Source organism: Dermochelys coriacea, chromosome 10, assembly GCF_009764565.3.
Source record: "Dermochelys coriacea isolate rDerCor1 chromosome 10, rDerCor1.pri.v4, whole genome shotgun sequence".
Lineage (NCBI taxonomy): Eukaryota > Metazoa > Chordata > Testudines > Dermochelyidae > Dermochelys > Dermochelys coriacea.
The window spans coordinates 83,801,268-83,945,446 of NC_050077.1; the positions used below are offsets into that span (position 1 = coordinate 83,801,268).

The 144,179-nt window shown below is 44.4% G+C and overlaps 1 protein-coding gene and 1 long non-coding RNA gene across 7 annotated transcripts; both read right to left on the minus strand.

Moving 5' to 3' along the window:
• Window positions 1–34,660: 34,660 nt before the first annotated feature.
• Window positions 34,661–107,683, minus strand: UACA (uveal autoantigen with coiled-coil domains and ankyrin repeats). 6 transcript variants are annotated; one of them, XM_038420579.2, is made up of 19 exons: window positions 107,549–107,683; window positions 65,865–65,998; window positions 63,152–63,240; window positions 62,263–62,327; window positions 60,264–60,321; window positions 58,409–58,479; window positions 58,187–58,293; window positions 56,855–57,036; window positions 55,871–55,908; window positions 54,323–54,409; window positions 51,884–51,991; window positions 49,605–49,637; window positions 48,820–48,918; window positions 48,555–48,585; window positions 47,554–47,606; window positions 41,564–44,275; window positions 40,337–40,489; window positions 37,551–37,616; window positions 34,661–36,706 (listed from the first exon to the last, which is right to left on the minus strand). In XM_038420579.2, the coding sequence occupies exons 1-19, from the start codon at window positions 107,606–107,608 to the stop codon at window positions 36,635–36,637; spliced, it is 4,218 nt and encodes a 1,405-aa protein (XP_038276507.1). In that variant the 5' UTR covers window positions 107,609–107,683; the 3' UTR covers window positions 34,661–36,634. The 6 variants fall into 6 exon arrangements, with proteins under 6 accessions (XP_038276507.1, XP_043349407.1, XP_038276508.1 ...); XM_043493472.1 differs by having other exon boundaries at window positions 54,323–54,391; window positions 107,549–107,672; XM_038420580.2 differs by lacking the exon at window positions 107,549–107,683 and adding an exon at window positions 69,788–70,143.
• Window positions 93,331–105,711, minus strand: LOC122456025. Its single transcript, XR_006274633.1, has 3 exons — window positions 104,965–105,711; window positions 99,492–99,495; window positions 93,331–93,343 (listed from the first exon to the last, which is right to left on the minus strand). It is a non-coding gene; the product is annotated as an uncharacterized LOC122456025 (long non-coding RNA).
• Window positions 107,684–144,179: the final 36,496 nt, after the last annotated feature.

Sequence of the window (144,179 nt, forward strand, 5' to 3'; positions counted from 1 at the left end):
CTATCAGAACGTGCATTTGCCATGGTACGTGACCTGACAAGCACAGACCTGCCTGCAGCAGCTTTAGCTTTCCAAGTCTATGTAGATATCTTGACCTTTTCAAATAGCACAAGTCCCGGCAGTTTAATTAGTGTCTCTCAAAGATATTAAGTCAGAATCTTGCCAGATAGCTCATGTAGGAAATTCCCTTACCACTCACAGAAATAATTCATAGTGACAAGGTCAGCAGAGCTCAGGGCAAACAGCTATCTGAAAACAGAAATGCCTTGGATAAGTTAGCTGGGCTCTCAGGATCAGGCCCTTAGCTATTAGCAGCCTGTAAATTGCTTGTCTTACATGGTGCTTATTGGAGATGTCTGTGTCCCACACACGGGGAGAATGAAGTTTGCTACTGACATTTTCAATCTGCAAGTTAGCAGCCAAAGTCTGAGAAATGCTTGAATTCATTCCCAGCCATCAGAAGAGGGAGGGGTGGGAAAACACCCCACCTTCTCCAAAGAGGCTTTGATAACACACACGTTAACCTGTTCCTTACAGGACATGCACATGTGCAGCTTATGCTCTGGCACTCATCTCTCTCTGCCTGCTTATGGCTAGGTATGAAAATGACTCAGAGGTGTGCCAAATGGTAACACACTATGTGTTGGGGGCGGAGACTCTACAAGGTGTAAGAGATTTGAAAATAGTTAAAGGAGACAGCGATCGATCTTGTTCCAAAGGGGGATTAGTTTGGTAGAACCCAGCTTTGTTCGTCTGTAGGCATCCAGTGGGACGAGGCTGCCTGCAGAATGATAAGCAGCCGGTCATAACGCCAAGTTCCAGGACCATGAGGTCAGTCTCCACTTGGGGCAATGGTTTCTTTTTGCTCCCTGAGGCTGCGTCTTTCAGCTCTTCATAGGTGTGTTACAAGAGGAGGAGAGAAGCAACATATTAGTCCCACACAAGCATGGATCAGCTTCCCTGAGAACGAACACACACACACACACACACACACACACACACACACACGTCTATCAGGCTCTCCCTGCTCACCCTGCCTTCTCGACTGAGAGGTTCCAATACGCCACAGCTTGTATTTATTAGACTAATGCCTCCAGGGCTCACCTGAGAGAAGGGTCCCACTGTGCTAAGGGCCGAATGCAGAGAGAGAAAGAGATCGTCCTGAAGAGCTCATCTAAGCAGAGGAGACAGCCAAGGGATGTATTGTCAGCCCCATCTCACAGAGGGGCACACAGATCAAGTGATTTGCCCAAAGTCACCCTGAACATCTGTGGTAAAGCTTGGAAGTGACCCCATGTCTCCCAAGTCCAGTCAGGTGCCTTAGCCATAGGCCACCCTCCTCCTTCCTCACTAACATCCGTGGGTAAAAGTCATATACATGTTTTGGGGCCTGCCCTCGCTCGGCCCTTCGTAGCTACAATGACATCAACAGTGTTGGGCAAGCACAGTGCAGGGCACAGTTCAGCAGCCAGTGTTTAGTTCCCACTCCTCAGGGTCCTGGCCTCTGACCTCCCCCAGACTCACCCCTCTTTTCCACTTAAACCCACAGAGCGAGACCCTACAGATCCATGCACCCAACGTAACGCTGTATCTGCCTGAGACACGATGAAAGCCTGTGCACATGGAGGACGAATCAAGTTGTCTAGTCAGACTGTGACTTCTCACAGCAAATACAAGGAAATACTGTGGGAAGGTGAGAGGTTAACGGTCTGTACTGCTATAAAGAGCCCCACTGGGATACCCAGGGGACATCCGTGAAAGATCAGCCTTCAGACCTGGAAATCACGACAACAGATAATGGCTTGTAGAAGTGATGATCTAATTGGACGTCCACATGTACATGGTGGATATTCTGCAGTCGAGTCAGGTAGTCATTCAGACAGCGCTAGAGAAATGTTTTAGCTGACACAGCATCCACCACTGGCTCCAAAGTGAATTGTCAGTGTTACAGGATCCTCCTTGAGCACCTGTCCAGCTGGAAAGAAGCAGAACCGCAGCAAGAGATCCACAAAAAGCCCTCCAGAGCCCACTTCTTCAAAGCCTGAACCCTTGCTCAGAACGTGATGACACTGGCCTGTTTTGTAGTTTCCTGAAAGGAGGAGGGGGCAGGGGACGGAGTGTGGGAGGCCCCAGGATTGTGGATATTAGAAGGGTAGGGGGTGCGGGAGTGTGCATGTACATGTGTGTACACATCACACATTTAACTTGACAGATTTTTTGGCATGGCCATGGAAATCAGGCTTAATGACTGTGGACAAAATAGCCCATGGTGATTTGGAAGCGATTGCACAGCACTCCCTGCTCAGTTAGACGGAGATTTCCACTACATCTCTCATTACATCGAGCAACTGCCATTTCTCAGGCTCAGGGCCTATCTCCAGCACAAGGCAAAGAGGCAATCAGAGCTATTTGCCATTGGTTTTTGAAAAGGCTCATCTAGGCACGTTGTACACATAGCTCTTGTGATTCCGTCACTGTGACTGGAGTCCCAGAGGAGACAACCAAGGTCACTCAATTAGGGTGAACTGCAAAGAATGGAGCAGACAATCCCAAAGCTGGTGGATATTCCAATACTTAGATTTACCAAACCAGCTTCTATAATACCTTACTGGTTACCCAGAAGCCAACAACACAGTTCCCTTAAAGTAACCCAGCCTTAGGCCTCCACCCAGACACCCAAGTCAAATATGATGAGGATTACTGAAAATCTTATTCATTATATAAGAAAGTTCTACCAATCCCAAAGGATCAGACACGTTACTTCCCAGGTTAATGAATATTCCAGATCTTACTCAAATACACGCTATAGCCAATCCTTATTAACTAAACTAAAATGTATTTAAAAGAAAAAGAGAGAGTGTACTGGTTAAAAGATCAATATACAAACAGACATGAGTACAGTTCTGAGACCAGATTTATAGTAGAGATGGTGAGCTTTGTAGTTGCAAAAAGTTCTTTCAGAATTAGTTCATAGGTTATAGTTCAATGTTTATATTCAGGGTGGTCCAGTCAGGACTGGAGATTTTAGCCTTTAGGCTTAAGCTTCCCCTGCATGAAGCATCAAGCAGGTCTGAGATAAAAAGGATCAGGACTCAAGGCATCTTTATACAGTTCCAGACCTTCTTTGACAGCTTGGAGTCCTTAGGCGAACAACAGGCAATTATGGAGAAGATTTCTCCATAATTTGAAGTAGAGTTATTTCCTAAACATTGCCAGTAATTAGCTACACAGATTAACACAAGGCAATTGCCTGTTTTCCACCATTCTCAGGTGATTTGTTATACATTTCAAACAGAGATGAATACAGCGATATCACTATGTTTACAGTTCATCTAAATGTTAATATGGCCTTTTGATCTCTGAATTAACAGAATACAGCATACAGCAATGTCTGATTACATTGTTAACCTCTACCATATACATGTAAACACAAAATCAAACATTATCAACCAATACGTCTTTAAGGCTTGAATTTGGGTCATTTATCCTGAAGGATACTTAACCCTTTCTGGCCCTGTGTCACAGCCACAAAACACGCTAATCACCGGGGGTCCATCTGGCATGAGCTTGGCATCTCGGTTTCCTAACAAGTCACTTTTCCTTGTGCCTGCTGCCTACGCCACAAGGATATTTCCTTTCCGAGCCCTTTGCCAAAGCCCCTTGAGCTGCAAGAAAGCTTGGTCTGGGGGGGAGGAGGCGGGGAAAGCCAAACATAATTTCAAAGTGAAAAAGACAAATCTGGGCCCAACCATTTGCAAGGGTTCCCAAACAACTCTGCTGAAATGGGACAGCATTTTTGCTACCTGAGCAACAGGTGTAATGATGGAGGGCATGGCTTCATGCTCTTAGTGGCCACTTTGGGTAAAGGAGAACTTACTGCAGGAGTATAGAAGGAATTTGTGATTTGCTGTGGACCATGCTGCTTATATAGCATTATGAAGGTACCAGCTGCTGACAACAGCAGGGATGGTGCTCTCTCTTATCATGACAGAGCCAGTGTCACTATTAAAGGCTCAGTCGCACCCGCCACACAAAGCTGGGCCTAGCACAGTTCTTTAGCTGGATGAAATCTCATGTGCTGAATGTAGAGGCCTCCCTACGCCGTGCTAGTCAGGGTTAGTTTAGTGCAAAATGGAAAACATTTCAGTTTGGTGGTTCTCAACATTCAGAACTTAAATACTGCACTGACACTCTCCAAAGGTAGCTTGATTGTTAACACTCAATGAGATCCTCAGGTTTCTCCAAGATTGAACACAAAATTATGTCCCTATAAATTTGGCAAACCAGTTTTGAAAAATCCATCTATTACAAGAGAATGCCTCATTCAGCTAAATCCCATGGATTCAAGTGTGGGAGGACAGCTACTAATGAAGGTCAGTGTTTGCAGCATTGGGCCCTGAACTACCTCTGCACACATGCATGGTGCATCTCCCTAAGGGCCCAACACCTTAAGGTGCTGAGTACCTTTAGCTACCAGCAATATAAGTGGGAGTTAAGGGCACTCAGCACCTTGCAGGATTGAACCCTAAGGTACTAATCCTGCAGTGAGACATGTGTAACCCACTGGTAAGGGTGTGGTATAGGGCTCTCTCTGTGCCCAAGCTGCATCTGTTAAAGGCCTGATTAGCAAGCCTTGGCTTTAGCTCAAGGTGTAGTAACATAAGGCTATAGCCTTAGAAGCCTCCAGTTCAATCCTGGGTGATTGACCAAGATGGTGGCTATCACATGCAGACATACCCATGCAGTTGTCCACTGGCACATGTCTTCTTGCATCTGAAGTCCAAAAGGTACAACTGCTACACTCTTAACAAAAGGAACCCCTGCTGTGCACATAGTTTCCAAATGCTCATACCCTTGGTGAGAGTGCATTAACTTGAAGGAAACACATTATGAACTTGCATGTGCACTTAAAATGGCTCTTCGGATTTCAGATGGGAAACCCAGCTGTGTTTGCCGTCCAAAGAGAGCGGCCTGATTTCAGTTAGGAATTGGATTTTTTTGGTAATGCTTTTATTAAGAGTGTTTCAGATGCCACTGGCCCCAGAAGGCAAGACTTGTATGCCTCTGGGTTTTGCTTCTAACCCCATCCCTGTGTGTTATTTCATTTAAGTGGTATCTGTAGTAATCAGCCTCTCTCATTATCAAAGCCACAGACCATCTGGTTCCACTTTTGCAAGGAGAGGGAGTGAGTGGAAATCTGGTTTGACCTGGGTTTTCCTTCCCTGGGTTACGGTTTGCTGTGTGTTTAATGTTGTCACTGCAATGTGATATTTGGTCAGTGGGTGGCCCATTTCTCCCATTTGAATCTAATTCACAGCCTCATCTGGCAATAGTGTTGCTTCACATCAATTAGCACTGACAGAAATTAAACTGCACCGTGGACTTGATGGGTCAGGAAGCGATTCCTGTTTGTTGACAGAAAGCCTCGTTTTGGGGGGCAGGATGGAAGTGGCACCCCCTCATTCCCCCAGTTTTGTTTCTTATTTAAAGAGTCAGCAAGTATTTTTTTTTCTTAGAGATTTCCAGGGGAGAGCTTTAGCTCTATTCCCAATTCAACTTTCAGTTTATGGTAAAATCTGCACCTTATTACAGGGGTGGATGAATATGTTCAAGAATGATAAACACAGCCTGAATCCATCAACATTTCTGCCACTGCCCCTCGCTCCCCTGCAAACACCCACATTGGGAGTTCCCCCAAAATTTCCCCATCAGCTCTGTTCTCCCCCAACCCTGCAAGGCATGTCCTCTTGCCAGCTCACCTGCACTAACGTTCCTGATTCCTGATCCAGAATGTGGGCATTAACTCCTCTGAGGTAACAGGCTTTCGGTGCTGCTCTGCAGTCTTTGGGGACCTCATCTGAGCATGGTAGTAACCTTCTTGTGGCATTTCTTTGAGGTATTTATCAGTCCCCTCTCCTTGTGCCTCAGACACAAACTGAGCCAGCTGAGCAGCTGGGTGAAGAGAGCCCTGACAAGCCAGGAACAGTCACCTAATGCAATGACCTCCTCCAAGGAAAGCAGAGCAAGGCCTCTTTGTACCAGTGGCCTAGGTAGGAGTGGAAATTTGAGTCGCCCCAACTTTCAGGTGGCTAGGCAATTACAGATGGTGATATCTCAGCTTCTCCCCCCTCTTCCGCGCCCTAGTGCCCCCAGACACAGGGCGTCACCTGCCGAGCTAGGCACACACATGGGGCAGCTCAGACATGGCAAGGCAGAGCTGCCAGAGCATGGCTTTCTGAAGGGCGGGCGCAGAGCTCCGTCCTGGATTTCAGGTGCCCAAGTGACACTCCAGGCCACTGTGGCAGTACTACACCCCTGCTCAGATTTGGGTGGGCCTGGCTGCTAAGTGTGTGGGCCATGGCCCACACAGGCCCATCTGTGGCTACGCCCCTGCTTTGTACGCTCTTCCCAACACAGACTCTTCCGGTCTCACGGCGCATTTCATAGAATCACAGAATATCAGGGTTGGAAGAGACTTCAGGAGGTGTCTAGTCCAACCCCCTGCTCAAAGCAGGACCAATCCCCAACTAAATCATTCCAGCCAGGGCTTTGTCAAGCCAGGCCTCTAAGGATGAAGATTCCACCACCTCCTTAGGTAACCCATTCTAGAGCTTCACCACCCTCCTAGTGAAATAACGTTTCCTAATATCTAACCTAGACCTCCCCCACTCCAACTTGAGACCATTACTCCTTGTTCCATCATCTGCCACCACTGAGAACGGCCGAGCTCCATCCTCTTTGGAATCCCCCTTCAGGTAGTTGAAGGCTGCTATCAAATCCCCCCTCACTCTTCTCTTCTGCAGACTAAAATAACCCCAGTTCCCTCATCCTGTCCTCATAAGTCATGTGCCCCAGCCCCTAGTCATTTTCGTTGCCCTCTACAGGACTCTCTCCAATTTGTCCACATCCTTTCTGTAGTGGGGGGCCCAAAACTGGATGCAATAATCCAGGTGTGGCCTCACCAGTGCCAAATAGAGGGAAATAATCACTTCCCTCGATCTGCTGGCAACACTCCTACTAATGCAGCCCAATATGCCGTTAGTCTTCTTGGCAACAAGGGCACATTGTTGACTCATATCCAGCTTCTCGTCCACTGTAATCCCCAGGTCCTTTGCTGCAGAACTGCTGCTTAGCCATTCAAGCCCCAGCCTGTAACAGTGCATGGGATTCTTCCGTCCTAAGTGCAGGATTCTGCACTCATCCTTGTTGAACCTCATCAGATTTCTTTTAGCCCAATCCTCCAATTTGTCTAGATCACTCTGGACCCTATCCCTACCCTTCAGTGTACCTATCTGTCCCCCCAGTTTAGTGTCATCCGCAAACTTGCTGAGGGTGAAAACCATCCCATTATCCAGGCCATTAATGAAGATATTGAACAAAACTGGCCCCAGGACCGACCCCTGGGGCACTCTGCTTGATACTGGCTGCCAACTAGACATTGAGCCATTGATCACTACCCATTTATCCCGATGATCTAGCCAGTTTTCTATCCACCTTCTAGTCCATTCATCCAATCCATACTTTTTTAACTTGCTGGCAAGAATACTGTGGGAGACCATATCAAAAGCTTTGCTTAAGTCAAGATATATCACGTCCACTGCTTTCCCCATATCCACAGAGCCAGTTATCTCATCAAGGGATCAGAAGGAGACCCCATCGACCAGAAGACATGGGATGCATTGTCCTAGGGATTGGGGTTCCACAACCACCACTCCCAAGAGGAGGAGATGGGTGGTGGTGGTCGGGGATTCCCTCCTAAGAGGGATGGAGTCATCCATTTGCTGTCCAGACCAGGAAACTCAAGAAGCATGCTGCTTGCCTGGAGCTAGAATTCAGGATGTGACGGAGTGTCTGATGAGACTGATCAAGCCCTCGGACCACTACCCCTTCCTACTTTTCTACTTAGGCACCAATGATACTGCCAAGAATGACCTTGACCACTGCAGACTATGTGGCTCTGGGAAGAAAGAAAGGAGTTTGAGGCGCAAGTCGTGTTCTTGTCCATCTTCCCTGTTGAAGGAAAAGGCCCAGGTAGGAACCATCGAATTGTGGAGGTGAATGTGTGGTTATGCAGGTGGTGGCGGAGAGAGGGCTTTGGATTCTTTGACCATGGGATGTTGTTCCAGGAAGAAGGATTGCTAGGAAGAGATAGGATCCACCTAATGGAGAGAGAGAAGAGCATCTTCGCAGGCAGGTTTGCTAACCTAGTGAGGAGGGCTTTAAACTAGGTTCGCCATAGGATGGTGACCTAAGCCCGGAGGTAAGTGGGGAAGTGGGATATTGGGAGGAAACACACGGAGGAGGGTGCAACAGGGGAGGCCTCCTGATTCATACTGAGAAAGCAGGGCAATCAGCTAGTTATCTTAGGTGCCTGTACATGAACGCAAAAAGCCTGGAAAACAAGCAGGAAGAAATGGAAGTCCTGGCACAATCAAGGAACTATGATATGATTGGAACAACAGAGACTTGGTGCGGTAACTCACATGATTGGAGCACTGTCATGGATGGGGTATAAGCTGTTCTGGAAGGACAGGTAGGGCAGAAAAGGTGGGGGAGTTGCATTGTATGTAAGGGAGCAGTACGATTGCTCAGAGCTCCAGTATGAAACTGGAGAAAAGCCTGTTGAGAGTCTTTGGGTTAAGTTTAGAGGCAAGAGGAACAAGGCTGATGTCATGGTGGGCTATAGACCACCAGATCAGGAGGAGGAGGTAGACAAGGCTTTCTTCGGACAAATAACAGAAGCTTCCAGATCACAGGCCCTGGTTCTCATGCGGGAGGTCAATCACCCTGACATCTGCTGGGAGAGCAATACAGCAGTGCACAGACAATCCAGGAAGTTTTTGGAGAGCGTTGGAGACAACTTGGTTGTGTAAGTGCTGAAGGAACCAACTAGGGACCATGCTCTTCTTGACCTGCTGCTCACAAACAGGGAAGAATTGGTAGGGGACGTAGAAGTGGGTGGCAACCTGGGCAGCAGTGACCATGAGATGCTCGAGTTCAGGATCTGACAAAAGGAAGAAAGGAGGGCAGCAGAATATGGACCCTGGATTTCAGAAAATCAGACTGACTCCCGCAGGGAACTGATGGGCAGCATCCCTTGGGATCCTGGCTAATATGAGGCTTCATATTAGAAGCCTTTCCCCCTCATATTAGCCTTCTTCAGGCTAATATGAGGGGGAAAGGAGTCCAGGAGAGTTGGCTGCATTTTAAAGAAGCCTTATTGAGGGCACAGGAACAAACCATCCTGATGTGCAGAAAGAATAACAAATATGGCAGGCGACCAGCTTGGCTTAACAGAGAAATCTTCGGTGAGCTTAAACACAAAAAGGAAGTTTACAAGAAGTGGAAACTTGGATAGCTGACTAGGGAGGAGTATAAAAATATTGCTCGAGCATACACTCGAGGGGTGTAATCAGGAAGGCCAAAGCACAATTGGAGTTGCAGCTAGCAAGGGATGTGAAGGATAACAAGAAGGGTTTCTACAGGTATGTTAACAAGAAGATCAGGGAAAGTGTGGGACCCTTACTGAATGGAGGAGGCAACCCTTTGTAACTCTCCATAGTCAACTTTGGACTTAATTCTCTTGAGTAACTTTGTATCATCTGAAAACTTTGCCAGCTCACTGTTTACTCCTTTTTCCAGATCAAATATGAATATGTAGAACAGCACTGGTCCCAGTACAGATGCTTGGGGGATCCTGCTGTTTACTTCCCTCAACTGTGAAAACCAATAATTTATTCCTATCTTTTGTTTCCCATCTTTTAACCAGTTACTGATCTAGGAAAGGACCTTCCCACTTATCCCATGACTGCTTATTTTGCTTAAGATCCTTTGTTAAGGAAACTTGTCAAAGGTTTTCTGAAAATCCAAGTACACTAGATCCACTTGATCACCCTGGTCCACATATTTGTTGACTCCCTCAAAGAATTCTAATAGATTGGTGAAGCATGGATTTCCCCAAAGCTAAGCTTTTTACAGGAGCTGAGACTTTAAGGGTAGTTGACATTATCCCCAGCGTCCAGGGCTAGAACAATGCATTTCAGTTGTTGCCTTGTTAGAGCAAACTAGGTCTTCTTAACATTGCCTTTTGTCAGAAATACCCACATTCAGCTGTGGGCCAGTTTAATAGCTTCAATCCAGCCGTCCGGATCAATTATTAATCAGACTTTCCAATCACATTCTGAAAAGCAACCCAGCACCTGGGCCAGTGAGGTGGCTGGAGTTCTTGGCACTTATCCGCCTGATTTTCTTCTTTGTGGGCTAGATGGCAATCTTTTCCTCTGCTGGGAGTCTAGAACAGAGCTCAGGTTTGTGCCTCCTGGAAGTTGTTTTTGCTCAGGGCTGGTTGAAAGTTGGAACTTATTTCTGTGCTGTCATCTAGCGCCCTTGTTTTAAAATGGATCATTCCAAAAACTGACAGCAATTCTCTCGATCTGAAATTGTGGCTGCATCGCCGCTGCTCCTAAAGCTATCCTGCTGTTAGTACCTTAGCAGTCACTGACCCGGCACTGGGTACTCTGGCCGAGTGGTAGATTGTCTCTCTCTTCAAAGGCTACAATGAGCAGTGACGGCTCATAATCCCAGCTATACATACAATATGTTGGGGGTCTAAATTAGCTGTTACCACTCAAGAAAGAGATCTTGGAGTCAGTGTGGATAGTTCTCTGAAAACATCCACTCAATGTGCAGCAGGCATCAAAAAAGCAAACAGAATGTTGGGAATCATTAAGAAAGGGAGAGATAATAGAACAGAAAATATCATATTGCCTCTATATAAAATCCATGGTATGCCCATGTGCAGTGCCCAGAACAATGGGGCCCACTAGGCAGGACTGTAATATTGATGATTAGAGAGAAAGGGAGTTTGGACCCTTATCTGGATATTGGGTCAAGCCCCTTTCTAATCAAGGCTGAAGCCACCCAGAGTAAAGGAGAGAGGTGATCATCTGGCTTCTTTAGTCTCCCTTGTCTATTGCAGCACAGACAAAGCACATGCAGAGACTGATTGCCAGCTAAGACAAGCTCAGCACATCTCCTGCGGATCTGGCCAGGAGCTACAGGCTCCTGCCATGTGGCTTCTCTGAGAGAGCTGTCACGTACGGACAGAACAGCTCGAGTAGGAGTCTCAGACTAAAGAGAGGCACTAGTTAATTGGTCCAGTCCTGACTGCTGTTGGGGAACACAACATCTGCTCCATTAAATGTGAACATTAAATCATCCAGTCATATGACACAAAGGATTCACCACCACCAAGGAAACAGAAAGGCACAAGACCACGGGAGGATCACACCACGAAGGCGTTTGGCCAGCATCTCAGAAGTTTGCCCCTTTGTCACTGAAAGGCCATGGAGCAGGGCACTGTAACTGTCACTCACTTCTAGTAGTGCTAAAAAAAACTGATGCTGCAGTTCGTAATAAAGACCCTGGCTCAGCAGATTTTCCCTGGTCCCCGATGCATGCTAGCATATGTTTAACTGTTTAGCCTAATTGCGGCCAAACAAATTAATTCTTGAACACAGCATCTTACCCTTCTGCACCTTCAGCCTTCCACGCATGCAGACCCAGCTTTGCACTCACGGCACACCGTTGCATTGAGACTATGCCACCCCCCAAAGCCATCCCTAAAAGCAGGCCAGCTCTGATGACTCCTGGTAAGAGCTCATCAGTATCTTTCTTGGGGGCCAAGACTTTCAGAAGCCGGTTGTTGGCAAATCCCATTGCTAAGAACTAGAATTGCCAGAGTTTGACCGAGCACCTTGCCCTTTGGTGTTGCCGCTAGAGGGGAGCTTGATGGAATCTTTGCTAACAGGAAGCCAAGATGTCAAACTATTAGTGTACATCTGGGGAGAGGCAAGGAGCCTGGAGGGTGGCTCCCAGTCAGCAAAGCCCACTCAAGGCAAGATCATCAGAATCTACCGAACAAGGTGGAAAGCTACTGACTTGAGCACCAGGGCAAGACAACAGGCATCTGCGACTGAGAAGGGCGTGGAGGGCTCTTTACTTAAGGTGCCTGGGTCAGTGCTGTGAAATTTCCACAGCTTTGAAAACTGTGGGTCTTTGGTGGCATGTTGCTCTCGAACGCAGACTCCTGAGTAAATCTCCCTTTGGCGGCACATCGTACAAAAGCTCATTCAAACCTCCGGCTGCTGGACTGGTTTTAATCTAAGTTTTATTTCTGTAAGCTGCAAAGTTATGAAGAGAATGCGCCGAAAGCTCATTGTGGGGATAGACGGCAGGAGGCTAAGTCAGATTCTCTAATGTCTGCAGTGGAAACATTTTAGCTTCTTCAAGGGTGGGGACCAAATGTGAAAAGCTTTTGATCTTAAAATACCAGCCCTGTCAGCAAGAGAAGAGGGAGAGCCTGCCTCCACTTTCCCCAGTACAGTCTGCCTCCATCTTTGCTCTCCAGACGCTATACAGATAAGATGTCAGGTCCATCTGGATTTACCAGTGTGGTAATTAGCCACCTCTGTAAAATTGTTGCCTAAGAAGAAACTGGAGTCTCCACATAAGCCAAACTTGAAGATGTCCCCAGTCAGTAAGCAGCTGGTTATTCTACAGCAAATAAATCCTGTCTGTAGGCCATTGAAAAACCAGATAAAAGTCACTCACCAGCACCTTAGCCCATCATCTGATTTGATCACTGTATGCAGTGGAATTAACATCGTATGTATGACAAAGCCAAGACACACTGGAGAATTGTCAACCAATATGGTTGGACTAAGGCAGCCAAGTCTGCACTGATTGCTTAACTCTGCAGGTCTGGTTCAGCCCAATGAGTGGCTCTTGCAAAAGATTGTATAGGCCCTGCTCCTTCAAAGGAGGCTTTGCCCATGATTTCAGGAAGAGCAGGAAACAGCAGAGGATGGGTATTTGGAAAACTGGAGAACATTTTACCTCATCTGAAAGACAAGGAGATCTGGTCCAGAGCTGGTTAAATCATTTTCAATGAAATGTCACCAAAACACGCTGTTTTGTCAAAGCCCAAATGTTTGTGTGGAGATGTGTCAGTTTTGACCAAATTTTCAGCAGGAAAGGGGTCAAACAAGCTAGAGATACAGTCTATAGCTGCTTAGGGGCACTGGCTTGAGCTCTGAGAGTCACAGGTTCAAGACCCTGCTCTGCTTGAGTCAGTAGTCTGGAATGGAAACCCTGAATAAGGTAGAGTGGGGCCTTGAACTTGGGTCATTCACCTGTGACTCTTGCTGAATTGAAATGTTCAGGTTTTAATCTGAAAATGAGCATTTTGATGCAATTTTGTTTTTGTGAAAACACTTGAAAGGTTTTGATTTTATGCCATTGTGGAATGAAAACAATTTTAAACCCTCAAAAGTTGCTGTGAAAGGGAACTGTCGCTTGTGGTCAGCTCTGGTTTGGACATCACCTCTTGTCCTGGGCAGCTAATAAACTATGGGCTAGACCATGCTGATCACACCCTTCAGTGTTGCCTCCATGCAGCAGAGTGATCCCACTGGCGTCAGTACAGCCAAGCCGTACCCAGCTCAGCCCATATTAGAAGGATAGCATCACATCAGACATTTTTGTTTGCACATAGTTTTTTCTATAGATACCGTAACTGACCTCAGGTCTTTCTCAACTAAAAATATTTTGAACAGAAAAAAGAACGGCTAATACACTCAGAGATTCTTTTGCCACGACAAAGTTAAATTCATTTCTGCCTTGCAGCTAATGCTGAAGCCTGGTAATTGCACTGGATGTTTCTATCCAGCCTTGCTTTTTAGCGAAAATAATTAATTTGAAGAAAGTCTGTCTACTCGTTTTTTATTTTTGTAACTAAACTTTGAGGCAGCTGATGTCCTGAAATGTGTTAAGTGCTCCCAAACTGAGCAATTAATCAATTGACTTCAAGGATATTCAGAGCTAGGAGACATATGTTCTGGAACATGTAAAATATCAGAGAGCTGGCAAGCGGCTTGGTGCATGACGAAGCTCTGGAACGGATGAAGAGAACGAAGGGAACAGCATGTGTCTCGTGTTATCACATGCCCTCTTGGAAGGTGCTATTGGGTCCTCTTAGAGCATCACACTAAACCCCGCCCAAACGGTTGTGTATGGCTCATGCTTCCAAAGCTGAGTTAGCAGCCTGGGCAAACAAAGCAGGTATTGACCTTACATGCAAGACGATACAGCTTGCACTGAGACGCAGTATGGATTGGTGGGTGGGTAAAGGACAAGGCCTCAGAGGTCTGCTTTCCAGCCCTAGATCTGCCACTGATCTGCTGTGTGACTTTCAGCAAGTCACTCACTGTTCTTTGCCCCCTTCCCCTGCTCTTCTTTGCTCTGTCCTGGCTACAAACCAGTAAGCAGGGGCTGTGTAAGTGCACAAGGGAGACCTGGTCTCCACTTGGGCCTTGAGGAGACACTGTGAGAGAAGTAACCCTACCAATCCTACCAAAGAGCAATGACTCCCTAAAGGGCTTTATTAAAATGAATGTTTCTTCCACATATTATTGTTACAATTTAACAGTGGGGGAGCAGAAATAACATTCTCATCCAGGCAAAGCATTGAACACAGGCAGGGGTTTTTCTGGAATCATTCCCTTTGAAAACTTTCATTACAGCTGCTTTTTTTTGCTTCCAAGTACTGCCGAATGTTACTCCTATTTTTATGATTATGATTATTTCTTATTTCCAGCTAAGCACGTTGTTCTCCCAGTTCACCATCTAGATTCGGTAAGTGTTGTACAACTGTGTAAGAGGTGGCTTTTGCTCATGTCCATAGTGCCACCTGCAGGCTGTACTCACTCCCACTTTCAATGGCCCTGTTTTTCACTACAATATTTGCACTGAAAAAATTAAAGGTTTGAGCTCGCAGGGGGGACGGGATGGGACAGTTGGTTCTTTTACTGTTTTAGTGAAGCCTGGTAGAATAAAACATACATAATAATAATTCCAAGTAGAACTGTGATAATTATGGAAGAAAATCAACATACTGATTTCAAATAGACATTATTAGATAGGCAAATCTACAAAACCCCAAATCACTAAGTTTGTTTGATCAGGTGAGGCAGAACAAATAACATTTTGAGCACAGATTTTAAAGCCAGCATCCCAATTAAGCCGATGATAGCAGCAAACCATATACTGTACTTCCATGACCCCCATCTCCCTAGTACCTCAGCACCTCGCAAGCTTTAATGTATTTCTCCTCCCAACATCCCTGTGAGGCAGGGCAGTGCTACTGTTCCCATTGCACAGATAGGGAGCTGAAGCACAGAGATAGACTAAATGACTTGCCCAAGGTCATACAGGAAAGAACATGGTGGATCTGGGAATTTAACCTAGGTTTCCCCAGTACCTAACCACTGGACTTGCCTTCCTCTCCACCCTTCAAGGTGTATGAAGTTAAAGACAGCATTAGGTCCACTGAAGAGTAAATATGTTACAACCTAAGGGCCTGATCCTACAAGAACTTTCACACATGCTTAACTTTACCCACGTGAGAATCATTCGCTTTCATTGCTTGACTGACGTCAGTGGAACTGCTCAAGTGGTTTCAATTAAGCACACATGTAAAGACTTGCAAGATCAGGGCTTAGAGATCCCCATCCAAGCGATGAGGCATGAGCAATGCCAGTAGAGGGGAACCTGCCAATTCATGGAAGTTCTCAGAGACTATCACCAGGTTTCCTGTATAGTGCATTCACTGGGGTAGTTCAGAGGACCTGTCTCAGAAGAACCCTGGCTAGGTACTGAAACACAGTGCACATGTATTCTATGGATGGATCACCCTGACAATTTCAATAAGCCTTGGCCTGAACATTCATTGAACCAGCAGACTAAGCTAACCACAGCAGTCTGGGAAGAGCTGGTTGGAAATTTTCCATCGTAATGATTTCCAATGGAAAGGGTAGTTTCCATAAAATTGGAATTTTCCACAGGGGGGAAACAATCTCAATTTTGCTGAAAATTTTCAATTTCCTCTGGAAATTATTTCATACCAGATTTTTTTTCAAAATCAATTGGAATATTTTGTTTTGTTGAACTGATCCAAAACACTTAGATTTGAATCAATGCAATAAAACATTAAACTGCATGTTCCTCTCAGCACATTGCCTTATGGGAGTTGTACTTTGGGCCTGTTCTCTCCTGTTGGTCAAGCTCTCTGGAGGACTACATCTCCCATAATGCACTGGGGATTTCCCACTGACCAAGCTCTGCCTGGTGCATCATGGGTGTAGCATGACTGGGTGCATCCTAGGAGATGTAGTGTGGTCAGGGTTTCTGGCCCATAGGAGAGAGTGGGGGCATCAGGCTCCTGAACTACAGCTTCCATGAGGCAATGCACCGCTATGGGACAATGCAGTTTGGTATTGAACTGAGTCTAAACAAAGGATTTCTGATAAGTTCAGTAAATGGAAATGAAACATTTTGACATTTCTGGAGTCTTGGAATGTTCAAAGTTTCAACTTTTTGTTCCACGGAGTTTGGCTGAGGAAGGCTGGTTCTGACTGTATCCGGGAGTGGAGAGCTGTGACTGCCAGGCAAGGGCTAGGGACAAGAGCTGATGGTCCAAGCTTGGCTCATGTCACAGCTGACCCTTTGGACACTCACAGCCCGAAGCACCCACACAATAAAGGCCTCGCCCCCAAAATGTTAATGGTGTTTTGGGAATTGTTGTCACACCACTGGTACTATCATGCAGCTTTCATCCTTTCCTTTATGTGCCCACTTTTCCTGGCATCCAGGTTCAGCAGTTTGAAGAGAGAGTCAGGAGCACCACAATCCATAGGCCAATTGAACTGTAGCAGAGAGCACTCACCACTGGTGCAGCCCCTCGCGGCTGGTCCATGGCTAGCACCCCTGCCAAGAGCTGCTCTGGCCCTGCTGTGGTCTCTCTCTCGTCTCGTGACTTGGCCCTCCAGCTGGGACACATTTAGCCCCATCCCTTCCATGGAAACAGAAATTCCAACAGAAATAAATGTCCAGTCCCTCTGACTGGTCTGCCTCCCTCTCTTCTCAGCGCTCAAGAGTCCTTATCTCAGGAGCGTCACACCACCTTCCTCGGGGCTGTTACAGGAACCCAGGCCCACCCTCTACACTAGGTTCCAGTCCAAGCAGTCAAGGGTTACTCCACTAGTCTCCTTGCTGCTACCTCCCTGGACTTCCTCCTATCAGCCTTTCCCTGGACTCTCTCCTCACCCTGCAAAAGCCTTCATGGTCCCTACAGGTCTCTTTATTCCCTGCCACCAGGAGAGTAACTGCAAAGTTCCTCCCTGCAGCCCCTTCTGGGCTAACATTCTTATGTTTATAGCATTGTCCAGCCCCTCCCAGCTAGGTTTCATTATTAATTAGGCTTGGCCCACCCTCCAGGTGCAACCAGGTGGGATAATTGGCCTCTCTGGCACACATTAATCCTATCAGCACCAGGCACCCCATCACAAAGGCAGAGAGATTTTAAGATTGACAGAACTCAGGATGGTATCCCCCTTTCCCTGACACTAACTGGTTCCCTAGCCAGGCAGCCATTCCACTTGTACCATAGTCATCATTGAAGTCATCTTTTATCAACCGTTACCAGCCTGCAGTAGTGGTGATACTGAGCTGTTTCCCTGAAGATGGAGTAGGAAGTTGCTGCAGTTTTCATAAGACAAGCTCTAGTGAGGAGCAAGGGTTGGCATGGTGATGAGGATGTAGAAGAAAATGGTAGCCCCGGAATTATGGAAAAACTGGAGGCCCTGTTCAGGCAGGAGCACTGGGCGCTGAGAGACTGGTCAGACACTTGGATAGCTGGGTCCCTGCGCACCTCCCATGCACAGAGACATGAAGAAGATTTTCAGCTAAGATGAGAAGAAATCCCTTCTTGCCAACCCACAATCCCATGGGGCTGAGCAAAAGCCAAATGAAGTCAGCGGGTCTGTTTCTAGGGACTTCATTGGGCTTCAGATCAAGCCCCTCTGGCCTGGTGGTTTGTGTGTGACCAGTGTGTGCTCAACAGCAGCACTATCAGGATGAGGGGAAAAGGTAACACTGAAAATTATTGAAAAGCATGAAAATGATTTTAGAGCTTTTAGCACATTCTGTGCTAGAGACTGTATGCCATGTGCCTCGGCTTTTCTGAGCACCAGTAAAATCTCCCCCCAGGAATAAGCTGGGAGGCATCCAATGATGATCAGGGTCTTATGGCCATTTGGAAATCAAGGGCGCTGAGTTTGAAATTCATTTGTGTGCCATCTCATGTGCACCCTGGGCCAACAGAGGGCATATTAGTTTTTTCTGTGTTTTAAATTATCATTATATGCATGATGCTTTTTACAAGAGGTGGAGGGGACACAAAGTCAACAAACAGGACCAAAGCTGTTTCATGGAGCCTGTCGTCCAATGGGTTTGGACTTTAGCATGCTCAAGACAATGGATGGAGCTCAGCAACTGATCCATTTCTGTTCTAGAAAAGTTTTTGCATCTCCAGAACATAATTTGCTCCCGGCTATTTATTGATCAAGCAAAGCCAGCCCAGTTACTCAATTATTAAAGGCCAGCCAGATACTTGAAGTAACGTCATTCAGTAGGTCCCCTCTCCTATAGCTCACAGAGCAGAAACATGGCCTCCAGCTGAATATTGTTGATTTTAATCGAAGCCATGCCTGAAGCTGGAGAGCAGGAACATTTAAGCCGTGTACCAATGTCCGCTTCATTTAGGAAATTCTTAGGAGCAGCAACTTTTTTCCTTCCAGTTACTGGCAGAAACCGAATGTTTTCTCAACATGAATAAAAAATAAATGCCAGACATTTGCTGCAGAATGAATCTGCAGTTAATTTAAAATAAGCCAAAAAATCCCATAGAAATGCACTCGCTTGGCATTTTTATTGGAAATTATTTCCACTAGACAGGAGTACCAGAAAATGAACAACAAATCGGATAGAAGAAACCCTCTTAGCCATGCTGAGGTGTAATTTGGTTTCCCTCAAAGCAACATGAAAAAGCTGACTGTCTGGAAGATTAGCAGCTAGCCAATAATGAGGAGAGAAAAGCAAGATCTCCACATTGGAAACTCAGACATGTTTCCATGCACACATCGGCCCCTTTGCAGCTTTCTGCATCTCCCACTAAAGCCTAATCACATCAGCCTGGTAATTACAAGGTGGTTCAATGCACCTTTTACCCATTGATCTGGAGCGAACAAGTAAACCATAAACCCAGAGATGTTATTTAATTTTTGGCCCAGCTTCTGTTCAGCCATGCCATGCCTGCCACATTATAGGAGATCATTTCCTGCTTTTGCCAGTACATAAACTTGATACAAGGGTCACAAAAAAGGCTCTAAAGACATCCTCTAAAAACCAGCTACACTGATGGTTTTCAGCTCACCCTTTTGTCTGATCTGGGGCCAAGCCTTCGTTCCAGGCATAACAGAAGACAGAGAAGATGAAAGCTCAAGATCTGTTTCTTTCCAGCTTGAACCAGGTATAGAGCTGGCATGAATGACCTCCAACATTAACTTACTCCAATGAAGACATGCTAAAGCAATAACATGAAAATGACTAACATGTGGCCCAAAATGTCTATTCATTTCACTGATTTTCTATAAATGAATTTTCCTGCGGCACATTTTTTAAATGTTCTGTTTTATAAGCATTAAAGGTTTTCAAAGACAGGGCGATCCCTTGGAGAATTTTGAAATGCCAACAAGCATGCCTCTTATAAACTAATAGCCTATTATTTACAATTGTGAGAGCTCAAATAGCTGATTTAAAACCTTCAGATGACAAAAATTCCTCTGAGGCAAGATGCCAAAGTTGAGCAAACAATTTGTCCGGTATGTTAAGTGCAAGAGGAAGCCATGGAGCTTGTCTTGTGTTTCCAGTTGGAGCCAGGCAGGAGAGGCAGGCTACCGAACAACGTAACAAACTACAGGGGAGGAATGAACAAGGGAAAGCAAGGCAGGATTAATAATCTTTTTGGTGGTTTGTTGGACACCATGACGCAGGTTGACGTGGAGATGATGAATGCTGCAGAGAGCACAGAGACCATCCGCTGCTCGTCAAATTCAACTTCAAATCATACAAATAATTTACATTTTAATTTCTGGTTCCCAGCATGTTCAGTGAACCCCACAAATGGCAGAGGGGGTCTGAGGTAACAGCCTCCTTCTCACTTCTCCTTTGGCTGAATGGCAGTTAAGCATTACAATCAGTGATATTCACATCAGGAATGAAATTCTGTATTGGACTCTATTCTACAGAGGTTCTTACCCACCCTTATCACCGCAGTGTCCGAGCGCCTGCTAGCAGCGGACAAAGCTACACGACTAACACCGGTCACGTGTTCGTTCTCTCTAGTCTCCCCCGCGGAAGGTGTGTTTTGGTTGGGAGTTTTGGGATAATATCTACACACGTTGCTCTGTGTTTATGTTAAAGGCGGCAGGTCAAAGAAATGCATCTGGCACTTGCAATGGAAGCAGGGAAGGTCTGCTGTGGTGGTCCTTCATTACTCCGGGGGTTTCATTCCACAGCTTGGGGCTGGTCCCCAAGGCAGCTCTGTCTCCTGTGCAGATGAGCTTTACCCTCACTGTAGACAATCCCTCGGGTCAGAGGAGCAAAGGTGTTGACTTTAGGCTCTTTTAAGTACTCGGGGCCCAGAGCCCTGAGAGCCTGGAACTTGATTCAATTCACAATTCTATGGGATGTCAGAGTAGGGAGCAGAGGACAGGTGTGATGTGTTCATGGTCACCTGTGTTACAAGGGGAGACTCTAAACACAAGGGAGAGATTTGAACCCCCACTCTGGTGCCACATAGGAGTCACTAATGCACCACAAGTGTCTGGGGGAGACCTCCCCCAGTGCAGGCAGAAGGCAGAGGCTGGCAGGGAGAGGACTGGCCTGCAGCCTCTTTTGGTCTTGTGATCTGGGCTGGGCTGCTCTAAGATACAGTAGGGACTATTTCGAGCTGGCCAGAATCTGGGAAGCACAAAGGTGGCCTCAAAGCCCTGGGCTGGGCTTTCTGCACTGCACCTCCGGAAAGTGAAGACCAGCATGGGCCCCGCATACAATTCGTGGCACAAGCTGAATAGGGGCCCTGATTTTCAAAGGCACTGAGCACCCGGAACTCCAGCTAAAGTAAACAGGAGCTATGGGTGCTCAACATCTCTGCCCAGGCCCACAGTCCTCTTCCTCAGAGCTCTGCCATTTGTTAGCTGGCTGTTCTCCATGGACTGACTGGGACCAGCAGGTGGGGCAATATTCTTTAACCACCCACAACTCCAGGCAGTCTGTCAATAAATGACGGCCACCATACAAGTACATTTGATGTTTGTCCGCCTTGCGTCCATACCCACACATGTACCAGGTAGAGCAACAGGAGATAGGGCAATGAGTGTCACTGTGAAAGGTGGCCCACTCTGGGTAGGGTCACCAGGTGTTTGGTTTTTGACCAGAAAGCTCCAGTCAGCACCGCCAACGAGGCCGTTAAAAGTCCTGTTGGCAGTGCTAAGGCAGGCTAGTCCCTACCGGTCCTGATACCACGCTGTGCCCCAGAAGCAGCCAGGAGGTCCGACTCCTAGGCAGGAGGACTATGGGGCTCTGTGCACTGCCCCTGCCTCAAGCATTGGTTCCACACTCCCATGGGCCCCAGCCCAGTGAAAGTGAGTGAGGGTTGCGGAGAGCGAGCCACTGAGGGAGGGGGAAATGTAATGAGTGGGGGCAGGGCCTCGTGGAAGGGGCGGGGCTGGGGTGTTCGGTTTTGTGTGGTTAAAAAGCTGGCAACCCTAACTCTGGGCCTGCTGTTTCCATGGTGATTCAAGCCCCACAGAGAACTGGTTTGATCCTCTTGGCTTTTCAAACTTATTCTGAACATCTTATGCAAATAGCCTTTCTGAAGAGATTCCCACTCCAAGAAAGAAGCCCTGAGAAACGCATCTGAAAGCCTCTTTGTAGAAAACATTCAGCCCAAATGTGCACATGCAAAAGGTTCAAACAAGCTTTGGGCCCCTCGTTGAATTTTGGTGTGTTTATTTGAATGGAAGCTGAACTCTGACCCTTTGGCAGTTCCCCCAGCAGTGCTCACAGAACTTCTGTGGATCCAGCCCAGCTCACCCACAACTCCCTTGATATTGGGGGAGTTGACTCTCTATGTCCAATTCTTGCCAACACATCCCAGTTACAGAAATGTGGTTTTGTAATTTAGTTAATTAGGAAAGTCCATCTAAGCTCTGAGACCAGGAAGCCCTGTTCTTCACTCCTTTTTCCAGTTGCATTCACTGAGGGACAGAAATGTTCCCTGAACTCACCGCTTGTATACATTGACACTCAGTTCAGATCCTTTGCTCTAACCCCTGTCAACTGAGTTCTCTGAATTGTTACACGTATTCTTCTGACCATAAGAAAGCACATGGCTATAATTTCACCGACTTCAGTGGCATTACACAGGAAGGAACTGGGCTCACTGGGAACCGTGCATGTATCGTTTCCTTGAACTAAAGCATAATATGCAATTTGTCTATATAAAGAACAGGGATATTTGCACAGAAATTAGCTTCTAATAGGAGAGGAGAAAATCTAGTGGGCCAAAATAGAACTCATTTAAGCCACAGTGGCCAAGTCTGAATGTCATTACTTATTAAGATAAGTCAATCACACACTGGAACAATGAGTTTAACAGAGGGCTGAGCAAGAACACGCAATCAATGAGTAATAGCATATCCCCAGTCTTGCCAGACTCAGAGGATGAATGTGGTTAACAGAGAAACACAGCCAAAGCCAGTCTTGCTTCATAGTCACTTACTGTGAGCAATAATGCATCTTCCCACACTCTGTTTTGTTTGGCAAATGCATTGTAAAATAACGCAGAACTTAAAGCTCAGATCCTGCAGTTGATAGCATGCAGGCAGACTGTGCACCCGCTGACTCCCTGCGGGCACAGCGGTCCACCCACGTTACTAATTGCAGGATCAGAACTGTAATATGTTTGATACAATAAAGGTCTGATCTGGAATGCTTACTGACTTGAGAAGTCCCTTAACCTCACTTGGATTACTTGGATCAGCCCTAGGGTGATTAGACAGCAAGGGTGAAAAATTGGGACGGGGGGATGGGGGGGAAATAAGCACCTATATTAGACAAAGCCCCAGATATCAGGACTGGCCCTATAAAATCAGGACATCTGGTCACCCTAATCAGCCCATAAGTGTCCCAAACACTAGCAATGGAAAAACAAAAGGCCAATTAACAATAATTAAGAACCTGAATAAAATCAGATAGAAAAGACTGGCACTCCAGGTTTTTTAGATCTTTACAGCACAGCTACTATGACCCGACTCTTGCTAATTTAGGCCCTGATTCAGCAGAACCCAAAAGCACATGCTAAATTTTGAGCACACTAGGGTCATCGCATGTGTCTCAAGAGCTCAGCTAGGTCTGAGCATCTCTGTTCTACAAAGTCTGTGCAAGTAGCAGCACAGGGGCACCTGCTCTTTAGGCTGAAACATGCTTAAACCAACACAGTCAAACTATAAATATTTTTTAAAAAATACTGGTGATACTGGTATTGGTTTTGCCTCGCACTGAAATATTTTGTGGAATTTGTTGACAAAGACACCTCCCCCCACACAATTCCCTCCCCCCATTTTCGCCTCTTTCCTTCCATGCCCCTCGCTCTTTTCCAGTGGCAACACTGAATTTTAAAAATAAAAACATTTTAATGGGAAATTGGGGCGGGGGGAGGATTCCCACCAAGCCCCAGGCTAGATTTTGACCAACTGTAGTAAATACACAGACCAGCTGACATGCTCTTCCTGCAGAATCACATGCTCTTGCTAACATTCACCTCTGAGTCATTCCTTGTGAACATCAGTCTGAATATTCAGTTCACCTTCCATCTTGCTGTGCGTGTGCTAGTACCATTAAGAGATACTTACAGCCCTTCAGGTTGGCATGCTAATTCCCAAAGCGTATAAAGCAAGATATGGAGTGCAGCAAGCCTCTGCAGTTTTGAACTTCTCTGGGCGCCCTATAATTAATGCCTAGGCACTGCTACCTGTGCTTGCATAAGGAATATTAATAGATACTTTTCAAGTTTCCTTTGATGGCCCGACAGTTTTTTGGTATCTCTTGCAGTTGTGGGCTCAGTGGCAGGGTACAACAGCAGCACAGGACGTAGGAACATGACAGTTTGAACAGGAAACTGGTACGTTGGAGCATTGGCAAGTCATGATCCTGCAGACATAGCTGTACGGGTGCAGGGCCCAGAGCTGCGGTTGCATGGGGTGCAAGTCAAGGCAGAACGGTGTGCAGTTCTAGACACGTTAATTCCTCTGCACAGGTGTGGCGACCAATGGGGAACATGCCACTAAACAACTAGGCCGGTACAGAACGTCCAGTCTAGCAAGGATTTCATAGCACGCCACACCAGGTGGTCTGTGGGCCTTAGCAGTCCCAGCCCATTTTTATACTTTCCCACCCGTTGATATACTTTTATACTTTCCCACCCCTGCATCTCCCTTCCCCTGCTCCATTCCTCCCAGAAGTATTTTCACTGGTATTATGGCCAGGCAGCGAGTTCCATGGCAAGTCCTGCTGGCTCAGGCCAGCTCTCTCATTCTGCACCCCAGCGAGGATCAAACTGCCAAAGCCTTTCAACGTGATTTTTGTACAAATGCAGGGACCAATCAGTGACTCCTGGCATCTCTACTTGGAAGGGGATGTCAGACAAGACCCACTCAGCCAGGCCGCTTCCAGCATGTGCTTTCATAGCCTGGCAAGTGAAGGGGGATACTGGCTCTTAATTCATTCACTAATAGGCAGTTCTCCCTGGCCTTGTGCTACTGCCTGCGGGAGTTCAGGGGCTGGTGGGGAGAATTTCCTGGAAGGAGCTAGAACACGTCAATAAGTCTCAGCTTGTAGAAGAGAATCCCTCTTCTTGCTCATAGGTGGGACTTAGTGCTGCCCGTGGTGGGAAGCACCTATGCAAAGCCAGCCCTCATTTAGCGCAGGCTCTCAGCTTGTGTGTTTGTGCAAAATAAAACAGAAAATAAATCCTGACTTTGCCACTGACTAACGGACTTGACAAGGCTGCATTACAGTCAGAAGAACTTTAGTCTTGGCTGCCACGTCGCATGTACCCATCATATTGATAAGCCCTTCGCTCTATGAAAGCAAAGTCCTGTATTTTAATTTTCTATGATGGAGCAAGACTTCGGCCATTCTTCCCAGAGAATCTAATGCCGTAAAGGTCAGGGAGTGCAGTTCTCATTTGAGCAATTGCTGGGTACTAGCTCATATACACTTCCTTTGTAAATTTGCTTTCTTTCATTAGTTCTATAGAAATTCAGCCCCCTAGTGTATTAAACTGAAAATCCATCTTTTGTCCTGACAGTAGGTAATTGTTCCTGAACTGTCTAAAATAACCAAGCAGGTTGGTGTCAACACATTCTTGTTTCCATATTCTAATATTATTAAATGTATCGAGGGTGGTTGTTTTCCTTCAGTTATCAGTTTGCTTGGTGGAAAGCACATTTACACCTGGTAGTTTCAGGTAGAACAACAACAGCTGTATTTATAAATAGAGGCTATGGAAAATACGTCCTTGTCTAGTGCACAGTATAGCTCTTGCCACAACATTAGATGCCTACATAAAAATCCACATTCCAAACTCCCTCATACAAAGAATTCAGTTATAGCTAAAAGCTTCACTGACATTGCTTTAGAGGCATTTCGGAAGCTGAGGCCCTCATATTCCTTTTCACACTTGGATTCAAAATAGAGCAAAATCTATTAATGGCCACTGCCAGGATTCATATTTTTTAAGCAGTTATAAAACGCAACCTAGAGTCTGAACCAAACAAAAGTCACTGAGAGAGGAGAGACAAGGAAGGGGAGAGGGAGATATCTTTGATTAGACCAACTTGTGTTGGAGTGGAAGAGCCAAGCTTTCAAGCTACACGGAGCTGTTCTTCAGGTCTTAGGAAGAAAGTTCTTGCACTTTTATGTGAGCACACACATCACAACTGCGCCTCAGGAACAGAGACTCAGAACTGTAGTCTGTGCGAGGAAGCAGATATTGTACAAAATGAAACCTTTGTTTCAATTTCCTCACACTTTTCTAAGGTAAACAAACTGCCAGAATAGTTGACAGAACAGGGAAGGGGGCAGAGGTCTGAGAATGCACCTTTTATCTCCTTTTGAACAGATCAGACTCAAACCCCTGGCTTCTCTTTCACACCAGTTTACTCCTGGTCTCAGTGAAGCTGCTCCTGGGTTACCGAGATCAGAATCACCCCATAGCTCACTGCCAAATGCACGATACACAGCTACTTACAAGCAGCCCATTAATGCTCTTCATTTTTAACAGCAGCAAAATTGGGAGATAACCTAGATTATTTGGTGCAGAAGGGAAGCTGTTGGATGAAATGGAAGCTGTCCATGGCAAAACTCCCATACATTGCAATAGGGCCAGAATGTCACGTATTGCCATCCCATTATACATTAGCAGCCACAGAGCAACAATCACTTCTATTATCTTGTCAGCTATGCCAAAATCCCTGAATCCCCCTGGATACAAATCGCAGCCTTGGAGATTTTAATCTGTGTTTCTGGGACATGTAAAATAGCATCATCTTCTCCCTGCCTAGGTGCCTCCCTACTCATCTCGGTTGTGGATTATAGCTCTGCCTCCTCCTCCCCACATTCTTCTCCATGCTCTTCAGGAACAGACAGTTGCATGACTCATCACAGACCAGCCCATCTGGCGTGTGGTTACTCAGTTCATCAGGACGACACAGGGCAGAATTCCCATCTCCGTCAGGAACGGGAGAGTCCTGGGCACTGTCAACTAAAAAGCCACAGATCAGGAAACATTTCTGAAGCCTCCTGGTCTCCAGAGCGTTACAGCTTGCATCAGCTCAGTGCATTGCACTGTGCGGGTTGATTTGTTGTGCAATGTTGTGCTTTGGTGGGGTGTATTCCATACTATTAAATACCAATCAAAGAGGGGTCTTAATCTCTGCATTATCTCAACATCCACTGGCTGTCAACAGGAAGTGCAATATTTTGGAGGCAATTTCATATATGAAAAGTCGAGAGCATTAAGACTATGGACAAGAAATCTTCGCAACTTCATTTTTGATGGTTGAAAAATGGACTATTCTGTTAGATATCCAGACTTTTTATTTCTCCCACAATATTTGTGGTTGGGAATGTTCAAGGTTTCACGACTTTACCAAATCTGCAGCAGATTTTCCATTTCCCCATAAGACATGCACATCCAGCAGCACATTTATAAAATTATTAACTCAGTTTGGCCAGATTCTCTACTGCTGAAAATCAGTGCAACTCCATTGACTTCAATGGACGCTAGCTGAGAATATGCCCTGTATTGTCTGTGCGCGCTCATGCTCATTACATGAGTTTGTGGGTTAACTATGGAAATAAAAAAATTCCTGTTTCAAGCCAATTTGTTCTTGTGCTAAGAGCTGACATAATTCACATTGGTCTGCTCACACGCAGCACTCGTCTCACTGCACAGTTTCAAATCTAGAGAATAACATTCTCTCCAGGACTCGATATCCATTGGAAGCTTTGGTATCAGGCTTCACAACCCAGCTAGCCAATTCCCGTGCCATACCTCACAGCGATAGCTCCCCAACAAGGTACAGCTTTCAACCTAGCACTGTTGAGTCATTCCCACGCTATCTAACGCATACAACACCAGCCACCCCATTTTCTCTTTAGAATTCGAACAGGTTTGAAGTGGTCTAGTTCTTGCAATTCCCTGGGCCTCTGTACAACCACAGGAAGACTCTTTTGCTATTTTCGCTCTATTCCTGCTGCTCCTGCCACTCTCAAGCTCATGGAGGGCTTTTACTTGGTTTTCCCAACCCTAGCACATTTCTCTGCTTCTTTCTACTCCTTTTCCCCATTGGCAAAAAAGAGATTTGAGGCATTTTGCTTTCTTACCTTCCCTTGCTTCCATCACAGCTGTCCCCACATCTAGGTATTTTCTGCAGATTCCATTGGTTTCATAGTCCAACCTTCAAATCCCTCCATTGGCCATACATACAGCCAGAAATGGTCCCTTTTACTGCTTTCACTGCATGACTTCTTTGATAAGAATTCTTGCTGTCAAGTATTAGGCATAAGGTCATTAACAGCTGCCTGACAACCAAGAGGCTTCTTTGCCCGAGTCTGACTTCCATGAGCAGTTGTTTGCAGTGCTGTTGTAGCTCTGGTAGTCTCAGGATATTACAGAAACAAGGTGGGTGAGGTAATATCTTTTATTGGACCAACTTCTGTTGGGGAGAGACAAGCTTTCGAGTTACACACAGAGCTCTTCTTCAGCTCTGGGAAAAGGAACTGAGAGGGTCACAGCTAAATACAAGGTGGAACAGATTGTTTACCATACGCAGTTTACACATATTGCAAGGTGAAGTCCTGTGACAGAAGAGGTCAGGCCACTTCACCAAGAGAAGTCAAGGCAATAAGATTACCTCACCCACCGTATCATGAACAGCTCATTGCAGGCTCAACTTAATATATGCTCAGAATATAGTTTGTGACCTGTTAGAGATGATTCAGTGCAGTATCCTTATGTCCAATCTCAGGGCCATGCTCTATGACTGTATTGCAGGATCAGGTCTTAAGTGGGAACTTCCTTACACCTAAAAATAGTTTTCTTCTTTCCCATCATATTTGACCCTCCATGCACAGGGAGCTATTTTTAAAAGATGCTTCCCTGCAGTGAAACATCCCCATTACATTATAATGCACCTTAGCTCCATTTTGTGCAGGTCACAGTTTTTTAAATGGTCTCCATTATACTTTACAAGCATTTAAGAAAAGCCACTACTTAATGAGGTGTAAAACTAGTTATTGTGAAATAAAACTTGTTCTTTATAGTGTGTGTGTGTGTGTGGGGGGAATGGGAAATTACATTTTCATGCCCTGTTTTCTTTTAAAATGTGTGCCTTTCCCATCATGAATGTCCTCCGTAAACCTAAAAATAAATACTCTTCACAGCAGAGTGCTGGCTTGGAGGCCTGTGATTCCCATAATAAAGAAGCCCTGCGGTGTAATGGTCCTTAAATGCTCCGCATCTTTTACACTTAATGTAAAATCCATCAGCTCTAATAGCTGTGACTAAATTATATTATACTTTTTTTCTATTAAAAGTTAATTTTCTGAGTTGGAAGAGCAATACAAGCATTAAATTATTCAGAAAGCAATAACCTCTAAGCTTTTCTGAATTCAGAGATATTCCCAAGCCAGCTATCCCCAAAAACCTTTTGCCTACCCACTTAAAAAAAAAAGAGCCAGTATGGATAACAACATTGTGCCAACAATCAGTTATAAGCTGCATTACTTACTGGTCTTGCTTTCATTAGTTCATGGAACAGATCACAATGTACAGAGCCCCTATGATGCATCCCTCAGACTTCTGGGTTTCTACAGGTATGGTAGCAACAAGAAGATCAGAGAAAGTGTGGGCCCCTTACTGAATGGGGGAGGCAACCTAGTGATAGATGATGTGGAAAAAGCTGAAGTACTCAATGCTTTTTTTGCCTCTGTCTTCACAGACAAAGGTCCACTCCCAGACTGCTGCACTGGGCAGCACAGTATGGGAAGGAGGAGAGCAGCCCTCAGTGGTAAAAGAACAGGTTAGGACTATTTAGAAAAGCTGGACATTCACAAGCCCATGGGGCTAGAACTAATGCATCCAAGGATGCTGCGGGAGTTGGCTGATGTGATTGCAGAGCCATTGGCCATTATCTTTGAAAACTCGTGGCGATCGGGGGAGGTCCCGGACGATTGAAAAAAGGCAAATATAATGCCCATCTTTAAAAAAGGGAAGAAGGAGAATCCAGGGAACAAGGGATGGAAGACAGGTCAGCCTCACCTCAGTCCCTGGAAAAATTATGGAGCAGGTCCTCAAAGAATCCATTTTGAAGCACTTGGAGGAAGAGGAAGGTGATCAGGAACAGTCAGCATGGATTTACCAAGAGCATGCCTGACCAACCTGATTGCCTTCTATGATGAGATAACGGACTCTGTGGATATGGGGAAAGCAGTGGACATGATACAATCTCCCACAGTATTCTTGTCAGCAAGTTAAAGTATGGATTGGATGAATGGACTAGAAGGTGGAGAAAAAGCTGGCTAGATCGTCGGGCTCAACAGGTAGTGATCAACAGCTCGATGTCTAGTTGGCAGCCGGTATCAAGTGGAGTGCCCCAGAGGTCAGTCCCGGGGCCGTTTTGTTCAACATCTTCATTAACGATCTGGATAATGGGATGGATTGCACCCTCAGCAAGTTCGCTGATGACACTAAGCTTGGGGGAAGAGGTAGATATACTGGAGGGTACAGATAGGGTCCAGAGTGACCTATACAAATTGGAGGATTGGGCCAAAAGAAATCTGATGAGGTTCAACAAGTGCAGAGTCCTGCACTTAGGATGGAAGAATTCCATGCACTGCTACAGGCTGGGGACAGACTGGCTAAGCAGCAATTCTGCAGAAAAGGACCTGGGGATTACAGTGGATGAAAAGCTGGATATAAGTCAACAGTGTGTCCTTGTTGCCAAGAAGGCTAACAGTATATTAGGCTGCTTAGTAGGAGTATTGCCAGCAGATTGAGGGAAGTGATTATTCCCCTCTATTTGGTATTGGTGAGGCCACACCTGGATTATTGCATCCAGTTTTGGGCACCCCACTACAGAAAGGATGTGGACAAATTGGAGAGAGTCCTGTAGAGGGCAACGAAAATGACTAGGGGGCTGGGGCACATGACTTATGAGAAGCTGAGGGGACTGGGCTTATTTAGTCTGCAGAAGAGAAGAATGAGGGGGGATTTGATAGCAGCCTTCAACTACGTGAAAGGGGGTTCCCAAGCAGATGGAGCTCGGCTGTTCTCAGTAGTGGCAGATGACAGAACAAGGAGTAATGGTCTCTAGTTGCAGTGGAGGAGGTCTAGGTTTGATATTAGGAAACACTATTTCACTAGGAGGGTGGTGAAGCACTGGAATGGGTTACCTCGGGAGGTGGTGGAATCTCCATCCTTAGAGGCCTGGCTTGACAAAGCCCTGGCTGGGATGACTTAGTTGGTCCTGCTTTGAGCAGTAGGTTGGACTAGATGACCTCCTTAGGTCCCTTCCAACCCTAATCTTCTATGATTCTTGGATATATTTCATTTGCGTCTAACATTTGTGACCTTCCATTTTGCTTAAATTCATTTATCATTAATGCTTGTTCACGCAGAACATGAATGAAAATGTCCTTTAATACATAGGGGACACTGCATGCTTGATTATGCTGAACACATGCATCATCACTGCACTGGGAACCTTGCAGATAAACAGAAACAAACTAGATTTATTCTCCACCTTTCATGGAGTTATTTAAACCAAAAATCAGACACCACGCCAATGAACTTTGCCTATATGAATAGTCCTGGGACTGGAGATTCCCATTTTTTTTTGCTCTGTTATTGTCAAATATTAAGATTTCAATTTTATGAAAAATTGTATTTCTTGCAGCACAGCTGTGTAGCGTAATCACAATAGAAAAGCTACTTTAAAACTCAAGGGAAGATACAACTCAAGAGTTTCTTTTGGATTACACAGCATTTGGAATTTTCACTTACTACATGTTTGAAACCAAATTCAGATTTACTTTCCTTTTAACTTCAAAAAGACAGTCTCCCTAGTTTATATAAGACTTACTACCTCTTCCAGGACAGGGGACATGTCCATCTAATGTCCAGCTAGTGCTGTCCTGCAAGTGGGAATCACAACATTACACATTTGGCGCTAAATGCTGCTGAGAATTTTAGCAGTGCTCATTCATTCTAAGATTCACAGCCAGTGCAAATGGATTCCTCAGGAAGGGGTTCACTCTCTGACATGCTGCTGGGCTATTATTTACACTCTACTCAGGATGCATAATTGTGACCTCACATCAGTACAAAAAAGTCAATGGAGCTGAATAGCTAGAAGATCAGAATCAGGCCTAGTTAGGAACATAGCTACAATAAAGTTCAAGGCAAAAGGAGGTATTGCCCAAATCCACCCTCAACCAAGATGCTGCAGTCTAGGGAGATCAGATATGCAGGTTAAAGGGAGAATAAATTTCTTTAGTAGGGAAGTGGAAGAGCTTGCCCTCTCGAACAACAGAACACTCTGATACACTATTGCAGCTGAAACCAGAATTCCAGATTTCCTAGATCCTGTGCTCTGACAATGCCTCTTTCTTGGACCAGAAAACTTACTACCAAAATATTCAGAGAAAGCTATTCTTATTGTATGTGTGGTCCAACAAGGATCGGAGAGTACCAGAAGTCCAGCAAGAATGCTGTTGTGATAATCCCAACCCAATTGTGCAGACTCAAAAGGTTCAACTAAGCATCCAAACTTATTGGGTTGTTTACTTGTTCCAGATAGCACCAACTCACTCAGAATCAATGTTTGTCACTAATAAAGATGTAACAGTACTATAAAAAGGCAGATTTTTATTTCCTAGCCCCAGTCATATGGTAGGGGTTATATATTCCTGTCCCATGGCAGGGAACAATAGCTACAATTTCCTCTCAACCCGTCACAGTACATCTTCTAAAGCTGACTGTATCCAAGTTTTTTTATTCACATGTTTACGGGAAAGATGTGGACAAATTGGAGAAAGTCCAGAGAAGAGCAACAAAAATGATTAAAGGTCTTGAAAACATGACCTATGAGGGACGATTGAAAAAATTGGGTTTGTTTCGTCTGGAAAACAGAAGACTGAGAGGGGACATGATAACAGTTTTCAAGTCCATAAAAGGCTGTTACAAGGAGGAGGGAGAAAAATTGTTGTTCTTAACCTCTGAGGATTGGACAAGAAGCCATGGACTTAAATTGCAGCAAGGGCATTTTAGGTTGGACATTAGGAAAAACTTCCTGTCAGAGTGGTTAAGCACTGGAATAAATTGCCTAGGAAGGTTGTGGAATCTCCATCTTTGGGGATTTTTAAGAGCAGTTAGATAAACACCTGTCAGGGATGGTCTAGATAATACTTAGTCCTGCCTGGAGAGCAGGGGACGGGACTAGATGATCCGTCAAGGTCCCTTCCAGTTCTATGATTCTATGTATGCCTTTTTCCAGACTCCTTTCACTTCAACCTCAATAGCTGCTGCAGCTCTGTCAAACCATGAAACATTACACAATAGTGTCAATACATGTTTCCTTGTCACTCCATCAGTAGAACCAATTACAATAGCAATTAAGTGAACCATCTTGAAAACTGGTTCACTAATATAAAAGGAGCAGTCCTGTACTCATTGATTTCAATAGGATTAATCACAAATGATAGCTCCACTTCATAAATACAAGTAGCAGGTTTGTACACTCGGTACAAACATCAGATATTGCAAAAATTCTACAGCTCCAACTATTATGTCTGAAAGTTCATTGAACATTTCTGTCTTCTACTTTGCTGAACAAATTGCTGCTTGTTGATCTCCACACAGTTTCAGGATTATATGGTACTCTTGATTTTTATGCTTCCATATTACTAATATTAGAGTATACACAGGCAGCATTTCCAAGTTTCCATTGCATTGTAAGTTTGAAGGGTATGAGAGAATTAATATCTTTCACTGTCATCTTAATCTTGAGAGGAGATTTTCAAGCTAGTGTTTAAATAATGTTATCTTATTTAAAAATAAAGATAGACCTAAAAGACTCCCACTGGAAACATCTATAGCAAGAGGGGAATCTGCTTGCTTCCGAAAAAAATGTAATGGATAGCCATTCAAAAGCTTTCAAATAACTGGCTGCAATGTGAAGTAGGTAGCACGGTCAGAGATTAAATGATTTAAAAAATTCATCAGAGAATGCATAAAGCAGATTACTGGTAAATCAGTGAAAACAGCTTCCAAATAAGGTCTGAGGAGCAAGTGTTGTAGATTAGCTGATACTCATAGTAAGGTTAAACAGATATAACACCTGCTGCTTAGAGGATGCTTAGCCAGTTAAAAACCACAACATTTTTTGACCCAACTTCCAGTGTCTCTTTAGGAATGACTCAAATGCAAGAGGTGTTTCAATTCAGGTTGGAAATATATTATAAGAATTGAAGAAATGTTTTCACAATACTTGCTTATACTCCCTGTTCTGAGTCACTTTTGTAAAATCTCCAAAGTTCTAAGAAAAAACTATCATTTATTGCATTTAGTCACAAGACTCACTTTGCACTTCTCCTGAAGAACTTTCTGCACTCCCTCCTGTACTCGTTTCCTTCATGGACCTGGCCTGAACAGATTATGGAAATGAATCTGAAGCTAATATTTGGGGCTAGATATTGGTACAGAGCTTTTCACCTCCAGGTCACCAGTTCCAAGCCAGCCATTTTGGCAGTGCTCAGAAGGGAACACGCAAAGTCTGTTCAGTTTCCCAGAAGAAGCGAGGTAGCAATCTAAAGGGACACGTGTACACTTTACAAGCTGTCCTCACAGCTGACACTTTTGTTGGCTGTATCGTCAGTAGTCCAGGATTGACTGAGACAAACTGAAATGCTCAGTTTTGAAGGTGGAAAAGTTGGTAATCCCAGTATATGCCTTGGCAACATACACACACACAAAATCTTTTCCAGTCAAAATGAAGATTAATATTCTCTTTCCCATACACTATTTTGCCAATAAACCACAAGGTAATATACTGCTTTACCATTTACCAATGGACTGTTACAGTAAGATAAAACACTTTATTGATATGTAATACAAGAGAAAAAAAATACATAAAACTTCCCCCAGTAAGGAAAAATTCAATATTAAAATAGGCCAGTATTAGTATTATCAAAACAATCAAATTTCTCTCCAACCAGAGCTTCAAGTAATGTGATTAGAAAAGAATTTCTAAAAACTATAGTATTCTTGGTGAACTCTCACATCTCATGGGACTCCTCTAGGAAACTGAAGGAAAACAAGAGTAATCAGTTGTCACACTACAGCTGAATATATTAAACATGCATTTTCACAAGAGCCTGCGTCAACATCCTCTTTTCCATGTTTGGGGGCTGCCATTTCAGTGATACAGCAGGAGGCCCACACTCAAGGGCAGAGAGGCTAAACTCTGTTGGAAAATAGGAACCTTAAAAGCTGCCAGGTACAGTTTGGGGGTTTGTATTTTAAATCCAGTTAACATAACTGTAGTTAGATCAAGCACTTACAGAATTTACTGTACAACCCTGAAAGTCTATTTGCAGGAATATAGAGGCTGAATTCTGCTCTCTGTTCCGTCCTCCCCTGCATCAGTGCCAGGATGACAGCCTCCTATTTGCTAATTATGGGCAAATGCTTACTGACAAGTGTAACACTTAGTACAGAGCTAGTGGACTACTCTGGCAGCAAGGAGCATTATATCCCATAAGTAGTACTTATAGGGTCAGGCTCTACTCTGTTTATTCTGAGACACTAAAAAAAAAAAAACCGGTGACTTTGTGGCTAGACTCTTGTTTTATTGCCATTTTCCTCGAAATAGTCCCAATTTTTGTATTTCCTTCAATAAAACTTGGATGTAGATATTTCATTCTTTGGCAATATTGCACTTCCACTTAAAAAAATATGAAGCTCTGTTTTGTTTAACATGTGAATTCCAAATGAGATTTCTCTTTCTATGAATTTTACTATTTGCATCTTTCCCCATAAATAATCAAAAACTGATTATAGTACATAATTTACAGTGTTCATAAACCAGAAAAACCTCTTATGCTTTTCCTGGAAAATGGTTAACCATCTGACACTTGAACTAGATAATGTACAACTTTATTGAGTGTGTTACTCAAACAATCTAGGTCCATTTTATGCATAATGAAGTTTGAAAAAGTACATAAGAATAAAAATTGGATTATTGCATTTGAGACTGAAATGCTGTTCTACATTCATGATCTACTCCAGTCCTGCTGTTTCTTAGCCTATCAAAATCAGTGTTACAAAGCATTAATGAAAAAATATATCTTGTAAAAAAGCATAAACGTTAGTGTCTGATGGAAAAAACTGATTTGTACCTCTAGTAAAACGCGAAGGCACTAAATCTTAAATTACTTAAATAAAAGAATGTAACCTGGCCAGCCAAGCTACAATGTATATCTTGACGCTATCCATCTTGTTCTGTAGTTGATCTACTGTCAATCTGCTGATCAACTTACTATGATCACAAAAAGCACACTTTTTAACCATTAAACGAAAAAAAAAATCCAATAGTTACAGTATTTCAGCCACAGTCACTTCAGTTTAAGTTCACTGTCATTCACCCTTTGGAAATTAACAATAGGATCAATTTGGAGGTGTTGGATTTGCGTTAATTTATTTATTCTAAAATGGTCAATCCGACATTAGAAGAATGTAACTACTATGTCATCATTTTGACTGCCAGCTTGTACACCAATTGTAAAATAAATTCTACACCCTTTATAATCCACATATTTGAAACATCTAACATGAACTATAGCAGTTGCCCTATTGTTCTATTTTACAAGGTGTAAATGACTTCAGCCTCCTAGTGTTTTTCATACTTGGAATAATTTTTTTGGGGGGGGGTGCATTCTTTTTACAGTTACTACGCCACAATAAGAGAAAGGCCATGAAGGTTAATACAGCTGTAATCACAGCACTCCTACAGGATGCAACAGCCATGCTACAGAACCAGCACTAAGCATATTAACAAACAAGCCCCTGTCTCATGCGAATGATCTGGAGTAAGGCAGCTTGAACATCTTCATCCATGTGGCCCTGGAAGAGGGGGAGGGGGGAATAAACAGGATTTTTTAAAAACCACACTGCATTATTCATGACTAAAATTAAAACAAATATCCTCCCAAAATGAATACATGGTCAATCACCATCTCGTTGGTAAAACTGAATTTAATTAACCTTATTAATGACTTTGTGTCAGCAGAGTTCATTTCCAACTTTGCAGCACAGTGGCTAATTTCCTGTTTGAAATCACTGTTTTGATTTAGAGATGTTGCTGTTCATATCTTCTGGACTGCCTTGCAGCTTCCTGCAATTATCTACAGTACTCACCTATGATGGTGACTAGTATAGGAGTCATATTTAGGATCTGAAATTGCACAGCTTCTCAGCTGAACCATATTATTGTAACTTGCTGCAGCCAGTAATTATAGGGAAAATTTACTCATCTTTGCATAAATTCATATTCCCTATTCAAAAGGAACAGGAGAGTTGAAAGCTCCCAACACGCATGCAACTCCTCCACTGCACTATTTGGGATACGACATGTATTGATAGCACTGTATTATCCCCCTTAAAGTGGGTCACCACTGTACATTGTCTAGATGTCCATAAAAAATGACAAGCAGATGAAGGCAAACTCTACATTTAACATGCTGAGGTGCTCTTTTGCTTCTCAGTTTCCTTCTGGAGCAATACCAGGCACCGCAAAAAGCCTTTTAAAATAATTTAATGTGCATATAGGAAGCACTGACATTAGATATTACTCATTCACAAACACTTACTTTGAAAGAGAATTTTCTTTAAAAAAAAAAAAAAACAAAAAAAACCCCTAACTTTATCGAAAAAGAGTAACTTAATTTTTATAGACCCACTAACATACCTGCACAGCACTAAGAAGATGTGTCCGATAAATTGAAATTACTTCTTGGTGCTGTCTATCAGCATCCTGTATGTAGAAGGGTGAGGGAAGGCAGAGAGAAGAATGTCAATATTTTCAACATCAATTCTTTGTATAATTACAGCTTTGCTTGTTTGACTTTGCTTGTTTAAGTGTCGCACGACCATAGAATTTCAAGGTTAGTTGTTTATAAAAAACTCTAACCGAAAAATGGAGCCTTTCAGCTTTAGTGTCAGCTTGAAGTGTTTTGCCTTGAAATAGGGCTTTCTCCACACCAGCCCAGGTGTTACCACCACCAATCTACTTGGACAGGAAAAGAATTTGACTTCTGTTCAGAAGCCCCTAACTCAAGTCCCAATTTAAACTCACTTTATCACACTATGGGGCAATGCTGCACACACTACCAGGAATGTGACCCAATTCTATGCATATTTACACATACACCTCTACCCAGATATAATGCGGTCTGATATAACGCCGTAAAGCAGCGCTCCAGGGCGTGGGGCTGCTTTACCTCGTTACAGCCGAATTCATGTTACTGCAAGTGGCTCCTCAGCGTCCCCCCCCCCTTACTTGCTGCGGCCCCCTGCCCCAGCTCACCTCCGCCTCCTCCCACGAGCACGCCGCCGCTCCACTTCTCCCCCTTCCCTCCCAGGCTTGCCGCGCCAAACAGCTGATTGGCATGGCAAGCCTGGAAGGAAGGGGGGAGAAGTGGAGTGATGGCAGCACGCTCAGGGAAGGAGGTGGAGCGGAGGTGAGGTGGGGCGGGGAGCAGTTCCACTCCCTACCCCGATATAACACGGTGTCACCTATAAGACGGTAAGATTTTTTGGTTCCCGAAGACTGCATTATATCAGGGTAGGGGTGTATGTGTAACTTTGCTCTCATAAGTAGTCTGAAGCCAACAGTGCTACTACACACATGAACAAAGATACATTTATACTAAAGCCCTAGCACTTACTACCACGAACTCCAATGAGGCTATTTATGGAACTTCTCACAACAGTAAGTAGCACATTGGAATAAGCATTTCCAGGCTTGGACACAGCAGGTGGGAGGACACTTCCCAGCACAGGTAACTCTGTGACATGCAGTAACTCCACCAGAATTAGTGTGCTAAAAATATCAGTATACACAGAGGCTTGTGCTAACCACTTGAGCACAATCCAGCCCAATTCTCACACTTGCGTACTCAGGTTGCTAGCCCAACCCACCACCTTTGCCATTGCAGCCCTGCTGCTGTTTCTAGCAGATTAGCTCAAACAGAGCTAGCACAGGTCAGTGGTACCCAAACTGGAAAGCGCCTTCCTAGTGTCTGTCAACCCTGAGACTGTTAATCCCTTGGGACAGAGACTACCTTCCTTTGTGTTATACTGCACGGAATACACTGCTGGCATGTGTAGTATGCAATCTTACTGCAGTACCGACTTATTCAATGATTTTGGATTAATACTGCAGGAAGAGAACACTTCATTAGGACAGACTTTTCCAAAAGACACTGCTACCTCCTCATGGGCGCAGGAAAGCTGGGGCAAGTAGAAACCTCCAAAATGTTCTATCACAAAGAAATCACATAAGAACGACCATACTGGGTCAGACCAAAGGCCCATCTAGCCCAGTATCCTGTCTTCTGACAGTGGCCAATGCCAGGTGCCTCAGAGGCAATGAACAGAACAGGTAATCATCAAGTGATCCATCCCCTGTCACCCATTCCCAGCTTCTGGCAAACAAAGGATAGGGACACCATTCCTGCCCATCCTGGCTAATAGCCATTGATGGACCTATCCTCCATGAATTTATCCAGTTTTTTTAAACCTTGTTATAGTCTTGGCCTTCATACAATTCTTTGGCAAGGAATTCCACAGAATGACTGTGCATTGTGTGAAAAAATACTTCCTTCTGTTTGTTTTAAACCTGCTGTCTATTAATTTCATTTGGTGACCCTTAGTTCTTGTGTTATAAGGAGTAAATATCACTTCCTTGTTTATTTTCTCCACACCTCTATAATTTTATAGACCTCTATCATATCTCCCCTTAGTTGTCTTTTTTTTCCAAGCTGAGAAGTCAATGTATTATTAATCTCTCCTCATATGGCAGCTGTTCCATACCCCTAGTCATTTTTGTTGACATTTCTGAACTTTTTCCAATTCCAGTATATCTTTTTTGAGATGGGGCGACCACATCTGCACGCAGTATTCAAGATGAGGGCGTACCATGGATTTATGTAGGAGGCAATATGATATTTTCTGTCTTATTATCTATCCCTTTCTTAATGATTCACAACATTCTGTTTGCTTTTTTGCCTCACATTGAGTGGATGTTTCCAGAGAACTATCCACAATAACTCTAAGATCTCTTTCTTGAGTGATAACAGCTAATTTAGACTCCATCATTTTGTATGCATAGTTGGGATTATGTTTTCCAATGTGCATTACTTTGCATTTATCAACATTGAATTTCATCTGCCATTTTGTTGCCCAGTCGCTCAGTTTTGAGAGATCCTTCTGTAGCGCTTTGCAGTCTGCCTGGGACTTAACTATATTGAGAAGTTTTGCATCATCTGCAAATTTTGCCACCTCGCTGTTTACCCCTTTTTCCAGATCACGTTAAACAATGCCATTCTTTTCCTCAGAGGATCCTAGCTTCCTGCCCATCCCATTTCCCTGCTCCTAAACAACATGTATTAAAACTTATTCCACCACTTCTGACAAAAATGGTAACACGCCTTATGACTGAGCTCTGGAGCAAAGTTCTACGTAAGTACTTACAGCCAGCTGCTGCTGCAGGGTTTTCACCTGGTGCTGGAGCATTTCAACTTGTTGGTTCTGTCTCTTTGAGGGAACCCCACAGGTGTATGTAAGCTGAGACAGGCCATTAAGAGCCTGCTTTAGTCGTTCTACATCATTAAGCAGCTCTGTTATCTATAAGAGAAATACAAAGATTATAATGTTTCATTTTCTGAACATATTTATAGAGAATATTAGTTTGCGAGGTCAACTAAAGGTTAACAAGTGTATGAGGACATTATATTGACGTCATCTATCTCGATTTACCAGAAAAGTCTGTAAGAGAAAAAAAGAGAGATGCTTTGAAAATATATCAAATACTGTTATTTTGCTCTCAGCTTCTTAGGATTCAGAAATCTGTAAAACATAGCCCATAGGTCAACCAGCCACTTATCTTCAGTGTGCGAATTAGCTAAGGCCCAGATTTCAAAGCAGGGCATCAGCCTTATCTTTTTTTGCAGGCGCAATGCCTACAAGTGAGACTGTCCTTAGGAAATTTGGTCATAAAAGTATCCAATTCTTCAGAGAAAGAGTGCACACAGTACACATATAACTACAGAATTAGCAGCTACTACTAGATGCGAAAATCTAATTCTCTAGATGGTATAAAATGCATATAACATTAATTCTGAAAGATACTGTAGGATAAAGTTATAATGCAGTGCTCCTTAATCCTAGTATAACAATAACGTGTCCTGTTTTAAAACTAAAATACCTTCATTAAATAGCATTAAGAAAACTGCAAGTCTTTTTCATCACATTCATAATGCCTTAAATCTTCTCTCTTACATTGACTTCTCAATATCATTCGGTGTTAAACTGGCAAGCAACAGTGTCAAAACGACAAGGCAACACACCAAGGAAGCGGATTACTTCTTTTTTCAGATTATTTTTTTTAAAAAAAAGTCTGCTAGTGAATGTAGTATTAATATTTTGAATTTGAATAATATGCATTTAAAACCTGAAAATTCTAGTAAAACAGAAATTGAATAGTTCTGTATTATGGGGCAAAATTTTGGGGGAATTAGATAGCACTTTGCATAACAGCACACAAAACTGGACCTCAGCTTTGAGGATTTGGACCAAATTCAGATGCCTACATTTAGGCGTGCAAGTGTGTGTGTTTAGGTAACTACATTTGCAAATTTGGCCCTTTGGAACTAAACAGAGGCAGTTAATACTGTTAAATATTGAACACTTTCTGCCTACCTTGTTATCTTTTGCTTCCACTTGCTTTGCAGATTCCTGTATTCTTTTTTGCAAGTCAGTAATTGTTGTCAAAGATTTATCACATCTCTCTTTCTGATCCTTAATTTCTTGTTCAATGCTGAAGCTTCTTGACTGCAACAATTCCTTTTCATCTTTTGCAGAAAGCTCTTCCTTTTTGGCTTGCAAAGCCTCTTCACACATTTCCTCATATTTTCTATTCAAGCTGGCCAAGTTTCCAGCTATGCTAGTAACCTGGGTCTCTAAGGCACTTTTCATGGATTTATATTCCGACATATCAACTACTTCTTTGCTCTCCAGTTCAGTTAAAGCTTGTTTAGTATTTTGAATCTCAGACTGGAGTTTAGAGATTTCCTCACTTTTTGCTTGGTTTTCTTCCACTTCCTTTTTCAAGCTAGTTTTGACTGCTACAATTTCTTTTTCAAATGCTTCTTTCATCTGCATGTGTTCTGCCAAAGATATTGAGGAGTTATGTAGATCTGCTAATTCTTGCTGCAGTTCTCTTACCTTTTCTAGTTCTCGGTCATAACATGCCTTTTTACTATTGAGGTCTTCTTTTAGTTCCTCTATTGTGCGGCCAAGCGTTCTCTTCAAGGCTTCAAACTGTTCCACTGGAACATAGTGACCCTGCATGCGAGTTTGCACAGCAAGGGCCTCAGAAATCTGTTTAGCACTCTCTTCTTGTAGCTTATCTTTTTCATGTTTTATCTCTGTGTATTTTTGCAGTAATTCTCTCAATTGCTTATTCAGTTCTTCCATTTTGCTGGTGAACATTTTTTCCATTTCATGTGATTTCTCAGCAAGAATGTAATTTTGTTGCAAGTCATTTTCCATAGACAAAAACCCATTCTTTAACTTCTCATTTTCCTGTTTGTATTTCTGCATCTCCTCCTCACATTCTCTGCATCTCTGTGTCTGTTCTAGCAACTGCTTTTTTAGTTCTTTCACCATGGCTTCAAAGTTTTTCTCTCTCTCTTCAAAGCAGGCAACCGAGGCATATTTTGACTTAATGCATTCTTGAATTGTGTCAAGTTCCTTCTTCTGGGCTTCAATTTCTGCATGTAACTGTAAGATTTCCTCTTGGCCTCTCTTGTATTTAGCCAATGACTCAGTGTTGCTGTCCTGTAACTCTTGCATGCTTTTATTTAAGGTAGACACCTTACTCTCGTGATCTTTTAAACTTACATACTCTGTTTGTATGTGGTTCTGTAGGAGTCTCAGTTTCTTTTTCAAAGTTCCATTCTCTTCGTTTACTCTCATAAAGTCTTGCTTTAGATCTTCAGTTTTTTCCTTCAGATCTGACAACTCTCTATTAGTCTTTTCTAATGTGCTGTTCAAGACTGTTTTAATCTCCTCATGTGTTTTAGCAGGTACGTACTGATCATTCAGAGTGTCCCTCAGAGTTGTGTTTTCAGACACTAGTTTGGAGACTTTTGCTTGTTCAGCATCATATTTTTGATTAAACTCAGCAAGCTGCCTTTTAAGTTCCACAACGTTGGATTTTAAGGCTGCCACTTCTTTTTCGTGCTTTTCTGGAGATATGTACGCAGCCTGGAAGTGACTTACAGTCTCTCTTAAACTGGTCTTTTCCATCAGCAGCTTCTCAGCTTCTGCTTTGTTTTCATTGTACTTTTGCGTTACTTCATCAAGTTTTTTGGTCAGATCCACAATAGTCAGGTCTCTTGTTTTTTTCATTTCTTCATTCAGTTTTAAAGGCACATATTGGCTTTTAATCTCAGTTGTTAAAGTGTGTATTTGCTGCTTAAGCAGCTTGTTGTCCATGTGAACCCTTTCCACTTCCTTCTGCAATGTCTGATTCTGTGACAATTCAGAAATCTTTTTTTCCAGTTCTTCAGTTTTTTTCTCAAATCTGCCCCTCATTTGTTCATGTTCTTCTGGCCTCACGTACTGAGAAAATTTAGCTTTCTGACTCTCAAATTCCCTCTTTAAGAGCCGAAGCTCTACCTGCAGTTTTTCATACTCTCTTTCCATCTCTACTAATTTCTTTGCTTTCTCATTCACTTCAGTGGATAATAAACTCTTCATATTTTCAAATTTCTCAACAGGTACAGAGAGGACTAACTTTGCTGCCATTTCTTTTAGCTGTCCTTGTACCTCCACGACATTTCTCCCACTCTTCTCTCGCTCCATCTCTAACATACCAAGATCCTTCTGCAACCTTTTGTTTTCCTCCAACAGCCTCCCCTCATCTCTCCTAAATTCCGCAACTAACAATTCATTTTGCTTGATTTGGTTCCTTAGCTTGCCTACTTCTGCAGAAGCTCCTTCATATTTTGCTTTCATGTCTTTCAACTGATCCTTTAGATCTTCTGTTAACTTATTGCTTCCTATAGCTGCTTCGTTAGTCAGGTGATCTTTCAGCGCAAGAAAGTGGGTTTGCATTTGCTTTACTTTGCCTTCCGAGTCAAACATTCTCTTCTGCACATCTTTTAAAGCATCCTCCAATTTCTTTATCTGTCCATCAGATTCCTCCTTGGTTCTTTCACACTCTGATGCCAAAGCTTTGCATTCAGCTACCTTATGAGACAGCTCTTTCTGAAGTTTTCTTATTTCTTCTTTTGCTGTGCCATAAGAGATTCTCATGTTGTCTAGCTCTCTCTTTAGAATTTCATTCTCGGAACTGGAGGATTGGCTAGATAGCGACAGTTCCAGTGGTCTCAGCATAGACTTGGTCTGCAGATTAGTTGGGAGAAATAGATACATGCTTAAAAAAAGAAATTTGTCCTATTTACTCTTCATATTTTTTCATACATTACTTCTTTAACTATGCTCATCTAAAACATATACGCTTTACCTCCATTGTATATTTCAGATTTACAAGCAGTTTATAATTTGTGAGCAGGAACAATTAATGCAGGTAATTTAGACCAGGAGTCCAAAATATATTTTGGCTTATATAAGCAAAACTATCAGTATTACAGAGAAACTATGCAACTTTACTTGTAGCCATCATTCAAACATCTAGAAGTCGAATGATCTGAAGATATTAAGAGTATAAAATAAATGTAAGTGTACTGAATGCATGCACATTTTCCATCATTTAGGAACTGAGCCCACTCTCATAAGAGTCACTGAAAAGATCCCCATTGGACTACACTATAAATTGAACTGGGCCCTAAAGGTGTACTTTGTTTTCACTGGAATTCAACGGACAAATTATGCTAAACTTCAGGGGAATTTAAAGGAGAAAAGCTATGGAGAAGGGCAACTGATTATACTTTAATGCTATGAAATGGTATGCTCCAGCGCTGTCAAAAACTAGGAAAAAAATTCCCCCATTACAAATACTGTAGTGCAATCTCCATCACGAAAGTTACAAATTATGTACAAAAAAAACCCCTGCATTCAAAAATAAAATGATGTAAAACTTTAGAGCCTACATATCCACTCAGTCCTACTTCTTGTTCAGCCAATTGCTCAGACAAACAAGTTTGTTTGCATTTGCAGGAGATAATGCTGCCCGTTTCTTGTATACAATGTCACCTGAAAGTGAGAACAGGCATTTGCATGGCACTGTCGTAGCCAGCATCGCAAGGTATTTACAGATGCCAGATGCGCTAAAGATTCGTATGTCCCTTGATACTTCAACCACCATTCCAGATGACATGCGTCCATGCTGATGATGGGTTCTGCTTGATAACAATCCAAAACAGTACAGACCGACACATGTTCATTTTCATCATCTGGAGTCAGCTGCCACCTGCAGAGGGTTGATTTTCTTCTTTGGTGGTTTGGGTTCTGTAGCGTCCATATTGGAGTGTTGCTCTTTTAAGACTTCTGAAAGCATGCTCCACACCTCGTCCCTCTCAGATTTTAGAAGGCACTTCAGATTCTTAAATCTTGGGTCCAGTGCTGTAGTTATCTTTAGAAATTTAACATTGGTATCTTCTTTGCATTTTGTCAAATTTGCAGCGAAAGTGTTCTTAAAATGAACAACGTGCTGGGTCATCTGACACTGCTATAACATGAAATATATGGCAGAATGCGGGTAAAAAGAACAGGAGATATACAATTCTCCCGCAAGAAGTTCAGTCACAAATTTAATTAACACTTTTTTTTAAACAAGTGTCATCAGCACGGAAGCACGTCCTCTGGAATGATGGCCGAAGTATGAGGATGCATATGAATCTTTAGCTCATTTTGCATGTAAGTATCTTCTGGCGTCAGGTACAACAGTGCCATGTGAATGCCTGTTCTCACTTTCAAGTGACACTGTAATTAAGAAGTAGGCGGCATTATCTCCCGTAAATGCAAACAAACTTGTTTCTCTCAGTGATTGGCTGAACAAGACATCCTGTAGGACAGAGTGGTCTTGTAGGCTCTAACACAGGGGTCGGCAACCTTTCAGAAGTGGTATGCCAACTTCATTTATTCACTTTAATTTAAGGTTTTGCGTGTCAGTAATACATTTTAACATTTTTAGAAGGTCTCTTTCTATAAGTCTATAATATATAACTAAAGTATTGTTGAATGTAAAGTAAATAAGGTTTTTAAAATGTTTAAGAAGCTTCATTTAAAATTAAATTAAAATGCAGAGCCCCCTGGACCAGTGGCCAGGATCCGGGCAGTGCAAGTGCCACTGAAAATCAGCTCAGATGCAGCCTTTGGCATGTGTGCCATACGTTGCCTACCCCTGCTCTAACATTTTACACTGTTTTGTTACCGAGTGCAATTATGTAAGAAAAAAACCCTACATTTGTAAGTTGCACTTTCCTGATAAAGAGATTGCACTACAATACATGCATGAAGTGAATTGAAAAATACTATTTCTTTTGTCTATCATTTTTACAGTGCAAATATTTGTAATAAAAAATATAAAATGAGCACTGTACACTCTGTATTCTGTGTTGTAATTTAAATTGATATATTTGAAAATGTAGAAAAACATCCAAAAATATTTAATATATTTCAATTGGTATTCTATTGTTTAACAGTGCAATTAATCGTGATTAATTTTTAAATTGTGATTAATTTTTTTTTTGAGTTAACTGTGATTAATCAACAGCCCTACTTCCTAACATAACAACCAGTCATGGTGGTCAAGCACTGGAATAAATTGCCTGGGGTGGTTGTGGAATCTCCATCACTGGAGATTTTTAAGAGCAGGTTAGACAAACATCTGTCAGGAATGGGTCTAGATAATACTTAGTCCTGCCATGAGTGCAGGGACTGGACTAGTTAAGCTCTCAGGATCCCCTCCAGTTCTATGATTCTATGACTGTTCACTTGAGCCCACATTACCAAACGATACAGATTTGTCATCTTCATTATTTACTGCTCCCCCAATTTTTGTCTCCTCTGAAAACTTTCAGTAACGATTTTTTCTTCCAGGTCACTGATAAATATGTTGAATAGTGTAGGGCCAAGAACTAAGCTCTGCAGGACCCCATTAGAAACACACCCACTCGATGATTCCTCATTTACAATTACATTGAGACCTATCAGTTCGCCAGGTCTTTTATCATTTCAATGTGTGCCATGTTAATTTTATATCATTCTAGTTTAAATCAAAATTTCATGGGGTACCATTTCATGGGGTACCAAGTCAAACACTTTACAGAAGTCTAATTATACTACAATCAACACTATTACCGTAATCAACCACATTCATAATCTCAAAGAAAAAAAAAAGATACCCAGTTAGACAGGATCTATTTTCCATAACTACATATTACCACCCTCCTTCAATTCTTTATTCATTGAGTCCCATATCAGCAATATTAACAGGCTCCATTTGAACTGAGCCAGAAATTAAACAGCTGTGTCACACATTTCCTCTAGAGGGCACTAGAAGTTACAAAAACAGTTTAGTGAGATTAATATAGTGTTTATTATAGAATACATTTCTGTCTTACAACTGTACCTACTTCAAGCACGGTTTACATGCCCAGGATCACATATAGAAAGAGATACATCACAAATATCCACACACAATGTTAATACAGTCTCACCTGTGATTCTGTAGCAAATACTTGACCCTGTTTAACCAGCATATCTTCTTTCCCTAGATTACCATAGAATAAGAGATAAAATAAAAACCTCTTCTTTCAAATAGCCATAGGACACCTTACTTCAATGAGTAGCCCCCTTGGACTTGCATACGGGTTCATGACAGACCAAATAATGATTTATTTTGTTTTACTACATAGATATTAATGCTGTGCTCATTCAGATTAGTTGGTAATCAAACTTGAAAATTAAAAGTATACCCAAATCAAAAGAGGGTGGTTTGTGAGCTCAAAAGCTTAAGAATACACACTACAAAGCATTTGTAAATATGGATAGATAAGCTTGCACCAAAGCCTTTCAATCATTCGTATAGAAACTCACATTTAAGAAATATTCTACCAACCATTCATACATAATATTAACTTATAAAACTAACACTGGACTTTTAAAAAAAAAATCTCTTTAAATTGGGCCAACAAATCTCTTTTTAAAAATAATTAACATCATTGATAAGAGCTCAGATTCTACAGCAACAAACACCAATATAGATTCTGTACAGAAAACTTGACTAAATTAAGAACCTAAAACTAGTGATCTTATATGTTGTTCTCAATCTTTGTATAGTTACAACATAACTATTCAAGTTGTCGTTTACCAACTATTCTTTTTTTTATTTAAATCGGTTTAGCAAAATTCACCCCCTATTATTACAGAATATGCATGCCCGTCCCTGTCAACTAGTCAGAGGATTAATGTTAGCTCACCCTTTGCTGGGGGGTTAAATAAGATCTGGATACCTATTCAGGACAGGAACATCTACCCTCAAAGAATAAATCTGAATGTATAGAAGTGAGACCTATAGGTTAAACACAGTTACTATTAAGATTAGCATGAGACTAGAAAGAAAAACAGAAATAAAGGGCAACGGTTTCACTTAAATTTTTTGAGATTGCATAATGCATTGAGAAAGAGAAATTCTAAAAATAAAATTAAACACTGTTACCAAAATCGCTTCCAGAGTCCAGATAGTCACGCTGAAATGAAAAAACAGATTGTAGCAATTGAGATAAAAATAAAATATTCATTTTGTTCTAATTTTACATACAGAATGAGATGGTAATACAGGTACCTAATTTTCAGTTACAGTTTCAGTGGCATAAGAGGTCTTTCAGGACAAATATTTTTGTTTTCAAGGATATAACTGGTATTATTGCCACAATATTTATGAAAAAATACATATTTATTGTTTAAGTTGAACTACAACATACCTCATAGTGTCTAAGTTTAGATTTCAGAGCTTCAATATTTCTTAAGCTTTCTTCCTGCTGTTTTTCCTTGGCTGTTAAGAGTCTTCTCAGCTCATCTTTCTGAAGAGCAAGAGATGGTTCTGTTTGAGATAAGCTATTCAGCTCTATATCCAGACCAGTAAGCATTTAGAACACTTATTAAAATCCCGAGTTAAAGTTTATGGGGATCTCCCATTAGAGGTTAGCAGTCAGAATCCCTTCCTTTCCAATGCCATAGATTTCTGACACGAACATCTGTACATTTATTAATCAAGTGAACATGTAAATGATGGCAGAGACAAAACATCGATAACATGGCTGCATGCACCAGAAGTCTGCTGTGTTAATGAGAGTCACTACTTTAGTATTGAAAGCTATAAAATAAGCAATCTAATTCAAAGATGCATTGGCGTGCTTTACACAACATCCTTGTGATAACATCTATGGTGGTGATGCCAGGAATCTATATAACTAGTACAAAGCAACACTAAATTTAATAATTTTGGCTCTCATTAATCAAAAGCTATTGCCTTCACTGTACACAAGTGGAAAATATGGAAAAGAACTCAAATGGACAAAAATACAGCTGTGTAACTTTTGTATTAAAAGGTGAACATGTAGCATTTTAGTTTTAAAGTGGCAATTGTTAAAACTGCTATGTAAATGACATAATAAAACTAATAAGATGAACTAAGGGAATTATTTTACTCAAGCTACACGTTAATACTAAAATTTAAGGTGGAGAAGTGAAAAATGAGTTTTCCTACCTCACTTTCAAGATCATCTGCAACCATTTGCTCCTAGAAGGCAACCAAAAATCCCACACCCCCCAAAATCATTTCAGTTATATGTTAACAGGGTTTCATGTGTATTTGATAAAACAATCACTATATTTCAATCCAGAATGATACCTGCTACCAACATGTCTTTCCCCTCCATTTTCCACATTCCTCTTATTTTTGGCAGGGAAGCAACTGCAGTCTGCCATATTCCAAATAAAAAAAGCAGGAATTAAATAATTTTGAAGTCTTAAAATACATGCTAATATGACAGATTGTGCTTTCAAATTATTGAGGTATGCATCCTTTCTTGAGTTATTTAACACATTTTTCAGAACATAAGAACGGCTATACTGGGTCAGACCAAAGGTCCATCAAGCCCAGTATCCTGTCCTCTGACAGTGGCCAATGGCAGGTGCCCAAAAGGGAATGAACAGACAGGTAATCATCAAGTGATCCATGCCCTGTCACCCCCAGCTTCTGGCAAACAGAGGCCAGGGGCACCATTCCTGCCCATCCTGGCTAATAGCCATTGATGGACCTATCCTCCATGAATCTATCTAGCTCCCTTCTGAACCCTGTTATAAGTATTGGTCTTCACAACACCCTCTGGCAAGGAGTTCCAGAGGTTGACAGTGCGTTATGTGAAAAAATACTTTCTTGTGTTTGCTTTAAACCTGCTACCTATTAATTTCATTTGTTCTTGTATTAGGAGAAGGAATAAACAACACTTATATTCACTTTCTCCGCATCTCTCAGGATTTTATAGACCTCTGTCATGTCCCGCCTTAGTCGCCTCTTTTCCAAGCTGAAAAGTCTCCATCTTATTAATCTCCCCTCATACGGAAGCTGTTCTATACCCCTTATCATTTTTGTTGCCCTTTTCTGAACCTTTTCCAATTCCAATTTGATGATTTGGGATGAAAATGAATGCTAGACAAGTTTCTCTTGGTGCTGCTGCTCGAAGTAGTTAAAGGTTCATTTTGTTGTAATCACGACCATCAGGTATGAACATACCAATGGATGCTTATAACACACTGGAACTGAGTTATGCATACACATGTACACGCTTGATTTTTTGATTACTGCTGTTTAAGTTTAAAAAGTACTTGTGAAGAAAGTGCAGGGGCAAAACCTGGCTCCCAGTAAACAAGGGGTTAACTCCAGCATTATTTTCCTCTTCCATTCTACAAGCTCTCAGAGCGCTGTAAAGGCAGAGGGGGATACACAATGCCTCCGGAAAGGCACAGCTTCAGACTCACTTGGTGAGAGCTGAGAGAGCCCCAGGTTGGGAATCTTGGTTTCAATTTCTGCTGATTGAACGCTCCTGCTGAACGTTCCTGTTAATTACTACAGTTTCATGTCTGCTGAGTCATCCCAACGAGCTCTCAGTACTAAAGCATCAAAGCAATGCCCTAAAAGCAATCCACTTATAGTTAATGGATAATCACATTTGGGTTTTTCCCCAGCTGCTTTTAAATACAGAATAACAGATACTATTAAAGGCAGAATATCTGCTTTTAGCCATGCATCTGAGATTAGAATTTTTTCTTAAAACTGTAACATGAACCACCACATGCTCTACAGTCTTGATTGTGATGTAAGGCTGTCGCTCATATTTGAGTATCAATAGAACTACTTCTAAAGCAACGTTTCATCACATGAAATGACCACAGTATCAAAAGGTCATCTGCCTATGGATATACTGTATTGCAGCAAAAAGCCACGAAACAGTCAACAAAAACAGCTCACAGGGAAGCAATAAAAATGTTACAGAGCTCAGTTATCTGTATTTTCCCGCCACCCACCCATACAGGAATCTAAGCCACCCATTAAACTGAGAAAGTAAAATGATTAATGAAGAATCCTTCAGGAAGTGAGAGTGACAGCCTTCCCACAAGCATTCCTTTCAAAAAAAAGCACTGGTTATCCATCAAAGAACATCAAATTAAAGTTCAAAACAGGACTTAATTTTTTTTTTAAAGTTAAATTAAGTAATTCCGTTTCCCACAGATGGCTCTATATAAAGAGCAGAGAGGCTATTGGTTTCCTGGTGGAACATTTGATTTGAGAAAACTAGCAACCCACCAATAAATCCCTGGCTCCTTTTTTAATGTTCAGTTTATTGTGAATTGTTGAAATTTCCATTTCAAGACTTTAGACAGAGCCATTCTGATGTACTATGCCAATTTCAAAAGAATGGCTTTGTTATTCAAGTTAGATGATTGTTAGTTTTTAAAACAGGATTATACAAAAACTATTTTTACCTCATTCAGTTGTAGCTCTAATACACTGACTCTGTTTAAAAGTATTCTCTGTTCCTGTTGAATCTCTTTCAATCGGTCTTTCAAATCTTCATTTTCTGCTTCCAGTTCCTGAAGCAAAGAAAATGTAGGCATTTTAACTAATAATTATAACGGTCATTCAGAACACCAATGCTTGTTTAACAAAATTCACAACATATCTGCAGCCTCACTTTAAATCATTATACCTGTAAACTTATCTAAAGTGCCTTCAGATTCTCCACCACTAAATTCTTGTCCTTGGATGGATGTAATACCACACAGTTTTTAATATAATCTTTCCCTGTCCATACTCCAGTGCTGACAGCATTTCAAGAGCTACTTTTATCTCCTGGCTCTCAACATATAAAAAACTTGTGTTGAGAAAAAAAAAAAGTCTGAAACCCAGCCACTGTGATTAAAGATGTAATCTAAAAAACACTTCATCGGAATGAAGCATCATGATAGCCTTTTAACACGCTGCATGCCTGAAGCGCATTGTGCATGTCTATTAAGCCAGAACAAATGCATTCACTGTCTTTTTTAAATAAATTAGCATAGTAACCTTTATCAGAATGAGATACATATATGCTTCCTAAACTAAAATACATTATTGGCCATTTTAATTTTTCCCCCCACTATTAAAAGACCATTTTATAAACATATAAAAAAAATCAATGATCTATTTAAACAGATAAAAGCTAAAAGTTCAGAGTTAAGCTACCATTACAGTAACTTCTCATAATGCACATAGAAAGGTACTTTAATAGTAGAGTTGTTACACTAAGGTATGCAGGATTCTCAATTTCAGGACCTATGATGTCAAGTCATTCTGTTGTATACTAAAATATTTCATAATGGCAGTCTCAGTTTTAAATTGCTAGTTTCCCCAGTTTAAAAAGTTAGCCCCTCAATGTTATTTCACTTTTTAAAAATACTCTACTGGCATACTAATAAGCTGAGGAAGGAAATGCCATAGATTATTCTAGCAATTATAGCAAGCAAATTCATTTTCTAGTAAGACACTTACTAATATATTTTATTTTATATTTTCCTTAATTCAGTGAAATGCTTAAAAGATTGAAATAAAAGTTAGCTTCTTATTACACCATCATTTATCACCATTTGAGTGCTCTTTACAGAATTTTAACTAATAAAAGCACCAGTGGGTGCTTGACCACCCTCTGTCCCCAGCCCCGCCCCGCCCCTATTCCAACCCCTTCCCCAAATCCCGGCTCTGCATCTTCCCCACCTCCTCCCCTGAGCGTGCCACTTTCCCGCTCCTCCCCCTCCCTCCCGGAGCTTGTTACGCTGTGAAACAGCTGTTTTGTGGCAGCGAACGCTGAGAGGAAAAGCGGAGATGCAGCGCGCTCAGGGGAGGAGGCTGAGGTGAAGTGGGGCAGGGGGGCGGGGAGCTTGGCTGCCGGTGGGTTCAGAGCACCCATGAATTTTTCCCCAGGGGTGCCCCAGCCCCGGAGCACCCGTGGAGTTTGTACCTATTGTCAGCAGCCCCCCCACCATCAGCCCCTCCCCCCCGAGCTCCCAGCGCCTCCCACCCACCGGATGCCCTGCTGATCAGCTGTTCCGTGGTGTGCAGGAGGCTCTGGGGGGAGACGCAAGGTTACGGCAGGCTCAGGGGAGGGGGCAGGAAGGGGTAGAGTGGGGGCAGGGACTGTGGCAGAGCCAGGGGTTGAGCAGTGAGCACACCCTTGCACATTGGAAAGTTGGAGCCTGTAGCTCCAGCCCCAGAGTTGGTGCCTATACAAGGAGCCGCATATTAACGTCTGAAGAGCCGCATGGGGCTCCAGAGCCCCGGGTTGGCCACCCCTGACATACAACATAGGGCACAAAAGGGAGAACTAGCTTAAAAATGTCCCGCTCATAGTTATCAGGTGGAATTAGTAAGTGTGTCTCAAATCATGAGGAAACATTAGGTAAATTTTGTAAGGCCTATTTCTTGCTTTTACATTTACATTTTCTCTACAGTGTACAAGACTCGATCATAAACCAGTAATTCCCTCACTGTCGCCTCAATCCTGAAAGGTAGTAGACACCTTCATCTCTCACTCTAAAGGAGGTACTCAGCACCTAAGAGAATCAGCATCTACATAAAGAGAAATGTTTAATAGCTCAACCTTAGGCTGTTTGAACTGATTAGCATGCATTTTAAGTGGAAGACTTTTTTATAACTTTTTAGCCAGATAAAACACTGCAGAGATTTTATCCCTTTTTAAAAGATGGCTAACTAATTGCACACTTGCAACATTGCATGTCAGTAATGTTGAGAGCTGAAATATTGCATTCCTCTTATGGGAACAGACAATGTGATTTATAACCAAACCCTAGTCTTTAATCAGACTTGTTGATTATCAAATAAAATATACAAAGCACAAACCCCTTCCTGCTCTTTTTATTCTGATTTACCTGCATGCTTAGCTGTTCCCTCTGATACTGCTTGAAGTTTACTTCTTGTGCATACAGCGGATTCCGTTTCTGTGACACATTAGTAACCTGTTATTGCAGCATTAAAAAAATAAAATCATAAATGTAAGCAAACTAAACTCATGCTCTTTCTGGATACAACATGTAAGCCCAGTGTTTTCCAACTGAGATCAGCATTATACTTCATTATATATCCCACGGGAGGTAGTGTTACTACTAATTCACACTTACTCTGCTTTGTTATATTTCACAGAGGATAAAAATCAGATAAATTTGTCAATCTAATCTACAGAGATAAATTGTGGTAGTCTTATTTCTAATCCCCAAACTAATACGCATATCATCTAAATATCAAGGCCCAGGTTGTCATCTACAACCAACAAGCACTGAATGCAGATGAAGAGGGGTGTCACTTCTGCACCAGTGCCTATGTTTAACAACAGCTGCTTTGAGCCTACTCTAAACTATGCCAGCAGTTGAAGATCACCATGCCACACCACATGCCCTTCACCGCAGGCACATTTGTATTCCTTAGTGGCCTAGACAAAAATGGTATGTGAGCTGCTTTTGTGGTTTTACTCCCCTGAGGCATTCCCCTGTGCTAGGGAGTCTTCCATGAGCTCTCTAACTGATTTAAGAGGTCTGAGAATCAGAGCTAAGTTTCAAAATAACTACGTACAAATTAAGAGAATCAGAACTTGCTTGCAAAGATGAGCAGTATAATGATTTCCCGTTCTATAGACCATGCAATTTTAGTAAATAAAAATCAGGCTCTTGGGCAACATGAAGTACTACTGAGCAAATATTTTTAAAATGTGAGGTTACCCGTCAGCGGGCACGGCCCTGTTTCACATACTAGTCGTCTATACTTCCAGACCGACAGACAGCAAGCGGGGGAAATATACAATAGCAACTTTTTAAAAAAGCTTTAGAAAAGAGTAATTTATCTAATGAATCACTTTTACTTGCCTTGCCCACTGGATGGGATTTAAATCAGTGTTACCATTTACTGCACATTAATAAAAGTTAGAAACCCCAGAAGCATCTGGGAGTCACATTCTGTATAAGCATTTCAGCATTAGCCACAGAGGATCATTTAGATGGAACAAAAACTTAGAGAAAATATTACTGAGGATGGATTTAGAATAGAACTTCGATTCACACAGTGTCTTTCACACAAGCAAAGTCATGAGCTTTGTGACAGTGCAGTAATGGTGTATAAACAGCCACCATTGTGCTCACCAATAGCTCATATGCAGCTCTGGACAACAGAAAAGGTTTATTGACAAAGAACGTTAGCCAGAACAACAGGGATGTCCTTATTCATTCTGAGAAGTACTGTATCATAATACAGTGTTCTTTCTAGGCAGTCATCAGACACGGGCAAAGAGGACAGGGGGTCAACATCTTGCCAGAGTGGAACCTTTACAAGCATATAACAAGCGGTGACAGTAATGCATATGAACGTATGAGCTTCCTCAGTGACAGACATTTAGTGAGACATTTAGCATAGAAAAAATAAAGCCTGACCTTTTGTTCAGGCTGTCCTTTCTTCATAAGCTCCCTTGCTAAAAAGCAACAAAAAAGTTAAGTTTTTAATTTTTATATATACTTAATTTAAGTTAGACATTGATCTAACAGTGATATTAGAGGAAATATCTAATTACCAATTGGCATTTCTGAGTTGTTAACAAAGAATAATCACAAATCCAAATAGTTTTACTATTAGTAAGACAATGTTTCTCATTATCATTGATAATGCTATACCAATTTCAGGAGCGGTCTAAACAACTAGTCCTATTTAAAATGTATCATTTCCATTTTTGATTATTTTCCAAACGTATAACATTTTTACATCATATACTATATTAGGTTGTGTAACAGTACAACATTACAATGGAGCAGGGGTAGGCAACCTATGGCATGCATGCCGAAGGCAGCCCACGAGCTGATTTTCAAGGTCCTGGCCACAGGTCCAGGGGGCTCTGCATTGTAATTTAATTTTAAACAAAACTTCTTAAACATTTTTAAAGTTGTATTTACTTTACATACAATAGTTTAGTTATATATTATAGACTTATAGAAAGACCTTTTAAAAATGTTAAAATGTATGACTGGCATGCAAAACCTTAAATTAGAGAATGAATAAATGAAGACTCGGCACACCACTTCTGAAAGGCTGCCGACCCCTGCAATGGAGTATCCCAGGATTAGATAAAATTTAAATGTTCCCATTCTGAATAGAAGTGACAGTCTGTCCTCCAAGGTTAACGTGCCGTATACTGTGACAATATTACATCCTTATATTGAATAAACTTATTTCCAAAAAGACATTGTCCACAAAATGTTATTCAGATAGTATTAATATAAGCATTTTAATGTGTAAAAAAAAAAAAAACTTTCTTCCCAGTCAAGAGCCAACACTCCTTGTAAAAGGAATAATAAGCATGAAAACAAAAAACCCAGAAGGAAAGAAAGAGAAATTTCTACCAAATACAGGAATGCTTTTCATACCTTTGCTGGAATCCTCAATGGCAGTCTTTATTAGGGCCAAAATGTCAATATTGTCACCAATTCTGGCATAGTAAGAACAGTCATGACCAAGGGCATCAACCAAACTAACATCTGCACCATTTTTGAGCAGAATTTCGACCGCATCCTTGCAGCCATATTCACAGCCTAACATTAGAGCAGTCCTGAGGGCAGGGAGAAAGACCACACACACAAACACACATCAGACACGTAAGGAGACAATATTTGCAATTTACTTGAAGTAGTAATCACTACTTTTTTGTAAACTCAATTACAGAAGCCTGTGCTTAGAGAAAGAACCTTTCCTCAATGCATCTTCATGTAATTGGATTTTTCTATTTAACCAATATGTAAAGTATTATTTTAATAAAACCACTGAGCTAACATGCTTTCTTCACAGAGAAAATGAAAGTAAACCCAAGTCTTATTCTCCTCAAGAGTCTACTGTTTTTCAAAACCCAGATTTATTATCCCATCCTTCATTTCAAGTTTTACCAAGAAGGTCAGCACACAAATTACAAATACTATAGAAAAAAAAAAAGGTATCAAGAGCGTCACACAAAATACCTCAGACCAAATTCTGAAGGTGCCTGGAAACATGTAATCCCACCCAAACAAGTGTGTATGCACCTTTTGAAAGTATTGTTGCAAACTCCCATATTCTAACCATGACAAGCCCCATGCCCACCCCTCAGCATAACTTATTTATAATCCAAGAAGAAATATCTGGGAAAGAAGTGGCTGTGCATGAAGCTCAGTACAGATATGTAAACACACAAGGTAAAAATCACAAGAGGGTCTAAGTCACTTAGGAGCCTTAATGGGATTTGGGCGCTTTTAAAAATGTGACTTGGGGAGGAGCAGCAGACAGGCAACACAGTGCACCATGAAGGGCTATGTTGTGAAGATAAATTTTTTCACAAGTGCCTGAGTTCAGAGAAGAGGTAATCCCTTTCACTTGGGTCTTTCAACTATCAACTCTACTTCTCTCCAATTTACTATAAGTACCAGACTACATTCTCTGCACAAGTCAACAGTCTTTCAGCTACGTAAGCCAGGAATACGTACACTGAAAAATAGAAGATTGTCATGGAAATGATGGACTGTTTGTGGAAACAGGCATTTTGGGAATGCGGTCTCATTTATTTATATTACTTGAATTGGCTAATCAAGATTTGAAGTCTTAATTTAGTATACGTTTCAGCTGTATGGTTTGACAAGTTTATTTTACAACTTGAAAGTCTGAAAGCTGAGCGACTTCTGTTGTTTAAGAATACAGATACATTGCCAACATATCCCAATGGCAAGTATTACCTGTTTTGTTTATCTCTGGCATTCACATCAGCTCCCCTGTCGATCAGAAGCTGACAGACTGTTGGACGACACATCTGAGTGGCCAGCACTAGGGGTGTCCTCCCATCCTGGAAAACAGGAAAAATTGGGAAAGGGCACATTCTCAAAGAGGAAAAAACAACAACACACAGCATTCCATTAGATTCTGAAGAGAAGGAAGGATAGCAATAACTAGTGACTTACTCCATCTTTGGCATTCACGGCGGCACCATGATCACACAGTAGCTGAATACTAGAGGAACAGTCTGACATAGCTTTTGGGAACAAAGAAAAGAAAGAATGGTTTAAGTGTCTGAGGAGAGCCTTCCATGGAGTCCCAAGTATGCCTAGTATTCCACTTTTAAGCCTTCATCTGCCAAGCTCCACTGTGCAGCCGCCATTCCTCTAGCTCAGCAGGACCAGAAAGGACTCAAACTTGTTGCAGCCCTTTAATTAGCCATAGGAGTTGCTGAGCAGCAAGAGCATTCCCCCTATATAAACTCCTTATCGTGAGCTAAGCACTCCTTGAATGCTGCTCACAACGTATGGAGCAAGATACTTGGAATCAAACCTAAACAAGATGCTTGTATTTTATTCTATGCAGGACAACACAGGTACCTATAGAATATGAATTCAATAATTGATTATTTTTATCATAGTGCTGTGCTTTTGAAATGACTCTAAGGAAAGTGACAGCTATATTCTTCAGCACACATCTAAAAGTTTACAGTGCAAGAAAAGTTCACCAGCAGGAACATTCCTGTACTAAAATTCTAAACAACTTGCCTTAGCCTTATGCTGGAGGAGGCAACTTAATTAGAAAGTAGTATCATTTGTGGCAGTATCTGTGCAAGGTCCCTCCAGAATACCATAACCCAGCTTCCACCCTCTAATACACTGTTTCTCAGGAAAGTCAAATTACACACACACACACACACACACACACACAGTGTCTTATGCTTTAGGATTCAGTGAACTCTGGTGCTATGCTCTTGAAAGCATGTGCAATTTGCAATGAACACACAATCACAGTCCAAAAGGTTAAGGAGAGGCACAGAGTTTTAGAAGGATTTAGACTGATCGAGACTAAACTATCTTTAGGCTATGTCTACACTACGCAGCTTTTAGTGACACAGCTGTGCACCTACAGCCGTGCTGCTAAAAGGCATGCAGCGTAGCTGCTGTTTGTCAGCAGAAGAGAGCTCTCCCGCAGACAAAAAACTTCCACCCACAATGAGTGGCGGCAGCGTTGTCGGCAGGAGAGCGGTCGTGTCAACAAAGCATTGTCCACACCAGCGCTTTTCCTTGACAAAAAACTTATCGGGGGGGGGGGGGGGGGTTAACACCTCTAAACGACAAAAGTTTTGTCGTTCACTTGCCATTGTAGACAAAGCCTTAGTCTATTAACATTTTATACCAGTGTTCAGAGCATCGTCTTTTGCCGTATTCTTAAAATTTCAGTGAAAAACTCATTTGTTATATGCAGTTCTCTAACATCTTTTGTTCTTGTAAACTGATTGATGACCTGTCAAAGGCACATTTTCCTCTACAAGGACAAAGTCTATGACAATTCCAAAGTTTTAAGAAGCAGTCATTTGGGTAAGAGTGCAAAACTTCATTTAAAAATAGGTCTTAAGCAGTAATCCAGTTCCTCACACTGATCTAAAAATGAATAAAATTTTATCAAGCCCCACTCCTGCCTCCACAGACACAGATACACTTTTAACTTAGAAGCAGGAGATATTTCAACCGAAGAGTCTCTCTCAAAATTTTAGGCACCTGAAAAAAGAATTCGTGTTTGAGTGCTTCTTAACACTATAGATATTAGCTGAGTGATGGAAGAAGAAAAATTATTCATATACATATTTTCTACCACAGGTTTAATAAGGTCAATTGAAGGGGAAAAAATAAACTATGCCAATTTCTTCTACAGTTGATACATTGTAGATATAGAGTATCCTTTTCAGTGAGAAATATAAATTAAAGGAAAACCTCTTACAACGAACTGAAATAAATAACTTCATGCAGCAGTTCCTGGAATGGCAACAACACTGCTTACCAGCATCATGAAGAGCAGTTCTACCGTGAAGATCCAGATTTTCAGTTGGACAATTGTACTGTTAAAAGAATAATTCTTATTTACTAGATATGTATCAAGATTTAATTCCAATATTTATAATGTACAAGTCACTCTGGCTTACAAGTAAAAGAACTAGAAATCACTGAACTAGAAACATTTAAACTAGGGCTGTTGATTAAACGCCATTAACTCATGCGATTAATTAAAAAAATTAATTGTGATTATTCACAGTTTTAATCGCACTGTTAAATAGTAGAATACTGTGTTCCCTCTAATATTTTATGTCCATGTGCGGAATGAATTTTGTTATGTGCATCAATATGGAGGCGATGTATGACACATCACCTTCATATTGGTGCACATAAAATTCATGTGGTGGGAGTGGGGCAGAAGGGTTCAAAAAGTGTGGCGGGGGGGCTCAGGGTTGGGGCTCAGGGGGGAGTAAGGGCTCTGAGGGGGGGAGTGAAAGCTTTGGTATAGAGCTGCGGATGAGGGGTTTAGGATGTGAGAGAGGGAGCTCAGGGCTGGGGCAGAGGGTTGAGGTGTGGGGGGAGTGAGGGCTCTGGCTGGGTGTGAAGGCTCTAGGGTGGAGGTAGGGATGAGAGTTCAGGGAGGGGGCTCAGGGCTGGGGCAGAGGGTTGGATGAGGGGGGGAGTGCTCCAGCTAGGGGTGAAGGCTCTGGGGTAAGGCCGGAAATGAGGGTTTCGGGAGGGGGCTCAGGGCTGGGGCAGAGGGCTGAGGGTACTGGCAAAGAGTTGGGGTACGGGGAGTGTGGGCTCTGGAGTGGGGCGGGGAATGAGAGGTTCAGGGTGCAGGCTGCCCCGGGGCTGCAGATGGCGGGGGTGGGTGGGAGAGAGAAACACTGCCCTCCAGCCCTCTCTCAACGCAGCAGCTTGGGGCCAGGGCTCCTCTCTCCAGGAGCTCCGATGGAGCTGGGCCAGGCCGGGGGAGGGACTCCTCTCCCCCGGCAGCAGCAAGTCTGAGGCCAGTCGGCACTGGGGCTGGCAGGGAGGGGCTCCTCTCCCCACTGCAGCCCAGAGCTTCTGCGCGGGGTTTAATAGGCAGCTGCACAGCCGTGCGGCTTACAGGGAACTCAGGTAGAATACCTATTGAAATTTATTAAATATTTTTGGATGTTTTTCTACATTTTTAAATATTTTGATTTTAATTACAACACAGAATACAAAGTGTACAGTACTCACTTTGTATTATTTTTATTACAAATATTTGCAGTGTAAAAATTATAAACAAAAGAAATAGTATTATTCAATTCACCTCTCAGAGTAGCAGACGTGTTAGTCTGTATTCGCAAAAAGAAAAGGGGTACTTGTGGCACCTTCGAGACTAACAAATTTATTTGAGCATAAGCTTTCGTGAGCTACAGCTCGGTGCATCCGATGAATCCAATGCATCCGATGAAGTGAGATGTAGCTCACGAAAGCTTATGCTCAAATAAATTTGTTAGTCTCTAAGGTGCCACAAGTACTCTTTTTCTTTCTTCAATTCACCTCATACAAGTACTAAAGCGCAATCTCTTTACCGTGAAAGTGCAAGTTACAAAAGTAGGGGTTTTTTTGTTACCTAACTGAACTCAAAAACAAAACAATGTAAAACTTCGCTACAAGTCCACTCAGTCCTACTTCTTATTCAGCCAATCGCTAAGAGAAACAAGTTTGTTTACATTTACAGGAGATAATGCTGCCCACTTCTTATCTATAATGTCACCTGAAACTGAGAACAGGCATTCGCATGGTACTTCTGTAGCTAGCATTGCAAGGTGTTTATGTGCCAGATGCACTAAAGATTCACATCACATTCACAAAAGGGGAATTTAGGGGCAGGTGCAGTACCACAAATTACTTTTAATTTTTTTTTTAAACTAACTATAAAATTAACAGCATCTCTTGAAGAACACGTACTTCCCTTTTACGTCTAAATGTAAAATGTGGCACAAAGATTGATTTACGGTCTTCAATACCTGTAATAGCTTTTGCAAACAAAGAGCATGTCCATATTTTGCAGCAAGATGCAACGCATTTCTCCCTATGGATTAAATATACATAAAAGCATTAAATTGGGAACTACAGTAGGGCTATCAATATCAACATGCAGTAAAATATACTGTGAAGACATTTAATATGTTTCCCTTGTATCCAAATACTTCACTATTCATAATGCAATATTGCAGTTCATAAGGAACAAGAAATTTGACACAGATAAAATAACTAAACAAATTTGTATTTCTTCTTTTTACCACCTTCCCAGTTTTCACATGCCTCCTTACTCACTACTAAATTCAGAACCGTGATAGAACTTTGAGGTTATGAAAATCCCATGAGACTTCCAGGCTGGTTTCTGGACCAAAGGCAATTCAGAAAAGCATCTGCATGGTTTTACATACTACTCAGAATCAAACCTTTTGAAATTCTCCCAGCATTTTTTCTGAACTCCATAAACCATGCTGTTCCCATACATATTTTAAATGTATGTATTAAGATTTACTTAGCTAGAATAGCAAATGTAGACACAAGTCCATATTCAGAAGAGCCAGACTACTTAAAATCATTTAAACTCTTTTGAGTTAAACTTTTCTATTGCCTGGAAATTTGTTCAATTCAGAGAACCTAAACTATATCCAACACAGAATCAGACAGTTTGAAGCATGTACTCTATGCCATGTTTAACCATGAGGAAGCAAAAAATTTCAAGCAGTTATTCAACATGTGCTCAAGTCTGCATCTATTTTAGCCTGTTCCATACTACAGGACAAGTTACAAGCATTTAATGTAGATTTTGTTTTGGGACGGAAATCAGACCTGTGCCAAGTGTTTTTGAAAATTTCACCCTTAAACTTTAAGGAAACATACCTGCAGCATCGCTGCCTACGATATCAACCCCATGTACAAGAATGGCATTCAAACAATCCAGATTTCCTTTTGATGCTACAACATGAAATCTAAGGAGGGGAAAAAAAAGATAGTATGCAATTCTTGGCTTAGACTAATTTTGCATGGACGAACAAAAAGAAAAAAGGGTAACATTTGCCAGCAGAGGCAGAGCACACAGAGGAGGGGGAAAAAAAAAAAAAAACAACCCACAGTTGTACAGTGAAGTGTTAGGTAGATTAAAACCATATTTCACTCATGTAGTTCAAGCTTGGAAAGTCTAGTGTTGTAGCATGACCTGACCCAACTAAAAGTGTGGGGGGGGGGGTAGGGGGCGCAAGAGGGCGGGGAGAAGAGGAAGCATCACTTCTTTCAATAAAACCAGTACACTACTTTTGTGTCTGTGGCATAGAATGAGTAAAATATCGATAAGCTTTCCCTTTCCTAATTACAATTCAAAATTTACTAGGATCAAGTATTAGCATAGCCAAAGCAACGATACTTCTATCACTTCAGTTTGAAATTGTAGCCGCATGGATTTCTGTTAACTTTTGTGAACATACCTTGAGGAAGGATGGTCAAGCTGACTTATCAGAACCAGCTCAAACTTCTCCTATCAATCCAAATTTTAAAGATGGAGGATAACTTCTGGTAAAGAGCAATTCCTCATCCTCCTCTCTCCTTTACCTTTCCTCCCCACAAAATCTAACACTTCCCTCTATATGTACTGTCAGGTTCCCTTGCTTTTCAACTGGCTGCATCTCTCACTCTGATCAACCTCAGCTCCAGTTTTATTTGTATATTTGCTAATGCACTCTGGGATTTGATAAGTACAGAAAAGATACAGGGTGGCATTGAGGCCCCAAAAGTAGTGCTGCTGGATCCCACTATTTTTAATGCTGAGGGGACTGCAGAAAGATGGAGTACTCCACAGGCTTGGAAATCCCTCAGAAGTCTATTAAGTATGCTTCAATCCAGGGGAGCTATTGGGTTTGGTCCACCTATTACAACCAGGGCTGTAGCTCAGTTTTTCCATTTGTAACCAGAATCCCTCCTATTTCAGACAGGAGGTGGACACACAACACAATTCCAGCAGACTCTTCCATTAAATACTTACGCCTAGTACTTACTCACCTGTGGAATTAGTTATAAAAAGCTAGGACTGGCTCCTATGCACTGGTGCATAAATATGCTAAGAAATCACCAAACCTCAAGTAGGAGTAAACCATACTATCATGCACACTCATATTTCCATTGAACCAGATAACTACTGGAATATAAGCAATAGTGGAAAAACACAAGAAGGACAAAGAATGTATAAGAATTAAAGAATGGACGCTTGTAAGGCACAATATCCAAAGCCACTTGTACTTCTGCTTTCTTGTTGTACCTGGCAATTTTGATGCAAGATGATTCAAGAATCTGAAATGGTTAGCAGAATCAGGCAAATAGCCAAAGATTACACTGTGATATTAAGTTTGATGGCTATAGGAATGTTCCACCCAAACGTACATTCCTTTTATCAACTATTACCTACCACAAATCATACAGTACTAATGCTGTTGGACAACCTAGAAATACAGTCTCCACACCGGTAATTTGAGACAAAATGATTGGCAGTAATATCTGGAGAATGCTTTCCAAATCTTTTTAGTTTCATTTTGAAGATTCTAAAAATACTAAACTGTATTTTCCTATAACATCCATTATGAAAAGAATTAAATTAGCAAACCCAAAAGGGGCTTAGGAAACATTTTAGAGGACACACAGAGGGCAGGATCTGTTTAGATTTAGTGGGAAGGTGTTTGTTTTAAAGAAATGTAAGATAAATTACTCCATATACTATTACATACAAACATGGAAACCCAGTTTTTGATTGATAGATTAGATAGATAGATAAGATTCAGTTTGTGCAATGGGAAGGAAATAAAAATGACAGCCAGCCACTTCTGGACTGGCTAGATCTCTTACTTTTGGCTTCATGGGCAAGCCTCTATCATGCTGCGGACTCCTGAATTAATGGAATCGATCCCTGGATCACATATTTCTGTTGAGTAGGTTTTCCTTATCTTTCTCCATCCTCTTGCTTTCAGGTCTCTTTTCAAGCCTCCCCATGGCCATACTGTAAGTACTCCACTCTTACCTAGTCAATCCCCTACAAGCCCCTCAACTACTCACAGTGCCCAATATAACTTCCTTCAGATTACCATCATCTCAATTTTGCTACCGTAGGCTCTACTGATTTGCACCTTTTTGCCTTTCCAGTTCACAAAATAGGACTTCACACATCTCTTCGAGGGACGGATGTCAATGAGCACTCCTCCCTATTTCCCCTCATCCTATAAAAGCAGTATTGCTAAATGAACCTGACTAACAGGAAGTTTGACAGCCCTCAGAGCAATGGTTTGTGGCTAGATGAAGTGCGAATTTCTATCTAGGATGGTACAATGGGGAGCTTATTTTAGTAAAGTATGAAATTTGTGTACACTCTTCTTTTGCTTAAAATCATCTACCTCTAATAGATATGTAATTCTAGAACTCTAATTCTGTAATCTGCTGTCTGTTTGTTTCAGATGGGAAGGAGTCTAATACACACCATCAGTAAAAATGTGACATAATTAAGAAAGATTTACCATCTAAACAGATTTCACTACTCATGCCATCATCCTCCATTACATTCTTGGGAATTACTTACACAGATCTCCCTTCCACATCCAGTTTAGTAGGATTGACTCCCTTTTTGGCAAGGATAGATGAAATTTTTTCCACATCTCCCCTTTCAGCTGCTTTCATCAACCGATCATCATATTTGCTCCAATCTGTATTCAGCTGCATAAAGACATAAGTAAAAAAAAACCACCACCACAAGTGAGTTTACTGCATAATGTGAACCCATTAAGATTACCATCGTAAAAAAAATTAATGTCATAATTTGCTCCTATTACCAGGCAAGAAATCTTCATTAAATTAGCTTCATTTGTCAATATCTACTATAGACACAGAGCAGCAAGTATATTTAAAAACCCTACCAAAGATACCACGCTCCAGCACACAGTTCTCCCACTGGGAAAAGCATAAGAGAAAAACCACATGTGACAGATATGTAGTCACACTGCTTAATTCACTACAGAAAGATGCCCACATACTACTGTGTTGTGGACATTATAAGAAATATATAGAATAGAATATCACTACTTAAGGAGAAAAGTCCCCTTAGAATTCTGTAGATTTCTCTGAAGACCCACGTGCTATGAAGTCCAGAAACAAAACAAAAAAATAAGTTTACATTAAAAGCATAAAATCCAATATGAAAATATGAAAACAATCATAGGGCATAAGGTTAAAGAAACTTAACTCTGCCTCTACCCACTGCCAATTTTCCAGCCTGCATTCTACTTAAGTGCAAGATTAAGACATTTTATGGAAGGACATTTGATAAGGACATAAAGTTTGCAGCCTGCAGCTATCAACATCCTAAATTCACTTTAGGGTTTGACTCCACATCTTTGATTTTGCATATATATCTAGGATAGGAAAGCATAACCCAGTACCACTCCACACAGTGAGGATGCAAATTTAGTAGCTCTTAATAGGTTAGTAGCCCCAGAAAAGTTAGCTAATATTCCATGCCAAGTCTCAAGTCAGGAGACCAGTTTTACATTTGAAAAATACATCGATGGGGGTAGTGGGGTAGTCACATAACAAGGATTTTGCAATGGGCAAATACTCCAACTTCTGCCAATTTGGCATTCAGCAGTATGCAAAATAAGGGTAGCCAATTTGACATCAAATTCATCTTTAGCTTAAGATGGTGCAAATTCCATTAAAGTATGTGGGTGTTATACCCACTTATTCCATGGCTAAAGTTCACCACAGGATTGCAAGAAAGTAGCTGCTTTTTTCTTACCCACTCCTTCAAGTTGCTTCTCCTGGTACACTCCTCTCCTGCACCTTGGAGAAGTAACTTATACTTGAAATATACATAACTGAATGCCCAACTGATGCAAATTACACTATTTTGTCCCTTATACCCACTTAAATTCAATTTATGGGCAACTTACACCTCCCACACATGTTTAGTTCAGAACCAAGATTCTCATCCGAGTTCCATTCCTTGTTGAATTTGGCCCATTAAAAAAAAAAAAAACACACACACACACACACACACACACACACACACACACGAAAAAGTAATGGCTGAACTATAGTAGAACCAGCTACCGAACTTTCCAATTTCAAAATGAAAAGCTGATGCTGGAAACAAGCAAGAGAAGATCAGGATCCCTGTGCGGCTCTCTCCTATTAACAGTGTAGACATTTTAGATATCCTCAAGCAGTTTGAGAATGAGGAAGTTCACAGAGTTGTTTCAAATTGCCTGCAGAGTACTTGGCTATGCAGATTTTGTAAAGAAAGCATAAATCATTTTTAATAACCAAGTAGTTCACCCACCAATACTAGTCAGACAACACTCATCAAAACAAAAAAAAAAAAAGAAAAAGAAAAAACCTAACCCACAAATTTAGAGTTTCAGCACACTTGGTCTAAAAGATCTGACAAGCCAAAACATATTAGGAATCTATCCCAATAAGTGAAAACCACTTCCATTTCTGACCTATATGCCTCCAAATCACTTTATCCAAATTGCCCTTTACATTCCAGAAAAATTCCACTTGGGAGTTCAAATCCTGCATGCAACATTTCAGATTGATCGGTGAAGTTGCTGACAGGACGAGGACATGGGGTGGAGGGCGGGGGGAGAAATCAGGATTATACTGGAATGTTAGAGAAGCTAGTCTCTAGGTAGCCAAACTTGCAGCTATGTAATTCACTAAAAACAACAACAAAGCTATTTCCAGCTGCTGCAGGTCACTGAATAAAAGTTTTAAAGTTCTTGATTTAGTAAGAACCAGTTCTTCTACCAAGTTAGCATTCAGCACACCTAACCAAATTTCCAAAGAAAAGAGGCTGAATCATTTTTGTGTTTTCTCTGATAAAAACACTGCAAAGTGATATTGTTAATGCAACATTTAAATTTATGCACTGTAAGAAATATATTTTGTTCCAGTCTTAAATTGCCAAAAACATCAATCTATGATTTCTGGATCTTTAAACAGGAGAGCCTCGTCAGTCTTTACATGAAGGAAGGAAAACAAGAAAAAGGTACATAAAACAAGAATACATATTCATGTAAAAATGTTTTTTAAAAAAATCAAGTCTTGGGCAGAAAAAAAAACAGAATTCTAAAAACTCTGCCTCATTAAGGAACATTGGCCTTTCTAAGGGTGTTTAATAAAGAAGCGAATAGATAATCCATACAAAAAAAAGACAGCTGTACCAAGGTCTCACATTGCTATTTGAAGAAGTGACTATTACTCTGCAGAATGCCTCATACAATGGAGCTGCAAACATGACTGGAACCTCTATTCTGTATTGTAATAAAATAAGTAATGGATAATCTCTCTTTTACTACTAAACATCCTACCAACAACAGTTACTATTAGTACAGTAAGTACCAAATAAGTAGAAGTAAACAAACAACTGTCGAAGTGAAGTGTGTTTTGTAATGTGTTCACACCCTTCCTTTTGTTGTTCATTGACTTGTCAATTAAAATCTATTTTGGAATTTCTCTCCCAGTCCACCTAAATTAGCTAAATTTTACTATATTAAAACACCTTTGACTTTTTGGTGTTTAGCTAAAGCCAGTCATTGCTTCCATACTAAACTAGCGTGCACGCTAGCACTGGAGAAAATAAGTTGTTTTGCTCTGAAAACTGGCCATTTTTCTTGTCACTCTAAATTTCTTTGCATGTGTAAGTTTATATACTTTAAAGACTATGTATGATCCTCTTGCTGCCACTAAATACTCTAATACAGTGGTTTTCAACCTGTGGTCTGCAGACCCCCAGGGGTCTGCAAACTATGTCTAAGATTTCCAGAGGGGTCCAAACCTCCATTTGAAATTTTTTTTAGGAATCCACAAATGAAAAAAAGGCTAAAAACCACTGTTCTACTATATTCAGTGTATTAGGTTCAAAGGGAATTCAATAAAATGTTTTGCATGCAAACAGATGCTTTAAATTGTCAAAGATCTTCAGGCTTAACCTTCAAGCTCTTACATGTATGAATGTGAACAAATTCAAACTCTTCAATAAAGCTCCTTTTAAAATGATAAAAAATATTCCAAATAAAACCACTACTATGTTATGTCGTTATACCCATAATTAAGATCTTCACAAATTTAGAATGATTAGTATAAAAAAAAAGTTTAGTATCAAGTCCTAAGAAAACAATGCACAGTATAAAGGTTAGTGATTTCTACACAGATTATTTTCAATTTATGTCAATTTACTATGGTCCACTAAACCAAGTAATTGTCAATTAAGAAGTGGTTCACAGCATTGTTTTCTATTTTAACCTTTTTGTTGTTGAAACTGCTAACAAGAAATTCCATTTATGAATACTATTATAGTGGCTACAGACATAAGGGATGCTAAATAAAAAGTAAGGAACAGTTTGAATATTTACAAAAGTTGAACTTGTGCAGATAGGGTTACTTAAAAAAAACAAACAAACAAACAAACACCTCTTCCATTCATAGGAAATACCAGATACCTACTGTGTTTCTAGCAGCACAGGGAAACCAACAACTCATCATAGAACTTGCAACTCCTTGTTGTCAGCAGCAAATAATTTACCTCGATTTCAATTACAAACTGCTGCAGTTTACAAGGCAAGCACCCAACCAGAATTCAAAACAGGCTGCTCTAAGCAATATACTATTTTTTCTTCGCTACATTCATTTTGTTCCATCCTTCACTTAGCTTGGATCCCCAACTATATTTTCTCCATCTTCAGGATCTTCTTCAGACTTCATAACTCTTACAAAAATAAGTTTTTTTCCCTTAAAGACTGCCCAGGGACAGCCTAAGACAGGTACAGGAGTTCCTTCTTTCGTACTGACTGCTTAGGCTGTCCCTTTCTGGCACTTCACATGAAAACCCTACATACAGCTTTTGTTTCTGCAGACTCTGTGCTGCAGCACAGACTGCCTCAGTGACTGACTCACAGTAATATTCCGCAGATCTGAAATATCCTGTAAACAATATGCAGACAGTCTCACATCAGCCCAGTTCTATTTTTTGATTGTCCAGTACTTGATAGCTGAGTGATAGAAAGAAATAGCTGCTAATACATTTTATGCATGCTCATCCTGTGAGTAATACATTTTATGCGTATGGGTAGCAAATGAGACAAGCATGTGTGAAACTACCACCACGGTGCCACATTTTGCAGATGTGCAAACTTTCACCTTAAAGGAACAAACATGTTAGTCAAATTAACTTTTGACTGACACTATATGAGGGTCACAGTTATCACTGTTAAACAGGATGTTACAAATAATGGCAGGAACAGATTTAGCTATTCCACCAAACAACACCGAAAGCTGGAATCAGCTTTATGATGATCTGACTTTAGGCAAAGTAATGACTACATAGCACATAGACTGGGTGATTCTATTTTGACAAAAATGTGTCCGATTTTAATTTAGAAAAAGCACATGCCTTTGCTTTAAAAAAAAAATTCTCCCTTTAAGAGTATGAATCCCATTCTGAATACAACCAGGTTTCAGCTTACTTCTGCTGCCAGTCTGTCTCCCCAATATGTCAAATGAGAAGAGCCACAGAGGCTGTCAAACCATTAAATAGACAGTGTAATGATTAACAGTATTGAAGATGCAGGGTCCTCTTTCACACATTTTAAATTTAACAGTGGAAATCTCCTAAACACCATATTTAGTGGACTAGGTCAACATCGTGACTATTGGCTGTTTTGTCTGTAGGAGATATAAACGTGGTGCACAGTAATAAAAAAAGAAAATATGCAGGACACAAGACTGTTAAACATACACAGTCAGTGAGACTGCAAGTACAATTTTCTGTGGAGACCTTTTTGGAAAACAGACATTTCACAGTACACTATCCTGCCTCCTCCTGTCCACATTTGGGGTTGTGCGCACACAATTGCTGTCAAACAAAAAAGGCAATCATTTTTCATAATACTGAAAGAAGTCATACATCTTATCCATGGCCTTCAGAGCAGACCCTATGTTACATCAAACACTTTTTTTTTTTTTCTTTGAAAGAACGTGTTCCAAGGAGTTATTTGCTGTCAAAGTTTCCACATGACAGGAACATTCCAACAAAACAAAGGTTAAGTGAATTTTATACAGTCTGTGTCATACCAGCAGTTATCTTATCACCATGAAACAAGTCAACCTCCTACAGCTATAAAAGGTATTTTGGAAAACATATTAGCCTACCCTGAACATGCTAAAATGAAGATAAAGTTAGCCCTCTGATTTTGAAAAGGATATGTTTAAAAGCACAACTGAAATAAAAAAACAGGTCACACTGAGTCAGATTAGTGGGTTTGCAACAACATAACTCACCAGCATGCCGAAGAACTTAAAAAAATGTGTTTGAATTTTCACCTATGAGATAGATGAACATGGACATATTATAAAGAGGAAATTCTTAGAGAAAGGAGCAGGAAAAAGCACGCTAGCCCATTCTAAATATCAACAGTCAGTTCACGGGGGAGCAGCATATGCCACCAGAACTAGAGAGACAATATTGTAACATACATAAGGCCATAAACTGTATTCTCAGAAGGACGTAGCAACAGGAACTTAATGTTTGCTCAGTTCACAATACGGGCTGGACAAGAAAGTCCCGAGAGGCCAATTAAAAAGGCTCATCAATACTGCACAAGATCCAGGAAAAAATTTGCACCCTCACTTTAATGAATCAAAGTTTAAAGGAACACTTCCAACAACAGCCTGAAAACCAAGAGCTGGTGCCAAAGATTAAATTTCTGAGGTAGGTATCATGGTGATGAGGGCAATATAGATGCTTGGCTAGATACAGTTCTTGGCTCCATTTATCACCCTGGTGCATGATTTCAGCTAAGACTGTGCCCAGCTCACAACCAGGCTGCTTCTCTTTTCAAATTTCACCCAACAAAGAGTTTTGCTTTTCTCACATTTCTATCTGCTGACAGACCAATATTTATCCAAGTCTCCTGGACTTCACTTCTCCTGTGGCTGCCAAAAACTTCTTAGATGGCAAGTTCCTCCATGAAGCACCCTGCCTGTCATTGCCTTTGGGGGTCTCATGCCACAAAATACTGCTCCTATTTTGTGCCCACTTAAGGCCAAATAATTGAAGATGTGGCTACCCGGAAAGGGTATCAGCCACAAGGCAGCTTTGAATAAACCCTACCCAGCAGCTGATTGGAATGATAGTAAAGGCTTTCCTGGGTTAGCTAGACTCTAGACAGCTTGAAGGGTGGGAAATAATGAAACACTATAGGGAAAAAAGCCTCCTCTCTCAAAGATGCCCAAAAACACCACAATGAGCCATTTTAAGAAAAAACAGAAAATGAATTTTTATTATTATTAAAGATTTGCATTGCTAGGGAGAAAACATCTGCACCAAAGTATTATACAAAGAGTACAGTTCTTACACAGTGGATGTGTGAAATAGTGTGTTAAATGCAAAACCATAAACAGCAACGAAGATCTGTATAAATTTTTTTACTAATGGCATCAACTGGGGTGCAAGGAAAATTTTTAAAAAGCTTGTGATAAAGTGGAATTTACTCAAGACAAAACAGTCTGCCAATAAAAAGAACAATTAAAATATGGAAAGAATGTAAAGACAGCCATGACGATGATGCTTCTGCCACATTCTCCCAGTATGAACAAGTTTAAATCTATAGCACTGCATTTTTTTTTTTAAACAGAATTAGTCTTCAAATATGAAAACACTGTAGAAATCTAAAGCTGCTAAATTAATTGCCAACAGACCAAGGGTTTCTTTGCAGGGTAATATTGCCAGTGCTCACTTAAAAACAGAGCAGCTGTTTTACTAAGTGGGTGTAAAGGCCAAGAACTTTAGTCAAGGAGAAAGGATTGATTTGAAAATCTCTCAGAAGTAGATTTACTGGCATCTGCCTTTAAAATATCTTTAAAAGTTCTATCTCCCTGAAATCAGGAAGACTGCCTTGAAAGATATGTACAATGTATTTTCTAGATTCTTGCCCAAAAGTGCCCTAAATAAATTAGACATGCACTAATGATCAATATATTAAAACACAGAACTCGTAGGAGCATCAGTGGCTATTAGAGATGCCTTCACATGAGGATCAATTCAACAAATGCCTTGCAAAAGCAGAACAAAAATTGGAAGTGTTGACTTAGAGTTTTCCATGTTGTATTGTCAACCAACTGGCAAAAAGGTACCATTAAGCTGGTGAAGAACTTACAGTGACATTGCCTGCAATGCTATTGCTCAGCTCTCTACACACTTTAGCAAATACAGCTATGGTGAAAGGTTATAGTTAAGCATTATTTACAATATCTACCCAAGAAACAAGATCAGGTCTACTGATTAACAATGGAGGAAATATTGGCAAGGAAGAGACCATTAGTTAAAGTGTTGGTGAATGTAACCCAATATCCTATCACAATATCTGTGTATTGGTAAGGATTTGTTACTCTGCCAACAACTGTGGCTACTGGGGAAATGTTCATTTTCCATTCCTAGTACACTGCAGTCTCAAATGTTTGAACTGATCAGCTCTAATGTTTATTTATTGAGAGCTGACTAAAGACACAAAACACAAGCAACGACTTTGTGAGACAGCCAGTACCATTAACATTAGTGGTGCACACAAGCATGTGATTTCATGTAGTTTTCTTTCATTAAAATGTTGCTAATTTGCATATTGCTTTACCCCTTATCCCAGTTGCAAAATTCTGGATGCACTGCTAGTTGTAAGGGGGAGGAGATTCCAAGAGAGGGTTAAGGAGTTCTGAAGCTTGTCTTACGATGGAGACAGACTTGTTGAAAGTCGCTGGGTAAGGATAAAAGGGGTAAAAAACAAGGGTGATGTTATAGTAGGGGTCTACTACAGACCACCTAGCCAGGAAGAAGAGGTAGGTGAGGCTTTTTTTAAACAGCTAACAAAATCGTCCAAAACCCAGGACCTGGTGGTGATGGGGAACAAACCACCCAGACATATGTTGGGAAAATAACACAGCAGGGCACAGATTATCCAATATGTTCTTGGAATGTATTGGAGACAATTTTTTAGTTGAGAAGGTGGAGACAGCTAACAGGGGAGAGGCTGTTCTAGATTTGATTTTGACAAATAGGAGGAACTGGTTGAAAATTTGAAAGTGGAAGGCAGCTTGGGTGAAAGTGATCATGAAATTATAAGAGTTCATGACTCTAAGGAATGGTAGGAGGGAGAACAGCAAAATAGAGACAATGGATTTCAAGAAGGCAGACTTTAGCAAACTCAGGGAGTTGGTATGTACGATCCCATGGGAAGCAAATCTAAGGGGAAAAACAAGAGAAGACAGTCAGCAGTTTTTCAAAGAAACATTATTAAGGGCACAAGAGCAAACTATCCCATTGCGTAGGAAAGACGGGAAGTCTGGCCAGAGACCACCCTGGTTTAACCAAGAGATCTTCAATGATCTAAAAATAAAAAAAATAAAATAAAAGTCCTACAAAAAGTGGAAACTAGGTCAAATTACAAAGGATGAATATAAACAAATAACACAAGTATGTAGTGACAAAATTAGAAAGGCCAAGGTACAAAATGAGATCAAACTAGCTAGGGACATAAAGGTTAACAAGAAAACATTCTACAAATACATTAGAAGCAAGAGGAAGACTCAGGTCAGGGTAGGCCCATTACTCAATGGTGGGTGGGGGGGAGGAAGAGAGAAATAACAGAAAACATGGAAATTGCAGAGGTGCTTAATGACTTCTTTGTTTCGGTTTTCACCAAGAAAGTTGGTGGTGATTGGACATCTAACATAGTGAATACCAGTGAAAATGAGGTAGGATCAGAAGAGGCTAAAATACAGAAAGAAAAAGTTAAATTACTTAGACAAATTAGATGTCTTCAAGTCACCAGGGCCTGGTGAAATGCATCCTAGAATATTCAAGGAGCTGACTGAGGAAACATTTGAGCCATTAGCAATTATCTTTGAGAAGTCATGGAAGACGGGAGAGATTCCAGAAGACTGGAAAAGGGCAAATATAGAGCCCATCTATTAAAAGGGAAATAAGGACAATACAGAGAATTACAGAGCAGTCAGCTTAACTTCTGTACCCGGAGAGATAATGGAGCAAATAATTAAGCAATCAATTTGCGAACACCTAGAAGATAATACAGTGATAAACAACAGTCAGCATGGATTTGTCAAGAACAAATCGTGTCAAACCAAGCTGATAGCTTTCCTTGACAGGGTACCAGGTTGGTGGATGGGGGGAAGCAGTAGACATGATATATCTTGATTTTAGTAAAGCTTTTGATATTGTCCCACATGACTTTCTCGTAAGTAAACTAGGGAAATGTAACCTAAATGGAGTTACTGTAAGGTGAGTGCAAAACTGGTTGGAAAACCATTCCCAGAGATCAGAGTAGCAACTGTGTTAGTCTGTATCTGCAAAAAGAAAAGGAGAACTTGTGGCACCTTAGAGACTAACTAATTTATTTGAGCATAAGCTTCCATGAGCTACAGCTCACTTCATCAGAGTAGTTATCAGTGGTTCATAGTCATGCTGGAAGGGCATTTGAGTGGGGTCCCACAGGGATCAGTTCTGGGTCCAGTTCTGTTCAATATCTTCATCAATGATTTAGATAATGGCATACAGAGTACACTTATAAAGTCTGCGGATGATACCAAGCTGGGAGTGGTTGCAAGTGCTTTGGAGGATAGGATTAAAATTCAAAATGATCTGGACAAACTGGAGAAATGGCCTGAAGTAAATAGGATGAAATTCAATTGAGCAGGGGGTTGGACTAGATGATCTCCTGAGGTCCCTTCCAACCCTGATATTCTGTGATTCTGTGATTCAATAAGGACAAATGCAAAGTACTTCACTTAAGAAACAAATCAGTTGCACACACCCAAAATGGGAATGACTGCCTAGGAAGAAGTACTGCAGAAAGGGATCTAGGAGTCATAGTGGACCACAAGCTAAATTAGAGTTAACAGTTGTGACAAAGTTCCTCTTCTGCCTTGGTGGGTCCTGCGCTTACTGGCGGATTTTCTCGCCTCAGAGGTTCACGGCAGCCCTCAGTTTGGCCACTTTTGTGGCTCAAATCTGCCGTTCACTCAGTTAGCCTCATCACTGGCCAGCATGGGGAAAGGAAGAAGAACAATCCCCGCAGTCTCTGCTGATCCACCTAGTGGATTGGGGAACAGGCCAGAGACCTTCCCCTCTGGTGGAACCCACAGTCCAGTTCAACTCCTCCGGTGTCAAGGAGGGAGTTGGGGGGATGGAGGAACCTGGGCCCGCCCTCTACTCCGGGTTCTAGCCCAGGGCCCTGTGGATTGCAGCTGTCTACAGTGGCTCCTGTAACAGCTGCGTGACAGCTACAACTCCCTGGGCTACTTCCCCACGGCCCCCTCCCAACACCTTCTTTATTCTCACCACAGGACCTTCCTCCTGATGTTTGATAATACATGTACTTCTCAGTCTTCCAGCAGTCCATGTTCTCACTCTCAGCTTCTTGCGCCTCTTGCTCTCAGCTCCTCACACACACCACAAACTGAAGTGAGCTCCTTTTTAAACCCAGGTGCCCTGATTAGCCTGCTTTAATTGATTCTAACAGCTTCTTGATTGGCTGCAGGTGTCTAATCAGCCTGTCTGCCTTAATTGTTTCTAGAAAGTTCCTGATTGTTCTGCAACCTTCCCCATTACCTTCCCCAGGTAAGAGGGACCTACTTGACCTGGGGCTAATATATCTGCCTTCTATCACTCTCCTGTAGCCATCTGGCCCAACCTTGTCACACAGTGTAACACTGCTGCAAAAAAAGCGAACATCATTCTGGGATGTATTAGCAGGAGTGTTGTAAGCAAGACATGAGAAGTAATTCTTGGGCTCTACTCCGCACTGATTAGGCCTCAGCTGGAGTTGTGTGTTCAGTTTTGGGCGCCAGATTTCAGGAAGGATGTGGACAAATTGGAGAGAGTCCAGAAAAGAGCAACAAAAATGATTAAAGGTCTAGAAAACATGACCTATGAGGGAAGATGGTAAAAATTGGGTTTGTTTAGTCTGGAAAAAAGAAGATTAGAGGGGACATGATAACAGTTTTCATGCATGTAAAAGGTTGTTCCAAGGAGGTGGGAGAAAAATTGTTCTTCTTCACCTCTGAAGATAGAACAAGAAGCAATGGGCTTAAATTGCAGCAAAGGAGGTTTCGGTTGGACACTAGAAAAAACTTCCTAGGTGTCAGGGTGGTTAAGTTCTGGAATAAATTGATTAGGGAGGCTGTGGGATCTCCATCATTGGGGATTTTTAAGAGCAGATTAGACAAACACCTGTCAGGAATGGTCTAGATAATCAGTCCTGCCGCGAATGCAGGGGATTGGACTAGATGACCTCTTGAGGTCCATTCCAGTCCTATGATTCTATGTCCCACTAGGGTTGCCAACTTTCTACTTGCATAAAACCGAACATCCGTGGCCCGCCCACCTGTTGCTCACTCCATCCCCTGTTGCTCACTCTCACCAGGCTGGCTCAGGGATCGGGTGTGGGAGGGGGTAAGGATGAGGGTGAAGGCTCCACCGGGGGGGTGTGGGTTCTGGGGTGGGACCAAAAATGAGGAGTTCAGGGTGCAGGAGGGGGCTCCAGGCTGAGGCAGTGAGTTGGAATGCGGGAAGGGGCATGGGCCAGGGATGAAGGGTTGGGGTGCAGGAGGGAGCTCTGGGCTGGGACCAAGAGGTTCAGAGGGCAGGAGGGGGATCAGGGGTGAGGCAGGGGGTTGGGGCGTGGGGGGCGTGAAGGCTCTGGCTGGGGGTGCGGGCTCTGGGGTAGCACTGGGGATGAAGGTTTTGGAATGCAGGAGCGTGCTCCGGGCTGGGGCAAGAGGTTGGGGCACGGGAGTGGGTCAGGGGTGCAAGCTCCAGGCCGCGCTTACCTGAAGCAGCTCCCAGAAGCTGCAACATGCCCCCCCTGTGGCTCCTAGGTAGAGTAGCGGCCAGGCGGATCTCTGCGCTGCCTCATCCACAGACACAGCCCCCACAGCTCCCATTGGCTGTGCTTCCCGGCCAATGGGAGCTACAAAGCCGTTGCTTGGGGTGGGGGCAGGCCAGGGGGCTCCACATGCTAGGAGCCGGAGTGGGAGAAATGCTACTGCTTCTCGGAGCTGTGCAGAGCCATGGCAGGCAGGGAGCCTGCCTTAGCCCTGCTGCGCCACCAACTGAACTTCTAATGGCCTGGTCAGTGGTGCTGACCAGAGCTGCCAGGTTCCCTTTTCAACTAGGTGTTCCAGTCAAAAAATCAGATACCCAGCAACCCTATGTCCCACAAGAAGAGAAATAAGGACATGGTGGCACGAAGGCAACTGCACTGGACTGGCTAGTCAGCACTGGAAGGAAATATTGCAATCCTCCTCATTTCCTGTTCATTTCTAAAACGTTATTGGAACAGCCTTGCCACAGGGACATAATTAATTTTATCTTAGCCTATTCAGTGCCCTTCAAGGGAAGAGAGGCCTAAATAAATGGAGGGGAAAGAAGGCCAAAGAAAGTTCTGGAAGCAAGAGTGAGAGTGAAGGACTCACACTGTTCACTCTATTCCAAAACAAAGCAGAGTATGGGATGCTAACTACCTGAGCTGATGTTCAACAGCTTTACAGTGACATGATTCACTTGTGGCTGTTCAAATTACATAATCAGAAACCCATCTTGCAGGAGAGAGACCATATGAAAGGGCAGTTTGATGGCAGCAGTCCATTCAGAGTAAGAGGCACCAGCGTGACAGCTCCAGAAATCAGAGGAGGACTGGGGCGGGGGAGAATGGAGGTGTACTTTCATTCTAGCTCTATAAGATTTCTACAGCGGGTATAGTGCCCTATGTTGCCTGTACTGATACACCTATATGGAGCAGCATGCAAGGATGGAATGCTAATATGGTGAGATAATGGTTAAAAAGATGGTAGATTTAGTAATTTCTTCTGTTTATTGTCCCTTCTCCCATGTAATATTATAAACTAAAGCATTCCAATTTAAGAGACCTGAAAAGGAATCAAGTCACAAGGGAAACATCTTTGGCCAGATAAGCACCATTGTACAAAAATCTAACCTGAAGAAAAGCAACATCCATAGTGCACTTTAAAAACCTCTTTGTGGGTACCTGCACAAAATAAGTGCCAATGATGTCCCCCACTTTCGCTCCCCACATCCCCACCCCCCACTTCAAGAACCCTTCCTCCCCCCAGGCCTTATAGAAATAAAGGAGATTGTTAGCAACCAGCTATGAGAATTTTAAAAAATTAAAATTAAAAAAAAAAAATCAAGGCTTCTCACCCCAGTATGTCTGACCCTTTAATGCAGCTCATGTAAATTTATCCAAGTAGCTAAAATGTCTCCGCTGATGTCCAAATATTTTTAAACAATGCAGTATTATACAAGGATCCAACATTTACCCTATAAAAAGATCTAAATAAATCAGTATGAGTGTACACCAGAGGCCTTAACTTACTTTGACCTAAAAGATTAATTGATTTGACTTTCCACATTTGGATTTGGTTAAATACAAAAACAAAAAAGTTATCTAAAACTCTGGCGCAACAATAAGGTTCTTAAAGGAATAACAGCTGCCAAATCCCTGTTAGCTTTACACCTGGAAAAAGGCCTTGTTTTGAAAGGAAAAAAATATTATATTGGACTAACTCTGTTCCCAACCAACTCAGTAAGTAAAACTCCCATTGGGAACACATAGACAAGTAGAGAGTGCTTTTGAAAAATCCCACTCACTTACACAGTGGGTAGCCTCCTCTCTCATTCCAGGCATAGAAAGGTCATTGATGTCAATACAAGTTTTGACTAGAAGGACTTTCCTGTACACACACTTTGTTTACAGCATAAGGAGGAAATGTAGATCTGGAATACATATGCCCAGGAATTCAAACAGTCTTTTGGGGGTTTGTTTGTGTGTTTAAAATCCACATTCAAGAGGTATAAAACAGAAAAAGAAAAAAAAATGTTTAGTTTACCTGATATTCACCCTGCATAGAGCTTTTGCTACTAGCAGTATGTTTAAAAAAAGTCTACTGCTGAACCACTCTCAAACCCTTAATATACAAAAAGCATTACATAAACTTGAAAGAGCATTCTTACCATTCTATTTTTATGAAACCAAGTACATGATCTTGCAGCTACCTATTACGAAAATGGTAAATGGATTAGCTACTACAAAGCCCTAGGACATATCTATAAGGATTAAAAACACAGTGGGTGTATGATCGTCACTATTTTCCCCCTTTCTGCCCACAATTTCAAACCTGTAATTGCAGAGTTTAAACAGATTCCCACACCCGGCAGGGAAGCAAAATATATATATTTAAACTCAAAGGAGAAACACTGACATGGGAAATTGCAAGATAATGTTTTCGTCCTATTTAATTTGTAAACAGGCCCTTCTGGTTTAGTTTATGGCTGGAAGTGAACAGGCTGGTTTATGAAAAACAGAATTCAGCTTTGCGTTTCATGATTAAGACATGCATCTACATTGTAGCAATTACTACTTCCAATTCAAAATTAGCTGTTTTTAGCTGTTCTAGCACATAAACTTTGCATTCTGATCCCATTTAATCACATAAACACATGAAGTTCAAAAGTGCCAAACAAAAGTTTGTCACAGAGAAAACAGTTTTTACTTCCACAGAGTTCAACATTGTTTTTTGTTTTAATCCGTGATCTCAGAGAGCACAGCTTTGCCAGTTATCCTTTATAAGGATACAATGTATTGAGAAGTAGTTGGAGCAGATAAAGATTTTACTTGCTCAAAAATTAAGTCTAAACAAACTATTAGCTTATGATGCAAATTTTGGATTAAGTTAAAAATATACACATCAGACATTAAAATTTTAAACCTTTTAAGTACATATAGGAGGGGATGTTTTGAAAGCAAAGCCAGTGCCAGATAAATCTACCTGGGTGTAACAATTTCCAACACTTTATGCTTATAGAATATCTTTCATCTATAATTAACTTTTGTAAAGGCCTTGATGAAAGGTGCTCTAAAAGCCCATAAAGTATTTTAGATCATTACATCCAGGTAATTAGAGTACTTTGTAGGAAGAGGACTCCTAGAGAAGACATCATTTGATGGGATTACCACAAGGAACAGGATGACCACAGGTAATAGGTATTTAATAAATATGTAGATTATATTTAAAGTTCTGGGTCTAATTAGCCAATGTTTGTGATGATCTTAAGTTCTGCGTCTAAAAGCTCGCTGCACAACTGCAGAAACCTGGCAACTTTTAAGGAATCCCCATGATTTCCCTTGTCCCACATGGGGAAAAATGCTGACTTGGGAGAACTAACAGCAGCTCATTCTGAACAGAAATAGCCCTACTTTCTCTGGTCTTTGGCTGCTTGTTGGCCAGAGTGGGATAGATCCCCTCCCGTAACTGCTATGGTAGCCTCTGCTCAGGGCAGAAGAGGTGCCCTGCTCTGCCCCCTTTCAGCTAAACAATTACCTTTCAGAAGTGAGAGGAGGGCTTTGGACCACTTCTCCCGGACTCCAGGTGGTGCTGCAATTTCAGAGTTCTTAACCAGTACCTGTATACTGTAAGCAGCAGCCCACGGTAGTGAGTCTCAGAGTCCGCAGACTAGGGTTCACAATACAGTGCTAAAAATAGCTGTGGAGACGCAGCAGCTCTGAAAGGGGTGGGGGCGCGCTTCAGAGCCTAAACTCCAGCCCAAATGCCTGTACTGCTATTTTTAGCACACTAACTCAAGCAGACCTAGCACTGCCTGTCACACTCCTAGCTTAGTGCAGACATACCGATAGGCTCTTAAACCAATCTTCTCCCACAGAAGTCTCCTAATAGAGTGAGTCCCAAAGTAAGTGCCCTCTACCAAGCACTGATTTTATTTGTTTTTGTTCTGCTACATTTCTCCCTCCATCAGCAGCTTCTCTTTTAGCCTCTAAGAGAGCAATAAGTTCTCAGTCAGTCATGGACTCAGATTTTCAAACACTGGATCCGGGGGGAATTAAAAATTTTTAAAAATTCCCACCTGAGGCTGGAAATGTCCTTGTAGTAGCCAGTTGCATCCTAAACCCCTCCACTACCTAGGCCCCATGGGATGCCACTGTCCACTTTCCTTCCTTCCACCCTCAACTTCCACAGAGTTGTCACCTGTACCCCCTACCCCTTTGACTCACAAAAGTGACCCTTCTTCCTTCAGTTTTATCCTATTGAACAAATTTAAATTGCCAAATTTAGGAAGATTTCAACCTTTCTTTTACTCGCCCCACCCCACAATATTTCCCTTCTCAGAAGCATTTCCTACCCTCTGACCTCAGCACACAGCAGTAAGACATCTTCAGAACGCTAACAAGTAGCACAGATCTTCTCCACAGGACAAGACACCAGAAAGAAATTCAGCAGGGAAAGTCTACATGCCAAAATGCCAAAGGTAACATCTGAAAGGTGAACAATGTGTTTATACATTAGCTTCTATCACCCTGTGACAGTGAAATATTGGCATTCTGTTCTGCAGAACCAGAAGTAAGATAGCTGGAGAAGCTATATAGAGCAGACACCTAATAATTTGTATACTGCTATAATCTTTTCCTCTTGACAATGGCTAACCCTCAAACAATGATACTTCCAGTGCTGCTGGAAATTGCAAATAATATATTTTATTTTTCAAATGAAAGACGTACATTTATCTAATAATAAGAGATCACACATCATACTGCCTCACTCAGAATCTTCACTTTAACTGCTCTTCAAGCCCATGTAAAAATAGTTCAATCTCACAATGTCAAAATTCATCTGGAAGCATTAAAAGCAAATCAGACCCCATTAATCCAAATAAAAAAGGCACACAGCAACCAGTCTCCACTGAGTTCATGGAATACTCTCCTAAATTACCCTGAAGAAGAACTGAAGAAGAGATGGATCAGCAAGGAAAACTACCTCTGGAGGTCAGAAAGTGTAGAGAAAAAGTGAGAACTGGGGAAAGCCACACAGAGGTGGACTTTGGTTTGAATTGGTTTGAATTTTCTTTGCAATTGTAAAAGATTATTTAGTCATAAATAAAAAGAAAACAAGGAAAGAAGAACTGGGACTGCTGAACACTGAGAATGGGGTGGAGATTAAAGATAATCCAACCATGGCCTAAAAAATAAATGAACACACTGACTGAGTTTTGAATAAGAGTAACAAGAAGCCTGGGCACAGTGACAGGGTGGCTAATGGGAACAATGGAGGTAGAGATGATCACATTCGAGGTGACACACAAACAGTTTAATGGGACCAAACAAGGGGGCCTGGATAATCTTCATCCAAGAATATTAAAAGGAACTGGCACTTGAAATAGCAAGGATTTTTAATGAATCTGTGAACTCAGAGACCATACTCTATGACTAGAGAATTACAAATACAGCACCTATATTTAAGAAAGGAAAAAAGGTGATCAGGGAAAAACAGGCCCGTTGCAAACAATTGAGGTCAAGGTAAGGTCTTAGGACAAATTTTGAAAGAGAAAGTAGTTAAGAACAGAGTTAAACAGTAACTGGGACAGAATACATTGGTTTGCAAAAAGCTATATTGTGTCAGACCAACTTGATCTATTTTTTAAGAAGATAAGACCATGACAAAGGAAATGCAGAAGATCTAATCTGCCTGCACTTCAGTAAGGCATTTGATACAATTCCACATAGGGAATTATTAGTTAAAGTGGAGAAGATAGGGATTAATACAAGAATCGAAAGGTGGGTAAGGAACTGGTTAAAGGGGATGCTAGAATCGGTCATCGGGAAAGGTGAACTGTCAGACTGGAGGGAGGTTACTAGTGAAGTTCCTCAGGGATCAGTCTTGGGACCAAACTTATTTAACATTTTAATTAATAACCTTGGCACAAAAAGTGGGAGTGTGCTAATTTGTAAATGACAAGGTTGGGAGATTTTGCCAATACAGAGAAAGACTAGATCATCATACAAGAAGATCTGGATGACCTTGAAAATGGGAGTAATAGAAATGGGATGAATAGTGCAAAGTCATGCACTTAGGTACCAACAACAAAATTTGCTACAAGGTGGGGACGTATTGGTTGGAAGCGACAGAGGAGGAGAAAGACCTGGGTGTATTGTTCAGTCACAGGATGACTGTGAGCCGCCCATGTGATGCAGCCACGCAAAAGGCTAATGCAATCCTAGGATGCATCAGGCATAGTATTTCCAGTAGAGACAGGGAAATGTTATTACCATTATACAAGGCACTGGTGAGACCTCATCCAGAACACTGTGTGCAATTCAGACACCCATGTTTAAGAAAGATTAATTCAGACTGGAACACATGTTGGAGAAGAGCTACTAGAATGATCAGAGAAATGGAAAACGTGCCTTACAAGAGGAGACTTAAGAAACTTGGCTTGTTTAACCTAACAAAGAAGGCTGAGGAGAGATAGGATTACTCTCTATAAATACATCAGAAGGATAAACACCAGTGAGGGAGAAGAGTTATTTAAGTTAAAGGGCAATGTTGGCACAAGAACAAATGGATATAATGTGGCCTTCAATACGTTTAGGCTTGAAATTAGACAAAGGTTTCTAACCACCAAATGAATGAAGTTCTGGAACAGTTTTCCGGGGGGGGACAAAAAACCTAACTTGTTTAAAGACTGAGCTTGATAAGTTTATGCAGGGTATGGTATGTCACCACCTGCAGTGGCACATGGCCCTTCCACAAATGATATTAGCAAATGTCTCCAGTGGCTGGAGATGGGGCACGAGATGGGGAGGGCTCTAGTTACTACAAAGAATTCTTTCATAGGCTTTTGGCCAGTGGGTCTCACCCACATGCTCAGGGTCTAACTCAGTGCCATATTTGGGGACGGGAAGGCCTTTTCCCCCCAGGTCAGACTGGCAGAGACACTGGGGGGTTTTCCATCTTCCTCTACAGGGTGGGGCACGGGTCACTTGCTGGTTTGAACTGGAGTAAATGGTAGATTCTCTGGGTAACTTGAAGTTTTAAAATCAAGAGTTGAGAACTTCAGTAACTCAATCAGAGGTTATGGGTCAGGTCCTGTGGCCTACAATGCAGAGGAGGTCATACTAGATAAGCATGATGACCTCAAAGTCTGAGTCTACAAGCACACTTGATATTGGGTAGGTGCAGAAGAAAGCTCATTCCTCATTTAGATATTATGGATTCATCTTCATTCTCCTATATTTAACTAGTTTTTTAATATGTATGCTGCACCTTGTTTTGTAGCATTCCTGCTTTTCCATTGTTCTTTTTTTAGTGCCTTAGAAATTTAGGGTGAAATTCAAGCCTTTGCAGAGGGCCAGCACAAGGTTTATGTTCCATCTAAGTCCTCTAGTTTGTATGGGCCCTCTGCGTAGGGGCGAATATGATGTAGTACTTGTAGTACTACATGATATAAGTACTACGAGTTGTGGTAGCACAACTCTGATCCACCCTCAGAGGTTGAGGATCGGAGTGTTTCCACTGAAGTTTGAACAGACAACCCTGAGAAAGCGCTTGATGGCTGTATAAAGCTTTTAAAATTACCTTCTTAGAAACCACCTCATCACAGATGTCTCCTCAACAGCAGACTCAAACATGTACTTTCCTGGTATGGAATGACTAATGTCATTCCATGAAACAAACTGACATTGTAATTAGTCCGGCAGCAATTGGTGTCTTAAATTAGGTAACTGAAAACACAATTAAATTCCATCTTAAATGGGAACCCAATAGGAACTGTCTGAAAGAACTATAAAAATAACTGGTGCCTGAAGTTTTCTCTATCATTTTAAAGAAATGGAAAATTATCTAAAGATTAAACTAGTGCAGGCATGGTGATGAGAAATTGACACATAAACCAAATTAAAGGGCAAGTAAAGAAGTCCCGCATGATGATGCTTTTTGCATTATGCAACAGTTTAAGCAGGTGGTAATTGGAGTTTGCCAGTAGCTGAGAAAATGAAAACTATTCAGTAAATCCTCTCTAATCATTTACAGCTGAGAGCTGCCACTAATTTAAGCTTACCCTGCATATTATAACTTCAGAGGTAACCAAGTTCTCTCTCTCATTTCCCTGCAGCTTTGAAACATATCCCTTCCTCTCCCCACTTGGAGCTGCTCAAGAGTTCATTTACAGCATTTAATTTGATGGGGGGAGTGCATACATAACCAACAGTGTAAATAGTAGCATTTTAAAAAGAGATAGAAGTCTGACCCTACCAACCTTGTGCTAGCAATGTCCCTTAGAATTAATGGGATCTTCAAAAAACAAATTTCCCCACTTGCTATATCAACTAAGTAGTGAATAAATGAGGGCCTGCCAGTAGAGGTCTTTGAAGGCATTCAGAGTACATATGGTACCAAGAATGATGATTACTCTTGCAGTTCTGGAAAGAGAGACACAGGATGTTCTTAAGTTACCAGAGGTAGCAGAAAGGACACAGAGCTGCTGAAAATGTAGGGAATGACAATCACATGGTGAGATCAGCAATAGTTAGTTATTTATAGACTATCCTTGTAGAAGGCTTACATCAGTGGTCTCCAACCTTTTTATGCACAAGATCACTTTTTGATTTCAAGAACAACCCAGCATCTACCCCCCCATGCCCGAGGCCCCGCCCACTCCATTCCCCATTCCCTCTATCGCTCGCCCTCCCACACCCTGACTCACTTTCACCAGGCTGGGGCAGGGGGTTAGGGTGCAGGACAGGGTGCGGATTATGGGCTGGGGCCAAAGAGTTCAGAGTATGGGAGGGGGCTCCGGGTTGAGCCTGGGGAAGGGTTAGGGTGCAGGAGTGAGGGATGCAAGCTCTGGGAGGGAGTTTGGTGCAGGAGGGGTGCAAGGTCTAGGCTCCGGCCAGGAGGCGCTTACCATAGGCAGCTCTTGGTCAGCGGCGCAGCAGGGCTCAGGCAGGCCAATGGGAGCTGTGGGGTCAGCAGTTGCACAGGCACCTGCTGTCCCCCTCCTTCCCAGAAACCGCAGAGACATGCCAGCAGCCAGCCAGCCGCTTCCGGGAGTGGTGTGGGGCCACGGTCTGTCAGAGCCCTGCTGCACCACTAGCCGCAGAGATTGCGATCGACTGGCAGAGGCTCCAGGATCGACCAGACAATCGCGATCGATGGGTTGATGACCACTGGCTTAGAGTTTTTCAGGTTCGATTATCACAGCAGCAATTACCAGGCCCAATAGACATTTTTTTTAAAAAAATGTATGCTGTGGAACTCAAGTTTGCCTTTATCTGTACAATGCATCCAAACCCAGAGGGCTTGAGTTTGTATCTCCTGGGTGCTGTTCCTCTGTCAGTAGTAGACTGAGAGATAGCAGAATATCCTCAAACAAGATGCTTTGGAGTCTATTAGTTTTGTCACACCCAGGTCTACTTTCCTAACTCAGCAGAGGCAGTTAACAGCAGAGTATCTCCCTGCTTACTTGTTTTAGTTATGATCTTGAGATAATCTCCCACCACTGAACGCCTTCAGAGACGACAATGACAGTAGCAGAAAATATCCCTTTTCCTCCAAAGTCTTCTCCTGCATGCAGAATCGGGGCAGACTCTTCGCAACAAAACAGCCAGTTAGGAGCCAAATAAGGCTTCAGTACCAGCAGAGACCAAGCAGAAGGGAAACATGCCACCAAGAGAGAGTACCCGTGTAAGAAGTTTCAGAGTAGCACCCTGTTAGTCTGTATTCGCAAAAAAGAAAAGGAGAACTTGTGGCACCTTAGAGACTAACAAATTTATTTGAGCATAAGCTTTCGTGAGCGACAGTCATAAGCCAACATATTTTCAGAAACTCCTCAAATGCAGCTGTTATGCCAGACCCTACTCTGACAACCCCCCCCCCCCCATCTTAAACTGTTTATACAGAAGGAGAAAAAGGCAAAAACCTTTATGCTACCCTGCAAAGGTCACCATTCCTTAAGGCTGTGATTATCTGGCAAATGTACAGCTTACTAATTGTTTGATACTGGGGCCTCTCTATGGATATCTGTGTCAAACTGAAAACTCTATTTTGAATGTGGGGTTTGTATGCCTTTTCTGCTGAATTTTGCCTCCATGTTGAGCTGAAACCCACAGATGGTGACAGGAGAAATTCTTGCACCTGGCACAAAGATAACAGTGGAGGCTCATTAAATTTGAAGGCCTATTCATATGAAGTACTCATGGACAAAGACGGCTACCACCCAGAGCAAGCCAGTTTTTCAAGTCTGATCTCCAAGGGAGTGGTAATCAGGAAGCAGAGCCCCTGGTGGACGACTAATGGGAGGTGACCCAACAAAGGGGACGGGAAGTTATAAAAAGAAGGGTCCCTTACTGATCATTTGAGAGCATGCACGGAAGGTCACTGACTGCAGGGTTCAGAGATGGATTCCATGATTCGGAAAGGAAGCCATGTGCAGGAGAGGAAGGATTCAGGATACGCTCTAAGAGACTCTGACCTAAGCCCAAAGAGTACTCAGGAGTGGTGAGGAAACTGAAGCAGGGAAACGTGTACAGTGTTTTATGGTTTTGTCTAGATCTGTATGTTTCTTGTGCTGTCTAAAGTAAAGAGGGATTGATTTAGGAACCCTCTGCAAAGCCTGTGTCTGTTTCCATTATCACATATCCCTAGAGAGGTCAACTGCAAGGCAGAGTACCCCCAAGGCCGGAGCTCTGGTAAAGGGTATGGTTAAGTAACAGATGTCTACGGGGACCAGCACTGGTCCTGGGGACCTAGAGCAGCTGGACCATGAGGTCTCCTTTTCATGAAGGACTAACAGGGAGCCTGTTCCTAGGAAGCTTCCCTTACACACCAATGAAAGAAAGAGAGTGCAGACTCAGGACTTTGAGCTCAGTCTCAGGAAACGAAAAAACACATGGGTCTAGTGTGGTGGGGCCCCCACACACCAGCCTGGTGAATGTTAAGCAGGGGGAGCGTGGCCAAGGCCGTGACAAAGTAGAAGGCTGATCAGACTATGGGGTCCACCACATGGATGGGTCTCTTCTCTCCATTTCCCACTCCCTTCTGGCAAGATTCTTCTGGTATTAGCCTATGTTCCAGGAGACACATCATCTGCAAGGCATTTGCTCTCTCTCACTACTGCTAGAATCATTCAAAATCACCAAGTTAGGTTTCCAAGATGGAGCAAGCACATGAATCCTCATTCACAAGGATGCAAGTCAAATCTGCAAGAAAAGCTCTTTCACACTGCCACCTGCCTCCATGATACAGCAAAGGGGATCCCAAGAGTCCCAGCTAAAAGTGTGGTTTTTGGACACTATAGCGGGGAAAGCCTGGTAATTGTGTCCATGGATAGAAAAGCTGTCTGCCAGTTTTGATTGCTCTTCCTTGCACACAAGGGATGTTATGGGATCTGTAACAGGTTGCTAGGTTCCATAAACATTGTTTTTCCTTTAAATCATTCCAGAAGGAAAACTACCCCTCTCTAAATAAAACTATTGTTGAAGGAAATGTGTTACAAACTTCAGAGATTGTGGCTCCCCAAGCCCATTTCCATTTGTTGTTGGGGTATAACAGCACATTGTTTTTCATGCTGAGCAGTGCTGCTTATCTATTGGGACACTTCCAGACATGCCAACTCTCACAAATTAACCGCAAGAGATGCGATTTCTAAGTAAAATTAAGCCTGATTCATGATCTCACAAGTTTCATGATCTTCAAAAAAAAAAAAAAAAGAGCAGCACTATAAACAATATCCAATGATATTCAGCAGCAAGAAGGATTTAAATTCTGAAGCAAGACCCTGTTTTCTGTAGCTCTTCAATTCATCAGACTGAGGATTCTGTAGCATTTTCAGGTGTATTTTTTAAAATGGACATTTTATTGAGTGAAATAAGAAAACATCACAATAGGCAGCCGCTATAGTACCCAGTTGTTTTGATATTAAATTCAATGTTGTTTACTGTACCATGATCTCTTCAGTTTTCCCCCCACAGATCATTGTTAACACACCACAAGTACATTGTAGAAATTGGAGTGGCAGGCGGGTGTGCCAGGACAGGCACGGTAGTTAGATGTTTAGGAGCAGAGATGGGGACATATGGGACTTTTGGCCTTTGGGAAGAACTGTGGGAGAAGCACATTAATCCATATTACAGAACAGAATAAGAACCTATACAGAACAGGATGTGTTTACTATAACCGTCAGTGGTGAAATAATTAGCAGTGTTGACATTTGACGTTTCAGAATTGAGAGCAGGAGTAGCTCACGCTCCTTACTGCTAACGCTACCTGCAGACTCAAGACAACAAAACCACTCAAGACATCAGATACTATAGCAAATTCTGTCACAATGGGTGAATTTTGCAGCAGGTTCCAGAACACACAGGGGTCTGGGTCACATATAAAGCACATGGTCAGTGTTTCAGTTATTTTAATTTTTTTTTTTTAAAAGCCTTTTCTAATATCAACTTCAAACTAAAATCTCATCACACTCCACCCTTTTTACAACTTGTTGTTAGTATCCATGAGAAATGAATGGTATTTGTTTACATCCTCTTACTTCCTCCTATTTGCTGGCCCAGACTTGCATGCTTCTGGGGCTTGGTAGCAGTTCATCGGCTTCTCTGCCAGCTCATTCTGGCGTACATTTAAGTCAGCATACAGAACCCTTTATTTAAGGAAGATGGGCAACACCAGTGCAATGGGCTTCTCAACTGATTGTACTCAACTTTCTCATTAGAAATTATATGGAAGGCAGGTAAGCATAAATATCCAAATGCACTATAGGTTTTGACATTAGTACATTGGTTAGTACTTTATACCATGAGTAAATAGCTACATTTTCCATTTAAGCAAGGACTAGGTGGCATTTTGTCCCGTCCTACACTAGCTGTAGCGTATCATTTTCCTATACTCTTACCTGTCCATTTCTCTTGATTTTATTTAATTTATTTATCTTTTTATTTAAAGACTATAGATTGTCATTTTCACCAGTGGTCCTTGTGTTTTCACCCACAGGCTATACACATTACACTTATTTTAATGTTTAAAAAAATTCTACAGCATCCAAAATAATGGAACTCTACAACAATACCTGCAAAGTGAAAACTGTTGATGTCATCTTCTCTTTCCAGTAGATGATTGGTTGGATTTGTTCTTAACAGAAGTCAGCTCACATATTGCCAATATTGCAACAGTTCTCAAACTGTGGGTCAGGACCCCAAACCGAGTCATGACCCCATTTTAATGGGGTCACCAGGGCTGGCTGGGGCCCAAGGCAGAAGCTGGAGCCCCACCTCCTAGGGCTGAAGCCGAAGCCTGAGGACTTAAGTCCTGGGCAGTGGTGTTCAGGTTGCTGAAGCCCTTCGGCTTAGGTCCCCCAACCCAGGGCAATGGGGTTTGGGCTTTGGCCCTCTCCCACCCAGGGCAGCAGAATTCAGGCGGGCTCAGGCTTCGGTCCCCACTCCTGGGGTCTTGTAGTAATTTTTGTTGTCAGAAGAGAGTCACGGTACAATGAAGTTTGAGTATATTAATACTCAATATTGTAATATTGCAATATTGTATGTGAGAGAGAAAAGGGATGGAACACAAGAGAGGCAGAGATTGTGGCAGACCTGCTTTTTCAGTGTCAGCAATCAGTTTATATTATGAACAGGGCAATAAACGGCATGCTTTGCAAAGGTCAGAGTACGTTTGCCTTCGAATAAAATTGACATTGGAAAGACTCACCTGTGAATTTATACAGAGAAATTATAATGAAAAGTTTGGTTTAAAAAACTCTCTTGCATGGGCTGAAGAGATTAAAGAGGAATAGGTTGGACTGAGATTGTCATGAGAACTGACACTGGAAACAAGTTTCAAACACTCCTATTTCACCAGTTGTTCTTTCTGTCATAGTACAGAACAGTGTCAGCTAGTTCCTTTCCCTACCCCCACATTGGTAAAGAAACTCTCAGGCCTTCTGGTTTTTCACAACATCGAACTATTTTAATGAGGAATTGACATTTACAGTGGAGTTCTAGACTGGAATGTTTTAAATGTAGATCTCCACCCTGTAATTAATATTGGATAATGAGTTAAGACATCTGCGAATGGTTGGATAAATAAGACATGTAAAATGTTCACTATTTTTGTTTTTTCTTTCAGCTAAGAACTTATGCATAACGGCACTCCCTGCTTGAGAGAACACTAAAGCTTCAAGACAGACCAGTAAGGGAAAGTTTACATTGGAATAAAAACGCTGCCATTGGCCTGGATCAGAGTACTCGGGCTCACGGGCTGAAAACCTGCCGTGTAGACATCTGGGCTTGGGCCCAAGCTCTGGGACCCTGCGAGGGGTCCTATGTTGTTTGGGATTAATTAAAGGAGGGTAATAGAATTGCTAATTGAGTCCTGCATCAGCCACTCAATTATCCTGACCGGAATCAATGTCACACTGACAGGCCTATAACCCGAGTCATCCCATTAACTTTTTTAAATATTGATATTAACATTAGTTTTCTTCCCATCTTCTGGAACTTCCCCAGTATTTCAAGATTATTGAAAAGTGTCTTGAATGCAAATTATCTGGACCCACTGATTTAAAAACGTCTAACTTTAGTACTTCTGTTTAACATCTTCCTCAGACACAAGTGGAATGGAAAGAGTGTTCTGACCATCTGATACGACTATATCATCTGTTTTTTCCCCAAATACCAAACAGAAATATTTACTGAACACTTTCTTTTCTGCATTATTGATAATTGTACCATTTCCATCTAGTAGTGGACCAACACCATTGTTAGGATTCTTTTTGTTCCTAATATACTTAAACTCCTTACTGTCTTTAACTCTGCTGGCCATAGCTTTCTTCTCGTGTCCCTTTGTTTCCTTTATCAATTTTCTACAATTCCTAGCTTCTGATTTGTATTCATTACTATCAACTCCCATTGTCCTCCATTTGTTACAGTTGCCTTCATTTCCACTCCAAACCAGGTCAGTTTTTCCACCAATATGGCCTTCTTCTTCAATTGTGGCTTTTAGGGCATCTAGCAAAGTGTTCTTAAACAATTCCCACTTACTCACATTTTCTGTATTAAATTCTTCCTCCCAGCTGATTTGGTTCATGATTGTTTGCAGCTTTGTGAAACTGACCATTTTAATGCAAAAAAACTCTCTCTCTCTCTCTCTCTCTCGGAGGTCTGGATTTTATTCCGTTTGCACATTATAGAAGTGATCAACTCATGATCACTTGTACGTACGCTACCATTAATTATTAGTTCTGTGATCAGTTCCTTAAACTGTCTAGATTTTAGTGCATGACTGAGCCTTCTAATAATTTATCTAGGGCTATCAAGTGATTAAATAAATGGCATTCTATTCTTGTTTAACAGTGCGATTAATCACACTATTAGTTTTTTTAAATAGTTTTGGACATTTTCAAATAGATTGATTTCAGTTACAACACAAAATACAAAGTGGACTGTGCTCACTTTATATTTATTTTTTATTACAAATATTTGCACTCTAAAAACAAAATAGCATTTTTCAATTCACCTAATACAAGTACTGTAGTGCAATCTTGATCATGAAAGATGAACTTACAAACGTAGAATTATATACAAAAAAACTGCACTCAAAAACAAAACAATGTAAAACTTTAGAGCCTACAAGTCCACTCAGCCAATTGCTAAGACAAACAAGTTTGTTTACATTTACGGGAGATAATGCTGGCTGCTTCTTATTTACAATGTCACCTGAAAATGAGAACAGACGTTCGCATGGCACTGTTGTAGCTGGCATTGAAAGGTATTTACATGCCAGATATGCTAAACATTCGTATGCCCCTTCATGCTTCAATCACCGTTCCAGAGGACATGCTTCCATGCTGATAACAGATTCTGCTTGATAACCATTCACAGCAGCGTGAACCGACGCATGTTCATTTTCATCATCTGAATCAGATGCCACCAGCAGAAAGATTGATTTTCTTTTTTGTGGTTCGGGTTCTGTAGTTTCCGCATTGGAGTGTTGCTCTTTTAAGACTTCTGAAAGCATGCTCCACACCTCTTCCCTCTCAGATATTGGAAGGCACTTCAGATTCTTAAACCTTGGGTCGAGTGGTATAGCTATCTTTAGAAATCTCACATTGGTACCTTCTTTGTGTTCTGTCAAATCTGCAGTGAAAGTGTTCTTAAAATGAACAGCATGTGCTGGGTCATCATCCCAGACTGCTATAACATGAAAAATATGGCAGAATGCAGGTAAATCAGAGTAGGAGACGTACAATTCTCCCCCAAGGGGTTCAATCACAAATTTAATTAATGCATTATTTTTTTAACAAGCATCATCAGCATGGAAGCATATCCTCTGGAATGGTGGCCAAAGCCTGAAGGGGCATACGAATGTTTAGCATATCTGGCTCATAAATACCTTGCAATGCCAGCTACAAAAGTGCCATGCGAACGCCTGATACCTTTGTGAGGGGTAGATAAGAGATTGTTTAGGCAGGGATAAGAGGAAGCTCTGTAGTAGCCTCATGTGAGCACAGACTTCCTAAGAATATCCACATGGAGACCACTGGTCCGAGAAGAGACAGAAGCATATGAATGGGAATTCTCCTTGAAAGGTTGATTGTTTTGGTAAGATTTCTCGCTTTCTCCTGTCTTTCCTGCAATAAGCAATTTAGTAGATTACAATGACCAACCCTACTCAGATTGGGAATACACAGAACTCTCACATAACCATGGCTCTGCAGCATCCTTCTTGCTCAGTGGTAGAGCATACAACTGACTCTGGATGAGGCTTGGATAAGGTGGTCACCCAGGAAAGGTGAGAGGCAGACCGCTTCCTTTTGACAGCTACTAGCAACACTACCAGTCCTGTTGCTAAACCAGAGGGCAAGGATCTGTACTGGTAATGTGCTCCAAGAGCAAAGCTTAGGAAGCAACTGTGAGACTGTCAAACTGGGATCGAAAGCAGGCATCCTTCACATCTATAGAAGTCATGAAGGCCCCTCCATTGATGTCAGCTAGTGTGGATTTGAAGGTGTCCATCTTGATTTTTGTTAAATGGATCTGTTAGATACTTTTGGAAAATGCTCTGTAGCTTTCTGGGCTTGTTTTAGATTGTTTAACTAGGAAGAATATGGAGTAAGGCCTTTTCTCCTGCGAAGAGGAGGGATAGGTTCAATAGCTCCCATTCACAGGAGATCCAGGATGGCTATCTGCGTGCACTGACTCCTCCACCAGCAGCAGAAGCCCTTAGGAGTACAATTTCTCTTTTTTTTAAATAGTTTGAGAGAGACCATATTTGCAATACTGTCCACCCACGTTGGCATTGCTTGTAAGAGCATGGAAGGGCATTCAGGGTGTCAGATGACAATATTCTTTTGTCTCGTCTGATGCCATAGGTAGTTGGCATGATGCTCTCAATAGTTTTCATGCCTGAAGGTACGGGCTGAGGTGATGGTTGCCTGGACTTGGTTGCCTGTGAAGAGCCTGTATAGTGAGAAGGCCACTTTCTGGCAAAAAATTTTCCTAAGTAGAAATGACAAGTCCTTGATGACCAGGAAAAAAAGGCTCATTCATCTTCGGCAGTGACACCAAGATCAATTTTGACTGGTGCACGCCGAGGAATGTTCTGGCCTTGCAGAATGGAGGCAGGGGTAAAAGAAAGAAATTGTGGGCCAAGAAACCCCTCACTGCCTGCCAGTTCTTCTGCATTGGAACTGCTGTCAATTTATCACTCCATAGCCAGGTGCTGGGGGAAGGAGGTGGAGGCAGTACCGAGGCAGGGCAATCTGCACCAAAAGCTGGGAGCAATAACCAGGATATTAGGGCCTGATGACAACTGGAAATGACAGCCCAATAGTTAAGCCATGGCGACCTGTAGAGGCAGCTGATGATGATGATAGCCTGATGTTTTCCCAGTCTTTAGGTGTGGCAGGAAATCCCTATCCTGCTATTACACATTCCCAGGGTGTATTAGGAGGGATATATAGCCAGAGCCTGACTAAGGAATCTGTAGTTCTCAAATGTAGCTCACAATACTCAGAGTTTTCCTGAAAATCTGTTCTCTGTGCATGTGGTTTTTTGTTTCTTTAATAATTTTATTATTTTAGTTTTTAGCTCTGATTTGGAGAGTTGGCCTTCCTCTCCTAAGCAAAGAGAATTAATTCCTATTGTGGGGTTGTGTGTATGCATGCCTACAGGAAACAGCACATATCTATGGCATGGTCTTTTCAACACTGAATTGCCAATGCTGCACTCTGTGAGGGTGAGCAGTTACTGAGGAATGCCTGCCCTGTTGCACTTCATAAAGTGAAACAGGGGAATCAGATGCTGAGAATTATCTGCACTCTGCAGATTTACAGAGTTTTGAGGGAAACAGATTTCACTGTGTCTCTCTTAGGGTACACCCACCCTGCAATAAAAAGCCCACAGCTGTGACTCTTAAAGCTTGGGTCAATTGACTTGGGGTCACAAGGCTCGAACTGGGGGGCAAAAAATTGCAGTGTAGACATTCCAACTGAAGCTGGAGCCTGGGCTCTTTGACCCATGCCTCTCATGGGACTTCAAAGCCCGGGCTCCAACCCCAGCCTGAACATCCACACTGCACTGACCCAGGCTGGCCTCAGCCGTGCTGCAGGTCTTTTATTGCTGTGAAGACGTACCCTTAGAGCACCTCATAGAGGAAACCCTTGATTCAGACTCTTCAGAAGATGGAAGAGATTGGAGCACCAGAATCTATGTAAAGGTGGGGGTGCTGCCAGCACTGGAACCGAGGCCCTACTATCTCTCTTCCTCCAAAGGCCCCACCCCCTGTTCCACCTCTTCCCTGAGGCCCTGCCCCCTGACCAGTCCAGAAGCTGGGCCACAGTAAGAGTCTCTCTGGCAGCCCAGCACCCCACCCAGGACAAGTGGAGGGTCTGGGGCTCCCCGCAGATTCATGATTCTCTGGAGGTGGGGGAGGGACCCTGTGATTACTCTTTTGAGCAGCTTTCGTGCCTTGAAAAAAAGGGGGGTTGTGTGGGACTGGGCCCATAAGGGGGCTTCCTAGCATCCCACGCTTTGTTCAGGTGAGATTCCTGGACATGGCCTGGAGGTAGGCTGACCCTAGGTCAGAGGCACCAGGCTCTAGCTCGTCAAACAAAGGGAGTCTTTGGCCATTTTGTCTCACTGGAAGGCACTACTGGGCTGACATTGCTGGCAGAGAATAGCTCTGAGCCACTGAAGAGCTGGAGGGGATGCATGCTGCAGAACAGAGGGAGGGGTAGGGTCTGAGTGCAGGTTACCAGGCCCTCCTTGCTCTGTCCCTGGATCCCTCTCATTAGCTTCCTGGCACCACCAGTGCAGGGGAGGTGCCGGGGCAGCTGCTCTGTGGGGCTGTGAATGCAGACTCCAGGGTTTGGGTGGAAAGCTTCCCTGGCCCTTTGACACTTTGTTTCAACCTAAGCTCCCCCACATGGAGAGGGGAGGGAGCAGCTGCTTGCTGGTACCAGGGCTGCTGTGCTCATCTGTGCCAGGTACAGGGGATTTTGCTGCCGAGGTGCTGCCGCTGTGACCTGGGGGCTCTCCTGCTTGGGAAGGGAGGCTGCTGGAAACCCTGCTCCGTCTGAGCACTTGAGGCATGGAGGTAATTAATCAGCAGGGGAGACGCAGGAGACATCTGATTTTCCCCTTCTCTGCCACGCTGCATTCCACATGGTTGAACAGAGGTGACAGAGCACCAGCCACAGAGGAGGAAGGGAATCCTCTGGCAGGAGAGGCAGACCTTCACAGCCAGGAGATTTTAAACCTTCTCCCTCCCACTTCTTTAAAATTTGCTATGCAGCAGGGAGGAGCTGGACTCTGCCTGCTTAAAGCTAGAGAGGCAGATGAAATCTGGGGGTCTCAGAGGTGGAAAAATATACCTCTCCTACTGCCAATTGACAGGTTTAGTCGGTCTCCCAGTCTGCATAGAACCGATAAGTGCATTTTCTAATACATCTATCAATAGAGGATTCTTTAGTTATGCATTTAGAAAAATATATATATATATATACACTAATGAGTCTCAGCTACAGGATATAGACTGAGCCATTTAGGCTCTGTGAAAAGAGACATTACCAGGACTTTCTACATAGCCTGGGAGCAAACTAATATTGGTTGAATTTTTACATAAAAATGTGAAGTGCTTATTAAGGATCAGACTGTGGCCTGGTATGCGTGGCCACACCAGGGAGTAAGAGCTGGTGTGCTGGGAAAAGTACACAGCACTAGGTACAAGCCTGGCAAAAGGCACATCCTCATGAAGCAGATGGAAACCAGGAGGCAGAGTGTGACTCACTCAAGCTGCCTTCCAGTCTGCTCAGGGGCAGTGCACAAACGCATTGTCCCTCGCTCAGGGCTCATGGCAATGCGATGACTGAGGACTAGTATACACTAGGAGCACTACATGGGCACAGTTGTGCCGCTGTAGCGTGTCTGGTGAAGACGCTCTATGCCAATGGAACAGAGCTCTCCTGTTGGCATAAATTACTCGGCCACGAGAGGCGGAAGCTATGTCAGTAGGAGAGCATCTCCTGCTGACTTAGCACTGGTGTGTACAGCACTTAGGTTGCTGTAACCTGTGTCATTCAGGGGGTGGCTTTTTCACATCCCTGACCAATGTAAGTTATATCGACATAAGCGGTAGTGTAGACCTGCCCTCAGGCCTGGTCTACACTAAAAAGTTAGGGTGACCTAGCTATGTCATTCAGGGGTGTGAAAAATCCACACCTGAGTGATGTAGTTAAGCCAATCTAACCCCCGGCATACAAAGCACTAAGTTGATTGAAAAATTCTTACATTGGCTTAGCTACTTGGCTCTTGGGGAGGCAGATTACCTACACCAACAGGAGAACCCCTCCCGTCAGCACAGGTAGTGTCTACATTCAACTGCTACAGCAGTGCCATTGCAGTATTTCAAGTGTAGACAAACCTCCAGTCTGAAATTAAAAATTCTCAGACAGGTGTTAGTTGGTATAATTCCACATATTGAAAAAGGAGCATTTGAAAATATTACATAGAATTTAATAATCTGATTTTATTACTTCCCATCTAGAGGTTAGAGTACACTATTGCATTTTAGGGCTGGCTCTGCTACAGACTCCCTCTGTGACCCCATTCACCTACCAAAAAAAGAAGATCTGGGGACAATACTTCCCTGCCTCATAACTTTTGCAAGGACTCATTTGTTTATAAAGCACCTTATGAACGCTAACTATTATGTAATTTAGAGAAGAGTTCAAACAAACTGGAAGCACTTTGCCAGTCCTAGTCAAAAAGCTCAGATAAACAATACTATGTGCTTACTGAGTAACTGTGCTGAAGAGTTAAAAATGATATTTTACAATGAGTTTTTGCTTGCCTGTTGATTTAATTTGTTTCTCTTTTAGAGCTCCTGAAATCCATAAATATTCTATTAAAATAAACACTCCTTCCACTAAGCTTTTTAATTATAATCCACCTCTAAAGATGTATTAGAATCTACAATATTACCGACAACATGCATATCTTGTCTAACTGTATTGCATGTTTCTGATTTAAACTAAACACTTGAGGGCAGGAGTCATCTTCCTCCATTTGTGCCATCTCAAGTACCAGGACAGCACTCGTAATAAATCTGTTTAGTTGAATGAGAAGAAAGAACAAAGAAATAGAGTGTTTATTTTTTGATTGTGTAGAAGGTCACAGTTTATCAGCCACAACATATTACAACAGTGTTTGTTCTGGTCTGTCTTGACAGAAGACAACATGGTGGATCCACATTAGCTCAGCATTTCTCGCATGCGAGCACCCGGGGTGTTTCTTGCAGCCACAGCCTCCTGGACTGTGATTGAGGGGGTAAAGTAGTGGCCCCTCCCTTCCCTTTCCTGTTGTTCCTGGATGCACCGCCTTGATATTGGTTGCTGGAGCCACCAGCAGGGATTGGGCCCTTACCCTCTCTGGAGAGAACACTGCAGAAGCAGGCAACCCGTGATTTCCCCACCTTCCCAGGGGCGGGGGGGCTCAGGCTTTGGGCTTCAGCCATGGGGTGGCAGGCACTGGGGCTTCAGGCTCCATCTGCAGGCACTGGCTGCGCAGCGGCAGGTCCCGGGATCCATCGCCAGGCCATGGGGCTTCAGGCTCTGGGGCTTCAGGGTCCAGCCCCCCACTTTCCTGGACCCACCACCCACCCACCCCCATAGTCCCTGGCCCCTGCTGCCTCCCCCAAACCCCCATCCAGGGCTTAATTTGTCCTCAGGCTTGCCAGGGCTGAGTAAGTCTGCTGTGAAAAGTGATACTTGTATGTTTGTTAACATCACTTTTCACAACAGACTTACTAGCTAGCAATAAATAAATTATAATGATGTGGATGTGTGTTTGTGCATATTTATTTGTTTTTCCTAAAGCTAATTAAGTATTTTAGGAAAAGGTTTGAGAGTGGCCACCATCAAGAGTTGGTGGCCACACTCTGAGGCCACCAAAAAAATTGTCCTGAGAGCCCCTGCATTAGCTGAACTTTTCCTCAGATTTCTTACCACTGCCAGCAACAATGGGAGCACGAGTGTTGAATGGTCATGAGCATTTTAATCACCATGTTGTCAAGACATGCTTTTAACAACCAGGGTTAGACAACACAAAGGTTAAAATGCTGATGGGCAGCCCCTTACCTACATTCTAGCTGTCACCAAAGTCAGCAACAGCAGAAATTTGAATTTAAAAAGGCCACATCTAACAAGGTTTTGACCAAACTAAAAACATGATTCTCAATTATGGTTCTACCATTGATTTTTGCAGTCCACAATGGCAGAAATAAACCATGCCATAACACATTATTGCTATACCCATGTATTAAACATGGTTATTTTTATAGGTTTCAGAGTAGCAGCCGTGTTAGTCTGTATTCGCAAAAAGAAAAGGAGTACTTGTGGCACCTTAGAGACTAACAAATTTATTAGAGCATAAGCTTTCGTGAGCTACGAAGTGAGCTGTAGCTCACGAAAGCTTATGCTCTAATAAATTTGTTAGTCTCTAAGGTGCCACAAGTACTCCTTTTCTTTTTGGTTATTTTTATAGTGTAGACAGGGCCTCAGATAGATGCATATCATTGCTAACTTACTAGCTAATCCAGAGGGTTACAACATACTTCAGTTCTGATAACAATCCAAGAGTGATCAGATCCGAATGTGTAATTTCACTCAGTCATTTTACTATCAGCCATGGATAAAGAGGAATTCCACTCCTCATATAAAGAAATGTGGAGGAAAAGTTATCTATATAATAGAGTACAGAAACATCCTCATAACATATAACTTTAGGAACATTTATCTGTCACTAACTACAGAGGTTGCTCAGAGACTACAGTTTAATAATGTATTATTTGGATTAATGCAGAAAGGTACTGCTTGGAAACCTATTTAAGTAGAAATAGGTTTGTAAAAGAGCCCATCTTAATTTCAGACAATAGCCACCATACCAAAATCTTTGGCAGAGTCTTGAGAGTTGCTCCCTCCATGCCTCATTCAGGATTCTGCTTATTCTGGATATTTAAATATGAAGGTGAGGAGGGAGTAATTTTTAAAACATCATCCTAAAACCATATGTATTAGCAGCTTCACCCCTCTATTTCATTTTGGAGTAAACATGCCACAATTTGTTCTCAGAAATTATCAGAACCAATTATCAATAACCAAAATTGTTGGCACTTAATTCTTAGCAGCACATTAATATAGTAAGAGTAAGATCTGTGATAGCGTCTGGACAACTGGATTAAAGGTTGACAGGGATTTACCATATCAGATAGGACATCACAACCACTTATTCCAGTATTTTGCATCTAGCAACGACAAATGCCTAATGATTCTGAGGAAGACAAAAAAACCTCAGTGCACCAAGACAATAGTGGAGAGTTATGTAGCAAGGTAGGATTTTTTTTCCTGACTCCTCTAGACAAAAACACTTAAAAAACAACCTCTCATTTTGGATAGCGACCACTGTCAGTGGTCATATAATTATCCATCCACCTCTTTTTCAACATTCTATGCAGAATATAAATCTTGACCATCCACAGTAATGAATTCTCAGACTGTGCAATGAATGAAGTAACATTTCTTTCTATGAGTTCTGAATGCAGTTTAATTTTGATTATTTCTCCCTCCCCCCCAAATATTTTCTCCAGTCTTATATTACAGAATGAGTTAAAGTAATTCGTTTTTAATATGCCCCTAATTTGGAATCTTTCACCGTCCCCTCAAATTCTTCTCCTTTAAATAATGTAGGTTACTGAAATTTCATATGTGCAGATTTCAATAGTTTCTAACCATCTTTGATGTCCTACTCTATAGACATTCTCAGCCTCCACTAAATCTTTCAAGTGCGCCAGACAACTGGAACCAGATGTGGACATAACACCACTCAATGATATAATTTAAGTAGTTTCTCTTAAACACGTCCAAGCATCCTATATGTTCTTAACTTCCATTGCATGATGTCACTGACCTTTCCAGAGGATCTCCTACAGCTTTTCACCCCTGAAACTCCAGAGCCCATCAGTACGCATATGAAGGTTATGCTATTTTTGTCAGTAAGCATTACCTTATGTTTGTACAAGTTAAGTTGCATTTGCCATCCACACTGCCCTATCGGGCAATGTGTTTAAAGCTTCTGTTTTTAAATTAATTTTTAGGAAATTGTCCACTCATTTCTAGCATATCAATACAGATATTTAGAATAGACAGACAAGTTAAAGTATTTCCAAAAATACAATGCTAAAGGGATATTTAAGTCAGCCTTGTTGAAATATTTTCAACAAATATTAGTTTTCCACCTAAAATATAGTGGCTAGGTCTCAATAACATAACACTATTTTAGATTTAGCCACAAAATAAAGTAAGTTTTACAAGACTGAACAAAAAAATTTAATGAAGCATTATAAATATATGAATTGTGGAAATAAAAAGACTGCAACATAACATAATAGCAAAAGATACCCTTAATATACTGGGAAGTCATATAAACAATATTGACCAGAACTGATTCAGATGGCACAACTACTAGAATGACAACTTAACTCTAAAGAGAAAGTTTTAATTGCTAGTGGCTATAGTACTTCTAAACTACATGATTTAATGAAAAAATCATTTGTCTGACACACCACTTCTGAAACTGCATAGTAAATCCGATTCTGGTTCAGTCAACAGATGCTAAAACGATAAAAAAAGATAATTCACAGAGACTATGCAAGAGATTGCTTTATTTAAAGAGAGAAATTATAAGACAAAACTAGACTGGAGGACTGTGATGTCAAAGCTTGCTCCATGCTTTCCATTATGAAAGACATTAAATTACTACATTAGCGCAATGACATTCCTCCTTGTTTCCTACCCACTACCCAGTCCTCCCACACTAAGCTTTATGACACTCATGCTCCTCCTTATCCCTACAAACTCTCCTCCCCTCTAACCAACCTCCTCCAGCATTCCACCCTCATTAATAATCCCTTCCCCTTTCTTCTCCTGAAGTGTTGTGCAGTCATGTTTCTCACTAGGACTGGGCACATGTGGTTATATTTATAGAGCACTCTAAAATTATAAAATCTGTGTATGATGCTGTAATAACTATTAGCATATAATACGAGTACAAGAAATCCAAACAATACCATAAAAAACTTTCAGTCCCCAAGAGTATAACTTTGACAAAAAGAAACTTGATGGAATGACTAATACACAACCTCTGTATCACCTCTAATTCAGAGATGATTCAGCAGCCATTGGTGTTTCTTGATGCACAAGTAATCTTTTGCATTTCATTTGTTCCAAAATGAGGATGAGTATCTTCATTGAACGTCTAGTGTAACTTGCAAGAATGCAGTACCTCAACAGTAACTGGACCACCCAAAGACATTTACAGCAACAGTACATGTTGGAATCTCAAGAATGCAGAATATTTAGGGTTGAATGCTGCCGTTACCACCTCTAAGCATGAGCAACTCACATCTATAAGGTGACATACATCTTAAGAACTTAAAAAAAAAATCAATTAACCATTGGTGAATAAGGCACTTTCCTTGACAAGAGGTGGCAGATGGTGCGCAAAGCCCTCAATTTATGTAGAATTTAGCTTTTTATTTTAAAAAGTTTCTAGATCCTACAGCTACAAACTTAATCTCCCAATTGTGAAACACAGCAGCATTGTTCACCTGAGTATGATCCGAGTCCATTCATGTGACTGAATGGACTGTTTAAAGCTTTCCCAAGCAGCAACAGCATCAAGAAGTTAACAAAACTGGATAACATCCCTTATTCACAAAAAGAAAAGGAGTACTTGTGGCACCTTAGAGACTAACAAATTTATTAGAGCATAAGCTTTCGTGAGCATCCGATGAAGTGAGCTGTAGCTCACGAAAGCTTATGCTCTAATAAATTTGTTAGTCTCTAAGGTGCCACAAGTACTCCTTTTCTTTTTGCGAATACAGACTAACACGGCTGCTACTCTGAAAACCATCCCTTATTCAGAACTTTATATAGACTGCAAAAGAATTGACACTAATTCTGTCAATTTCACTCTGCTACTGCTTGAGAAAGTTATGAAAAGCACCAGATCTATGCATAGAGGCTACTCAAGAAGAACTACCTTCCAAAAATATAGAAGCTGTGTGAGAGATCTTACCTGGAGAAAAAGGCTTAGGAAACAAGGGGGTGAAAGGAAGTACATTTCTGCCTTCCAGGGGCTAGATGAGGGTGGGGGAGCTTGGAATTTACTGGACACCTACTAGCCAAAATCTAATACAAAAAAAAAAGCGCTCCCAAGATGGATCCTGGGACAGTATCTCAGCAGGATTCCCACTATCTTCCCTCCCACAGCAGTTAGGAACAGGGCCTGGAATTCTCCAAGGCATTTCCCTTTACTTGTATTAACAGCCACCCCCACAAAGTTTTTCCATAGTAAACTTACAAGCTAGTAAGTACTGGTATGTACCTGGTAAATATTTCAAGGCCTAATTATCTCAAAATTACACACCACCAATTTAATAACTAGTATCCACTATATACACCTCGATTTTGTGGCATCCTGACACCCATCCAAAACTCACGCTGTACACCATATCATCAGCATCTCCTCCCGCTGTACACCATATCATCAGCATCTCCTCCTGTCTACCTTTGAGCTTGAATGTGAACTTCTTCATTTCTGCATGCCAAATCACCCTAGCAATAGCCATTTCATATCACACAGTTCCTTCTCAGAAAATTAGTTTCTGTTCAGTCGTGATCCTCAGTGTTTCATATTCTCAGCAAAAGCAATTTACTGTCATATATCAAAATAATCTCAACTTTACAAAAAATATCTTGTTGAGGTAAATGAATCGCATTTATTTGAGGTGGGAGGGTACTTGATCAAAATCCTGCATCTTCCTATTTTCCCTCAAAATCATCAATTACTGAATATCAATGTTGTGATTTACTAAAGCATTTCTTAACATTTAAGTATCACCATGTTAGACTGGCTCTGAAAAAAGCAAAGAATACGACTGTAACAGATTTCAGAGTAGCAGCCGTGTTAGTCTGTATTCGCAAAAAGAAAAGGAGTAGTAGCTCACGAAAGCTTATGCTCTAATAAATTTGTTAGTCTCTAAGGTGCCACATGTACTCCTTTTCTTTTTGACTGTAACAGATGACTTCTAATGACTACCATAAGACAAGGCAAGTCTATACATTATACGTCAAGCTTAAAGACACTTCTGAACTTATGTATTTTGTAACAGCGTTAAACGTGGTACTGTGATACAGAGAAGAATTAGCATTATACCAAGCAAGCTTCAAGAGCACAGTTGTACAAACGTGAGGGTTGTATTTCTACGCCTCTTTCCAATAAGCCACATTCCCAAGTGTACAGTATACGCACATTTCCTGAGAGATAAAAACCCATTTACGGGGCATGTAAGCTTTAAGAGAAGTGACGGATGAGCAGGCTGGCTCTGGAGAGCTGGGGGTGGACAGAGAATTCTGTCACACGAACCCCCGTGGCCCGGCCCTCCGCGCAGTGCCCCACAGCCCTGCGACCCCCCCACTCATCCCTCACACCCCCACTGCCCTGCAACCCCTACATCTCAGCACAGTCCTCCCCCACACTGCCACGCGACCCCCCATTCATCCCCCACGCCCCAGCAACCCCCCCACTCATCCCTCACACCCCCACTGCCCTGCAACCCCTACACCTCAGCACAGCCCTCCCCCCACTGCCGCGCAACCCCCTCATTCATCTCCCACACCACAGCCCTCCCCCCACTGCCCCACGACCCCCCCACTCATTCCTCACACCCCCACTGCCCTCCCCCCATTGCCCTGCGACCCCCCACTCATCCCCCACACCCCAGTACAGCCCTCCCCCCACTGCCCCGTGACCCCCCCAATCATCCCTCACACCCCCACTGCCCTGCGACCCCCCCACTCATCCCCCACACCCTAGCACAGCCCTCCCCCCACTGCCCCGCAAACCCCCCACTCATCCCACACCCCCACTGCCCTGCAACCCCTACACCTCAGCACAGCCCTCCCCCCACTACTGTGCGACCCCCTCATTCATCCCTCACACCCCACTGCCCTCCCCCCACTGCCCCGCAACCCCCCCACTCATCCCTCACACCCCACTGCCCTCCCCCCACTGCCCCGCGACCCCCCCACTCATCCCTCACACCCCCACTGCCCTCCCCCCACTGCCCCGCGACCCCCCCCACTCATACCCCCCACAGCCCTCCCCCCACTGCCCCGCGACCCCCCCACTCATACCCCCCACAGCCCTCCCCCCACTGCCACGCGACCCCCCCACTCATAGCCCCCACAGCCCTCCCCCCACTGCCGCGCGACCCCCCCCACTCATACCCCCCACAGCCCTCCCCCCACTGCCACGCGACCCCCCCACTCATAGCCCCCACAGCGCTCCCCCCACTGCCCCGCGACCCCCCCACTCATACCCCCCACAGCCCTCCCCCACTGCCCCGCGACCCCCCCACTGATACCCCCCACAGCCCTCCCCCCACTGCCCCGCGACCCCCCCACTCATACCCCCCACAGCCCTCCCCCCACTGCCGCGCGACCCCCCCACTCATACCCCCCACTGCCCTGCGACCCCCCCACTCATACCCCCCACAGCCCTCCCCCCACTGCCCCGCGACCCCCCCACTCATACCCCCCACAGCCCTCCCCCCACTGCCGCGCGACCCCCCCCACTCATACCCCCCACTGCCCCGCGACCCCCCCACTCATACCCCCCACAGCCCCGCGACCCCCCCACTCATACCCCCCACAGCCCTGTGCCCAACTCCCGGCCCCGCGCAGCCCCCAGCCCAGGTCGCGCGCGCGCGCGGACTCACCGCGCCCCCGCCCACCGACACTTCGTGCTGCTTCTTCAGCCGGGACTTGAGGCTCTTCATGGCGCGGCCGGGGCTCGCTCTGCGCTGAGCGGGACAGAGCCAGACTCGGCGGCTCCAGCGGGGCCGCCCCTCCGCCCGCCGCACCCAATCGCCGGCCGCCGGCGCGGGCCCGCTCGCCAATGGGAACGGAGCGCGGGGGCGGGACTTCCCTTTGGGAAAAGGGGCTGCGAGCCTCACCTGGGCGGGGGCGGGGCCTGCGCACCTGGCCGCTCACAGCCCCGCCCCCTTGGCCGCCGCCGGGCCCGAGCGCGGCCGCCAGGGGGCCCCCGCGGCAGCGCCCCAGCACTCAGTGGGAGGGGGGGGTGCTCCCTGCAGCGCCAGGGGGCTGTATATATACATAGAGGCCCAGCAGCCCCTCTGCACGGAGCCTGGGGGGGTGCTCCCTGCAGCGCCAGGGGGCTGTATATATACATAGAGGCCCAGCAGCCCCTCTGCACGGGGCCTGGGGGGGTGCTCCCTGCAGTGCCAGGGGGCTGTATATATACATAGAGGCCCAGCAGCCCCTCTGCACGGGGCCTGGGGGGGTGCTCCCTGCAGCGCCAGGGGGCTGTATATATACATAGAGGCCCAGCAGCCCCTCTGCACAGGGCCTGGGGGGGTGCTCCCTGCAGCGCCAGGGGGCTGTATATATACATAGAGGCCCAGCAGCCCCTCTGCACGGGGCCTGGGGGGGTGCTCCCTGCAGTGCCAGGGGGCTGTATATATACATAGAGGCCCAGCAGCCCCTCTGCACAGGGCCCGGGGGGGGGGGTGCTCCCTGCAGCGCCAGGGGGCTGTATATATACATAGAGGCCCAGCAGCCCCTCTGCACAGGGCCTGGGGGGGTGCTCCCTGCAGCGCCAGGGGGCTGTATATATACATAGAGGCCCAGCAGCCCCTCTGCACGGGGCCTGGGGGGGTGCTCCCTGCAGCGCCAGGGGGGCTGTATATATACATAGAGGCCCAGCAGCCCCTCTGCACGGGGCCTGGGGGGGGGTGCTCCCTGCAGCGCCAGGGGGCTGTATATATACATAGAGGCCCAGCAGCCCCTCTGCACGGGGCCTGGGGGGGTGCTCCCTGCAGCGCCAGGGGGCTGTATATATACATAGAGGCCCAGCAGCCCCTCTGCACGGGGCCTGGGGGGGTGCTCCCTGCAGCGCCAGGGGGCTGTATATATACATAGAGGCCCAGCAGCCCCTCTGCACGGGGCCTGGGGGGGGGTGCTCCCTGCAGTGCCAGGGGGCTGTATATATACATAGAGGCCCAGCAGCCCCTCTGCACAGGGCCGGGGGGGGGGTGCTCCCTGCAGTGCCAGGGGGCTGTATATATACATAGAGGCCCAGCAGCCCCTCTGCACGGGGCCTGGGGGGGTGCTCCCTGCAGCGCCAGGGGGCTGTATATACATAGAGGCCCAGCAGCCCCTCTGCACGGGGCCTGGGGGGGCTGCTCCCTGCAGTGCCAGGGGGCTGTATATATACATAGAGGCCCAGCAGCCCCTCTGCACGGGGCCTGGGGGGGTGCTCCCTGCAGCGCCATGGGGCTGTATATATACATAGAGGCCCAGCAGCCCCTCTGCACGGGGCCTGGGGGGGTGCTCCCTGCAGCGCCAGGGGGCTGTATATATACATAGAGGCCCAGCAGCCTCTCTGCACGGGGCCTGGGGGGGTGCTCCCTGCAGCGCCATGGGGCTGTATATATACATAGAGGCCCAGCAGCCCCTCTGCACGGGGCCTGGGGGGGGGTGCTCCCTGCAGTGCCAGGGGGCTGTATATATACATAGAGGCCCAGCAGCCCCTCTGCACAGGGCCGGGGGGGGGGTGCTCCCTGCAGTGCCAGGGGGCTGTATATATACATAGAGGCCCAGCAGCCCCTCTGCACGGGGCCTGGGGGGGTGCTCCCTGCAGCGCCAGGGGGCTGTATATATACATAGAGGCCCAGCAGCCCCTCTGCACGGGGCCTGGGGGGGCTGCTCCCTGCAGTGCCAGGGGGCTGTATATATACATAGAGGCCCAGCAGCCCCTCTGCACGGGGCCTGGGGGGGTACTCCCTGCAGCGCCATGGGGCTGTATATATACATAGAGGCCCAGCAGCCCCTCTGCACGGGGCCTGGGGGGGTGCTCCCTGCAGCGCCAGGGGGCTGTATATATACATAGAGGCCCAGCAGCCTCTCTGCACGGGGCCTGGGGGGGTGCTCCCTGCAGCGCCAGGGGGCTGTATATATACATAGAGGCCCAGCAGCCCCTCTGCACAGGGCCTGGGGAGGGGGTACTCCCTGCAGCGTCAGGGGGCTGTATATATACATAGAGGCCCAGCAGCCCCTCTGTACGGGGCCTGGGGGGGTGCTCCCTGCAGTGCCAGGGGGCTGTATATATACATAGAGGCCCAGCAGCCCCTCTGCACAGGGCCTGGGGAGGGGGTGCTCCCTGCAGTGCCAGGGGGCTGTATATATACATAGAGGCCCAGCAGCCCCTCTGCACGGGGCCTGGGGGGGTGCTCCCTGCAGTGCCAGGGGGCTTTATATATACATAGAGGCCCAGCAGCCCCTCTGCACGGGGCCGGGGGGGGGGGGTGCTTCCTGCAGTGCCAGGGGGCTGTATATATACATAGAGGCCCAGCAGCCTCTCTGCACGGGGCCTGGGGGGGTGCTCCCTGCAGCGCCAGGGGGCTGTATATATACATAGAGGCCCAGCAGCCCCTCTGCACGGGGCCTGGGGAGGGGGTGCTCCCTGCAGTGCCAGGGGGCTGTATATATACATAGAGGCCCAGCAGCCCCTCTGCACAGGGCCTGGGGAGGGGGTACTCCCTGCAGCGCCAGGGGGCTGTATATATACATAGAGGCCCAGCAGCCCCTCTGTACGGGGCCTGGGGGGGTGCTCCCTGCAGTGCCAGGGGGCTGTATATATACATAGAGGCCCAGCAGCCCCTCTGCACAGGGCCTGGGGAGGGGGTGCTCCCTGCAGTGCCAGGGGGCTGTATATATACATAGAGGCCCAGCAGCCCCTCTGCACGGGGCCTGGGGGGGTGCTCCCTGCAGTGCCAGGGGGCTTTATATATACATAGAGGCCCAGCAGCCCCTCTGCACGGGGCCGGGGGGGGGGGGTGCTTCCTGCAGTGCCAGGGGGCTGTATATATACATAGAGGCCCAGCAGCCCCTCTGCACGGGGCCTGGGGGGGGTGCTCCCTGCAGTGCCAGGGGGCTGTATATATACAAAGAGGCCCAGCAGCCCCTCTGCATGGGGCCTGGGGGGGGGCTGCTCCCTGCAGCGCCAGGGGGCTGTATATATACATAGAGGCCCAGCAGCCCCTCTGCACGGGGCCTGGGGGGGGGCTGCTCCCTGCAGCGCCAGGGGGCTGTATATATACATAGAGGCCCAGCAGCCCCTCTGCACGGGGCCTGGGGGGGGTGCTCCCTGCAGCGCCAGGGGGCTGTATATATACATGGAGGCCCAGCAGCCCCTCTCTACGGGGCCTGGGGGGGGTGCTCCCTGCAGCGCCAGGGGGCTGTATATATACAAAGAGGCCCAGCAGCCCCTCTGCACGGGGCCTGGGGGGGGGCTGCTCCCTGCAGTGCCAGGGGTCTGTATATATACATAGAGGCCCAGCAGCCCCTCTGCACGGGGCCTGGGGGGGGCTGCTCCCTGTAGTGCTAGGGGGCTGTATATATACATAGAGGCCCAGCAGCCCCTCTGCACGGGGCCTGGGGGGGGGCTGCTCCCTGTAGTGCTAGGGGGCTGTATATATACATAGAGGCCCAGCAGCCCCTCTGCACGGGGCCTGGGGGGGCTGCTCCCTGTAGTGCCAGGGGGCTGTATATATACATAGAGGCCCAGCAGCCTCTCTGCACGGGGCCAGGGGGGTGCTCCCTGCAGTGCCAGGGGGCTGTATATATACATAGAGGCCCAGCAGCCCCTCTGCACGGGGCCTGGGGAGGGGGTGCTCCCTGCAGTGCCAGGGGGCTGTATATATACATAGAGGCCCAGCAGCCCCTCTGCACGGGGCCGGGGGGGGTGCTCCCTGCAGTGCCAGGGGGCTGTATATATACATAGAGGCCCAGCAGCCCCTCTGCACGGGGCCTGGGGGGGGCTGCTCCCTGCAGTGCCAGGGGGCTGTATATATACATAGAGGCCCAGCAGCCCCTCTGTACGGGGCCTGGGGGGGGGTGCTCCCTGCAGTGCCAGGGGGCTGTATGTATACATAGAGGCCCAGCAGCCCCTCTGCACGGGGCCTGGGGGGGCTGCTCCCTGCAGTGCCAGGGGGCTGTATATATACATAGAGGCCCAGCAGCCCCTCTGCACGGGGCCTGGGGGGGGTGCTCCCTGCAGTGCCAGGGGGCTGTATATATACATAGAGGCCCAGCAGCCTCTCTGCACGGGGCCTGGGGGGGTGCTCCCTGCAGTGCCAGGGGGCTGTATATATACATAGAGGCCCAGCAGCCCCTCTGCACGGGGCCTGGGGGGGGGTGCTCCCAGCAGTGCCAGGGGGCTGTATGTATACATAGAGGCCCAGCAGCCCCTCTGCACGGGGCCTGGGGCGGGCTGCTCCCTGCAGTGCCAGGGGGCTGTATATATACATAGAGGCCCAGCTGCCCCTCTGCAGGGGGCCGGGGGGGGTGCTCCCTGCAGCGCCAGGGGGCTGTATATATACATAGAGGCCCAGCAGCCCCTCTGCACGGGGCCTGGGGGGGGTGCTCCCTGCAGTGCCAGGGGGCTGTATATATACATAGAGGCCCAGCAGCCTCTCTGCACGGGGCCTGGGGGGGCTGCTCCCTGTAGTGCTAGGGGGCTGTATATATACATAGAGGCCCAGCAGCCCCTCTGCACGGGACCTGGGGGGGGTGCCCCCTGCAGTGCCAGGGGGCTGTATATATACATAGAGGCCCAGCAGCCTCTCTGCACGGGGCCTGGGGAGGGGGTGCTCCCTGCAGTGCCAGGGGGCTGTATATATACATGGAAGCCCAGCAGCCCCTCTGCACGGGGCCTGGGGGGGGGCTGCTCCCTGCAGTGCCAGGGGGCTGTATATATACATAGAGGCCCAGCAGCCCCTCTGCACGGGGCCTGGGGGGGTGCTCCCTGCAGCGCCAGGGGGCTGTATATATACATAGAGGCCCAGCAGCCCCTCTGCACGGGGCCTGGGGGGGCTGCTCCCTGCAGTGCCAGGGGGCTGTATATATACATAGAGGCCCAGCAGCCCCTCTGCACGGGGCCTGGGGGGGTGCTCCCTGCAGCGCCATGGGGCTGTATATATACATAGAGGCCCAGCAGCCCCTCTGCACGGGGCCTGGGGGGGTGCTCCCTGCAGCGCCAGGGGGCTGTATATATACATAGAGGCCCAGCAGCCTCTCTGCACGGGGCCTGGGGGGGTGCTCCCTGCAGCGCCAGGGGGCTGTATATATACATAGAGGCCCAGCAGCCCCTCTGCACGGGGCCTGGGGAGGGGGTGCTCCCTGCAGTGCCAGGGGGCTGTATATATACATAGAGGCCCAGCAGCCCCTCTGCACAGAGCCTGGGGAGGGGGTACTCCCTGCAGCGCCAGGGGGCTGTATATATACATAGAGGCCCAGCAGCCCCTCTGTACGGGGCCTGGGGGGGTGCTCCCTGCAGTGCCAGGGGGCTGTATATATACATAGAGGCCCAGCAGCCCCTCTGCACAGGGCCTGGGGAGGGGGTGCTCCCTGCAGTGCCAGGGGGCTGTATATATACATAGAGGCCCAGCAGCCCCTCTGCACGGGGCCTGGGGGGGTGCTCCCTGCAGTGCCAGGGGGCTTTATATATACATAGAGGCCCAGCAGCCCCTCTGCACGGGGCCGGGGGGGGGGGGGTGCTTCCTGCAGTGCCAGGGGGCTGTATATATACATAGAGGCCCAGCAGCCCCTCTGCACGGGGCCTGGGGGGGGTGCTCCCTGCAGTGCCAGGGGGCTGTATATATACAAAGAGGCCCAGCAGCCCCTCTGCATGGGGCCTGGGGGGGGGCTGCTCCCTGCAGCGCCAGGGGGCTGTATATATACATAGAGGCCCAGCAGCCCCTCTGCACGGGGCCTGGGGGGGGTGCTCCCTGCAGCGCCAGGGGGCTGTATATATACATAGAGGCCCAGCAGCCCCTCTGCACGGGGCCTGGGGGGGGGCTGCTCCCTGCAGCGCCAGGGGGCTGTATATATACATAGAGGCCCAGCAGCCCCTCTGCACGGGGCCTGGGGGGGGTGCTCCCTGCAGCGCCAGGGGGCTGTATATATACATGGAGGCCCAGCAGCCCCTCTCTACGGGGCCTGGGGGGGGTGCTCCCTGCAGCGCCAGGGGGCTGTATATATACAAAGAGGCCCAGCAGCCCCTCTGCACGGGGCCTGGGGGGGGCTGCTCCCTGCAGTGCCAGGGGTCTGTATATATACATAGAGGCCCAGCAGCCCCTCTGCACGGGGCCTGGGGGGGGCTGCTCCCTGTAGTGCTAGGGGGCTGTATATATACATAGAGGCCCAGCAGCCCCTCTGCACGGGGCCTGGGGGGGGGCTGCTCCCTGTAGTGCTAGGGGGCTGTATATATACATAGAGGCCCAGCAGCCCCTCTGCACGGGGCCTGGGGGGGCTGCTCCCTGTAGTGCCAGGGGGCTGTATATATACATAGAGGCCCAGCAGCCTCTCTGCACGGGGCCAGGGGGGTGCTCCCTGCAGTGCCAGGGGGCTGTATATATACATAGAGGCCCAGCAGCCCCTCTGCACGGGGCCTGCTCCCTGCAGTGCCAGGGGGCTGTATATATACATAGAGGCCCAGCAGCCCCTCTGCACGGGGCCTGGGGAGGGGGTGCTCCCTGCAGTGCCAGGGGGCTGTATATATACATAGAGGCCCAGCAGCCCCTCTGCACGGGGCCGGGGGGGGTGCTCCCTGCAGTGCCAGGGGGCTGTATATATACATAGAGGCCCAGCAGCCCCTCTGCACGGGGCCTGGGGGGGGCTGCTCCCTGCAGTGCCAGGGGGCTGTATATATACATAGAGGCCCAGCAGCCCCTCTGTACGGGGCCTGGGGGGGTGCTCCCTGCAGTGCCAGGGGGCTGTATGTATACATAGAGGCCCAGCAGCCCCTCTGCACGGGGCCTGGGGGGGCTGCTCCCTGCAGTGCCAGGGGGCTGTATATATACATAGAGGCCCAGCAGCCCCTCTGCACGGGGCCTGGGGGGGGTGCTCCCTGCAGTGCCAGGGGGCTGTATATATACATAGAGGCCCAGCAGCCCCTCTGCACGGGGCCTGGGGGGGGGTGCTCCCAGCAGTGCCAGGGGGCTGTATGTATACATAGAGGCCCAGCAGCCCCTCTGCACGGGGCCTGGGGCGGGCTGCTCCCTGCAGTGCCAGGGGGCTGTATATATACATAGAGGCCCAGCTGCCCCTCTGCAGGGGGCCGGGGGGGGGTGCTCCCTGCAGCGCCAGGGGGCTGTATATATACATAGAGGCCCAGCAGCCCCTCTGCACGGGGCCTGGGGGGGGTGCTCCCTGCAGTGCCAGGGGGCTGTATATATACATAGAGGCCCAGCAGCCTCTCTGCACGGGGCCTGGGGGGGCTGCTCCCTGTAGTGCTAGGGGGCTGTATATATACATAGAGGCCCAGCAGCCCCTCTGCACGGGACCTGGGGGGGGTGCCCCCTGCAGTGCCAGGGGGCTGTATATATACATAGAGGCCCAGCAGCCCCTCTGCACGGGGCCTGGGCGGGAGATGCTCCCTGCAGTGCCAGGGGGCTGTATATATACATAGAGGCCCAGCAGCTCCTCTGCACGGGGCCTGGGGGGGGGGTGCTCCCTGCAGTGCCAGGGGGCTGTATATATACATAGAAGCCCAGCAGCCTCTCTGCACGGGGCCTGGGGGGGGGTGCTCCCTGCAGTGCCAGGGGGCTGTATATATACATAGAGGCCCAGCAGCCCCTCTGCACGGGGCCTGGGGGGGGTGCTCCCTGCAGTGCCAGGGGGCTGTATATATACATAGAGGCCCAGCAGCCTCTCTGCACGGGGCCTGGGGGGCTGCTCCCTGTAGTGCTAGGGGGCTGTATATATACATAGAGGCCCAGCAGCCCCTCTGCACGGGGCCTGGGGGGGTGCTCCCTGCAGCGCCAGGGGGCTGTACATATACACAGAGGCCCAGCAGCCCCTCTGCACGGGGCCTGGGGGGGGGGTGCTCCCTGCAGCGCCAGGGGGCTGTATATATACACAGAGGCCCAGCAGCCCCTCTGCACGGGGCCTGGGGGGGGTGCTCCCTGCAGCGCCAGGGGGCTGTATATATACATAGAGGCCCAGCAGCCCCTCTGCACGGGGCCTGGGGGGGGGGTGCTCCCTGCAGCGCCAGGGGGCTGTATATATACATAGAGGCCCAGCAGCCCCTCTGCACGGGGCCTGGGGGGGGTGCTCCCTGCAGCGCCAGGGGGCTGTATATATACATAGAGGCCCAGCAGCCCCTCTGCACGGGGCCTGGGGGGGGGGTGCTCCCTGCAGCGCCAGGGGGCTGTATATATACAAAGAGGCCCAGCAGCCTCTCTGCACGGGGCCTGGGGGGGGGTGCCCCAGCAGCCCCACCCCAGAGAGCCCCCATGCCGGGGGTACATCCTAGACCCCCCCCACCCCAGAATCACCCTTCGCGCCTGGGGGGTAGCTCCGCCAGCATCATCCCCGGCCGGGGGCTTAGGGGAGAGCTCGGCTCTGGTACACTCAGAAGCCCCTCGCGCTGCCCCGGGCTTTGCAGGGTGGAGGCTGCAGCATGGTGGGGGACATAACAAGGGGGGTTTGCCCTGATTCAAGGCTGATTGTTTTAAACGTGGCTTTATGCTCAGGCAAGGCCCACTGGAGACAGCAGGAGCCTTTCCACTGACTTTCCAGGGAAGCCAATCAGAACAAAACTGAGCCAGAGTTTGCCTACAATAAGCTGAAAAACAGCACCACCCCCCCCCCAGAATCCTAACCATGGTGAAAGATTTCAGAGTAGCAGCCGTGTTAGTCTGTATTCGCAAAAAGAAAACGAGTACTTGTGGCACCTTAGAGACTAACAAATTTATTAGAGCATAAGCTCTGTAGCTCACGAAAGCTTATGCTATAATAAATTTGTTAGTCTCTAAGGTGCCACAAGTCCTCCTTTTCTTCATGGTGAAAGAGAACACTAGGTTCCTACCCCTTTACATTTACTTTCTCAGAAACAGAAGCAGGGAAGATGTTTTGGGTTGGGGTTTTTTGGCACAGCTTTGTTCAGCATTAACTCTATTTCACATCTCTCTCACCCCATCACACACAGTAGGACTATGCTGTGAAGTTTTAGGTTAGACACACTGCAAGGCACCATTCATTTCCAACTATAACAACTGTAATGGATGTTCAGTTTTGTAAAACCTTGGTCATATTCAATAGAAATGTGGGGTGTAGCTCAGCCTGACAGTACCCTGTTAGGTAGATTTAGACTGCACAGTGTGTGACAACTCTCCCTGCTCCCAAAATCTCCCAAACAGTTCCTTAAGCCATTTGAATACACCTTTTATTCTACAATTCAGATAGCTTCGCAGACAATCAATCAGTTCGTGCCAAACAAGCATTTGTTTGACTGGAAGAGGGGCTGATTGTCTTTAGAGATATCTATGCACAAATGAATTAATGTTTTAGTCAACTGGGTTAAAGAACACAGAGAATTTTGAAACAGTGACACCCACACATTAGACATATATTGATGGTAAGTTGTTTTAGGTTAGAGGAACAAAATCTTCAGGAGACATGCCTGACATAGTAGCAGCATCCTATTCAATGAAATAAAGCTTTGCCACTTTTTTGGCCACATTATTGAAAGGCAATTATTATGTCCAGGTCTGGCCCTGTTTTACAAGAATCCACTCTAGACTTTGTACAGAGTTTAAACTCCTCTTGGAACATGAGCACTTCAGGCCAAATGGCAGATTTTCAGTCTTTGCCTCTCTTTTTGGGCACTCAAAGTTTCTACTCACCCCCGTGTACCAGCCTAATAAAAAGCTGATTTTTTTGCGAATACAGACTAACACGGCTGCTACTCTGAAACCTGTCAAGAAAGTCCCTGTCCCTTTCTTTTAGAAACCACCATTCTGTCTTTTATGGACACCTCTAGTCCCTCACTCCATGAGATTGTCACAAACACAAAGATCCTGCTTTTCTTCATTGCCAGTCTGTGAGTCAGCCAGCCAGAGGCACTTGTGCAATAAAAGAGCCATAGCTTTCCTTTGTACTCTTGTCTGCACAGACATTTCCCATGACTATAACCACCAGTCTTGGGAGTCCCGGTGTTGTAAGCTATTGGGTGCTGCCAATGTTTTAAGCACCTCATCTAACCCTGCTCACAACAAGTCTACATTTGATGTGACGATAAAAATGCCAGCAGCAACTGACAACCCTTCTGTACTAGAGCTCCCAGTGTTGCTTACATCAGTGGAGATGAAAAGATATCAACAGTAATGGAAAGCTTCCTTAACTTAGACAGGGCTATGGAACCTAAATAGCTCATTTCCACAACACGCTTGAGCATCAACAGCTCAGAGAAGGTGCTCAGATGTTATGGTGATGAAGGCCACATAAATACCTGCATAAACAGACAGTGAAGAAGAACCATTCATGGCCACTCTTGAATCCAATCTTCCACAGTGTGCTGCCTAGTCTCAAACTAGCAAAATTTCTGCCCCATGCTAAAATGAGTCAGAATAAATCTGATGAAGTGAGCTGTAGCTCACGAAAGCTTATGCTCTAATAAATTTGTTAGTCTCTAAGGTGCCACAAGTACTCCTTTTCTTTTTGCGAATACAGACTAACACGGCTGCTACTCTGCAACCAGAATAAATCTAGCAGCTTTTGAGTTGTTCAGGATAAAACACTTCCAAGAGGCTGCTCTGAGAAACAAGTGGATTCTAAGTCCCAAACTCACAAGTTTTTACCTTCAGAAGTGTCAGTGCTACAAAACAGAAAAAAAAAAAAATTTACATTGACATTTAGGGCCAGGTTTCAGAGTAGCAGCCGTGTTAGTCTGTATTCGCAAAAAGAAAAGGAGTACTTGTGGCACCTTAGAGACTAACAAATTTATTAGAGCATAAGCTTTCGTGAGCTACAGCTCACTTCATCGGATGCATTTGGTGGAAAAAACAGAGGAGAGATTTATATACACACACACACAGAGAACATGAAACAATGGGTTTATCATACACACTGTAAGGAGAGTGATCACTTAAGATAAGCCATCACCAACAGCAGGGGGGGGAAGGAGGAAAACCTTTCATGGTGACAAGCAGGTAGGCTAATTCCAGCAGTTAACAAGAATATCAGAGGAACAGTGGGGGGTGGGGTGGGAGGGAGAAATAACATGGGGAAATAGTTTTACTTTGTGTAATGACTCATCCACTCCCAGTCTCTATTCAAGCCTAAGTTAATTGTATCCAGTTTGCAAATTAATTCCAATTCAGCAGTCTCTCGTTGGAGTCTGTTTTTGAAGCTTTTTTGTTGAAGTATAGCCACTCTTAGGTCTGTGATCGAGTGACCAGAGAGATTGAAGTGTTCTCCAACTGGTTTTTGAATGTTATAATTCTTGACGTCTGATTTGTGTCCATTCATTCTTTTACGTAGAGACTGTCCAGTTTGGCCAATGTACATGGCAGAGGGGCATTGCTGGCACATGATGGCATATATCACATTGGTAGATGCGCAGGTGAATGAGCCTCTGATAGTGTGGCTGATGTGATTAGGCCCTATGATGGTATCCCCTGAATAGATATGTGGACAGAGTTGGCAACGGGCTTTGTTGCAAGGATAGGTTCCTGGGTTAGTGGTTCTGTTGTGTGGTGTGTGGTTGCTGTGTGTATATAAATCTCCCATCTGTATTTTTCACCAAATGCATCCGATGAAGTGAGCTGTAGCTCACGAAAGCTTATGCTCAAATAAATTTGTTAGTCTCTAAGGTGCCACAAGTACTCCTTTTCTTTTTGTTCATGCAAAATAAGAGGAAAAACTACCTACGGGTAAACCCCGTTCTTCAGAGAATGGCACACCCCCCACCCCATAGGGCTGCTGGTTTGCAAAAAGTGCTGACCATCAGCAATCTGTTAAAAGAAATTTACAGTTTGTCTTTGTACAAAATTGCAGCTTATTATCTGCATACAGCCTGCAGCCTTCCTCTCAGAAAAATGTGTCTGAATTCACATTCAACTCCTGGATCATAACCAAGATAAGAATGCATTGTGGGAGATGGCAGAGCCAGAACTAGAAATGGGTGTGAGTGCACCGCCCTCACAAATTGACGTATCTATTAGAAAATCATCACAACTAATCAGTTTCTGGCTCCCAGCGCAGACAAAGGCAGAGTCCTCTGCTACCAGCAATAACCCAGACCAGCTTCTTTCAGACACTGCGAGCCCTGTAATATGGGAACTTTGTCTGACTGGCTGCCACACGGAAAGCTGTGACAGTTGTTCTCAGGCAAGAAAAACATTTGTGCAAACAGAGTCAAGCTGAGAGGTGTTTTACTAGGGCCCATTACTCACAGTTATCACCAAAAAAGTAGGAGGAAGGAGACAGAGGCAGGAGAAAGAGGGCAACCAGCTGAGACCAATTCTCTTTAAGGATTTAGTTCAAGTATATTGAGGTCCTGAACCCATTCTGCATAGCTGTTGTCTAGACATCTATTCCAAGCTCAACACCAGGGTACCAGCGAGACACCGTAATGTCAGCATTCCCTTAAAGGTGATGGACAAAATTTACACCTGGGGTAGTTCCAATGGCTGTGGCTGGAGATAGACAGCATACAGGCCAATGACCAATTCCTTCCCTTCGGCTGTGTCTGCACTGGCCTCCGATCCCTAAAAAACTTTCCACCACTGCAGCACAAACTCTTGTGTGGACATGGCTCCAGACAAGTCTGGAGTCTGACCCACCATGTCCTCTAACCCTGCTCAAAGCAGATCTACCAGACATGGTGGTTAAAATACCAGCAGCCCCCAGTGCTCCTGCTGGTGGAGTGTAGCAATGGTAGGAAACATTAGGAAAAAGATCGAATGTAGACCAGACCTCTATCAGCAGTGAGCCAGTTTTCTAGCACAGACAAGGCTGTAGCATAGATACAGCCACAGGGAAGCCAGACACAGACCAGGGATAGAAGTCAAATGATAACAAGAGTAAAAGAATATAATAAAGGAGCAAACTGTAAACAGAAGGAATTCTGCATGAGGAACACACTGATAAAGGGAGATGGGGACTGGAACTCTGCTATAGGCCTTATAGAACGTGCCAGCCATATAGGGACCTCATACCACATTATTGATTTATTTGCCATGCAGAATAGAGCAGAACTTAAGTATTGTGCCCATCACCCTGGTGTCAGAGCATTAACAGAACTGCAGGCAGATGACCAAAGAGGCAGATGCTCTGCATATGGCAATCACCAGGTGCTAGCTGCCCCTCAGACTCACTGGAGAACACCTCAACTAACTATCCATGAGCTTTCAGAGTAGCAGCCGTGTTAGTCTGTATTCGCAAAAAGAAAAGGAGTACTTAGAGTACCTTAGAGACTAACAAATTTATTAGAGTATAAGCTTTCGTGAGCTACAGCTCACTTCATCGGATGCAACGGGCTTTGTTGCCAACTCTGTCCACATATCTATTCAGGGGACACCATCATAGGGCCTAATCACATCAGCCACACTATGAGAGGCTCGTTCACCTGCGCATCTACCAATGTGATATATGCCATCATGTGCCAGCAATGCCCCTCTGCCATGTACATTGGCCAAACTGGATAGTCTCTACATAAAAGAATAAATGGACACAAATCAGACGTCAAGAATTATAACATTCAAAAACCAGTTGGAGAACACTTCAATCTCTCTGGTCACTCGATTACAGACCTAAGAGTGGCTATCCTTCAACAAAAAAGCTTCAAAACCAGACTCCAAGGAGAGACTGGTGACTTGGAATTAATTTGCAAACTGGATACAATTAATTTAGGCTTGAATAGAGACTGGCAATGGATGAGTCATTACACAAAGTAAAACTATTTCCCCATGTTATTTCTCCCCCCCACCCCACCCCCCACAGTTCCTCAGATATTCTTGTTAACTGCTGGAAATAGCCTACCTTGCTTGTCACCATGAAAGGTTTTCCTCCTTTCCCCCCCCTGCTGCTGGTGATGGCTTATCTTAAGTGATCATTCTCCTTACAGTACTTGGGGCACCTTAGAGACTAACAAATTTATTAGAGTATAAGTTTTCGTGAGCTACAGCTCACTTCATGCATCTGATGAAGTGAGCTGTAGCTCACGAAAGCTTATGCTCTAATAAATTTGTTAGTCTCTAAGGTGCCACAAGTTCTCCTTTTCTTTTTGTGAATACAGACTAACACGGCTGCTACTCTGACACCTCATCTTAGAAACCATCATCTCAGCTCAGGAGAGTGTGTTAGGATCATTGGGAAGTTCACAAGGAGAAGAGTGAGTGGGATCTTATGTTAGCAACTCACCTTCGGGTATGTTTGCAGTGAGCACCCCAGTAACAATCAAGATCCAGAGCAGCAGGGTTTCCTCAAGCTGCGTAAATCCCATGTGGCATTTTCAGTCAAAAGAAAAGCTACATTATCTCCATAGTGGCCCACTCGGCCCTTGCATTTACCCTAATGCAGATCACCATAGAGCCGGTCAGCTTTGAATGCTGCCCTCTGCTGAGATGAGGCAAGAGCCTGCGACACCAACCTCAGGAGGAGGTTTTTTTTTGTTTTTTTTTTTACTTCAAAAGGAGCAGGAGCAGGGCCATGAGGGAGCTGAAGACTTTGGGAGCCCTTCCCCACAAGTCGTGAGGCAGGAGAACTCCGGAGAGCATAGAAGTGCACTGGGAGATGATAGGTTAATGCAGTAGCCAATGCACCAGGTCTCCAGAGGGTCACCCTAGCCTGCAAGTTTGGGCAGGCTCTGTCCAATGCTGCTATCAGCAAAGCATCGTCAGACATGTTGCTCCTACATAGAAGAGTAGTGAAGTGAATCCCTCCAGGGCAGGGTCCTGGGCCTTTCTGTAGAATCCTGCCCAGTACAGATGAAACTCTGTAGCAAAGGATGCAGCAGGCGGGATCTCTGCTCCCTCTCACTGGTTCAGCCAGAGTGGGATTTGGCCGCAGTGTTCTCCGTTATCTGGCACGCTCTCTCATTTACTTTGAGAAGGGAGCCCTGGCTTGTTCTAAACAAAAAGATATCTTGGCTGCAGAAGTGGGGGCCCAGGGTCCAGTTCTAACCTGGAAAGAAAGTGGACTTTGCATCTTTTTACTATGTTTCCCATAAATACTCGGTGACGGGCACAGAGACAGACACTGCAAGGAGAGAGCCGCGAGCTGGCCAAGAGAACCGACATATTCTGTTCTACAGCCCTCATGACAGGAGCCCAGGTTCTGTGCTGTGGCTCTTTGAAAGCCAGTGAACAACGGGGGATTTCTCAAAGTCTTGTAATAACCAGGGGAAAAGCCTGGGCCAAAATCTTTAAATGAGCTTCATCGTGAAAATAATCTCAGCCTTCCCAGTCCATTCCAGTGGCTTCACGTTGGTGCGCAGCATGGAGCTGGTGCCAGAAACGGGTTCAGCAGTCAGGACCTGTCCAAAAACTGCTGTTCAGTGCAGCCTCCCCGCAGCATGCACCTGCGTTTATACACTTCTCTGCCAATGGCCAGGCCTTTATTTCTGCTTAGCCTTTAGCACATTCAAATGGGGCCACTTTTCTCCTTCTGAGAGCTGAGCATATAATTCATGTTATATAACATATTTGATAAATGCATATTCTCTGCTCCCAGGCCTTTGCCTTCAAATCCATTCTTAAATGCATTTCTGGGAAGCCTTTCAAGAGTTGCTTCTGTAAGATTCCCCACTGCACAGTCATACCAAACAAATGACCAACGAGCCACGCAGAAGTGGTACCAATAATTATAATTGCAAGTCACCATTCTCTTCTTTCTTGTCTTTGTGCTCACTAAAAATCCCATAGCACTTTCCATTAACTCAGGGCTTGTCTACACTTAAAACACTGCAGCAGTACTGCAGTGAAGACACTACATATGCTGATGGGAGGGGTTCCCCCATCGATGTAGGTAATACATCTCCCTGAGAGGCAGTAGCTAGGTCAACAGGAAAACTCTCATCTCCTCGCACTATCTATACCAGAGATTAGGTCAATTTAACTGTGTCGCTCAGGGTCTTGATTTTTCACACCCCTGAGCGATGTGGTTATACTGGCCTAATTTCCTACTGTAAATCAGATTGGTGAGTGGAAGTCCTGGGGCAAAATCCAAGCCCCACTGGTGTCAAAGGGAGGGGCCATGATTTCACTCTATAGCTATGCTCATCAACATAACAGAGCTCAGAAAGGCTAGCTTCTCTCTGCTTTTCTAATGTGAATTACAGTGGTAAAGTCTGTGTTATTGCAGAGAATTTATTGCAGAGATTTGTCCTTGTAACCACAATGACTTGGAAACTGGAGATAATTATGTCTTTTTCACTTCTCACCTTATAATAAACTACAAGCTATGAAGTTAACAATCCTGGTTTTCTAAAAAAAAAACAAAAAAAGGCTTGGTACACTACATAGTTGGGTTGATGTAAGCTGCCTACGTCAACCTAATTATGTCACTGTCTATACTAGAATGCTGCTTCTTCCAAAGTAAGTGGCCTACTACACCGACATAATAACTCCACCTCCATGAGAGGTGAAGAGCTCATGTCGGCATAGTTAGGGCAAGGCAGCGTCCATGTAGACACTGTGCTACTTAATTCAGCTGTTGGTTGTTATTCTTGTCAGTTTCAGGGCTGCCACAGCTCAGAGCAGCAGGGAGGGCTCAGGGCTGGAGCCCTGAAACTGACAAAAATGTCAATTTCACTCCTGGTAGGCTCCATGCTGTGAAATTGAGACCATGCTAGGCTCACAGCTAGAGCTGTCACCCCGGGATGGATAGGGGGTTCCAGCTGTGAGCCCCGTGCGGCTGACAGTGCCCCACAATGCCCCACTGCTGTTGGTACAAGAGCTTCATGTCAGAATGTGGACCACCAGCAGGAGGAGAGTAGTGTGGATACCAACAGCTGACTGAATTACTGCAGTGGCTGTAGGTCGATCTAAATTAAGTCTACCTAATTTTATAGTATATACAAGCCTTGAGACGAGTAGTTCTGGTCCAACGCTGGCCTAAAGCGAACTTTCTGTTGAAAATTTGTTCTTACAATCGAGTCCTCTTCTCAACACATTAATTTTTATTTATAATTATTGGCTACATTTGGATGCACCCTGACTGAAACAAGATGGAGCGGGGCTAAGGCTTTTACCTTATCTTCCAAGTTTAATGATTGTTTCTCTCATTGTTTATACAGGGTCAGGCTAGGGGAAAATACTGGTGCACTCTCACCATTGCACTCCATTCCACTCAAGCTCCACCCACAAGTACCACTAGCCTGGGATGCCCATCACATTAGACTGTGTGCATCTTCATAACATGATCCTCTTCCTTTCTTGCCTGCTCTGAGCAGAAGTTGACAGTGATGTTTATACTAGCATCAATAGGCTCCAGAATTAACAACTTTCACACTCATCATCCTGGGCTCTTTGTAAAGAGCATTGCACTGGCTTACAGCTAGTTCACATTTCGATAGTTTTTGTCACACCCATTTGGTAGATTTAAAAGAGAAGCTTAGAATCTGGGGCGCAGGATAATGGGCACAAAGGAAGAGAATCGATTTGCCAACCCTCCACAAACTGGCCCAGTTTGAGCCTCGTCTTTATAAATGTTTAGTGTTCTGGATAACGCAATTTGGACTACATCTAAGGCTGATTTAACTATGGATACCAATGGCTTCCTCTTACTATAAACCTTTGCCTGGAGACCATGATTTTGATTTCATACATCAGAGGCAGGGGGAATGAGTTTTTTAGCTCTTGGCCCAAGTTTACTGGGTAGTAAAGCAAGCATGAGTAGGCGCTGAACTATGTGATGATGGAGCACTGGTAACTGCCAATCCATAAATACCATTGCTAATTTTATACCTGCTCTAATTCTTCCATGCTAGGAATTCAGGTCAGATATATGATGACCTAAAATTATAGCAGGTTACAGACATGATATTTATCATGTTAAAAGTAGAAATATGCCAATGGATGCAATGTCCCCATCCCTTTTCACTGGCCTATTTCTACATGGGGTTAGTGGTAACATACCAGACACAGCTACAGTACATCTACTATTTTTTTCCCCATTACACAGTATTTTGTTACATTACTGATGCAATAAAATACAAATACAACATTGCACAGGGCTTTGTAACCTGAGCTGGTGTACTCTGTGACACCCTGCATCAGAAATTTGACGACTGCTTCTTAAAGAGCTTCGGGCCAGTTTAGGGATCAAAATACCCACCCTACCTAGAGTATAAGCGTCAGCTGGATGGAACCCCAGTGCAGGCTGCTGCTCAAGTTTAGACAGTAGGTGGCAGCTGAAAGAGACTGGAGGAAGGAGTCCAGAATCTAGAGGAAAGAATCTGAAAAAGTCTGGTCAGCTAAAATCTGAATCATGTTTATTTGATTTCCCCCCCCCCCAAGGTATAAAAGAAAGGGACTATTGGTACAGGCTGGAGACAGGCATATTGTGCCCCCAGCTCAGCTCTGCCAATTGTCTCTTATCCTGAAGTGTTTACTACTACTGCCCATTCACTCTTCAGCTTCTCCACCCAGGCAAACTCTGCAAAGTGCATTGAGTTGTGAGTGGCTGGGGTCTGCCAAACTTAAAGGAGAGCCAGGCTACTGCAAAACACAGGTATGCAGAGGAAAAGGGATATGACTTTGTAGACAAAGCACGGAACTGGGACTCGGGACCCCTGGCTCTGACACTGACCTATGGGGCGACCTTGGGCAAGTCATCACCCCATCCTTTGCCATCTGTAAAATGGAGATAATACTGACCTCCTTGTAAAGTGCTTTGAAAGCAATGAATGAAAAGAGCCAGCTATTACTGTTTTGAAAACCTGTCTATTTAGAAAGTGTTAACAGGTTTACAGATCCTAGCCATGTAAATATCAGCGACGATACAATGATCATTACGGCAGTGAGTTTTCCTTATAGAGGAACATTCCACAGTACTATCGTCATTGGATCTCTCTGGTTCTCAGGGTGTTGCCAGGTTGCGGAGTGAGCATCTTTACACTGCAAGGTATTATTACACTGCCACTTGGCATATTTCTTCCTATCCCCATTCACGCCCACACGTAGGCCCCTCACCTTCACCACATTGCCAGCTGAAGCATTCAGAAATCACAAGTCAGCTCCCTCCCCCCCATGAGATGGGTTTCAAAAAAATCATGAGAGTTTAAAACTTAATAAATGTCAGCGGCTTATTTATTATCCGTCTCCTGGAGTTTTGAGCTTTTCTTTATGCTGCTTCCAGAACATGTTTTTAAGGCTTTTCTCTGGAAGGCTAAACTTTAAAATAAAATAAAATAAAAAATGAAAGCAGAGAGTCGGATGTATCACCTGCCTCCAGGAGCTTTCCGGAAAGCCACCCAAATATCATGAGACTTGAAGTAAGATGGCGAGCGAGAGCTGGCAGTGCTGCCTTCCTCAGGTGCCCACATGAACAAAACGACAGCTCACGCACTTTCTGACAAGTTTGGGAGAGTCAATGCCACTGCTCCCAGGCCCTTCAGTTTCACAGTGTGGTGAACTCGCCATGGTCAGCCCTTGGCTTGACCTAGGCCTGCTTGGAAAAACTCTGGGGTCTATTCCTCACTGGGTTTTTACCTTGGGATAACTCGTGTGTGTGAGTGACCCTGAGGTAAAACACACACCTTATTTAGCAGGGAAGACCAGGCCTGAGAGTAAGCAACAGGCCCTTAGCCGCCTGTGGTGGAGTTGGGTGGAAGAGGGAGGAGTTCGAACTGCCCCGGCCTTTCCTCCCAAGTTTCTCCCCAAGGCTGAAGCTGTGTGTGGGACAGGCCCCGTCTGATGTCTCAGCGTGCTTGGGGCGGGGGTTGAGAGTGACCAGCCCTGAGTCAGGGTGGTAGCAAAGTAGGAACAGACAGGGTTGGGGCTGAGGCATGTTTCAGGTGAGGTCCTGAAGGTGAGACAGCCTATGGAACGGCTTGATTGACTTGGGTATCTAGGGTGAACACAGGAGGACTCCACCCTTCACTCCTGCTCTGAATGCAGCCTGGGCTTATTCTTCAGCCTAGTGTATACGGAGGAGTTTCGGGAGCTCCCGCACTGAGCCGTTCCCGCCACCCTGACATCTCATCCTGCTCCGAGCAGCTGCAGCCCCAGAGCAGCGGGAAAGGCAGGAAACTCACAGAAAATCCTCCATGTGGGTCCCAATTCTCCTTGGATGGCTTGAGAGCCAGGAAAGTATGTCGCATAGCAACAGTCACGCAAAGGGTCGCAGTGTGTTACAAATGCTTGATTTTGTTTAAGAAACAAAACATCGTGGGTTTGAATCCCCTCCAACTCATCAGCTCTGTCTGGCATTGTCTATACACTCTCCCTTTCCTTTTGGTAACATTGTCCTTAGTTTCCTCACAATGGTGGTGGGCCCCCACCGACACCACAGTACAAATAAGAGTAATAAAAAACGTTCTGCACTTTTAGAACACCCGACATTGAAGGGTTGCAACGTGCTCAGTGAACATTAGGGATCAGAGCCTTTCAGCATGGCTGGGAAACCAGGTAAGGCTGATCATCCTCTTCCATTTTACAGATTAGGACACGGAGGCAAAGAGAGGCAAAGTGACTAGCCCAAGGTCACCAGTACAGCTGGGAAAATAAGCCAGGTCTCCTGAATCCCAGTCAAGTGCTTTAATGAGACCATCCTTCCCCTGTGATTTAATGACATTAAAGGGGGAAAATGAGGAGGAAATCCAAACAAATCTGCTCTCTGTCCAGAGAAGAAGTAAACATACGTCTCCTCTGCACTGCAAGCAGGAGGACGGGCGGAGGGGCAGAAACTGGGGGAGATTTTCTGGATTTAAGGAGAGAATTTCAAAAGCACAAATGCCAACCAGTTGTCTTATTGTCACTTGTGCCTTTGGAAATCTCCCTTTTCATTTATATTTTTGATGAATTCCCACAAACTCTGCAGGGAAGGGACCATGCTTTCATGTATGTACAAGGCCTGCCATAATAGGGGCCCAATCTTGTCTCAAGCTTCATGCTGCAAATATTTAATGATAAATATAACAAATAATAAGAATATATGCACCCGAATATTTTTTGTTTTAACTTCTGCACCATCAGGAAAGGAAAAAAAGATCCTCAGCGACCAATTGCTGTTTATTCATAATTTAGGAAAGTCTAGATTCAAACAGGCTCATAAAATAATATTTGATAAACTGTTCTTAATATTAATTTTAAAAGCCTCATTGAGAATTACAGAACATCGAATTCTTTGCAAAGCCACTCACACACACACTTATTATTCCTCAAGTGATATTTTTTATATTACTTTTCTTTTCTGTAAATGTAGATTATTAAAGACGGGTTTTTCCCTAGCTGTTTCCTGGGGTGGGAGGGTGAAAGAAACCACTGATTAGTGACCGTCAGTTCAAACTGAATCCTTCCACAACCCCACGCACGAGAGTTGGACGGGATGGTACACACTGCCATACTTGTATAAGCGAAGGCTACCATGGTACCATTGGAATGGGCTGGAGCAGCTTTCTGAGCATGTTAAATGGCTAATGGGGACCCGCTGCCCTAGCCACTCCTCCCCTTCCATTGCTCCTGGTTACTAGCCCCACCAGCCTCTGCATTTCCACAGCCTACCAGGTGCTCACCTAAGCGGGAGCCTGAAGAAGAGCTCTGTGGAGCTGAAAAGTCTCTCTCTCGTTCATCTACAGAAGTTTGTCCAGTAAAAGCTATCACCTGGCCCACCTTGCCTCTGTCCCAGCATCCCCAGCTACCACAGCACTGTCAACAAAAAGTTAAAATTATCAAGAGCCGCTTTGCTCCTGTGCCCTGCACAACTCTGAAATGCAGGGGTTAGGTGGGATGTCCATCCATCTCCCATTATGAGCCAGATGGCATGCAAATCCCTAACACGGCTGCAGCTTGCAGGGGAAGAGTGGTCTCTCGTGGCCTGTCACTAGGGCAACGTCTCCCTTTGGGAGTCGGTGTCCACAATATTCATTTCACAATTCACCGAGGCCCAAATCCTCCTACACACGCCAAGCCCCATGTAGCCAGGCTTCGTACTAGCCTAGGGGAATTGGGAACCCTCCCCCCAGGCCTCGAGATGCCAGTGAAGTCACTCCATGGCTGATATGCCCCTCTGACGCCCACGCCATTCCTGCTTCTGTGGGCACAATGTTCTGTGGATCTGCAGAGGGGCAGATCTCCCCTCTCCGTCTAGTACACTCATGTGCGGACTCTGCTGCGCAGGGAGCTAGGCTCTTCAAAGCAGCCTCTGCAGATGGTATGCAAATCCTGGCCATCCCCTCTTGCCCAGCAGAACTGCATGGGGTCTATGGTATACCGGGCTTTGAGTAGCCACACAGGAGGCCAGAATTTGGCCCTAGAGCTTGCAGGCCCAGTCCCCAGCAACTTACTGGTGAAGGCACAGGACAGTTACAGAAAGAAAAGGCTGTAGACCTTTAAGAGCCAAATTCTGTCCCTAGCTTCATGCCACAAAGCTCTCATCCATCAGAGGCCATCTCTGCCACTGTGGAGACACCAGACCCAGGACTCTGCACCTTGCTCCAGGGAGCAGCTTTTCCCTTGTGCGCTCTTTGCAATGCTTTTCCATAGACCAGGAAACAGGAGCAGGCTGCAACAAGAGCCCGGCAGCACAGCACTTTCCATATTTTTTCTGCCATCTGGTGGCTACTAACCCAGCTAAATGGTGGTGTGTGATATGTAAAATGTTAGTGAACGAGGCACCCAACTCAGCAGCGATGGCTCTCTGCTTTCTTAGGTCATCTAATTTAATCAGATGAGGAACTGCGCAGCACATGTGATGTTTGTGGGAGGGAGCCCGAGCTGGCACAGGTGCAGGTATGAACACAGGTAGGCACCTAAATAAGACCCAGATTTTCAAAGTGCTCAGCACCCAGCAGCTCCTGGGAAGATTTTCAGAAGCTCGGTACCCAACACACTGAGTTGTTTTGAAAATCTGGACCTTTATTTTGGTGATTAAGTGGGAAACGAGTTGTCCCTTACTCTAGCCTTGATTAATGACATTGCACTTGGCGCTACAGTGCATGAATCAGGAACCAGCAATGAACTGGAGGGGGCTTGGGAAAGTCCCTTGTTCACAGGGCTTGCAGGGCTACAAAGAAGAATCTCTACTGGCATTTTTTAATAAAAAGAGGACATTTCTAGACTTTTCCTTGTGATTTAACCTTGTAAATATAAATGGGTGCAAATGAATTGCTAGGGTTGTACCGAATAAGACAGTGGGCTCCATTTCTGCAGCCAGAAGCTGCAGGGAACCTAAAGATTCCTTCAGAACACCCCTACAATGTACATGATGATAGGTGTTGTTTTGTAGGTAAAGCCAGTAATGCTGGTTACAATGCCGGGGTCTGTTTCCATGGAATACTCAATGATAAAGACAAGATGAAAGTGGATCTGAAGCCTCATTCATAGAATCATTACCCTGATTAAGCGAGAAAGCATGGACAATAAAACCCTCTGGTTTCTAAGGAAAATGTGAAATAGAATTTCCAGCCCATCTCCCGTATTCCCACACCAAATAACCAGGTTGAATTGAGCTGCATGAGCGGATGACAGATAATGTGCTGACAGACAAAGCTTCCCTGTTGGGAGAGGGATCTCACAAATCTAGCATCCATCTTTGTCACTTCTTAATCCGTTCCCTCGGGTCCCACAGGAAGGCCCTCCACCGCTTGCTCCTTCTCTCTGCACAAAGGGAGGTGGGATGGTGAAGTTAACTATTGAGCCGTTCTAAGCCATTTGCCTCTGGCTATTTCTAGCTGCCGGGCATTCCCAGAAGTTAGGGTGCAGTTGTTGGCTACCATGCTGTTTGTGATGGAGGTCAGTTCAGAGGGCATCTCAATGAGCAGGCTTGTGCTACGTATCTGGATAGGATCAGTCCCCACTCCTTCTCGGGGTGACAGGAAACCACCCATGGCCCCTGGGACCATGAGCAGTTAACAACACCGCACGCTGCCATCCGACTAGCAAAGCCCTAGAAACACCCCATGAGATGGCTAAGCAAAAATACTAGTGAAATGTACATCGATCTTCTGCACATGAGGGGCATATGAAATTATTCCGTAACTGCAGGGCCAGCAGTGGGATTTCACACATCAAACGCAACATGAGCCAAGCCAGAGGAATTGGTAAGGATTGTGAAAAATGGAAACTTAGAGTCATACACCAAAGACCAGACAAGGACAAGAATGAAGCCTGCTGAAGGCTGGAGCTGAGATAGGAGCCAGAGAGAGAAAGGACAGCGGTCAAGGAGCAGTTTGCACATTACGTTCAACATGGGCCTTAGTGTTCAAGAAATTAGTTTGTGGAGAGAGGCACCAGAGTTTGAGCAACCAGCATTGTGTGTCACGCTGCACTTCACTCTGCACAGATCGGGCAGGAGCCTGACGCACCTCTCTGTCTGGCATAACATGTTATGTGCAATTCTTCCTATCCACTGCATAGCCACATTCAACATCCTGTGGACACGGCTGGGGAAGGGGGGACAAGAGGAAGGATGGTTCAGTGGTTCAAGGTTCCCTGCTCTGCCACCAGCTTCTTGTGTGACAGCAGTCACATCACTTTGCCTCTCTGTAAGAACAGGCAAATAGCTATGAGGAGCCGGCACGGTGTTGCAGACCCTCCACTTGCTCTCAGCCGGGTAGGGAGTCTGGGGGGCAGGGGTGGGGACACGAGCCAGGGGCTGCTCTCAGCCACCCCGGACCAGGCAGGTGGAGGGTCCGCGCGACTCCCACAACTACCCGGACCCCATGCTGGCCTGGCCAGGGGGGGTGGGGTCCACCCCAGCAAAAAGTGGACAGGCCTGGCCACCCCAGTTCTGGCAGCACTGCAACATGATTTATATTCCATTTCCTGCACTGTCCAGCACATGGGAAATCTCCAAACTACAATCCTGCCCATCCAGCCAAACCAAACCTACACTCCAAACTGGTCTCTGTGGAAATGGGCAGCTTCGAGCTTCCACTGCTGGACATTCAGAGCTTTGGGGCAGCCATGGGAATACTCACAATGGCCACTGTGCACCTGCAGTAACAGTCTCTCCTCAATGGAAGCATCCGGTGACTTTTCTGTCACATCGCACCAGACATTCACAGCCCGCTGCTGACTCAAGGAGACAGACACACAGCTCTGAATTCCCTGGAAGTGTGGAGTTGCCATTAGATGGCCAGGTCAGCTGCCGGCAGTGCTGGGCTCTGGGGAGCTTATACAGGAAGAGGGAAAAGTTTTCCCCAAACAGCAGAGAACAGTTTTACTAGGGGCCTAGCCTGGTGAGTGACAGGTTCTGATAAATTTGTAAAAAGGCATGGAAATAATGGAAATACAAACCTGGTATCAGGCTGCACCTTGGGTCTGGGCTGGCTTCCTGAGATCACCTGTCAGGTGCTGGGCTTCTTGCCTTTACCGGCCTCACAGTAAAATCTGGAGGTTCTTCCCCTCAGACCAGGCTCTGGGCACGCTGCCCCAGGTGTACCAACTACCTATCCCCCAACAGACCCCACTGGGTTTCAAGTACCTGCGGGTCCATCCTTTGAGAAGTTGTATCCAGTGATATAGTGACCAATGGCTTCCTTAAAGCAAAACATTGCTATTCAGCAGTTAGAAGGAAGCATTTTGAAGTTCCAAACAGCCCAGACACACTTCATCTCAGCTAACCTTACTCTCCCTGACAAGCTCAATTAGATTGCCTTCTCTCTTCAGATACAGAAACAACCATTTTACATTCTCCTAACCAGTCCAGAGCCGCCTGTGTGTCTGAAGGACTCTCATTCTCCTTTACCAAGTCTAACCAGCCTTATTCAAACTGGTTTGCATACTCCCCATGTCAGCAGGCTGGAGATATTAAGGCTACTTAGCTCTGTCCTGCTGCATTCTCTCTTAAGGACCCTTAAATGTATGCTGTTAGGCAACTACCAGAAAGGGTCTCTCCTCTCTCTACCCTTGGAAGCTCGCTCCTACCCAGACAAACCCCTAGAGTGAAATTTCCACCCCAGCTTTGCCTCTTTATAGGACAGACACACCACAGCAGTGGCAGATCCAGACACCACATTAGCAATCCTCAGAAAGCATCCTCACATTTGTTACACGGAGCGTTTGTTGGAACGAGGAATATTACACCTTATCCAGCAGCTACTAGCCAGAAATACTGGGCAGAAATCTGTTGGGAATGAATGCTGCTGTTGGGACTGAAACAACTTCTTAGAACAAGCTGGCATGACCGCCAAGAAGCGGTCAAACTATTTTGAGCATTTAATGGTCGTTTTTCAAAGCCTCTCCTTTAAAAGGAAGTTTTTTTAAACCCTCTAATTTTACATTTAAATAACTGTGGGTTTAACATAGTTGCTTGTCCATTTACCTGCCAAGATTTTAAAAACAACATCATTCAGAGGCAAACGATGCATTAAGCAATATTTTGCCCACCAGTAAAGGAATATAAAATTCACTGAGCCCACGGCAGTGGTTGCTATGGCAATCTGCAAAGATACACAGCTTCACCGAGGTAGCCCCATTGTGAGCAACCTGTTTTGTTGTGGAAAGGCTGGCTGGTTTTATTCCAGAGAAAGTGAGTTAACAACATCCCTTTCCATTGCACCATGGGACCAACTCACTTTTCATGAAACATTCTGGACAAATGACCACATCTGGGCCTATGGCCTCCATCCTGCAATTAGATCCACATGGATAGATCCTACCCCCACCCCATACCTAGGCAGTGCTCCATTAATTTCAGTTTTCAAAGTAGCAGCCGTGTTAGTCTGTATTTGCAAAAAGAAAAGGAGTACTTGTGGCACCTTAGAGACTAACAAATTTATTTGAGCATAAGCTTTTGTGAGCTACAGCTCACTTCATCGTGAGCTGTAGCTCACGAAAGCTTATGCTCAAATAAATTTGTTAGTCTCTAAGGTGCCACAAGTACTCCTTTTCTTTTAGCACAGGTAGAGATTGATACTAGCTCCGCTGCGCCTTGCACACTAACAATAGCAGTGTGGAGGGAATTTGGTGTGGCATGGGAGGGCATTACCCTCCCCACAAACTGCAAGCCTCAGGCGGGGAGCCTGTGTGTGCAAGGTAATGAGTTCTGCAGAGGAGACAGGAGACACTGCTACCAGCTTGTGCCCCTGAGGCAGGGAGTCAGAAACAGAGGGATTAGTCTTTAAGGTGCCACGGGACTCCTCATTGTTTTTTTAGAGGGATTAACAGGTGATTAAGATCAGAAAGGGCTGTTAGGATATTTCCTAAAGTTAAATGATCTGTTCCAAGCTTTGTGAACTGCAAAAAAGCAAGCAGCCTAAATGATAAAAAGGAATAGTAGATTTTTCTACAATTGTTTCAATTATTGTATTCAAGAGGTAGTAACCAAAGTTACTAATGACAGGTTTCAGAGTAGCAGCCGTGTTAGTCTGTATTTGCAAAAAGAAAAGGAGTACTTGTGGCACCTTAGAGACTAACAAATTTATTAACAAATAATAAATAATATTTATAACAAAGTTACTAATATCTTCTTTTGAGGAGATAACTGATTTTTTTAGACACAGAAATGCAGCAGATCTAATCTACCTGGATGTCAGTAAGGCATTTGATACAGTTCCACATGAGAAATTATTAGTTAAACTGGAGAAGATAGGGATTAATATGAGAATTGAAAGGTGGATAAGGAACTGATTAAAGGGGAGACTGCAACAGGTCCTACTGAAAGGTGAATTGTCAGGCTGGAGGGAGGTTACTAGTGGAGTTCCTCAGGGATCAGTCTTGGGACCAATCTTATTTAACATTTTTATTACTGACCTTGGCACAAAAAGTGGGCATGTGCTAATAAAATTTGCAGATGACACAAAGTTGGGAAGGTTTTGCCAATACGGAGGAGGACTAGAATATCATACAAGAAGATCTGGATGACCTTGTAAACTGGATTAATAGAAATGGGATGATATTTAACAGTGCAAAGTGCAAGGTCATGCATTTAGGGACTAACAACAAGAATTTTTGCTATAAACTAGGGATTTATCAGGAGAAGGGACTGAATCCTGAGCCTGCCCAACCACCATCTCCCCGGGTGGGAGGGCCAAAGCCAAAGACCGAGCCCCACCGACACGGGCAGAGAGGCCAAAGCAAAGCTCAAGGGTCTCAGCTCCAGGCAGGGGGCCTGTAGCCTGAGCCAAGCTGCCCAGGGATAAAGCCCTCAGGCTTTGGCTTCAGCCCCAGGCGGTGGGGCTCAGGTTTCAGCTTCAGCTCTGGCCCAGCAAGTTTAAGCCAGCCATGGTCTTCGAGACACCACCGATTTCCTGAGGAAACTACAGTCCATTGGTGATCTTCCTAAAAACACCATCCTAGCCACTATGGATGTAGAAGCCTCTACACCAACATTCCACACAAAGATGGGCTACAAGCCGTCAGGAACAGTATCCCCGATACTGTCACGGCTAACCTGGTGGCAGAACTTTGTGACTTTGTCCTGACCCATAACTATTTCACATTTGGTGACAATGTATACCTTCAAATCAGCGGCACTGCGATGGGTACCCGCATGGCCCCACAGTATGCCAACATTTTTATGGCTGACTTAGAACAACGCTTCCTCAGCTCTCGTCCCCTAATGCCCCTACTCTACTTGCGCTACATTGATGACATCTTCATCATCTGGACCCATGGAAAAGAAGCTCTTGAGGAATTCCACCATGATTTCAACAATTTCCATCCCACCATCAACCTCAGCCTGGACCAGTCCACACAAGAGATCCACTTCCTGGACACTACGGTGCTAATAAGCGATGGTCACATAAACACCACCCTATATCGGAAACCTACTGACCGCTATTCCTACCTACATGCCTCTAGCTTTCATCCAGATCATACCACTCGATCCATTGTCTACAGCCAAGCGCTACGATATAACCGCATTTGCTCCACCCCCTCAGACAGAGACAAACACCTACAAGATCTCTATCATGCATTCCTACAACTACAATACCCACCTGCTGAAGTGAAGAAACAGATTGACAGAGCCAGAAGAGTACCCAGAAGTCACCTACTACAGGACAGGCCCAACAAAGAAAACAACAGAACGCCACTAGCCATCACCTTCAGCCCCCAACTAAAACCTCTCCAACGCATCATCAAGGATCTACAACCTATCCTGAAGGACGAGCCATCGCTCTCTCAGATCTTGGGAGACAGACCAGTCCTTGCTTACAGACAGCCCCCCAATCTGAAGCAAATACTCACCAGCAACCACACACCACACAACAGAACCACTAACCCAGGAACCTATCCTTGCAACAAAGCCCGTTGCCAACTCTGTCCACATATCTATTCAGGGGATACCATCATAGGGCCTAATCACATCAGCCACACTATCAGAGGCTCGTTCACCTGCGCATCTACCAATGTGATATATGCCATCATGTGCCAGCAATGCCCCTCTGCCATGTACATTGGCCAAACTGGACAGTCTCTACGTAAAAGAATGAATGGACACAAATCAGACGTCAAGAATTATAACATTCAAAAACCAGTTGGAGAACACTTCAATCTCTCTGGTCACTCGATCACAGACCTAAGAGTGGCTATACTTCGACAAAAAAGCTTCAAAAACAGACTCCAACGAGAGACTGCTGAATTGGAATTAATTTGCAAACTGGATACAATTAACTTAGGCTTGAATAGAGACTGGGAATGGATGAGTCATTACACAAAGTAAAACTATTTCCCCATGGTATTTCTCCCTCCCACCCCACCCCCCACTGTTCCTCTGATATTCTTGTTAACTGCTGGAATTAGCCTACCTGCTTGTCACCATGAAAGGTTTTCCTCCTTTTCCCCCCCCTGCTGTTGGTGATGGCTTATCTTAAGTGATCACTCTCCTTACAGTGTGTATGATAAACCCATTGTTTCATGTTCTCTGTGTGTGTGTGTATAAATCTCTCCTCTGTTTTTTCCACCAAATGCATCCGATGAAGTGAGCTGTAACTCACGAAAGCTTATGCTCTAATAAATTTGTTAGTCTCTAAGGTGCCACAAGTACTCCTTTTCTTTTTGCGAATACAGACAAACACGGCTGCTACTCTGAAACCCATAAAAAGTCGTGACCCACTTTGGGGTCCCAACCCACAGTTTGAGAACTGCTGGATTAGATGATCACAATGGTCCCTTCTGACTTTAGTAAGAGTATTGGAGTAAGAATATGAATTACAATTTTAAACCTAACCAGTGTCCCTTAAGTGACTTGCCACAAGAGGCCAGAACATGTTAGTATTAGGGCTGAGTGGGTCTAATATTTATTTAATTTTCTTTCTTGATACAGGAATTAGATTCAGTGCCCTGTCAGATCATTTCTATCTGCAAAAAACTTATCTGCAAAAAAAAAAAAAAAAAAAAACTAGAGAGAGTTTTCAGTTGCCTAAGTAGACCCTGGAATCAGTTACAGTTGCCCTCACAACCCCTGAAAAAGCTGCAATGGTGCCCCTGTGGGCAGGCACAGAATTTGCCCCCCATGCATGACCCCCCCGACCTGACTGGCGCTGCCCCCCCCCCCCAAATATAGATGTTAAACTGTGCCTCTGGTGCTGGCGCAGGCTAGCCGCCCGAGTCCAAGCCTGCCCAGTCTGAGCTTGGGCAGCTAGCCTGAGCTGCAACATCCACACTTCTATTTTTTTCTAGTTTTTTCCACCAAATGCATCCGATGAAGTGAGCTGTAGCTCACGAAAGCTTATGCTCTAATAAATTTGTTAGTCTCTAAGGTGCCACGGGTACTCCTTTTCTTTTTGCGAATACAGACTAACACGGCTGCTACTCTGAAACTTCTATTTTTAGTGCACTGCTGTGACCCCCTAAGAGCCTCGTTATGCCAACTGGGAAAGGGCGCACGCAACACATAGTCATCGGACTATTGGGGCAAACAATGGCCTCTAAGGTATCATACAACCAGGGGCACCAGTTCAGATTTTGGTTGGGGGGAGGGGCTTTAACCGTGATTCCAGAGGCTACTTGGACACCTGAAAACTCTTGGTTTTTTGCAGATAACTTCGATACAGTGCTCCTCTCAGATAATTTCTAATTCCTATATAAAAAGAGAAAAATAAATAAATATTACACCCACTCAGCTCTAATACTAACATATTTGGATGTCTTGTGTCACTTCACTTAAGGGACACTGGTTAGGTTTAAAAATTGAATGTATATTCTTACTTTGTTACTAACTCTTGAATATAATAATTGAAACAATTGTAGAAAACTCTAGATGACTTTCTAGTACTTCATCAAGCCTGGAATAGCTCATTTAACTTTTGGAAACATCCTCCTAGGGAAAGGCCCCATGAGTTTATACTGCACCTGCCTGGGCTCTAGGGGTGTTACCCCACTACAAATAATAGACTAGAAACGGACTTTAAAGAGGAGTCCAGTCACTTTCATAGTATTGCCAACTCCAAATGTTCAAAAATCATGAATCAGGCTCCCCAAAAATCATGAGACTGGCTTTAAAACAACAAGATTATATATATAAAAAACAGATTTGGTGGTGTTTACATTCTGCTTTTTCAGCCTTTAGGGTGCACCGGGGATCACACTTTCTCCACAGCCACAAGGGCTAGAAACTTCATTTCTCTTTAAGAATGAAGGCTGAAATCATCACAGATCACTTGACTCCATGAGCTGCGGCTTTAAGGAAAACAATAATTATCATAAAGAAAAGGAGTACTTGTGGCACCTTAGAGACTAACAAATTTATTTGAGCATAAGCTTTCATGAGCTACAGCTCACTTTATCTGATGCATTCAGTGGAAAATACAGTGGGGAGATTTATACACATAGAGAACAATGGGTGTTACCATACACACTGTAACCAGAGTGACCAGAGAAGCAATTGCTGGAAATGGCCCACCTTGATCATCACTACAAAAGGTCATTCCCCCCACCACCACCACCCGCTCTCCTGCTGGTAATAGCTCATCTTAAGTGATCACTCTGGTTACCAAACACCAACAAAATTCCATGTTTTAAAGTTGAGAAAAAAAATTGAGATTTTTGAGATCTCTCAGGGCCACTGCAGGCAGGAAAGGAAAATAAACAGGCACAGGAGCTCTGGGCAGCTTTTTCTCTTGAAAGGAAGTTGGAGGGTCAAATTTTCTAGTCCTTAATCCAGTATAACTTCTATTGCCATCAGTGCCTCCACTCAGATATTAATATCACAGTGAACGTGTGATAACGTGTGGTCAATAACTATATACTTCGTACTTAAACATCTGAGCCATCTTATCCAGAAAGAAAAGGAGGACTTGTGGCACCTTAGAGACTAAACAAATTTATCTGAGCATAAGCATCCGATGAAGTGAGCTGTAGCTCACGAAAGCTTATGCTCAGATAAATTTGTTAGTCTCTAAGGTGCCACAAGTACTCCTTTTCTTTTTGCGAATACAGACTAACACAGTTGCTACTCTGAAACCTGTTATCTTATCCAGAGTTACACAGCTTAGATGCAATGGTTCAGGGACTACATTTTCTGGCTCATTCTGAATAGTACTGAGCACACAGATGGTGCCCAGTGAATAATACAAATCATGACAATAATCGTTGACTTTATAGACTCTGTGGATGCAATTTCTGTTCTTTGTTCTGGAATTGGCCTGAATACAGATGAAACCCCAAGAATTTGATGTATAATCACATCTGATACTCATATGACACTCTCATTCCTTCCTTTTCTCAAAACTCAGAACAAAAAATGACAAAACGAAATGGTTTTCAGTTAAAATCTAAAATTGCACAGCATGTATGGGTGGTGTACAACAGTTATGTATTTGCTGGAAATACATTTTTAAAATATGTTGTGGAAGCAGATGATGCCCTAGTCAAAGGAATGTGGATTTACCAGTCTGCCCGGACCAAGCCAACAGGTGGATGAGAAAACACCATGGCTTGATTAAAGTCAAGGACAATGAAAGGATATTTGCCTCTAAGGTAAACAAAATGATCAAGCCAATTGAGAAACCAAACTGACCAGAAAATGAAGTGGCTTGGCACCTGCACCCCAAAGAACAAGCAGCAGGGGAGAAAAACTTTGTCTGGCTTTACGTATCAAAGAATATATGTCAAAGATTTTCTGGACCATAAAAGGAAAGAGGGAACTCCTGTCATCCATCACTTTGGGAACAAAGGGACCAACACCCTCTGGTTCCGTGAATTGAGGTTCCTTCTGCCTGCAGGGCTGGAGATGTTGATAGCTTGATGCAAGTGAGAAAGCTGTTTAGGCAAAGACTAGGAGTACTTGTGGCACCTTAGAGACTAACAAATTTATTTGAGCATAAGCTTTCGTGAGCTACAGCTCACTTCATCGGATGCATTCAGTGGAAAATACAGTGGGGAGATTTATATACACAGAGATCATGAAACAATGGGAATGCATCCGATGAAGTGAGCTGTCGCTCACGAAAGCTTATGCTCAAATAAATTTGTTAATACCCATTGTTTCATGTTCTCTGTGTAACAAATTTATTTGAGCATAAGCTTTCGTGAGCGACAGCTCACTTCATCGGATGCATTCCCATTGTTTCATGTTCTCTGTGTATATAAATCTCCCCACTGTATTTTCCACTGAATGCATCCGATGAAGTGAGCTGTAGCTCACGAAAGCTTATGCTCAAATAAATTTGTTAGTCTCTAAGGTGCCACAAGTCCTCCTTTTCTTTTTGCGAATACAGACTAACACGGCTGCCTACTCTGAAAACTAGGCAAAGACTGTAGCTTGCTAAAGTTCAAGCGAGTTTTTTGTTTTGTTTGTAACCAGAACAGTATCTTTCTCTTGCTCAGTATCACTTAATCTATGTTCTTTGTTAATAAATTTATGCTTAGTTTTACTGCGAACCATCTCAGTGCTGTGTATTAAAGTAAGTCGGGTCCTCAGGTAAACAGGTTGGGGGTGTGCAGAGTCTCTTTGGAAGCAGCAGACTTGGTAATTTCTGTGGCTGTTCAGTGATAGCAGCTGGATACTGCAGAGAGACGTCTCTGGGGAACTTGGGAACGGGGTGCACTCAATGTCACCTGCAAGGCAAGGTTACAGCTGGCAGACCCTCAAGGAGTTTGCTGGTGAGGTGGACTGAGTGGTGTGGCAGGGAGCTGACACAGTTTAAACGTCAGCAAAGCTCTGTGTTGCTCAGGCAGAGAGGTAACACAGCAGCTTACGGTTCTGGGCTCTCTGAGGAGAGCGTCATCACCACTAGCTCAACAGTGTTAGCCCAAGTTTGTCTCCCCATGCTGGGAATCACCTCCCAGCTGCAGTGCAAACCTCAAGAAGAGCGCTGTGTAAGCAGGAAAGCTTGTCTCTTTCCCCAACAGAAGCTGGTCCAGTAACAGACATCACCTCACCCACCGTGTCTCTCTAATATCCTGGGACCAACACAGCTACCACAACACTGCATACATCTAGGAGCAGTGCCATGTCCTTGAGTTCCATCCCCCTGCCTGGGGGCAGCATGTTCTTTCAGGGGTTCTCTGCATCTCTAATATCTCTTTTAAAGCCCCTTGGACGCTAAATACCCTGACCTGAGCAGGGACACACTGCCAAAAAAGTTTTGAAAAGTTATTGTAATGCCTAATTTTTAATTTCCTCAGAACAGTGTTCGCCTTGTTTGCAATCAAAGAGGAGGATGCATTGCGAAATAAAAAGCATTTTTTAGATTTTTGTCATCATTCTCTTGCTCATCAAAAAGACCCACACGCAATTACAGGTTTCAGAGTAGCAGCCGTGTTGGTCTGTATTTGCAAAAAGAAAAGGAGTACTTGTGGCACCTTAGAGACTAAAATTTGAGCATAAGCTTTCGTGAGCTACAGCTCATTTCTTTGGATGCATCCGATGAAGTGAGCTGTAGCTCACGAAAGCTTATGCTCAAATAAATTTGTTAGTCTCTAAGGCGACACAATGAACGTACGCAGCTTTGACATGCCGATACACAGCAAGAACAATTCAGCTTCTCCACATATTCTTCCTCAGTTCATCTCTATTGCCCCTCCAAGCTACAGTAGAACCTGAGAGTAAGAACATCTGAATTCGGGACTGACCAGTCAACCGGACACCCTGGAGAACGGGAAGAAACCAATCAGGCAGCAGCAGAGACAAAAAATAAAAAAATAAAAGCAAGTGCTGTATTGAGCCTGTATTGCATCTTAAAGGTAGGCACCTCTGGGCTGCCCATCCCCACCCCCTACTCGCCAGGGCGTGGCATGGGGCAGCCACTTATAGGTAGGAGGTGAGGAAATGGGGTTTTCCCTTTCTCCCTTGCCCCTGGCTGGAGGGGGACACAAGCTTGCAAGCTCAGAGCCCTGGTTGCTACTGACACCTGGCCTAGAGTGTAAGCTGCTGGAGCTGGAGCCCGATTTCCAGCCAGCATGCTGTGCTCTGGAGGAGCTGCTCCATTTTGAATGGCCACAGCCTGCACTGCAGGCCCACTGACACCACAGTGCCCCGGGGGTCTCACTCGGCATCGTTCCAGCCAGGGGACTAGAACCAGCTGCCTGTCCCTCACCCCCACCCCCACCCCCGCCAGGCAGCCACAGCACAGCCGAGAGCCCCGGTCCGAGCAGTCCGCCCTGAGGAGCAGCCCATGACGGCTTGTTCAGAGTTACGAACAACCTCCATTCCCAAGGTGTCTGACGCAGAGGTTCTGCTGTCCTGGGAAACTGGGTTGGGTTGACTCTGCTCTCTCTCTTGCACGCACGCACACGCCTGCTGGGAATCTAGGCTGCTCTCCCATCCATCTCTTTACTTCTCATTGTTCATGCCCCGTATCCAGAGCTATGCTCAGACGTTGGGTGTCTGAAGAAACCAGCCATGGCACAGGAAAGCGAAACTACAACCATCACTAAAGTAATAAATAATAATGTCATTTTTTTAAAACTAAACATGTTTTGGCTTGGTTTCTTATTCTATTCAAACAGCTTAATCTAACCCTATAACTGACATGTCAACTCACTTTGGCTGGAGTTTCTGAATGTTTGCAAATAATGCTCCTCGCAGATTGCTTTGAACCTAGATAATGGGCTGGCTGCATGCAGAGAGATGGACTTGTAGCACAGGAAAGAGAAAAATCTCAATTCCCAGGAGTACAAGAGTTTTTACTGGCCCACGTACAAGCAGTGAGAAAGTATGTACTGCTTTACATGCAGATATTTAGTAGAAAGTCAAGGAAGTTATAAAGCTTTGTCAACTCCAGGGGCTTTGATTAAAAACTAGGAAACATTTTGTTCCCACAGCTGTTCACAACCTCACTGAATAGCAGAGACTAGATCTATGGGGAGCAGGGGGATGGAGTCTCTCCATCAATAATACAATGGTCCTCAGAAACAGATATTCTGTTTTTTCCAGATTCTTTGAGCTGGTCAGTATAAAATTATGCCAAGAAAATGAGAGAACACAATGAAA

Bases quoted from the DNA above. Each gene is read 5' to 3' on its own strand.
- UACA (XM_038420579.2), bottom strand. From the start codon at position 107,608: ATGAAGAGCCTCAAGTCCCGGCTGAAGAAGCAGCACGAAGTGTCGGTG. The intron at 51,992-54,322 runs GTAAATCAGAAT...TCTTTGCTTCAG, and splicing joins GGGAACAGCTAAGCATGCAG to GAACTGGAAGCAGAAAATGA. The intron at 48,586-48,819 runs GTATGTTGTAGT...TTTTCATTTCAG, and splicing joins CTAAACTTAGACACTATGAG to CGTGACTATCTGGACTCTGG.